General features: G+C 38.2%; 2 protein-coding genes across 7 annotated transcripts in view; both read left to right on the top strand.

The window, feature by feature from the left end:
* The first annotated feature begins 28462 nt into the window (after positions 1-28462).
* GLRB (glycine receptor beta) lies at positions 28463-90279 on the top strand. Of its 2 annotated transcripts, XM_054065901.1 has the most exons (10): positions 28463-28564; positions 29937-30090; positions 42425-42531; positions 45191-45258; positions 52545-52774; positions 55765-55847; positions 58306-58446; positions 61774-61926; positions 67507-67799; positions 78142-90279. In XM_054065901.1, the coding sequence occupies exons 2-10, from the start codon at positions 29969-29971 to the stop codon at positions 78436-78438; spliced, it is 1494 nt and encodes a 497-aa protein (XP_053921876.1). In that variant the 5' UTR covers positions 28463-28564; positions 29937-29968; the 3' UTR covers positions 78439-90279. The 2 variants fall into 2 exon arrangements, with proteins under 2 accessions (XP_053921876.1, XP_053921877.1); XM_054065902.1 differs by lacking the exon at positions 61774-61926.
* A 7402-nt stretch (positions 90280-97681) lies between these two features.
* Positions 97682-144179, top strand: part of GRIA2 (glutamate ionotropic receptor AMPA type subunit 2) — a 96310-nt gene continuing 49812 nt past the window's right edge. For all 5 annotated transcript variants that reach the window (XR_008449589.1, XM_009565712.2, XM_009565713.2 and 2 more), the window contains exons 1-4: positions 97682-98062; positions 98170-98310; positions 136895-137134; positions 141195-141391. Coding sequence is in view for 4 of the 5 variants with exons in the window: in XM_009565712.2 (XP_009564007.1) it covers positions 97975-98062; positions 98170-98310; positions 136895-137134; positions 141195-141391 (666 nt within the window). In the remaining variant the exon portion in view is untranslated. The remainder of the gene's footprint in view (positions 98063-98169; positions 98311-136894; positions 137135-141194; positions 141392-144179) is intronic.

The raw sequence follows: 144179 nt of genomic DNA, 5'->3' as shown, positions 1-144179 counted from the left end.
TAAACCAGATTATTATTATGTTAAAAAAAATAGCTACAAATACAGAAGAAGAAAACACTGTTGGTCCTAAAGTGCTCACAATTTAATAAAAAGCAAAACTGGATTAGATAGAAGTCTGGAAAAGCGGTGTCATAACAGCCACATGGTACAGTCATTCTCAGAAAACCAAGCCAATAATGAACTCATCTGCCTAAATATCAACTCACTACTTATGCTACTGAAAAGGTGTTTCAAGGAGGACTCAAAGAAGCTGAGAGAATGCTTCTGAGAGACCAATTTTTCTTTTATCCAGTGTTTTGAAGAGAAGTCTAAATATGATTTAGGCACTTAACTTTCATTTAAGATGAATTGGTATATTCTTACCTAAACTAAGAAATTTTCCTGACTGGATGAAACTATATTCAACTTACTGAACTTAAATCAAGTAGGTAGAGTTAATTGAGTTCCTACTGGGCCTGCCAGGCAGGCAGATTGGCAATAGCAATGTGTATCACGTTTTCACAGGGGGGTTGGATTCTGACGACCTAGAGATCTGAAGCAGATCTGGCCAGGCTGTGTTTAAGTACTGGAGAGCTGTGAAATCTGACCATAGCTACTAATACCTTAGCTTCGAAGGGGGAATTGGAAAGCTGTCTCACCAGAGCAGGCAGGTTACATTGCAAACTGCTGCCAGCCTGGGTTCGACTTCAGTTGTAATCTGCAGCAGGTCAGAAGTAGCTCTGCATTAAGGTTCAGCCTCTCTGCTTGTTGTGGAAATGAGTAGGTGGACACACGAGGAGAAAGAAACTGTCATCTCTGCCTACAACCATTCTGAAAGCCCAAACCCACAGGCAGACTCAGTCAGCAAACGAAAAATTGAGGGAATCCAACTGGCTTGCCATGCACAGTGTTCTTGAACACCACAAACACAGTTTCCAACAGGGAACTTTCCTGAAATTTCTGGTGCCAGGTCACTGGAATGAAATTCAAGTTACAAAATATTGGCATTTCCCAGTCTTGCTCACATAGTGAGTCAAAAGCACATCCCAAATGCAGTTAGAAAGAAACCTGTTTTGCAGTATTAGTTAGTAAAAGATGGCTTGCCTCCTCCTTCCACCCCCTTCCACCTCACTGAAAGTCAATAAATAAAAAAGCTACTCTGGCACCTGGAGGTGAATGATGAATGAGAGTTAGGGCCGCATGTTTGAATCTGCATGGTGTCTTTTGACAAAGCTCGGCCTGGAAATGGCATTGCCTCATGGCCAGATATTAGATTACAGGTAGATCACCTGCTTCTCAGTAGTCCTGTCTCTTCTACTCTGTGGTTCTATAGTCACATAACATTATTCCTGCTGTCATTTTCTCACAGTTTTGTTCTTCTTCAACACTTCCATTCAACAACACAAACCTTCAGATTCAATCATGCTTATATAAGATCATCTCCCCCCTTTCTTTCCTGGTCAACCCTGTCTTGGTGTTTTCAGTGTTTCTTATCTATCTAAACCAAAAATGGGGTTTTTTTTCCTTGCTGTTAGGATAACGTGAAAACCATCTCATAAAATGACAAAATATGTAATGTAATATTAATGTTTAGCAATAATATAAAAGTAAAATAAACTGGGTTGTTTAAGTATATTTTGAGGTAACCTGTTTGAGGATGTTACCGTGTTATGTATGTGCCAGCCTGAACACCATTCAAAACAGGGAGAATAGGTTAAATGGCCCTATGGCAGGATTCAGCACTGCACCTCTTCGGGCCATAGAATTGGACAACCCTTGGATACTTTTATAAAGGATTTTCTCTCTGCTTTGTTTTCCCCCAAATGGGCCAAAAAGATAGGTGAGATCTCAAGATCCTGTTTATTGTGTAATATGACTTTAAAATAAACCAAAATAATTTAAAAAATTATTTTTAACTTTTATGTTAAATGACTTTGCAAGCATTTTCTGGTATTTTCCTAATACCTTCTCAACCCTTTGAGAATCCTCAAGATTCAGAATTTTGAGATGATCTGCTTTGTGTAAGATGCATCCTACAATGGATCTCTTTAGTGAGGAAGGCTGGTTGTGGAAACACTGCCGCTAAGCATTGCTGTAAACAACCTTGTTATACCTACAGGTCACCAGAAGTCTTCTGACAGCAAAGCTTTTTCTTAAAAGTCAAAATTCTCAAAAATTGACGTGTTTTGTGCAATACTAACAATTGTCTGTTTCTGATAAAGTACAGGCTCCTTTGCCTGGTTAATGCTTGTCTATGATTATTACTCAAGCAGCCACATGAATGAGCTTAGATACACAAATGAGCTGAAGATGACACACTGAAATTGTCTTTATCGGTGTGACTGCTTTTATTTGTCTTTGCTTTTGTTTCACAAATTTGAAAGTCTCCTGTCCTAAGTCTATGTTTTCTGTAGACTGTTTTCTGAAACACCAGATTTTGCAGGAATCCATAAGCTGAAGACCTGGACATTTCCTCATGACCTCAGAGTCACGGGTACAGATCCTCTGCTGCAGCTCAACAGATCCGATAATTGAACTTGTATGCTTTCCTTCCCAAGAGAATGGCCTGACTTGCAGTGTCCCATGACAAAAATGCACATTCTCTTCTGAGATTTCATAGAATCATGGAATCATGGGATGGTTTGGGTTGGAAGGGACATTAATCATCATCTAGTTCCACACCCCTGCCATGGCCAGGAACACTTCCCAACAGACCAGGCTGCTCAAGGTCCCATCCAACCTGGCCTTGAACATTTCCAGGGAGGGGCCATCCACAACTGTCTTTCTTAGTCAGTATAGCACAGACAATGACAGCACTGAACAGTGGATCATGTGTGGCCAGCTAGTTACACACACAGGTAAATTGTATAATCACTGGAGGCGTGGATGTGGGTAGCTTGTATGAACTAATTTGCATACATGCATTCGATTCTTGCTGGAACTCCTCATGTCAAAATCTGAGTTCATATTATAGAATCTTAAACAATTTTCCCTGACACAGCATGTTTTATTAAAGCACCTTCAGATGTTTAACGAACATCAGTCAGAGAGGTCTGCTTATGTGGTGAATTTTCCTTCTTTTGCTCTGCCTACATTTTCTGTGCATAGTATATTTATTTGAATTTATTTGTCAAGTGAACTTTTCTCCAGGTTATGTATGAAAGGGCTCCTGAAAATACTCTGTGTTTAAAATGTGCCTATCTATCTTGAATGAAAAAATACCTAAATCTTAGGGGGTTTCCCTGTTGTGATTTGGAACTATCCTTCCATACGTATTTTTAAAAAATTCTTCTTGCCACATACCTTCACTCTCATTTTAGAAAGAAAAAAAGAAAAAGAGGTATACGTGTGCCCAAAACTAATTTTGTGAAGTAATGCTTCTCTCTCCTTATTCTTCACAGCTTTTTGTTTTGTTTTGTTTTTCTCTTGGTAACCATAAATATGTTTCCATTGGCCTCTTGGACTGAGATGCAGGTTGGTAATAGAGCTACAAACAGAATGTTGAAAACCTGTTGTTCCTCTGGAGTTTTAGCCAGAAAAACAAAAAAAATCAGTAATTGACTGAACAGTCAAAACATATAGTGCATTTGTGTCAGTAATCACATCACTTGAACTCTGTACTCTAAACAGTAAGGGTACAAGCATAAACTTTAAACATAAAACTTCTAAAATATGTTTTCTGGGCTTCTTTCATTGAGATCTTTCCAAAGTTCTTTAAAACATTTCAGGCAAGAGACAGTAATTGGATTTCCAGATCCGACTTTATTGCTTGAGCTAGAAAGAAACGTCCAGAATGAAATGGTCTAACTTCTTGCCAGAACGGATTTCTAACTAATATGAACTGGCTCTGCTTTTTGTTCCCCTGGGGAAAAGGGCCCTCTCACATTTATGTATTTAAAAGGTGTCTGAAGGAGTCTAATACTCAGTCTTTAGAGATGTAACAAGAAAAGTATTAGCATTAATTACATGTGGATCTTCAACAATTATCTACATGCCTATTCAGAATTAATTAAAAAAAATGCTAGAAATGTCCTTCCCAAAGGCATACTCAGTCTGACTTTCTGGTACTTTATATTTAGCAAACCGGCTACTGTCTCAGAGTAGCAGAAATCTGTCTCCTTCTTCCATCAGATGTTCCCTAAGAATTTCCTAAGAACTAGGAATTAATTTTTAACTGAAAAGTTGCTATCAGCCCTATTTAAGAAAAAAAAAATAAAAGCTTGGTTTAGCTGCTCTATCTTTCATGTTTTGAAGCTGAAAACACTAAAAACACTTCAAAAAATTGAAATGTATGCATAAACATTCTTTTATATGTACACAAAATAAATTGCTTCCCTTTTATCCTGTAGACGTTACTGATACACACAGGATATATGAGTGGATCTGTATAATGCACTGTTGAATGTCTGTGAGTTCCTTCATGTACTAAGAACAAAGCATTGTTTCAGGCTGAACTCACATTTCTAGCTCAGAAATTTTCTAGCATGTCCACTACAGGGCAATACCCTGAGGGGGAATGGCTCTGATATTTGGGGGACTCTGTAGAAATGGACATGTGAATGGACATGTGAATATATCCCAAAATACCAGTAAACTGATATGTCAGTGGCTTCATATTCAAATACTTTGCTATTAAGGGAATTTCCCCATTCAACCTCTCACTAAATCCCACAAGGACTGAAGTCAAATGGTATTTTTGGCTCAGACATCATCATTGGAGCAAGAAACAGAAATATTTAAAGCTTAAAGTGTTAGTAAGTGTAATTATACTGTTAAACTGTCTCTGTGGATGGAATAGATGTCAGAGGAAAGTCTAATTTACTCTGTCAGATTGATCTGTTATACTAACCAGAATAAGATGCAGATAGAAAAGTATATGCGTGTTTTAATTCCAATTACTCATGGGGATACATCTTTATATTAGATGATACTGATTTTATATGACTGTAAATACCCCTTGAGATTATAGATGGGCATAACTTGGATTTCAAATCTATTCTTTTAACATATTCTTTGTACCTTGTTTCATTTCCTTAGATTAAGAGTATAATTTCTTATCCTGAAAAAAACTAAGAAAGGCACACTCAAATTATAGCAGAAAAATATGCCATAAATCTGGAGAGATAATGAAATGGTGTTCCCAGAGTTTTCTATCCCACATTAATTTGTACAACCTTCGACTAATTCAACTCAACTTCACATAAGCCCACTTCTTCAAATTAGATGTAAATTTTGAACCTCCTTAGAACTGCTTAGAAAAAAAATACCCTGGAAGCTAATACTACACGATCCTCTATTTGAAGGTATTAATTGCACTGATCAGTATCCATGGAAAAGACTTTTAATCTGCTCTGCTCCAAGTCAAACACAACTACAAAGAGAGTATTACACTCACAACTTCAATTTAGCCTGATATGTTAAAAATATCTTCAGACTTCCTTCCTTTCCACCCACAGTTATGGATCTGATTATTGTGTCCTTAAATCCTGTCTGAATTTCTGCTAATTTTACCAGAAGAACTGATTATGAAGCAATATTGAGTCACGCTCTACATCTAGGAAAGCTGTAAAATATAATTGCAATTATATGCTGACCCCTTGGTGAAATCATGAGGCCATATATAACATGTAAATGATATGCAAATTTAACACACTAGCAGAAACAGATGGCAGTCGGATTTTTTTTTCCCTCTTGGATCAAGACATTCAGATTACTAGAAAATGCTCCTCTTTGGAACATGCCTGAATTATGTCTGAAAACCAGTTGTACAGGGAAAGAGAAACTTTCCCTGTGAAAATATTCAGATAGTTTACCTACTTGGAGCATAAATTTATAAGCAAGCTCCCTGATTGTTTCCACAATGTTTTGATCTGGTTGAATTTGTAATCTATTTCTGATCTTCTAATTCGTCTAGTAAAAAGTCACTTTGCATGACAGGTTAATTTCCTATCTGCAGTATCCATTTTCATTTGTATACTCCTCATTCCAGTGAGGAACAATGTCAAGAGTCTGAAGCAGTTTGTTCAGCAATGGTTTTGTCCCAGGCCTCTCCCCAGTTTGGTTCCCAAATGAATACTTCTGGGGACAGTTGCAGCCAGGTGCCGGATATGGAGACAAACTGCCTGCTGACTTTAAGTTGTTTGGGATCAGGTCTGGGCCCCTGTTTCTAGCTGCCCAAAAGGAGATTCCATTTCAAAAGGCAAGTAAAGGAAAAACAAAGATGCTTCTGACTCGGCAGATAATATGTTATGTTGTAGGAATTCCTGGCTGAGGAAACTGAACCCATTTTTCTTTCCAAGATATTTTTCGATTGTTATGATGCCCTTGAACTGGAAGAAAGAGAACTGCATATATCACTTTGAAGTATTGCTTTTCTAATATCAGACCTATGAGCTGAAATTCTCTTAGCAGTAGCAGGTTTGTTTTATGTATTAAGGAAAGGACTATGACTCCTCAGCTTCCACTGAAGGAAGACCTAATCTCTCTGTACAACTGACTGAAAGGAGGTTGCAATGAGGTGAGTGTCGATCTTTTCACTCAAGTAGCAAGGGATAGGACAGTCGACTCAGGTTTATTGTTGGACTTGATGATCTTAAAGGTCTTTACCAACAAAACCAATTATGTGTCAAGAACAAATGGCTTCAAATTGCACCAAGGGAAGTTTAGATTGACTATTAGGAAAAATAGCATTGGAACAGCCTGCCCAGGGAAGTGGTTAAGTCACTATCACTTCAGGTATTTAAAAGATGTATAGATGTGGTGCTTAGAGACATGGTTTAGTGGTGAACTTGGCAGTGTTAGGTTTATGGTTGAACCTGATCATCTTAAATGTCTTTTCCAACGTAAACAATTCTGTGATTCTATAGCAGCATTTGCTCTTACATATAATTGTAGGATCATAGAATAGTTTGGAATGGAAAGGGTCTTAAAGATCATCCAGTTCCAACCCCCCTGCCACGGGCAGGGACATCCCACCAGATCAGGCTGCCCAAGGCCTCATCCAACCTGGCCTTGAACACCTCCAGAGATGGGGCAGCCACAACTTCCCTGGGCAACAGGTTCCAGTGTCTCACCACTCTCATTGTGAAGAAATTCTTCCTTATGTTTAGTCTAAATCTGCCCCTCTCCAGTTTATACCCATTGCCCCTAGTCTTGTCACTACAGGCCTTTGTGAACGGTCCCTCCCAACTTTCTTGTAGGTCTTCTTCAGGTACTGGCAGGTTGCTATAAGATTTCCTCAGAGCCTTCTCTTCTCCAGGCTGAACAACCCCAACTTTTTCAGCCTGTCCTTGTATGGGAGGTCCTCCAGCCCCCTGATCATCTTTGTAGCCCTCCTCTGGATCTGTTCCAACAGCTCCATATTCTTATTATTTTGAGGATTCCAGAAATGGACACAGTATTCCAGATGAGGTCTCACAAGAGAGAAATAGAAGGGCAGAATCACCTCCCTTGACCTGCTGGCCACACACAGTTGGCCTTCTGGGCTGCAAGTGCATATTATCATGTCATGTTGAGCTTCTCATCAATAAGCACCCCCAAGTCCTTCTCTGCAGGGCTGCTCTCAATTGTGTTGTCCCCCAATATGTATTGAAACTGCCAATTGCCCTGAGCCAGGTGTAGGACTTGGACTTGTTGAACGTCATGATGTTCACATAGGCCCACTTCTCCAGCCTGTCCAGGTCCCTCTGGATGACATCCCATCCTTTCAGTGTGGCAACTGCACCATTCGGCTTGGTGTCATCTGCAAACTTGCTGAGGGTGCACTCAATCTCACTGTCTATATGATAAATGAAAATATTAAACAGCACTGGTCCCAGTATGGGTCCCTGAGCAACAGCACTTGTCACAGATCTCCACCTGGACTTCGAGCCATTGACCACTACACTGAATAGAATCATCCAACCAGTTTCTTTTCCACCCATCAAATCCATATCTCTCCAATTTAGAGAGAAGGATGTTGTAGGGGACTGTGTCAAAGGCTTTACAGAAGTCCAGATAGATCACATCTGTTGGTTTACCCATGTGCATCCCCTTAGGTGGGGATCTCTATTAGCTGGATTAAGAAATTCTCTTCAATGCACGCGAGTCTCCTGGACTGCCTACAGCCTGCTGTGCTACTTTTCCAGCATATGTCAGGATGGCTGAAGTCCCCAAATAGGATGAGATCTTGTGAGTGTGAAGCCTTGTGTAGCTGTAGGAAGAAGGCTTCATCGGTTGTCTCTCCTTGATCAGGTGGTCTGTAGTATACACCAACCACAAGGTTCCCATTGGTTCCTCAATCTCTTATTCTGACCCACACACTTTCAACCAGTTCATGGCTACTCTTCAATGACAGCTCTTCACATTCTACCCTTTCCTGACACAGAAGGCAACAACTCCACCCCTCCTTCCCGGTCTGTCCATACTGAACAGCCTGTAGCCAATGATAGCCACACTCCAGTCATGGGATTCGTCCCACCAGGTTTCCATGATTGAAAATAGATCATAGTTTTCTAGTAGTGTGGTAGCTTCCAGCTTCTCCTGGTTGTTACCCAAGCTTCATGTGTTTGTATAGAAGCACTTCAGCTGGGCTGCTGGTCTCATCGCCTTCGTAGTGGTCCCTTTATTACCTATAAGGTGTTTTGGAAAAGTTTCCTCCCTGACACCCACTACCTCACGAGGCAGCCACCCGTCTCTACAGGACTTCAGCTGTGTCACATCCCCAGCATGCGCCTGGACAGCAGGTGGAGGGCCAGACCAGCACCCCATCCCTCTAACCACTGTCTGTCCTCCCACTGCTTGTCATAGGAAGCCCAATATCACCCTCCCCCCTCCAAATACATCTAGTTTGCTTGGGATCTGCTCAATATATTGGACCTTCTGGCCCCATCAGTAGAGAGTCTCCTACAACTATGACTCTCCTTTCCATGCTTGTGGCAGTTGTGCTAATACGGTGTGTGCACTATTGCAGTCTCAGCTCTTGCTGTGATATAGGTGCATCAGCACCCACTTTTTCCTCCAGTCCATCCTCCACATCAAGAGCCTCAAATCTGTTGTGGAGAGACACCAGAGAGGTGTGAGCAAGGAGCATATTTGAAGATATTTTGTTAAAGTCGTGGTGTTTTATTGTATCCTGCCAGTTTTTGTAATTCAAATTCTCAAAGGGTTTTGAGTCCATAACGGAGAATTGTAAGACTACAGAATATTAATTTCCTGGCTAATTAAGACTTTTGCAAGGAATGTTGTATTGAATTATAGAACAAGGCTTGTCATCCAATCTATCACTGTTAAATTAAAGTCTTGGTACCCCCCCCCCTTTTGAATTGCTCAAAACAAGACTGTACTTTTTTAATCGAATGAACTCTATTGTCCTCTTCTGCTACTTGCATATTCAGAAATTATCCGTGAGTGAATCTCTCTGAGGAAGATGCCTGTGTGATAGCAACCTGAAACTTAATCCAGGAATGAAATGACATATAAAATTAAATCACATATTTGTTTATAGAAAGGTTGACTGATTAAATGCCTTAGGACTGCCAAGATTCCTCTGTGTTGCTAAAATGATAGAAAAACTGTGGTTGTACAGCATCTGTTTGCTCCTATTTATTCTTGTCCAGTCTGGTCTGCCAGGAAAGCCCTCCCCAACCTCCTGCAGCCGATGCTGTCCATCTGACTTCTTATGTTCCTCTATTTACCGAGGAGCCCCCTGTTGCAAATAAAAGTGCAATGCGGCTAGTGTGGTGTAGGAAGAAGTGTGACCTCTGGTGATAGATGGGGCACCAGAGGAATCTGTGTTGTTCTTGGCTATAGCCACTTCCAAGCAGGAAAACATTAGCTTGTTTTCTTCCTTCATCTCATGACCCACGGCTTTCAGGGCAGGAATTTCATTATATTTTGGATGGGTGGAAAAGCAATAATAAAATTACTGTGGCAGGTAGACAGGAAGTTTGCAGCAGGCTATCAAAGCAGATGCAACAAGAAAAAGACCTTAAGGTTTAAGAAAAACAAAACTTTTTCAAACTGTGTTTGAAGGAGCAGCACCTATTATAGCTCAATCAGCACTCTTGGGGTTGATGACTTTGCAGACATCCCTACTGTCAGGAGAAGAATGATGGATCAGAAAAAAAGATTAGCTACATCCGTCATGTGGAATACCAGGAAGAAACTGCTTTGTGTTCTTAAAATCACAATGTCAAATATTTGTTGAATTGAAAATCTTGGAAAAAGTGAGAACAGGACTTGAATTTCTTAAATCATATACCTTAAAGTCTTCTAAGCGTACTTAAGATTGCATTTGTGCAACCCAGCATGAGTCAGAATAAGACATGCACCTTTATTGTAAATGTACAAATTTAACTTTAGTTCTATCTGAAAATTGCTGGTAGGGTCTTGCCTTATATTTATTTTAATTACTATTTTCCTTCCTTAGGAACATCCTAACTTTTTTTCTCAAGCAAATTCATAGACTCATAGATTAGTTTGAGGTGGAAGGAACCCTTAAAGGCCACCTTGTCTGATTCTCCTGCAGTGAGCATGGACATCTTCGACTAGATCTGGTTGCTCAGAGTAGTAAGCTCCAGAGCTAAAATGAAAAAAGGAAAGAAAAAAAAAAGTAGTAATTGGGAACACTTAGTTGAAAGTGAATGTTTCTGCATGTTCTTGTATCTGACTCTGAGCAGGGAGCCAAGACCTGGCTTGATGCTGCTTTACATCAGCATCCACAGAGATAACCCTCTGGAGTTGAAGGACGTTTTCTTGGCTCTTCATGAAGCCCACTAGAGTGTTATTGCCTCTTTTGTAATCCCTATAAAAAACTACTAAAATAGGAAAAGACTGAAAAAGAAGCATAGTCTTCGTTAGACTTTAAGTACCCTAGGATGACACATTTTATATCATCTACCTGTGCAGCGTGGTGGAGACCTCTTCCACAACTGAAGATCTATAAACTCTGCTGAAAGAAAATAATGCTCTCATAGAGACTATGGGTTACAACCATTTGTAGTGGCAAATTTTATGTGATAAACTTTTTTTTTAATATTAAACTTTGGTTGTTTGAATTTACAGTTTTGAAACCTGGAAAGAAGAATCTCTGAGTGATTTAAACCTGAGCTGCCAGTTTTCATTAAAGAAAAAGAAAACTTCTAAAAGTATCTTAAATATTTTAAATAGACAGTAGGTAAGTCCTGTGTCTTGTTGCATATCGATTTATTCATCGTAATCTCATAAGACCAATCTCGTAAAGCCTTGGTCTGAAATTACAGGTATGACTTGTATTCTGTACCTTTAAGCTCTAATATAGATTGCAGCCAGGGCAGCTGTCCAAGTTTCTAGGTAAACAAAAACATAACACCGTTTTTACTTAGACAAGAGTCCAACTTTCTCATCTGAACCCTATCAGTCCTCTGGATACCTATTTTTTAGGTTTTGTCTTTTCTTGAAATACTAATTACTAACTATAAGCAGAAGTGAGATAGGGCTCTGTTTGTTACGGACACATAGTCCACTAACACTAATATTTACATTTGCCTCTAAGCTTGTTGATGTCAGCAATCTCACAAGGTGCTCATTGAGGTCAGGAATATGATGAGAAATAGCAGCAAATGCAGAGCCAATGTAGTCTCACAAAATATCTTCCTTGTTTGATTTGATTATACTTTAAAAAAAAATGCACTTAATGCTTTCACATTGAGAATCACTTTTACAAGTTTGAATATTCACAATTGTAAAAATAGTATTCAAATAGAAAAGGAATAATCATGACCCAAACTTTCATGAAGAATTAACTCTCTCGGCGTGAAATCTTTCATCTACTTTATACCGCCGAGTGGCTCTGAAATCTCTACTTAAAAATAAAAAAAAAAAAAAAAGAAAAAGCTTCGCAGTACGTTTTCTTCCAATACAGAAAAACACATTTTCAGTAGATAGGTGACTCTTCCATCAACTTGATAGTCTAAAGAGGCTGTTTCCAACAAGCTTTCCTGTCTGCTTTTTTGCCTGTCTTGCTCAACAGGGATAATCTAGTTTACTTTTAGTTACTTTTACAATTGCTTAGGCTGAGTTTTTGTGAAGTGATTCAGTTGAAGGAAACTCATTAATCCAGTGCTCTCCAATTTTTTTTGGTTGGTTGGTTAGTTGGTTGGTTTTTTTCCCCTACAAAGCTTCTGAAAAGTCCCGTTGATGAGGAAGGTCCTGAAGGGTTGGGTAGGGTTATGAAATCAATAGCCTAAAGAGGAAACTGCTGATGGCAGTTCTGAGTATATTGAGCAATTGCTTTTTTCAGTAATCCTTGTTTATTTTTATCTTTTATAGTAAGCTTTCATGAGGTTTCATGTGGATGGTGTGCAGGGGAAAAACCCGAGTGAAAGATTTCATTTTGTTTTTAAAATTCTTTCTTCTTTTGAGTCAGTAAACTAAATAATAATCACTTTTGTAAGCACATTGATTCAGGAGTTCAATACTAAAAGTAAGGAGGTACAGAGTACTCATGTCCATGAATATCAGGAATATATGCTATTCTAGTCAGTAGTGATGGGAATTTGGAAAATATTTTTCTTTTTTTTTTCACATCCTTCTCCTTTCATGATGTTTCCCTGGGACTTCTTTGTAAAAAACTCCAAGCAAAATTTCCCTGAAGTCCCTCAGAACATTTCAGTTTGGATTAAAGATTATGCTTGGCACCAAATCCAAGACCAATAATGAATACTAGGATGGACTGCTCAGTACACGTTGCTATTTCTCAAGGTTACAAAGTCAGACAGCTTCCAATATAAGAGAAATCTGAGATTATACTTTTACCTACTAGATTAAAAAAAACCCCAAACTCAAAGATTTATGCAAATTAGTCTCTCTTAAATGCATGCATGATAGAAGTGACTTTGCTTTCTCTTTAAAAAGAACTAATTGTAATAGAATTTAAACAATGAACAATTACTTTATTATTTATGGATGTGATCTTGACTAAAGATAATCAGGAAGAAGAGACAAAACGATCCTTTAAATTCCCATACTGGTAGAAGCTGTTCTTCTGAACTTGCAAGCTTTCGAATACAGAAAACTAAGTCATCTTAAATTAAAAATTAGACTTCTTAAGGAATATGTCCATCATTATGATGTTTCATAAACTCTTTTATCTTAAAATTATGGAAATTTTGGGGTTAAATTCTCTGTGTGTCTTTGAAAATGTTACCTTACAGCTTAAACAGCACTGAAATGAGATAGGATTTCCATATGGAAAAGTTCTGTCACTGGTGGGGCCTTGCATCATTCATCACTTTCTTTTTTCCTGTGGAATGTTGATTGGTCTGAATAGGAAGAAGAATAAGTGTAATACCCCAAATAAGAAAGCGGTGGGACATATATCAATCTAATATATGCTGTCCATTTCTTATGTATTGTCTATTAAATATGTGCACCCCAAGCTCAGTCATAGTAGCAAGCAAAATGTGGGGTTTTTTTAAGCAAAAGAAGTAGATTAGAAATCAAGGAGAAACAGTTAGTGACTCAGAAAAAAATATAACACCACTAAAAAATGAATTGCCACTGGAAGAATTAAAATAACTGATGAAACGCAACACTTGCAAGTGAGAAAATCCATTAGCCAGAGTGACAGCCAAAACAATACTTTTTGCCTGAGTAGGACTTCTCTAATTGGGATCTAGTTTCTCTTGAATTCCATTCAATACAGAAGTCAGAAAATTTGGTAACCTGAGACGGTTAACTCCCATTTTGTAAGTCAATGACATATCACCATCAAGACAACTGCCTGAAAATATATTTCTCAACCTGCCATCCTGTAAGTCTATATTCTGAAAAGTATTTCTAAACTGTGCTTCTGTCAAAACTTTTTTTCATCCTCTTCCTGGGAAAGGTACATACTCTTTATCCCTTTGGGTTTCTCCAACCAGTGATTTAATACCTAGGGAAAAAAGTGCAAATCAACAATTGATATTACATACTGATGTTTCTGTCACTTATTTAATTAGTACAGTCCTTTAAAACGCAACTAAACGGAAGCCATCCAGAGTACAGAGCTGTGTACCAGCTATAGGCAGTGCCAGGCGTTGTCGGTGGAGTTAGCTGAATTGTGTTAGGAGCAGGTATGGCTTTCTTTAACAAAACCCATTCTTGTTTTCCACATAGAAGTACTGGTGAGACTGCGAAACGTGGTGAAGAAAAGGTCATATCCTCTGCGTATACTCTTTCTGATTGTTCTGCCAATCCTTACGACTCCCACAGAAACCAACAGGAGTTTCCTGTTAGCTTGGAAGCAGTGAGGGAAGAGTTAGGGGTTTATGTTTATCTTATTTCATTTATCCCTGTTTGAAAACAGGCCCTTATCACATTGTGGTTTGAGAACACTTTAACAGATAAATGCAGAACAATTCAGGGAGAATCTGTCCGTGGAGACACGCTCTTAGGAATGGCAGAAAGTATTTGCTTGCGCCTCTTTGCCAAGCTAACGAGGACTAATCAGTATCTGCCTGCCTTGGAAGCCTGCTTTTTTCTGTCTGTTCATCTCCCACACTACTTTCCATTTTCTTGTGATTTCTGCCCTATCCACTTTCCTGAAAGTGCTCGTTTCTTTAAAATCTTTACCATTCTTTATTGCATATGCTGCTATGTGAGATACAGTCAAAACATATATTGGAGACATTTAATAATACAGAGTATCTAAGTGCCAATATTTTCCTGTGTGACTTCAATTTTTTTATAACATTCATCATTTTTTGAAGAGGAACTCCAAGAATGAAAAAGAGGGAATGAAACTGCAGTGTATTAGTCTGCTGCTAATGATTTACCCTCATAAATTTATGAAGTGGGGAAGATTTTCATCAAGCTTTCTAGATGTAAAACAGAAGAACCAAACATTTGTTAAAGATGAGAAGCATTTTTGGCAGTCTGCTGTGTAAACCATTATCATAATCCACCTGTATGACAAATTCAGGGATCGCATTATAATACCTTTAGATATATGCAGATGCCAGAGACTGTGCAGAAATCTCTTTACTTTGCCAAAGCAAATAAATGAAGGAAAATCCCGGAGGGTAAGGGGTGAATGAAGCAGATGTGGTAGCTTTACTTCACATTTGCTCTGCCTCATACAAAGATGCCATGTAAGAGGTATAGTTTGAGTGTTGTTATACTTAGTCAATAGCAATAGAAAAGTCTTTTTTAGTATGGGGGCAGCTGAATTTAAGGCACATCAACCCCAAGGCTGCTGCAAATTATTCAAAATGCTGGACTCAGGATAATTGATAATACTCCTTTTGAGCTGAGGCATATAGATCAAGTGTAATTTCACTTGAAAAGAGAATTGCAGTTTCAACCTTATAACATTGCGCTTCCACCCTTTCTACCCTAATAAATTGGGTTGTGGTTTTTTTCTGCTGCAAAACACAAAAGAGGAAGAAAGAAAAACAAGTTGCCAACTGGCTGACTTCCAGTTTACATGGCTATAAATGAATACAGAATCAGCCCAGTATTTGGCTTTATTAAGAAACACAGATGCTTGTCCAGATTCCATTAAGACTGATGAAAAATGCACTTCATTGATTTCACTGACAGTGGATTGAGCTCATTAAAAAAAAAAAAAAATTAGTTTGGTGTCAGCGTATTGACAGTTCTGTGTAAACTGGAAAGGATGTAATAATTTGTAGGCCAAAAGAACATATTTTCAGACCTTTAATACGAATTCCAAACAAACAAATTTCTTGACAATTAATTCAAAGTTAGGCTAGTGCTAGTCATGTTTCTTTTATTTAGCAATATTGCTGAAAGTGTGTAACATGCCTCTTGGTTGTCCATCAACAGAAAAAAAGAAGTATTTGCAAAGACTGGGGTTATATTCCCATCCCATCACTGTGGCGGCACTAACTTTAAAAATAAAACCATTAGCTGTGGTAGGCTTCTAATAGATCACTCTTACACCACAGTCTAGGGAGAAACATACAAAGAACTGTTATTTTCTTTTACTGACATTGAGCAGCTAATGTGAAGTTAGCTCAAAATGATTGTTTTGCTCTGGGGGAAGAATGGCTGTACATTTGTGATATAGTGTATCAGAGGTATTGAATTTGCCCTGTGCTTACAGCTGGAGTCTTGAAGATTGTACTAGGGTGTGTCACTGCTGTGCTGGGAAATGGTTTCCCTCCTGGTGGAACCAAGGTTGAGGTCACTGGCTGGAGTGCTCCTGACTCATCCCACTTGCAACGTTACCTCTTAGGGATGTGCAGTGCATGCCTACAATCAGATATTTGTACAAGCATATTTTTTAATAATACCATGTGCATATCCAGTTCTAGGATTATACAGAACTACAACGCATCAACCCTTGTTCCTTCCGTTCTGCTCTGCACCACTCAGTAACGTCAATTCTACTGTAGTGCCCCTTAAAAAAGGATTTGTCTCTTCAGCCACCAGAGAGGAACGACATGTCTAAATAGTGTCTCTAATTTGCATCAGCCCAGCAGTGAAGCCCAAATCTCAGTCTAGTCCACACCCATGAATGGAGATCTATGCCTGGCCAGATTTAAGGAAATATCTCAGTTCCCTAAACAGAGAAAGACTCAATAGGCAGATACATCACAGGAATAGTAAGATTTCAGCTTTTTTTCTCCAGCAACAAAATGTTCCCATGGCGCACTGAGTTTGATAGCTTTTGAAGAACTTATGCTTGCTGAGGCAGTACAAACAAGGTGAGTCTCATGGAAGTGCTGGGAAGATTTTAGCAGAGACAATGCTAATAGTACATTCACTACTAGGTCATTTCAGAAAAAAAATCCATAAATAGGCTTGACAGGGACCTAAACCTCTCTCCTCATTGGCATGGATAGCCACAGCTGTTAAATCAAGGGGAAAAAAGTCAAATATAGGGGTTCCATGTATATCCCAGGATCCTTTCTGGGAATAATGTTTTTTCTATTAGTTTCTAGATTTTTACCCCTTTCTTTTCCTTTTTCTTTTTTTTTTTTTTTTTTTTTTTAATTTTAATAGGTTTTATTCATCCCTGGAATTACTTTTTAGTTGCCCCCCTCCTCCTTTTTTTTACTATCTAAATTAGATTCCAGACAGAGTTCAAGTTCATTCAGGAGATGACAAAACCTGACCTCACTTCTGAGCTGACTTCACAGCTGGGATATATGAGTGTTGCAACTGTTCCAAGGCAAAGTCAAACAGCCTAGCTTTGTTTGGCTTTCCCCTGGAACAGAGGAAAGAAGTAGTGTTTTCAGAGGTAGGAACCATCTCTTGCTAAAAATCAGTGATCAGCAGCGCTGTCTACCAGCAGATTTGAAAGGGAGATGCCTGGGTGGAAAAACAGAGGTGCTTTGAATGGGTGGATCTCCTTCCACGTGATTGCCACGTGGAGCAGGCCAAGGTGTGGGCCAGATCGAGGTGTTTTATTCATCAAAGTTCAAATGCAGCTCGTATTTGTAGTGAACCTTCAGTAAACAACAGTGGCTAATTTTACGGAAAAATAAATTTGTAAAATAAAGATCTTTTACGTGGCCTATTTTCTGGTTAATCTAATAAAAGGTTTTGGCTACACTTCGTTACACTTCTACATTTTCTACCTCTGCTCTGAACTTGTGTTGCAAATACCTGTTTGGCAACGAAGTTGTTTTGAAAATCAAGAAAAAAAAATAAAATCAAGTAAAAAAACCCTTTAGTCTACACCGGCCATGATATTCCAGAAACAGAGCTCAAAATCCTGGTTCACATGAACTAAAAGGGAGTCTTTTCATTAACTATGTCTAAGCAAGGACTGTCCGTGCTTTTGAGCTAGTCAATAGGTCTCTTTTTTTGTTTGGTTTGTTAGGGAAATTCACTTGACCATTTCAGGGATAATTGTGACAGGTTGCATATAGAAATATCAGTTATGTTTGGCTTTTTCATTCTTTGTATCATGGATTTCTATGATTTGCTGTGATCTGTATCTATGTGAATCTCCAAGCCAAGGTACTTATTAAAATGAGATGTCTCTAATAAAATTAACAGCAGAGTTAACCACTGTTACAGTGCCCTTAAACCCATTTTATGCAAAAGGCCCGGTACCTGAAGGAGATCTAAGAAGTTCATAAAAAAGGAAGTCACTCCACTGTTTGTGCAACCAGTCTAGCTACTGATCTGAAAATTCAGAGAATCCCCTGATTACTGGTATTTGTGGAAGTTAGACACAAATTCAGAGACAGGAATGGAGGCCTAAATACAATACTGGGACTGTGAACCTGATGCTGGTTCAATTTTATTAAACTATCATGAAAAGAGAGGAAAGGAGGAATGTGAAATTCTAGAAAGGGAAAGGGCATAACATTTATTTCATCAAGTTGTATACACCTAAAAGATGAGGTGCTAAGAAGCATACAATATGGGCTTGTCAAAACACACTAAGTCAACCTTTCTTTTGGGGAGCAGCTAGCCTACCCTGTAAGTGGATAAAGTGGATGTGAAATAATTTTACTTTAGTAAGGTTGGATTTTGTTACCTACCTCAGCATAAGGAAACAAGGAAATGTGGTCTAGTGTGAATGGTATTCATGCTAATTTAATCTCCTTATCATCAGCCCTTAGCACAACATAACACCACAATTTGTTCCCTCTCCCTCAGGCAGCATTCCTGATGCTCAGTGCACTTCAGTCACCATTCAGCTGGGAAGGTCTCTAGTTTGTGACTGCTAGCCTAAACATCTGACCTAAGTGGTGTTACTCATCTCCTTTATGCCAGTTGTCTAAAACTGTTATTATCTAGAGGTCCTTAATCCCAGCCAAGGCTCCACTGATGAGCCCACCCAGGTAGTTTGGAATGGAGTCCTCTGCACTGACAATGCACGAGAGACCCCTGATCTGTCCCACATGCTCTATGTTAGTATCTAGGCCCTTGTGCAGTAAGTGGGAAGTGGGATTGGATTGGCTGACACTAGTCATTAAGATTAGATTTGAGTGGGTGCCGAGACGCTGGACTGGGAAACTCCGTAACAGCAACTGAGTGAGCAGCATAGTGAGATCACAGTGACTAAAGCAGAGACTGAAGTAGGGATAGTTTGTGTCGCAGACACAGTTCAGCTTGTCTTCAGACAGATCTTCACTGGAAGCCTATATGTTTGGACCCAGACACCGGCATGCGAACTTAAGACCTTTCTTCTCAAAATTGGGTAGACCTGGGGTGAAGTGGTGAAGGATTTGGATAAAGATAGAAAAATCACTTACACTTGTAAGCCTGGGTGATTTTGCAGCTTATGAAACAGGGATAATGGGGAAAACCAGGAAAAAACTTGTTCCTGTGCACAGTGCAGCAAATATCTGTTCATGTGTACCTATGCACATGTACCATTGGCCAAAGAAAAACAATGACATTAAGGGCCTGAGGCTTCTGGCTTTTATTCAGCCAGCTCTCCTGCCCTACAGCAGAAAGAATTTGGTTCTTGGGGCTGAGCTGTCATGCTAGACTTGACAGCTGTGACAGCCAGTCTCAGACTGTATCTCTGCAGTCTGACAGTTCCTCTGTGCACTCAGGTGGCTCCCTATTATTTTCTACTCTTGGGGAGGCAGGGCAGCGGAGCCCATGATATGTGCCTTGTTCTAATATACTGAGGTCTATGTATTCTCACAACAGCATTAAGAACGCCCCTGAGTTGAAAATGGCTTGAGTTTGGAAAGGTATTTGGGTAAGGTATAACATCTGCTGGTTCTGTTCATCCTCTTTCCTAGACATCTGCCGGGGGCCACTGTTGCAAACAGAATATTGTGCTATGGGGGCTGGTGGTCTGAAGCAGTATGGCTGGTTTTATGCAGTCATTTTACAGACATCATCAAACATTTAATGACTGCGTGGTATTAATATGAACAGTACTGCAATTATATTGCATAAAGATTAAGAGAATGGTACTTCAACGCAATACATCTGTCTTGTCAAGAAAACCCCAGTCATAGTCCTTTAGGCATTAAAAATTGAATATTTCTGTTGGGTTCTGCATTCAGAGTGTATGCAGAATCTATGATTTTATCTACTATGTTCAAGATAAGCATTAAGATAAAATACAGATACCTAACCAAACAAAGCATTTCAAATCATACTTAAGAAAATGAATAGTTGTACTGCTGACTGACTCGAGTTGATATCATAGTGAACCTACATAAAGGCAAAAACATAACAATAATCAGATATAACCTGAAAAGGAGAATGTATTTTTTCAATAACCAGGTTGTTTTCAGCATAAAAATAGTTCTCTCTGCTAGGAGTGGTGTCCAATCCATTAGCATGTATGAGCTTCTCCTAGTTTAAGACAGGAAGGGTAGTGTCTTAGAGGAGAGAAACTATGCTAAGAATGCAGTAAAAGGCCAGTATGTTCTTTAACACTGAATTACCACAAATGTTAAAATCTCTGGCATCTCTCTTTACAGCTAGATGTTAAAAAAAAAATAAATAAAAATTGAAGCACAAGAGCTTTGACCACAGCTTCGTAAACTTTCAGTATTGTATTTATTTTATAATGTTGACGTAAGGCAGGTAATTTTCACTGTACATTTCGGGCATAATGTGTTTTCATAATAACTTGTCACTTAGGATGAATGGGATTTCTACAGGAATTTCTCTGTAACATATTTTTGGAATTTTCCATTTTGGAAATTACTAATTGCTATAACAATTTCTGAGAAACCATGTAGTGTAATAACTAGGCACCAAGTATATGAGTATAATTATGACTACTCTGAAGCGTGTTTTTCAAACTAAGAGGACATGACCTTTCCTGCGTGCTTAGTTGTATTAATACCTCTCAGAAGTATGTTCAGTCTAGAGGGTTCATCCATCGGTGATTGCTCCAACCTCTAATTTTCTCCCCTATTTTTCTTTGAAAAATATCTCCTTAAATAATGTGCCACATACCTGCATTTGTGCCTCAGGTACCTGTTCTTCTTGCTGAGTGCTTTCATTCTCCAGCATTTCCACTGCTGTGTAGATAATGGTTCTCCTACATTTTACAGTTTTCATTTCATTCCTTACTCAAAAAATCAGCAGTAACTTATTACCAGTTCTTTGGGTTTCCTGAAAGAAAAGTAGCAGAACTTTAATTTCAGGGTAAATATAATAGTGTCTCTTGGGATCTTCTAAGGCAGATCCTTTAAGTGGTGTTAAGTGTGAAAACCCAGTCATTCTTCCAGAAACCGCATTTATTATCATGGCATCCCTTTTCTGAATCGCTAAACTTGAATGAAGAAACAGGTCCTAAAGTTGATGACTTATAGCACAAATGTAGAGATCGTCATTTTTTTATACTAAGAACCAAATTAAGCCCTTATATATTTATATATGATCCTGCTGAAACAGCTGTCTGAAAGGCAAAAAGGATCTGTTTTCTTTAGGTAGGAGGCACATGATGAATTCTGGGGCTCATGTCCAGTTTGGAGTTGGAGTCTGGGATAGCCACAATCCTTCATAACACCATGACAATGTGCTAGAAGTGTTCCAAAGACTGCAACTGAGCATCTTTTGGGTTCTAAGAAATTTTTCCTGTGGGCCTTTGGCACCATATGTCTAGCAGGTAGCTGACAGCTGTTCAAACTGAGCGCAAATCAAGAAGAATTTAAGTAAAGAGCAGGTACTACAGTAACGTACATCAGCAGTGTGATTTAGGCAGAATGCATTATGGTTGGCAAAAATTAAATTTTAATGCAACATTGTAGATTGTCCTCTCTTCTGTTCTCAGGAACATCTAGGTATCTTTCCAATGCAGCCAGCCATGAGAAACCCGAATCATGCTTAAAACACTTATTAGCTGGAATTGACTTGCACAACATGACATCTGTCTCTTCTTTTTATTATGTAAGTAGAGGAAATAAAGATAGGTACTTAATCCTGTATAGCACTTTGCATGCAATAAGTACCTTTACAAATTTTTTATATTGCAGAAATTATAGAACATGTTTAATGACATTTCAATAACAACTGTCTTCCAGATTCTTTTCAATGTACAGCTATATTCTTTTAGGATTTGTACAGATATAGCCGCAGTACAGTTAGTTATTCATAAGGCGGCGTGCCTTGGTTGGACTCGATGATCCAGTGGGTCCTTTCCAACCTGGTGATTCTATGATTCTATGCCTGTAGCATGTTGATAACAATTACTAATCATAGATCTACTGTGCACAAGTCATTTACATCTACCATGTATGCAAGAAAAAACAATGCCTCTAAGACCTTTGCAGCTGACAGGTTAATCTTTTTCATGACTGACTTTTATCTCAACTCTTAAATGAAAGTATAATCCATGAAAGAAATTACACTGGCACTAAATGTGTTCAGCTAATTAGTTACACAGTCATACAGTTTTACTAAAACATGCAGGTTAAATGTGAGCATACAAGTTAAATGTGGATGCATACAAATAGACAAAACTTTTTTTTAAGGTACTATGCTGACTGTGGGTGTTATAAGACACAACAAGAGTTTAAAGTCATGATACTTCAATATCACCAGTCAAAAACTCCAACAAAAGGAGTTTTTTCAGATGGGAGAACACATTTTTGACACTTAATAAATTTCTCGGGCTGATTAAGCTGTCTTTTAGGAACAAACAAAACTTCACATACCAACATTATTAATACTAGGTCCTAAGCGTATTTGCATAACAATGAGAACTGTTAATTTAATCAATTTTGAGACTATTTTTAAGGTTGAAAGCTCTATAAGAATTTTTCCACCCACTGATAACAGCAATGCAAATTTTACTGGCTCCAGTGACCTGGGATTAAATTTTAATCTCTTTGGCACTGACATTAGAGAACAGTAGAATATTATCCACATACACAGCCCTCTTTGCTCTTTCCATACAACATATAGATATCTGCATTTTAATACAGATAACTCTGCTTTCCATATTGATAAATCCTTCAGGGATTGCAGGACATGTACCCTGTTCTGTTGGATTCTTTTGTCAGCCTTAGGATCATTGCTCCAGAACTTTCATTTTAGCAGTAAGAGAGAGGGGTGTGGGTGAAATCCTGAAGTCATACACACAGCTTGACAGTGCTTTGCATGTGGAGATTTGCTGTCAGCAAAGGCATGACTACATAGGAAATGCAAGTAATAAAATGCATAAGGCTGCAAGGAACATATGTTTTGAGCATTTTGTAAGATCCCAATTTTCTGTATATCCATGACAGCATTAAGACATATGGCTGCTTCGCATGAAGCACGGGCATTATTAATATGATTATATCTGTTATGATCAATATATGCCATTGCTGTTTTGACAAGCTATTTATCTATCAAACATATAAAGCCTAATATAGTCTAGGCTTATTATGCGTACCAGCAATACCATGTTTGAAGGTGCACACATTTCTAATCACTTTTTCATTTGATTTTAAAAAATGAGACACTTCATTGTGCATGTACCTCTCATAAGTCTTCACATTAGAGCCTCCACCAAAGCATAATAGTCTGAATTTTCCAGCATCCAGATCGACCCTGTAAGGATCATCTGTCATACTAAGTATTTCCAAAGGAGAGAGAGATAAAGGAACTGGAACACTGAGGAGGATAGACTATAATTTTCTTCATCTGACGGTTCATTTCTTTGTTATTTTGTGTGCTGCTGGGTTTGCTATTTTAAGTTGCGGTATTTAAAAATGGAACGAAAATCATGAATCTTCACAGAAGGAAGGAAATTGGGCACCTTCAACATTTCTGGTCATTGGTACCAGAGCGGAGAAACCTTTTATATTAAACCCCTGTTTTGACTCTGTTTCCTACCTGATAAAACAGCCTGAGAATATATACCTCTTTAAAACAGCAGAAAAGGAAAGACAAACAGAGTTTTCAGCATTCTTTAGAAACCATTCCTTCTTAGGAGTCCTATAAACTTCTAAACCTTTGGGATGATTACCAAAACTATCAGGATGTGACAGGTGATTGAAATAAATATATATTATAAATTATAGCGACCTTCAAGTACCTGAAGGGGGCCTACAGGAAAGCCGGAGAGGTGCTATTCGTAGAGGCTTGTGGGGATAGGACCAGGGGGGAATGGGTATAAACTGGAGAGGGGAAGACTTATACTAGACATTAGGAAGAATTTCTTCACCATGAAAGCAGTGAGACAATGGCACAGGTTGCCCAGGGAAGCTGTGGATGCCCCATCCCTGGAGGTGTTCAAGGCCAGGTTGGATGGGGCCTTGGGCAGCCTGATCCAGTGGGAGGTGTCCCTGCCCATGGCAGGGGAGTTGGAACTGGATGATCTTTAAGGTCCCTTCCAAACCAAACTATACTATGACACTATGAGAAAAAATATCTGTAATCACAAAAGTTGCAGAATATGAAGTCCTTTTTAAAATTACGTTTCCTAATTATGTGAAATAATTCAATCCAATTTACAGAAAAACTAGTTTGGTGAGCATTGAGAATAATGAAATTTCCTGCTTTCTTTCTCACCTTTTTTACCTTCTGCAGGAACATTAGCTCAATCTGTCTTCCCAGCCAGCTGTCTTTACAAAATCTGCAGGAGTTAATATCTCTGAGTTCTCTGCTTTTTGCAGTAAAATCAAAGATATTCTATTTTATATAGATATGAAGTGTTTATTGTGTAATTGAACAGTGGAGCAAGACTGCTGGATCTTCAGATCTCCATGTTCCACTACTGCAAATTAAACAAAGAACTAAAGTCCCTGGCCTGATCATTAGGAAAAGTCTTGTTGTATTATGTCTATGGCTTACACAATTTTTTTCTACTAATCACGATAATGTCTAAGACCAAGAATTCCTAGTAATTATTCCTGAAACAGAGAAATGAACGGGGTTAGATATTCCCAACAGTGGACATCACAGCAGCTGTAAGCACCAGGTAGATAGCAAAGTGCACTCTGGCACTCTGAAATACAATGGATGATGAGACAAATGCAGGTCTGCCCTTATACATTCATTTAGTAGTAAGAAGATATCTGAAATACAAAGCATCAACAAAAACAGTCAGCTGAACCTGGCCCATCACTCATGACCAACTGACTTGCTGGTACAAGGTTTTTATAGGCTTTTTTCCACAGCCCTTCCTATTTGGGCTTTGCTAGGTGGGCCAGCACTGCAGTAGGACTTCTGGACAGCATGACGGCTGTCTTTCAAAGTCCAGCATGTGTGACAGCTCTGACTTCTTCTGGCAAGTTCCAAGCAAGGGGATGGCATGAGCAGTGTGATTATTCTGTCCCTGCTGGCCTGCCAAGAAGATAGTGCCAGGTAAAAGAGCAGATGTCTGTGAGCTTGGCCGGCTTTTATATGGTGAGAAGAGGGAGAAGACTCCTCCTTCACTGCTGGCAATTGCTCGAGAGCTGAAACGCATTCCATTCAAACACATTCCATTTAAACACATATTAAAAAATGAAGGGTTATTGAAACATTTCTTGTCATATTTGACATTATTTGTGAGGTTTAAGATACCTAAATACACTACATACATGTCTCACCAAAGCAGCTCCCTTTTCTTGTCATTGTCACATATATGTCATTTTCATTACCTATAGAAAGATATTAGCTCTATGGTCTTACATAATGTGAATCTGAGAGGTAGATGATGTTCTTTTCTATTTTATGCATTGGTCCTGTTGAGATACCACAAATATTCTTCTACCCTTGGGTGTTTACAACTGTAGCTGCATTGGGAAGCATTTGCAAATACCAGTGGATCTGCCAACAGCCCAAAGGAGGAAATTAGGTGCTTTGCAAGAGGAGGTAATGAGGAACCAAACTTGGTGACTGCAGGAAGCAGCATACAGAAAGCAGAGGCTGCTGTGGCTGCAGTAGCTCAGGCTGCTACTGCTGACAGTTCATTTTTTCCTCTGCTGCCACTACTACAGCGTGTTGTAGATGATTGTTCTGCACTACTGTGTTAAGGCTTTCTTAACACAAACAGGGGACATGTCTTTCCTCATGCCATATTGCCACCTTATTTTTCATGCTTCAGTCCCCATTCCCAACAACAATAAAAATGCAGAAAAATGGAAATGACAGTCAGTGGTTACCTCGTCTAAGATGCATTTATGCTAACCCTCCCAGAACAACTACAGGATCTTGGTCTCTATTCCTCAGACAAAGTTCAGAAGGGTTTTAAAAAAATTAGCTTATTTTTTTTCCTGCACATAGACTGTTTTGGGAAGTCTCTGTTCTTTGCTTTGTTTCATGAAACAATTTCACTCTGTTGAATTTTGTAAGTTTCTGTGTTTGAGCTGGAAAACTGTGTCTTGAGAAACTTGTGGCCTTAAACTGATCCACAGCAGCAGATTCTAAAATCTACATGAATGTATGTGCACTCACCTACGTGTGTATACATTTATGTGGAAGTGTAAGTACACCATATGGCAGCAAATTCCAAAGGTCATGGAACTATTTCCAGAATATGTCTATAATTCAGTTAGGAAAGGAACATTGCTCAGGAGGTGGAGCTGTGGGTACCCAGTATTTGGGTATTACAGAATCTACACACTGCTTGTGGCCTGCTATGGAACACTCACCAGGTCATGTGCCCACTTCCTTCTCATTTGCCAAACAGGTGACTTTCTTCACTTTTTATCTGTCACTATGTTATAGTCCAAACCCCAACATGGCTTTACGAAGAGGCATGATGGGGATTGCAGGACGTTGCAGAAAGTGTCCATTTATGTATCATTGGATCCATTCTGAAAAATATAAAGCATCCCTCAGGTGCTGCTGCTCTTTTATCATACTACAGATTGAAGCTCTGTCAGTGTATACTAGGAGTGATAAGAGAGATAATTCTGAGAGATAAAGAAGACCTCTGAACAGTCATTATTTTCAGTGACTTGGCCACTAAAAAGAACATGAGACAAATGGGAGATGAGGCCTTTGAACTATAATGGGAGGGTGAGAATTTACTAACCTAAGACCACACAGCTGTGTAATGATGTCTGTGCATTTCCAAAATTTAGGCCAAATAACTGATGTAAGCAAGAAATTCAGCATGATCCTGTATTTCTGTAAGTGTGATGTACAAGAGGCTGCACAAAGAACTTAATGTATGAAATTTGCATTCCATTAGGTCTCTACTTATGTTGGAAACCAAACATCCTTTGTAACAAGGATAAGCATCTGTCCCCAAAGTGAACCTTCTCGCTTTTTCACAGGGAAACTCCACCATTTTAAATGAATAGGATAGGATAGGATAGGATAGGATACAATACAATACAATACAATACAATACAATACAATACAATACAATAATTTAGGTTGGAGAAGACCTTTAGGATCATTGAGTCTAACCATAAACCTAACGCTGGCAAATCCACCACTAAACCATGTCCCTAAGCATCACGTCTATGGTATGGTGAGTCAGCCACTTTCCTGAGCAGCCTGTTCGAATGCTTGCCATTCCTTGGGTGAAATAATTTCTCCTGTTATCTAGTCTAAGCCCTTCCTGGTGCAACTTGAGACTGTCTCCTCTTGTCCTATCACTTTTTACTTGGGAGAAGAGACTGACATTTGCTTCACTACAACCTTCTTTCAAGTAAAGAGCGATAAGGTCTCCCCTCAGCCTCTTTTTCTCCAGACTAAATAACCGCAGTTCCCCCCGCCACGCTTAATAAGATTTGTGCCCTAGACCCTTCACCAGCTTCATCGCCCTTCTTTGCGCACTCCAGCACCTCAATGTCTTCTTTGTAGTAAGGGGCCCCAAACTGAACACAGTATTTAAGGTGTGGTCTTACCAGTACTGACTATAGGGAGTCAAGCCCTTCCCTACTCCTGCTCCTGGTGGCCACACTATTTCTGATACCAGACAGGATGCTATTGACCTTCTTGGCCACCTAGACACACTGCTGGCTCATATTCGGCTGGCTATTGAATGATGAAATAACTATTGACTAAATACACACACACACACACACACACACACATATATATATATATATATATATATATAAAATCTATGCAGCATTGAACCTTGCATTCCTCCCACTCTCCTTAGCCCCTCTCCACTAATGTTCTCCTGCCAGAGACCAGAGGATGCTTCCCCTGTATCAGCTGCTCTGCCGCACCTCCTGCCTAGAGAAAAGGAGACTGAGGGGAGACCTTATCACCATCTACAACTACATGAAAGGAGGTTATAGAGACGTGGGTGTTGGTCTCTCCTCTCAAGTCATAGGTGATAGGACTAGAGGAAACGGCCTCAAGTTGCACCGGGGAGGTTCAGATTGGACATTAGGAAAAATTTCTTCTCAGAAAAGGTTATCGGGCACCGGCACAGGCTACCCAGGGAAGTGGTTTAGTCACCATCCCCAGAGGTGTTTAAAAGGCAGGTAGATGAAGTGCTTAGGGATATGATTTAATAGTGTACAGGTCCAGTTGGTATGATGATCTCAAAGGTCTTTTCTAGCCTGGTGATTCTACGATTCAATGACCCATAGATTCAATGATTCTATGACCCATCAGCGCTCCGTCTTCCGCGGCAGGAGGGCCGGGGGACGAGGCACCAGCCCTGGCGACCCCCCTGGCTCATCCCCGTCCCCCCCGCTCTCCCAGTGCCCATGTGCGGGCGGGCGGCCACGCTCCCTGGGAGGCGCCGCGGCGCGGTACCGCACATGCTCACTGGCCGCGGAGGGCACCGTCGGAGGTAGGGGCTTTTTCCGCCGCCGGAGGAGCAGCGGTTTCGCTCCGACACGGCCTCAATACGGCCCGACACCGGAGCTCATCGCGGAGCGGGGGTGGTGCGGGGCCGCGGTGGAGCGATGAGCGCCGGGGAGCGCCGGGAAGGGGCGCGGCAGCCCCGCATCCCGCGGGCTGCAGCCTCCGCGGCCGCGTCAGGACCACGGCCAGCGCCAGCGGGGCCGGGGCTCGGGGGCGCCGCGGCGGGTCGGGGTCAGAGGGGACCCCGCTCGCCGCCTCCTCCCGCTCTGCCCCCGGTGAGCGCCGAGGTCGCTCTCTCCCCGGAGCCGGGACCGGGGCCGCGGGAGGCCGCGGAGGCCGGTGGAGGGGGGAGAGGACTGTTACCGGCAGCGGGGAGGGGCTGCTGCGGCTCCCGGGGTGGGGGGTAGCTAAAGCATCCCGGTGCCTCCCGGCGGTGGGGTTGGGTGAGGGAGCGGGGGAGACAGAAGCGGGGGGTGATCCGTAAAGAGATTTCTAAATAAATAAATAAATAAATAAAATAAAAGTGGGAAATGCGGCCAGTGCTGAAGCATCCACGAGGTTTCTTCTGGACCAAGGAAATGCCTGGGAAGTATCTGCGGGATGGGAAACAAATGGAAATTGCCATGGTGTGGTGCGGCTGTAACCAGGGGCAGGTGGGGCTGTCCCTGGCCGAACACAAACCCAGCTCTGGGGCTTTGGGTAGGTCCCTTTGCCCCTGAGAAGTTAAAATACTAAACTGAACACCGTGTAAAATAGCTCTGTATTGCAGATTCTGTTTAGTCATCTTTGCCAGGCCAAGTTAGTGCTGGCTCCGCAGCAAGAATGCTTCATGCAGTATAGTAATTTATGTTTAAATTCGGTAGATAAATTTAAATTTACAACCCCTTCTCTTCACTGGCATTGAAATTATTGCTATTTTATCTGTGCAAGGTCATAGAGGGCTTACAGTTCTCGGCCTTGCTACGTTTGTCATTTAACCATATTCCAATGCAGTCGATACAAGACACATTTGGTGAGGAATTCCGTTTCCGAGTTTCTGATCATTTTGGCTTAGGCAGCCCTTGAAGGACACCATGTTTATTTCTTAGGCACACCAGAGCAAACTTGCACTTAAATCTGTTCTTTGCTGTCATTCTCTTAACTTTGGGAAGCTGCTTGACTCTCAGAAAATTGCTTAAGTTGGTTCTATACCAGAACTACACCTCAACAGACTCTCTCTCCCGAGGCAACTAAGATCAAACTTTTTTAAAAAAACAAAATGAAAAATGAAAACATTTGTTTACTTTTTGTAGGTATGTGTTCACTTTTGCCATATCTAGTCCTATCAACATAAAATTCTTTCTTTTCCTTTGCCATAGACTGAAGTTTTCTCTGAAGCTTAACCTTCAAGATGAAGTTCTTACTAGCGATTTTCTTTTTTGTCTCATTCTCCTTATGGGTTGAAGAAGTCTATTCCAAAGAGAAGTCTTCAAAGAAAGGAAAAGGAAAAAAGAAGCAATACCTGTGTCCATCGTATGTTACTTTTTTCTTTTATTCTGTTTTATGATGGTGACCCTCTTAGTGGAATATATGTGACAATTGAAGTAGAAGATGATGCTTTCTGCTGAAAGAATGGCATTTGGGTGGGAATAGAAGGAAGAGGGTTTGACCAGCACCATAGCTAAGTTCTGAAAATGAGTGTGCTTCTTCTGCAGCAGGTCCTCTGTTTTAATGAAAGGAAAAAATCTAAGCCTTAGTAAATAATTTATTTCTTTGTGGGGAATTCCAACCCAGTGTCTTGCTATTTATGGGGTGACAGTAATATGCTCCCATAGTGCTGTGCTGTCTAGCATCATGTTGCAGGTATAGTGAGAAAAGCAAAGAGGATGCAAAGCTGTCATAGGGAAATTCAGTTTCCGGTTAGCTTAGTTCTATAAGAGAAGACTTGTTCTATACGTATTCTTACTGTGTGATGACTAAGGCTAAGGTCTTCAGCATTCTCAATCAGTGATTTACAGTACTATAGTAAGTAACTATATATACATGAAAGTACTATAACTTTCATGGAGGTGGATTAATTGTTGCTATAAAGTATGCCCTTATGGTATAATTTCTCTATAAAAACATAGAAATTCAAATCTGTGACTACCTAGCTGAATAGGTAGTGTATTCTGGACACCTCTGTTTACCTGATGTTAAAAATACTCCCTGTTTCCAGTGTTTGCCACACTTTAGGTTGTGATGCATAGTTTCATTTGTGAATGCCTTTTTTTTTGTCGTTTTCTTGGCCAGCCTTGCTCATTTTTTTAGTGTTATGGTGTAAATATCTGAGAAGATCAGTGTAATATAATAAGTTGCAAATAAGCATAGAAAAGCACTTTGACTGAAATGATAAATTTTTTTTACACAAATTTAAAAAACATTTCTTCTTTGACCATAAAAGAAGGCAACTGAAAAATGAGACTGGCTATTTAGGATTAATAGATTTTTTCCACAGAAAAGAAAAAAATAAGTAGAATAACCAGATGGAAGCAACATTTGAGTAATACTTTCTAAAGTTCTCACTCTTTTTAAATATTGACAGTGGTGTTTACTGCTAACCCCAAATTCTTGGAAAGTTTCTATATATGGTCAGTGGTTTTGTTCCGTTTTTATGTCAAACATAAAAAATTAGAGGTATCTTTTGATCCGAATACATTAATATAGAAATCTCAAATGTGATCATGACTCAACTGAAGTGACCCCTACCATTCTATCCCCTTTGAAAAGCTGAGCTCCGTATGGAACTTCTGGTCTGAGCTATTGTGAGGATTTGTAGCAAGGAGACAATGTCATAGATCCTAGGACAGATATAAGCACTGAAGTCCTCAGAAAGTGAGTTGCACAGCTGGGACCTGAATTCAGATCTTCTGCGGTCTCATTGAAGCAGCCAGCATTTCCCTCCTGTTCTTGACTTGGCTATATTTCAAAACACTGATTTCATTTTATCTTCATAAATTGGTGGATTTTTTTTGTTGCTGTTTTTCTCTTAAGCACACTATTTGTTGGTACTCTGTTCTTTTTGTTACCAGTTAACATTAAGTATGATGTCATTTGTCACTGATATACTTGAAAAGCACTGAATGAGCGCTATAGTTTTCAAAATGATACTTTTACATTCCAGCCAGTTGAAGCTTTCTGCAAAAATACTAGCGGAATCTGTTATTTGTCTCAAGTATCCTGCATGCAGTGTTGCTAGCTAGAATTAATTGCTGTAGCATTAAGCCCTGTTGGATTTTCTCAATAAGGAACAAATTGTCTTTCTTGGCTGAAGTTCACAGCTTGAGGGACAACCACTTATAGTAGCAGGATTGCAGGATGGCTGTTTGTGTGGCTGGCACCTAGAAGACCTCTCATGTGAATGAGCAATGAAAGTCAGTTCTGCAAAAAAAGTACCCAATGCTCTCGTAACTTAGACTTTCACAAAACTTATTTACTTGGTGGCACTCTGCATTATAAAAGAGGTTGCCTACTCTTAGAAAATATTTTCCTGTGGGAAAAAAAGTAAGGAATCTTCCCTCAGAGACAAGCCAAAACACAATGAAGTGGAGTGGGAATTAAGTGACACCGTAAGGATTGGTGAAAAATAGTCTCAAAGGAAGTAAACTGATGAAAAATTTACTAGTAAAGCACAAAAGAAATCATTTAGAAGAATGGAGCATATAGTTTTTAAAGAAACTGACAGGATTTTACATAATTTATAAAATTGAAGAGTACAAATTCCTAATAAAAATAAAAATTTACTACAAAATCTTACTCTAATTTTCATTTGCATTGGCTACTAGTGCAATAAAATTCCAAGCTTAATTGTAATGAAATACTGCATTTTGTTTCCTTACAACATGTGAAATGCTAAACTTTACCTCCTCAAGAGAACAGAAAAACACAGTAGTCTCTAGAAGGAACAGTCTTGTTTTTTACAAACTTTTTAATGAAATTCAGATATATGCAAATCATCTTCCAGGAAAGATTTATGCTGAACCTCATGTTACTACTTGAATTCCTTAGTTTGATGTTAAGAGATGAATGCTTGTAAGACTGACTTGGGACATTATCATGGATTTGTTTGTGTGAAAACTGCGCATAGTTGAACTTTTCCTCTTCTGGCTTTCCAGAATACAAGCCCTTCCCCCAAAGCGTCCCTCTGTCATGAAATTAATTACTATTAGAATAAGTTGAAAGCAAGCTGATTGGAAAGCCTGTAAGTTCATTATTTTCTCATAAAAAGATATTTACTTCCTTCTATTAGGAGAATTCTACTTTGCATCTTAGAGAAAAAAATCCTACTTTTGATTATTCATAACACCGTTATTTCTCAGTGCATTGTGTGATAGTGGCTGAACTGGCTATCTTATTATTCATTTATTTCTGAAACTGTTTTTCCCAGCTTTTTTTATCGAGGAATTTCTAGAAGCTTAATCACTTCGTTCTTATTTTGATTTAATTCTTGCTCAGAACAGATGTAAGATTTCACATCTTATATTTAGCTCATTTTCTTTCTTACCTCAGGCTTTGCAACTGAGACATAAAGTAATTATACTTATGTCTGATTCTGAATGTTCATTGGTTAACAAAGAAATTGATATATTAAGCCTAAAATCTTATATTAGAGAGTATTGCAGCGTGAATCCGAGAAGCTGACTTTCACAGGTGCATAATGCAATAACATATTAACACTTTAGTGTAACAAAACTCTTGCCTTTTTTCTCCATTGAAAATATTAAAAAAACCCAACAGGTCTGCATCTTCAAGAAAAAAATTAAGAATGTTGTGGATTGGACTCTTCTGGTTACAAAACTTACTTATTACTCACTATACTGAATACAGATTACTTCTATACAGCTACTGATGGATTTAGTTACTAAAACTCTTGATTGTAGACTACCAATCAGCTGCAATCTCTCTGTTACTTCTTATTAACTTCTTCATAATTCTTCATAATACCTGTTTCTGGTAAATGTTGGATACTGAGCTGTTACTTTTTCTAAGAGCAGTACTGAAAAATTATTTTCCTTTTGCTAGGCAAATAAATACTTCAGTTATTTTATGATGTTCAAGCTTCTGCTGTTATCACCACAGTTCTTAATAGCCTAGAAGGTTTCTCCTCAAACGAGGCGTTCGCTAGAAAAATTAAATCTAAGGAAAAGGAAAATAGGTTATGATGGTGTTCTAGAAGGCGTAGAGATGTAAGAGTGTCAAATAGCAACTAACAAAACCAATTATGACTGTGCTTATAACCACAACCATCCCTATTAATTATAGTTTTACTATGACTCAGCTGTTCACTTTCACAGTGTTCACTTCTGAAGATCCCACAGCATCTCTAGTGCTGCATCAACGCCAAGAGCATAACCTTAATCACTAGATCTCATTCTTTTGTCTGGATATCAAGACTGTGCTTCTAAAATAGTGTCACTCCTCACCTTTATGTGTTTTTTCGCATGGAGATTTGTATCCATGTAGATGATTAACTAAATACCGTACAATATCTATAGAGACTTTTCTACCCACAAAACAGAATTATAAATCATATTTTGGCTTGTATTCAATAAAGCATATCAGCTACTTCAGAAACTGTGAAATGGCCCTCTAAGCCTTCCAGAAAACATGGCTTGTGCCATCTGCCGGGGCAGAAGCTTAGAAAGGTCACAGATGCCAAGGTTCAATCAACAGCTTCTTTCAAAAAATAACAACAGAAGACAGTGGAACTAGGGAATAAAGCCTTTGAAGTGTTTAAAACATAGTTGTATGAAAGCCTGCCCTAAAATTTCTCTTGGTTTACTGTCAGCTTCTGACACGCTGTTTTCATGAAGACTAAATTGGACATTCAAAGTATGTCTTGAATCCTGAATCCTTTCCACCTTCCCATAGACAAGGACTTTTTTTAATTATATCAAACATTTGGATATTTTCTATATGTAATACATAATCATCCCCAAAATGTAAATGATGGAAAAGTAGAATCATGTCTGTCTTCATTTCCATCTCATAGAAGATATAAGATTATAGTTGTAAACATTTGCATTTGTAGGTATTATGAGAGAATTGATACAGTTTGTGGGAGAAGATTAAATGAAGTTGAAAGAAAAGCCTGAATTTCATTGTGGAGGCAGTTACATCTAAAACTCAGTCTGAAGATAAGTACATTGCAAAGCCCAGGTCTGGTTCCTATAAAAATTCTTCTGCCCCATAGTAACAGCAGTTGGTCAATGGTTTAATTGTTCTGTAGCATGTAACTCTGATGGAAAGCTGAGATCCCACACAGATAGATCCACATTCCAGGAGGTTCAGGAATTTGTTTTCAGAGTGGATAAACGTGCTGGGGCATAAAAGATAAAGCTATATAAGCAAAACCTAAGTTATCTTGTAAAACAGTATTTAAGCATGGTAGGCTGGTTCTTGTTCAGTAATTCTCCCTCTCAGTGAGCACCGTGTTCTCCATTCAGAACACCGTACTGATGAGACACTACAATTGTGTGTAAAGTTACAGATTTTGTATTCCGTATTCAGCCTCCAGACTGAGAAAATACTTGGATCTGCAGGTTAAATTGCACCCTCTAAACCTATGCAAGGTTTAGATTTTTCCTATATGCAAGGAAAACCATAGGACTAAATTTTGTTCTCAGTTCCACCAAGTGGATCTTTGAAAGACAAATCGCATAGAATGCATGTCCGCTTCTATCACCATACAAGGTAGTTAGATTTTACTAAGATCTGTGAATTATTTTACTACTTACTTCATTTAGAAAAAAGACTGGGACATGGAACTGATGGACATAAATTATCTTTAAAGTCTGTAGTTCTGCGTAAACATCTGGATGCTGATTGTGTTTCATATCTGCATGCGATATTGGGACACAACAGGATGCCAGTTATGCCGAAAGGTCTCTTAGGTGGTGACTTTGGTAGGATGAAGAGTTGCCTAAGCTGGGAGAAACAAGCTAACTTTAGGAATGGAAGAACAATTAGTTTGCTGTAAGCAGTACTAGTCAAGCTGGTTGAAGTACCATACTAACCTGCTTGTACTGCTTTAGGTGCTGTCACCTCTGTGGTGGGCAGAGGAATCAGTTTGCTTTCTTCAAACTTAGAGAATGATAAGAAGGTCCTTTAGATTACCATATAAACACTGCTTAAGGTGTCCAACTACAGCAAAGTTGAATGTGATCCCCAAAGCTGGACTGAGAGCTTTCTGATTGTAGTAGTTCAACCCTAGCCAGCAACCAAAAACCCCACAGATCCTTACTCTCCCTCTCTCTACCTTAGAGTGGGATGGGGGAAAAAATAAAACTCATGGGTTGGGATAAAGACAGTTTGATCAGATGGCAAAGGAAAATAAAATAATAGTAGTAGTAGTAGTAACAGAATACACAAAATGAGTGCTACAGAGTGCAATTGCTTGCCTCCTGTTGACCAGTGCCCAGTCTGTCCCCTGAGCAGCAATCACAGTGCATTGGCCAACAACCACCAGTTCCTATACTAAGCATGCCATCACATTGTATGAGATATTCCTTTGGCCAGCTGGGTCAGCTGTCCTGGCTATACTCTCTCCCAGCTTCTTGTGCACCTCCTTACTGGCAAATCATGAGAAATTGAAGTCTTTGACTTAGTGCAAGAACTACTTAGCAACAAATAAAACATCAGTGTGTTATTGACATTATTCTTACAACAAATCCAAAACACAGCAGTATACAAGATGTGTGAGTACCTCCCATATGAGGACAGGTTGAGAGAGTTGGGGTTTTTTGGCCTGGAGAAGGCTCCAAGGAGACCTTATAGCGACCTTACAGTACATGAAGGGGGTTACAAGAAAGCTGAGAGGTACTGTTTACAAAGGTGTGAAGGGACAGGACTAGAGGGAATGGCTATATATTGGAGAGGGGAAGATTTAGACTAGACATAAGGAGGAAATTCATCTCAATGAGGGTGATGAGGCACTGGAATGGGTTGCCGAGGGAAGCTGTGAATGCCCCATCCCTGGAAGTGTTCACGGCTCGGTTGGATGGGGCTTTGGGCAGCCTGATCTAGTGGGAGGTGTCCCTCCCCATGGCAATGGAGTTGGAATTAGATGGTCTTTAAGGTCCCTTGCAACTCAAACTGTTCTATGATTCTATGATACTAGGAAGAAAATTAATTCTATCTCAACCAAACCCAGAGACAGACATGGACAAAAGTGGTGACACTAACTGAGCTATTCACACCACCCAGTTTCAGGAGGGTTGCTTACACACCCACGCTATGTTCTTTTGTCTATCTACCGTAGGAGCTGAAAGATGAGTTGTTTCAGCCCCACAACTCAGGGTGCCCAATGGTTTCTGTTTCAAATTCCATTGTGAAGAACCTTTCTCTTTGTTCACCACACTACATTACCCCCAAATTTAGTCATTGAAGTTACATTTCTAATTTTAGGTGTTTAGCTGTCAACTGCATTTGTAAGGGTATATAAACAGTTCTTCAGAGTTCCATAGTTTTAATGCAATTTGAGTGATGTCACTTTGCATTGGAGGCATCATAATTATTCTTACTAATAACAGAAATGTCACTCGATTTAGTTTGAATATGTAGCTATTAAGCATACTAGAGAGCACTCAGAAGAATTATACAGTATCTTGTTGATTGGTATTAACCTGGGTTTATACTTTGATGTACTGCGTACAGAGAATGAAATGCCTGCAAATCAGAACACTGATAGTTTATATCAGGGAAATGATACTAACAATATATTGTGAGATGATAGATATTGTGTATCCCAAAACTTCTTTTTATCTTTCTGTGATATACACTGCTGTTTTATATGACTAAAATGTCACTTTCCATAACATATATTAGGTAAACCATACTAAAATCTGTTGTTTCAGCATTGTGTAGGATATCTTGTCAGAGATAACTGAACTGTATGAGTTGGTACATATATTTTTATCCATCAGGCAGTAATCTAGAACTATTCAAAGGCAAAGCTTAATGCTAGTTTATCCAAGCTATGCACTCTGAACAAACAGCAACAATATAATAAGTATGCTCCCTGACTGCCTGAACTGCAATGTATTTATAAGATGGCATGTAAATATATGCCTTTGATATGTATCTTTATTTTCCTGATTGTCATGCCCTAAGTAAAAAGTATATTCATGTTCTCATCTAAAATTAGAGATTCTTCAGCATAATGAGATCTCAAGACTAGGCATCAGGGCAATAGTTTAATTAATATAATAGCAAAGGTTCTTATTCCCACTTGTGTACAATATAGCTTAAATTCTTTTCTCCAATTATCCTCCTATAGTGCTGCATGTGATAAGGTCTCCTTGTGACTTCAGTGCGCTCTGAGATACTAAATGTCATGATAACCTATAGAGATATAATCTCCTCTGACACATTTGCCTAGCACAAATGTAAGGAAGCGATATGCATTTCAAATCAAGTATAATATGTTTTTCCTTTTGTCATGCATATCTACTTATCTGAACTTCTGGATTTTGATTAGTGAATTATGAAAATAGTTTTCCTTTGTTATCAAATGAAAATGTTAATCACATTCTTCAAAGGCAGTGATAAAATGTGTAGAGCTGCAGTGGAGGAGGACATGGGCACCTTACTAGATAACCTGTGAAATACAGTATTTAAAGTCATACCTTTAGTCATCAATAATAGCAAAAGTAACCTCCCAAAGACTGGAGAGAAGCCAGCCATATCGCACAGAGATGTTATACCAAAAGACTACTTATACTTTGTTTTCTTTCTGGCTTTTGAGGACACTGTTTGTAGAAGTGAGAACATTTTTGGGAAAACTGTTTGTTTTTCCCCTTTTTTTCAGAAATAGAGAAAATACACATTTTTTTCCCCCAAAAAATTACTTATGCAACATTTTTCATAAGGCAATTTCTAGCTTTACTATTACTTGCTTTTAAAATCCCTTTATAGCAACTGTGAGGCTTATGTTGCCTTACGCTTTGTTTGGTATTCACTGTGTCTCGATTAGAACTGAACAGTTACTGTGAAGAATGCTGCTGCTTTTGCATTTCCTAATTCTTTCCAGTAGCTCTGTATGCATTCAATACAAGTTGAAATAAAGGTATTAAAATCACAACACATGCCACAGCCGATAGAATTCTAAAGGAAATCTTAGGCTCGTTATCAGCATTTCACAAATGTGAAAATTGTAGGTTGAATAAGAACGTTCTCAATTCATGTGACTGTCGTTATTTGAGAGTCAGATGGCCTTTAGCAAGTTGGAGTGCTGCTGCTTCTAGGAAGAGAAATCTCAGCTCAAGTTCTTTTTCTCTTACATAGTTATTTACCTGTCATTAATACCATTAAGTAGGGGTGGTGTTGACTTTAGGTCAATATTGCTGTGGCATGAATTGTCCCAGCCTGTTTCTCCAAGCTCCTAACCCATTCCATTCACTGTTCTGTTAAGTCATTGTGCTCGTCTGTCACTCTGAAAGTGATGTAATCTCTTAATTCACCAAGAGCTACACATATAATTTATTGATTTGCTGGTGAAATTTAGGCATTTTGATTAGTAAGGCTCTCTAAGGGAAATGCCATCCTTGTGACACTGTTTAGTCACTTCAGTGTGGTTTGGTAATGGTAGATCCATGACAGCATGCTGTAAAAGATCAGAGTGAAAATACACCTGCTACTCAGCAAAGCTTTTTTTCCAGCATCTATTTCAACCACTTCATTCAAAGTCACCTCTAAAAGACAGCAATTTCTGACACTATGTGCTTCTACTCCCAACTCAAACCAGCCAATGTTGTTGTGTTTCATTAGATTCTTATATAAACGAGGATAAACATGTGTGCATTACACTTGTGTAAGTTCAAAAATACTACCCAACAACCTATGGAAGATGTGTTCATGATGCTCTTTATCAGAAAGCAGTGTGGCCACCCATTCTTCATCTCATCACTGTCTTCCCAGTGTAGTGAATTTCCTTTGCCTAATTCATGGTTGACCTTCTAACAAACAGCCTGAACAGATATTTGTAATAACCTTAATCTGCAGTGCAACTCAGATCTCACAGAACTACTGCTTTATTCCTCTTCCTTGAATAGCCAAATAAACCTGTCAGCTATACTTTGCTTTCATTTGCTGTTTGATGCTCACTCATTTAATTTCTCAGGCTTTTTTCCTATTTTCCTCATTGAGTTTTACGAGCATCTGTATTTAATTTATGTGTCCATGTTATGCTGTGTAGTTCAGATTACCATCACCACTATTTAATGAACTTCTTTGTATATCCATAGCAGAAATTTAGAGAAAATAAGATTTAGGTTTGTTCATCGGCTTTTGTTTGGTTTTGTTTTGATATTTCATTAATACTGGGCATACGTGATGTAGAAAGAAATTGTATTGCTTGTATTAAAGAGACTCTCCTTCTATAAATATAATTTCTATAGGCATCTGATGTAGATGTTTTAGATCTCAAGATGTGCAACTTGCAAGGAAGCAACATCATATCTTTTCGTATCAGACAGAATACAGTGTACAGTGTTTGCCTGCCTTTTAGATAGTTAAATGAACATTCTTTTCTGTCTTGTTGCTGCTACAAAGTGGAAAATAATAATCTAAACACTTAATGATTTCCTATGTCAAGTTAGTGGTAACTGCATAAAAAGCATACAAGCTGGTTTATGATATTTCTGTAACAACTTATTCATTGGTAAAGGTCATCACTGAAAACTGAACACAAGTATAAAAATGACAGGAATAAATTAGTTCTTTTGCATAGTGACCAGAATACAAATCAAATATAAAAAGCCATATACATAACGCTGGGAGAGTTGTTTGAAAGTGAATTTATCAACTTTTCAAAGGGGTTAGAACATCTATTGCAATTTAATAGCTCTGTTATTAAAATAGCAGAAGTTTGTTTTACACAGAGTAAGGGCCTACTAGTGGAAATTAACATTCGCTACTAAAAGTAAAAAATTCCTTGTTTCATTAGTGGTCCATTTATCTCTGGATAGAACAAGTCGTTCACCTTTGCAGTTGTTAAATCTGCCAACAGTTTTAGTGTGTTTGCAGTAGATGGGTGGGGAGTTAAATACTGCAGCCACTTAAAGCTGCTCCATGCTTTTTTCTTGTCTTGTATGTTATAAAGTGTACTCATGTACACACACTTTTTGGTAGCTCCATCTTGGGTATCCTTCAGAAATCATATTAATCCTGCTAGGAACTTGTAAGGTGTCTGAAATTTCAAGGAGAACTGGATGGCTATTTGCTGTCTTAGCTGAGTTGGTGGACTTTTCTCCCTTGTGTATAACAGCAAACAAATACAAGCAAATAGTTGAACAGATGTTGTTAATTTGCTCCTGTTGTTTCCCTTATGGTTTCAAACAGTTGATTTTAAAGACGAGGTCATCCATAAAGGCTCTGAAAGGGCTAGTATCTGGTCCCATCTCCAGTTTTCAATCAAATACTGATCTCATGCACTGATGGTAGCTATTTATGAATTAATTAATTAATTTTCCAGTAGTCATTAAGGAAGAAGCTGAACAGGTGCTACTATAATCAGGTATCTTAAAAATGAAGAGATCTGATATACAACTTTTTTTTTTTTTTTTACAAAGAAAAAACAAACCAAAAAAACTGTCCGAAAGTATTTTGGAAAGTTCATATTTTATTCAATAAATGATAAATGTTTGAATAATGTAGCAGTCCCAGGGGATGTGAAGGAGACTGAAGGATGAAAGGAAAACTAGCAGTGAACCAAGGTGTTATAAAGAATAACCCATAGGTCTATCAAGCTGACACTGATACGGGAAAGAATGCTGAAAACCAGAAATTACACAGGGTAGAGGAGGCAACAGCAGCTGATAGTGATTACAGAAAGCATATAGGCAATAAACAGAATAATTTTTTAAATTACGTTCATACATTTGTTTGCTGGAGGTAACTGTTGATATCTATGACTTATGCCTCTGTAGGGTATTTGTCTTATTTTTACATGGCATCTTGCTTACTAAATTATAATAACAAAAAGTCAGCAGAGTAGTCTTCGTAAAATGGATGGAAAAGTGATTACAAGACAGGATTCAAAATTGGAAAACATCACCGAATGGGTTCTACAAACCATGTAGAAATTCATTTACATGACATTATCAGCCTACTAGGTGCATAAAGTACATGGGATGGGGACTCTCATGGCTTTTTGCTGCACTCAGTATAATGTTTCACTTGTAGCTACATTTGCCTGTCACAGAATCTTTTTATTTTTAGCACTGGTTTTAGTTTAACACCCAACACAATAACAACAAGGCAAATGAGGAAATTTGACTTCCCCCTACAAAAGCAAAGGAGAATCCAAGGCCATGTTTCCCATAACAAAGCTTTTATTAGCACTTGACAAGAAGAATATGCAGTGGCTCCAGCTCTGGGTGGAATAGCTGGCACTGGCATGGAAGAGCAGAGGACTGCCAAAAGCCACTGCATGGTTTGGCACTTACGAAGTGGCTGTCAGTTTACTTACATTCCTAATCTGACAATCACTAAAAATAGTTCAGGTGGCTGCTTTCTACTAGTGAAGAAATCATGTCCCTCTGGGTATTTATATTGGAGGGAAGGGGACAGTTAGTAAAATGCAGTTTGTTTACTTCCAAGTTTACAGTTAAGAGTATACAGGAGAGCTTTCATATTTGTTATAGTTTCTTGAAAAACACCGAAGCATCACAATGAAAAAAAGACTACATACGGTGGAACTTGAAAATAGTGAACATATTTCGCTCATGGCACGGCATTTATGGCATGACTTTAAAATTACTTAAGTTTCAGAGCTTAACACAATAATTGTTTCTGTCTTAATAGCAACTAATGCACTTTTTTTTTACAGCCAGCAATCAGCTGAAGACCTTGCAAGAGTACCTGTCAATTCCACCAGCAATATCTTGAATAGGCTATTGCTCAGTTATGATCCGAGGATAAGGCCTAATTTCAAAGGTTTGTCAGATATTTCAACTTCTTTTTAATTGTTGGAATTTAGCTTTTGCTCTTTTCACAAACAGAAAATTTGTATTGAGATAATGTTCACAACCGAAATACTGTTGGGTTTTTTTTTTAAATGGAAATTTCACTAGTGTGAAACTGCAGATAATATTCACCCTTTCAAGCTGAAAGATAATATGATAGGATTTAATTATCATAATGTGATGCATTACTATAGCTATTGCTATTGCTATTGCTATTGCTATTGCTATTACTATTACTATTACTATTACTATTACTATTACTATTTAATATTTAATATTAAAGATTTTTTAAAATATAATTTCATTTCATAGAAAAAGTTTTAAAAATGTCTTTGTATCCCTAGATTTTAGTTAGTCTTTAGTAATACCACTGCTTTACAGCATTTTACAAGATCAAAATTCTCTACAGTCATCTTTCAAGATGACTTTGCTAAAATTGGTATCAGTATCACTATTTGGAAACCATACAGTTATTAGATACTTTAAAGAAATGTTAGTAATACATCTATGCACTCTGGGTTTTCAGATGGTTAATGAATTTAAACACATTCTCTGACTTTAAATCATCTCCCCAGTAGTCAAATGTTGTAGGAATCTTTCATGTAGGCAAATGTAATTTCCTTATATATGCAGAAAAGGTTGAAATATGTATTCTCTGCAAAACCTCTAATAATTCATAGAGCTATAGGTTACACTTTCCAGGAATCAGAATATTTCCTTTCTGGAAAAAGACAAACAATTTTATTACACTACAGACACTGTAGTTTACGTCGATCAGTTCTTTCATTTTAGAATTTACATTTAATTAGATGCACATTACGAGATATTTTAACATGCATGTCAATAGTATGAGAAATTTGGAAATCTATAATTTTTATTGAGCTTTTGAAAAAAAAAGTTTTATGAACGTGTTAAACTTGGTTTGAAAGAAGTGTCCTAGTTCCTTCTTATTCTCTGTAGTATTATATTTATGTTTTCAGTACTGAGCCTTGTCACAAAGAATAACCGTCCGGCCTCTGCTCTACCTGTTCTTCAGCATGATCAGCTTGTAATCACAAAGCATGTTGCAGATTTCTTTGTATTTTTGATAAGCCTGCTGGCAGTCTGGCAAGAATCAAGGCGGACAGAAAAAGGAGGATATGTAATGCTAACTCACAGGGAGGTGGAAGAAAAAAGAACATTTTCTGACAAGTGGTTTGCCCATGTTAAAACATTCCTCACGCATGAGTGATTTTCTTGGATGGCACTTCCTATTCAAATCTGGGAGAGATAGTACACTCTTGGTTACTAGTGATGAGGTGGATGCTCTGTCACACGTATCAGGCACTAAATAAAGTGTGCTTGTTGCATAACCAAACCCATCACACTTAACTGGTCTCATTTAAAAAAAAAAAAGACCAAAAAATCAAAAGCAAACCACAAACTGGTTTAACTGAAAAAAATGAAATCTTAGTGTCTTATCTTAGTGACTTTCTAGTGAACCAAGAGAATGAGTTTGAATTTATGTATTAAATGTACACCAAAATATTTTATGCAGGCAAGCAAGCTGTTAGATGAGGCATATATTACTTCACATTGTATTCACTCTGTCAAAATAGTCTTCACATATTCTTATGTCTCTCTTTTTCTGAAAATAGAAAGAAACTCACTGAATTTAATATTTGTAATGGTGTAAATGAGATCAGATACATGCATCTACTGTACTTACTGACACTCTCAACATATAGGTGCTAAATGAAACTAACGGACCATAATTAGTTCGCACAACCATCAGGCCACTTCTCCATGCTTCATGATAACTCTGTTAACACCAGATTAATGACTGCCAATCAATTCCCACAGGGTGACAGAGGGCAGATGTAGCAGCTGTCACACTAGCCCTCTTCAACTACAGGAATCCTGGCTGTGGAAAAAGAGGACAAAAAACCAGGCCATCTTAATATCTTTATAGCTACTGGCTTCTAGAATTCCTTCTTGTCAAATTGGTGACCATTGCAAAATGGAGCAGCTTTCCAGCTCTCTTGCACCAAGGCTAAACAGCTGTGAAAGCTGCATTCAACAATTTTTATCTACCTGTATTCATATTTTGCAGTTATATACTTGACTTGCACAAAGAAGTATCCTCTTACAATGTAAGTAAATGTCTCATCATAAATCATGAACAGGTAATTTGGATTGATAGATCATCATTATGGCCTTGACGGTTAAAAGTGCCCACTGCTAGAAATGTGAATTACCTCTATCCATTACACTGTGTGGAAAAGTAACACTAAGTTGAGCATTCCGTGATAACAGAAAATCATGGAATCTGAAAATTATTCACACTTATGGGCTGTGAAATGCTTTAAACTTAGCGCTCTGGACTAGGGATTTCTTTTTCTGTTTTCTTATGACTAGACTGAAAAGATTTTTTGTAACGTCTGTTGGCTTTCAATGGAAATAGATTAGGTAACAGATTTTGAAAACTGTGTGTAAAATAATTTGACAAGATAAAGTGTATGACCTTATAAAAAAACCAGCCAAAACCAATTCACATTGAGCTACCAGTATAAAGGATCTTTAAATGCTGGATAACTTTACTGTATTGTACAGTTCATAAGAAATGTTTTTTTCTTCTTCTTTTTTTTTAGGAATTCCAGTTGATGTTGCAGTCAACATCTTCATTAACAGCTTTGGGTCAATTCAAGAGACAACTATGGTAAGACTGAAATGAAATTATTTTGGCACACATGGAGATTTTCTTATTAAATAGAATTTCAAACTGATGATTATGATCTATAAAGTAGAAATGCTTGTTATATGGACAATGAGAACTGAGTTAATGGAGTTAGTGATAGGCTGACTGTGCTTTATGCCATAAACCTGTTAATCTATAGTTGTCCATAGATTGTTATAACTTTTAGAATCTGATGTATGTGTATCTAAGATGCAGGCAATATACTTACTTCCATACGTTTGGAAGAAGAACGCATTCGGTAGTATGACTTAAGTAATCTTCCTGAGAGTTAGTGTATAGGTTGTTTGGTGTATTGCTGAAGAAAATACTAGAAAAGACCACACATGCATAAAGCTGAAGAATACACATTCTCTGTTTCATGTAGTTTTGAGTTTAGGAGTAAATTGTGGAGGTACAGAAGGAAGAAGAGTAAAGGAGTACATGTTCAATGGTCATTCTCTTACTCTTGTTTATTTACAGTGTGAGACACAGACTGAGGAGTGAAGTGTCTGAAAATGTGTTTCCAGTTCTGTCAGAAAAGGTCACTGTCAATAACAGCACCAAATAATCCTCCTTACAATTTTGACTTTTTATTTCTTTAGGAAATAAAATCTGTTTCAAAATAAGAAGTCATTTCAACAAAGCCCTTTCCAATACTTAAGTACTTGAAGATCTTTTTTGCAATGGTATTTCCAGTAAATACTGTCAAAAATATTGCCAAAAAAATTACATTTAATGGTTGAAGATGTTCTAACCTGATCAGCATTTTACTTTTGTGTAAAGAAGAGGGAAGTACACGGTGTCTTGTCAGTGCATTGGAAGCCACAGTTGGGGCATGCACTCAGCATGGGAGTTCTGAGATGCTCCTTGAGCATCCTATTTGTAAATAACTTTGGTGATCTGCTGCATCTAAAGTGTTGAGTCCATTCCCAAAGTCAGGCTGCTTTTTTCAATGCTGTGACTAAGGCAGCATTCTTACTCTTAATGGCACAAAAGCAGTAAAACATAATATGGCTAATACATAATAAAAGACCTCTTGTTGTCAATAGAAGTAAATACTCATCTTACAATGCAGAACCAGCTTACACAATACCCTAATAACATTTTAGTGACACTGCAGAGCCACTCAAAGTTAAACATATGTGATGGCTGAAACAGCTTTTGAACAGCTTGGCCAGAAATTTCTGTTTCTTTCACTAGAAGAGAATAAAGATTTAGATATAATTGCAAATGATAGTAAGTCAACTAATGGCATTAGTGGGAAATGATATTAAAACAAAGAATGCAAGTATGTTGAAGATACCTTGAGATTTATTTCTGAAAACAAAAAGGGAACTGAAGTTTAAAAAGAGGCAGGGAGGAAGAGCAGGAAAGTAGGAGTGAGATAAGTGTCTAAGATGGCAGGTATATTAGGCCAGATGGCCCTTTCAAGTTTCTGAAATTTATTGCATGCTTTAAAAAGCGACTTTAACAGAGCCTTTTTTACAATTTACCCAGATCCAAACAGTAACAAAATGTTAATGTAAGGGGAATGCTTCCCTGCCAAAAATTAAGTACGGTCTCTACATCAATGCATATATGCATGTCTGTGAATTCCTGATATGGTCACTCACATATTTACTAGGATGTTCTATAATACAATTCATGTTGTGCTCCAAATTTCAGAACTTCAGACACTGTTCTTACTTTAATTTATGTTTTTATTTAGATTTCTATGTCCAAACGATCACCATGATAGCTAAGCATGTTTCTGTGAATTGTGGTTTTCTTCTTGGTTGCCTTAATATATCACGGGAAACACTGACAAAAGAAATGGTCAATTTATTCTTCCATATATCACTTGTGAAACTCTTCCTGCTGCAGTAAGCACTGGGTCCTGTGGACATTCAGGAACCACTGTTCTCTTGGGGATAGCCTGGTACTTGCCTTCAGGTGGTCTGGAAACGCACTGTACAGTGCACCTTGGACTAGGAAAAATCTTACATCTCCAGGATCACAGGTAAAGTGTTTCCTGGAGCTAAAGCACCAATTCTGTGAAGGACCAAAGAGGTCCCTTGCAGACATTTGCAGGCAGTAACAGAACTGCTGAAAAATCTTCCTCAGTGTTGGAGAAGAGGGTGGCTACCTGCATCCGTACTGTCTCAGGCGTTGGTGTGAATTGTGTGGACTATTTATTTCTTGACTGTCTCTAAAGTTATCAGAAGCTACTAAACTGATCAGCGTGATACCATTACTGATATCAAAAGCTGTGAAATAATGTATTTCTAAGTATTTCCCTCGATGAAGTATTACGATGATTCTTGGCTTTGTAGCCGTCTCTGGCTGTAATAGATGAATTCATAATTTTCACAAAATCAGTGTGGGAGTTAAGCATCCTATTTCAGCCATGTTAAGGAGATGATTCCTTCTTTTAGGGGATGGAAGGGTGGGGAAAAATAACCATTGGTGCCAGGTGATTGGAAGTGAGGTGATGGTTAAAGGCTCAACAAACACAAGTGTAGAGTGCTAGTGAGAAAAGGTCTCTTGGCATACTGATCTCCTTTCTTTTAGAAGGATGTCTAAAGAGATGCAGAAGGAAATATCTTCAACAAGATGTCCTGTATTCTACTCCTAGACCCTCCTCTGAAAGAGCCAACTCTCCTCTCAATGTCTGGAACTTCTAACTAGTCAGCAGGCTCCCACAGTTTCATGGTGCCTGGTTCTGATGGTTCCTCACATATTTCAGGAATCCCACAAAATTATTGTCAATTATTTTTTGATTGCTGTCCTTCGAGTCCCATGATGATTGCATTCTTAGCTATGGAGTTGGCTCATCCTCAACAAAAACTGTAGAGATTACCTTCCACTGAAGTAGAGTCTACCTAGCTTTAAGAGAGAAAGGAGTTTATTTATAGAAAAACATTGACAGGTCTGAAATAATATCAGTTTGAAGCAAGATAGGATGCATAGTGCAGATGCTGTACACGGAAGCCTCTGTGAATAAACTGAAGGGCAAATGTTTGCTCTGTGTCAAGAAAAAGCAGTGTTCCTGTTGTGTTGTTGAATCATACAATCAGAATAGTTAGCGTTGGAAGGGACCTTAAAGATCACCCAGTTCCAGCTCCCCTGCCATGGTCAGGGACGCCTCCCACTGGATCAGGCTGCCCAAGGCCCCATCCAACCTGGCCTTGAACACCTCTAGGGATGAGGCGTCCACAACCTCCCTGGGCAACCTGTGCCAGTGCCTCACCACTCTCATGGTGAAGAAATTCTTCCTAATACCTAGTCTACATCTGCCCCTCTCCAGTTTGCACCCATTGCCCCTCATCCTACCTGCACAAGCCTTTATGAATAGCCCCTCTCCAGCTTTTCTGTAGGCCCCCTTCAGGTACTGGAAGGTTGCTATAAGATCTCCTCGGAGCCTTCTTCAGGGTGAACAAGCCCAACTCTCTCAACCTGTCATTGTATGGAAGGTGCTCCAGCCCTCTGATCACCCTTGTATCCCTCCTCTGGACCCTAGAATACCGTACAGATTTGCAACGTTTTCACATATGTATTAAGCAAGTTACTTGGAAAAAATGAACAAAAAAATTATTTAACTACAAAGCGATTAAGAATTTGTAAAGCTAAGATAGAGAAGAACTGTGTAGTGTTTTAGCTGTGCTTATGATCTGACTCTCTGCTTTCAGTGTAACCTTTGTTTACTGACTCAAATGGTAAGACACCAATTCCTCCTTCTTCTTTACTTTAAAACCTTCCAGAAAGGTCTTTTTAATATTTGTGTGTATAAAGGAAAATTCAGCTTCCTTATTTTAATCTCAAAAATGCCGTTTTATGTCTTACTAACAGACAGCGCTATTGTGCTTCCTTTCTTTGTGTGAGTGCAGTTCATGTAGAAAAAAAGCCTTTCATGAACTATGTGCTCCAGTTTGCAGAAAGAGATGTATCGGCTATGTCTGGTTTCTGGTCTGAGGAGTTTTTCTGGCAACATGCCCACTGTTTAGTAGGCTGCATTTGAAATATTTCCTAGAATGCCTCCCCTTTCAACCTCCCTTAAGACAACTTGCCTTCTATTGGAGTTTCATGGGGAAAGCAAGGCTCTGTAGAATACTTTTGTGATTCTTTTTACCTGCCAGATCCTCCTAGGTCTGATGAATATCTCTTCCACCCCCCACGTTGTTTCAGGCTTTTAAATTGCTATTTAACTCTCCTTTATTACAAAATGACCATCGTTCTGCAATATTCAAGGAATGTTTGTCAAATGTATAGGAGGAAGACCATTTGCTTCATGCAGACCACTTTTTCAACCCCTATTGAACCTAATTGTAGTGCACATACTGAATCTTAAAATTCATGCCCAAATTTGAGAGAACTGGTTTCAGGCTTATTTCAAAATAGATTATACCAGAACAAAGTGTATACTGCTGCCAGGTGCTGCAATAGTTCATAGTCTTCTAAAAATAAGTCCTTTTGCACATCATTGTCTGACTAAGCAAAATTTTGTATCCTCACATCTCTCTGCTTCCTTCTACATTTTCTATGTTGCCTCAAGTACATTGGTGGCCTTCCTCTCTAGCCACACCCATGGCTAGACATGTTTCTAGTCGTTTAGGTAGCTTTGAACTTAGCTTTTTTAGGTTTATGGGATTTTTCTTCCATTGACTTGAATTGGAATCAAGTTCTTAGAACATCACAACATCCCATTGTTTGGTATATTTAAGTTCATTCGTAGCAGAGAAAGGGAGGAAATAGAATCATAGAATCACTAGGTTGGAAGGGACCCACTGGGTCATCGAGTCCAACCATTCCCAACATTCCCTAAACCCTGCCCCTCAGCACCTCATCCACCTGTCCCTTAAACATCTCCAGGGAAGGTGACTCAACCACCTCGCTGAGCAGCCTGTTCCAGTGCCCAATGACCCTTTCCATGAAAAATTTTTTCCTGAGGTCAAGCCTGAACCTCCCCTGGCGGAGCTTGAGGCCATTCCCCCTTGTTCTGTCCCCTGTCACTTTGGAGAAGAGGCCAGCTCCCTCCTCTCCACAACCTCCTTTCAGGCAGTTGTAGAACAATAAGGTCTCCCCTCAATAATATAATAAAATAGCACCCACCTGATCTTACTTCCAATTCTTATTTTGTCAGTGTATTCTGCTTTTCAGTGATGTAAACATCATCATCTTCTGAATGGGTAAGGTGAAGGCAAGCATTGGACGCTTCTTATCATTTGCCTATGACTTTGAGAAGGCATTTTATTTTGTTAAGAATAGAGTAATGCACTTGTTCATGGGGAAATTAAGTTTAGTGTAACGAATAGTGTAATGCTTGTGAGCATGAATGGTATGCAGTATTTATTTCATATAGTTTAGTCATTTTCACTGAGACGAGAAGTGCCCATGGAATGGGAACTTCAGCAAGAAGCAAGTAAAGTAAATTTCCAATTATGTACATATAATTGAAAAGATGCTTTGTGAGATAATGACCTGAAATCCCTTCTGTTCTGAAGCTTCTCTATGAGACCTTTCCAGTACAAAGTCACTTCACATCAACTATTTTTTTATACTTCTTCTTTACTTTGACAATATAGGTCTTTATATAAATGTCGGCCACATATTTTTTTTTCAAAAATGAACTGCCAACAAGTAAAATATCTCTCAGAACTACGCTTATTAATTAATATTACCTAAGTTGTCTCTTTTTAGTTTTGATGCTTTGCTTTTCTCTGCAATGCAGTGAGGAAAAATATTACACAGTATAGTGTAATAAAGAAATATCTGGTCTGATCAGACTAGTGGACAGGGGAAAACTGGGCACTGTATTCCAATGAACAGGGTAAATCAACAGGGTAAATAATTCTGCATGAGGTCTTAGCTAAATGAACTTCTTCCTGTTGGAGTTGGCATGACTGTCCCAACACGCGCGTGCTTTGGACTGTGGATGTATGCATTATAGCAAGTACCACAGAAGGGAACTCATACTGTATTAACAGAAAAAACATGTTAGAGGGCATTAATGTGTAAAATAACTTTTATAAAATTAGATTGTTATGCGGAATACATTGACAAATAAAAAATATGTTGAGAACCTTCACTCCCAGGTTTCCAACAATTTGCTATAATTGTAAAGAAGTAGCAATGTTTTCAGTGCTCTAAAAGGCATAGCCCTTATCTCAGGATACTTTATACCCAATAGACAATTATGAAAAAAAAAAAGCATGCCATAGAAGACAACCATGAAGACTGCACTTAGAAACTGTCTTATATGTAGAATGTTGGTTTATTTTGTTGGGTTTTTTTCACTTTATTTCAACAATACTATTATTATTTTTCTGTCTGTTATCTGCCTAGTTTACATATATGTACAAAGAAGAGGCCCTGGCTTAAATGTAATTCTAAAAGGCAAAAATGCTTAGAAGTAAGACTGAAAAGTCATAACTGGCATACTGGGTCAGATTTTTCTTTGGATGCACACAGCTTTCACTGAGGACAGAATGTGTGCGGATATCGTTTTGCCCTGAGACACATGCTACTTAAATTACCAAAGGCAAAATTAGGTTCTCATTGAGCATGGCTCTGCTACTGTCCGTCCTTGAGCAAGAGTCCTGCTGAATTCAGAAGAAGTTTTTTCTGTATAAAGCCTTGATTTTGTCTCTTTGAGACCTATTCCGTGTCTCCTTTCATACATGTGATCTCAGTACTTGTGTTGCAAGCTGGCATCTGTTTTCCTCAGTTGCCAAAATAGCTCTAAAGCACTGTTACAAGGTCTGAGATTGTGTTCTGGGCGTGTGATATAAAATTTATCTACCCGGTCTGCTTTATTCTTTTATAGTGTGATGTTTTGCCCTCTATGTGCCACCTAAACAAATGAAGAATAAGCTGGACTTTACACTCACAGGATGTCTTAATAGAACTAACATTGTGCCTGCTGCCTGTAGCAATTTAGTACAGTCAAGCTATGGCCTCCTCCTGCCTTGCTGCATGCTTTTCTCTGTGCCTGGGTAACCGGGTGATACTATCAAGGGGATGCAAAAATTATTCTGAGTGACCGATTTAGTCCTTTTTTTAAAGAAAATTACTATATTCAAAAACATGAGTGAGACATTATCTATCTACTTGTAGTAAAGTCTATTAAACTTAATATTCTTAAAGTCATTTGAATAGTGATTGCTATCTTTGTGACAGAAAAATCAGGGCATAAATTGCTTTTCTCTTCAGAGCCTGATGGTGGTTATCTTTCTCCGTGGATTTTTGACTAGACTTTTCCGAGTCTAATATTTATGTATCCTTCCCATCAGGATTATAGAGTCAACATCTTTTTAAGACAGAAGTGGAATGACCCCAGACTCAAACTACCCAATGACTGGAGAGGTTCAGACACGCTGACAGTGGACCCAACAATGTTTAAATGTCTTTGGAAGCCAGACTTATTCTTTGCAAATGAAAAAAATGCTAACTTCCATGATGTCACACAAGAAAATATCCTTCTTTTTATATTTCGAGATGGAGATGTCCTAGTCAGCATGAGGTATTTTATTGATATATTTCTGCTCTTTTTTTTTAAAAAATTGCTTGATATGAGATACATATGCTGTGTTAGACTTAGTAACGTAATATGTTTTATGAGTATTTAAATATTTTATATTTAAATATATATTTAAATATTTAAATTATATTTAAATATTTTTAAATTTAAATTTATGTGATAGTTTGCAAACAATAATAGAATAAATTAGATGTGTGTAAAGAAATCTGATGAAAATGTCAGTAGATAGCACAACAAGTACTAGAAGCTTGAAATGTATATCATGTTAAGCTAACTCATTAAGTGAACTAGTGTTATTGGAAACAATAATTGCATGAATTCTTGGATGTGTAACGAAATGGATAAAATATATGAAGTAAAACTTTCAGTGAAACAATATAATTTGCACACCACTTGAACTTCTACCTGAACTGAAGAAAACATTGATTACTTACTAATAAAATATGGAAAGGCAGAAATTACAAAATTTGTGAATATAAATGTTTTGTTATAGCACTACACATAATCCTGATGAAGATCTATGCCTCATCGGGTATAGATTTTTTCAGAAGACCCAAAATTGTGGTTTAACTTTATTGTAATTACTGTGCACTTTTTTTTTGTGGTTTGACTTGGTTTATCAAAGGTATACACTGTGCCATAAAAGTAGTCATTCACTGAAAATAGCAAATTGGTTGATTGAAAAGGATGTCATGTTGAATCACAGATGCTGGAGAGAGTATAGACACAATAATTTGGAGAGATTAGGCTCAATTTCCTAGCAGTGAGTGAATTTTCTGCTGGTGTGAACTGGAACATATTTCCCTGAAAAAAAAAAAAAAAAAAAAAAAAATGATTCCCCAAATATATTCCATCTTTTCCAGTAAAGAGGGACTTAAAGAACCACTTCTGAAATAATGGTCATGTGAGCTATTTGCTCCTAGAGCAGTAGTGGCTGGAAAAAAAGAAAGAAAATTGGAGACTCTGGGTTCTTTTTTACCCATTCCAAATCTGAATGAGAAAATGCAATCTCGAGGCTTTTGCCAACAGTCATCAGAAAAGAAAATATACTGGGCAATCAAAGCATTTCATTTGGCTTACACTCAAGGTCCTGGTTCTGATTCCTGTTGTTTATTTAACAGGTTTTGAAGTCTGTAGAAATTAAAATTTCAAAATATAAAATCACTTTCAGCTATGAAGCCAACTTCCCATTTGAAATAGTAGGTGTTAAGTGAAACTGAATTTTTTTTCAAATATTTTTGCAGACTGCAGCTATTCATCAATGAGCTTATTTTAGTGGATACGTTACGTTAGTGACTAGTCAATATTAAGTGAATACTAAGTGAAGCATTTCTGATAGAAAAAATCGTCTCTGAAAACTTCTAAATAAAAAACCTAAATTCAATATATTTTGAAATTGATGTAATCCTCTAAAAATATTCTGATGATTTTTAATAATACAATATGCTTATAAATTATATGTCTGCAGGTAAGATTAATTTTTTGAGGCACTGTGGTTTGGTGGCATGCTACTAAGGTTTTTGCTTTTTAAAACATATGGTTGCTACGCCTTGTATTTTTAGTTTATGCAGGTATTGTCACGTACGAATGGAAGAATCTCCACTTATCAAAACATATGAAAGACAAAACACATGTGAGAGAAAGCTCTTGCCTTCATAAATAGTTTAGGATTAGGAAATGTAGTGTGGGAATAAGCAGCCAGTGTTCACACATAATGGGAAGTAAACAGGAAAGCTCCACTGAAAAGTCTTTTTTGGGTCCCATGCTGCTCAAAATAAATCATCTGGATAAAGCGTTGAACTGTGAATTGGCAAGTGTTTTTGATGATGCCAAAGTATTTAGGATAGTAAAGATAAGAGACAACAGTGAGAATTACAAATAGATCTAATGACTAGGCAGCAAAGTATGAGATTAAATTCAATGTAAATAACTGAAAATTATGCACGTGGGAAAAATATTTTAACTTTACATATATTATGCAAATAGCCGATGCTTATTACCAATTAAGAAAATGAACTTTGAGTAATAATGACTAGTTATCTGAAAATGTCAGCTAATGTCTCAGTACTGGTTGAGAAACTGAATTGAATTCTAGGAAGTACTGGGGATTAAAGAGAACATCATGGCACTGTATGAATTCATGCTACATTTGCATCTTGAATACAAGGTGCAGTTCTGATCTTCCCACTGCAAGAAAGGTGGCAAGCTTGTACAAAAGTACAGAACAGCATCCTTTATAAAGAAGAGCTGAGAAAGACAGAACTTTTCACAGTGGAAAAAACAAGATAATTGAGCTGGTGGTGTAGAGGTCTTTAAATCATGAATGGCACAGAGACAATAAATGGACATTGATTTTTTCACCTTCTTTTCTATTAGAAGAACTACAAGGCAGGCTTGAGATAGATAAAAGGAGATGATTGAGTGTGCAGCTTAGCTACCATATTCTATGCTTCATGACCAAAGCTTGCATGGATTCCAGTAAGCACCTGGAAGCAAAGCAGCTTCTTGGAGAAAAGAATCTTTCCAGATTCTTTAAATACTGAAGCATGACTTCTGGTTTAGGAGTCCTAGAGGTGCAAGGGAGGCTGCTGAATATCTGGTGAAGTTTTATTTCCTGCTTGCTATAGTCTCATATTCTTCCTCGGGAGTCTGCCATCGGCCTCTGCCGGAGACAGGACTCTGTTCTGTACGGATGTTTTAGTTTGGTTATTCTTATGTGCTACATATATTTTGTCATGTATTAGTAAGTCTCTAAGTGGTGATCTACTATATGTTTAAAACTCTCTATAAAATTTTATTCTCAGACCACTAGAGATAGCTCAATTTCAAACTGCTGCTTATTATAACTTTAATTATTTTTTCTGCTATTTTAGAAGCTGAAAATGAAATACCTGTGATTTTTTTCTTATTGCAGTCTACTGCTTACATGGCAGCTTACACTTTTTTTTTAAATTCCATTTCTGTATTTTCAGATTGTCTATTACTCTGTCATGCCCTTTGGACTTGACCTTGTTTCCTATGGATACACAGCGCTGCAAGATGCAATTGGAAAGTTGTATGTAGATCAGTCTGCGCATAAACACAGTTACCTTCTAGACATGCCTGAGAATCAAACAAAAATTGATCAATTCTGTATTGTTTATGCCAACATTTGTAATGAATCTTGAAATTAGTATTCACTGATTCTTCCTATAATACATCCTATAAAAATGTTTCTTGTGGTTACGGCACCATGCACTCCATTTTTAGCTTTTGCTATCAAATGCTATGACAACTGATTTGTTTTATGTAAAAATTCACAGTAAACTTAGTAAAATACAAACATATATAATTTGTATAATTTGGAAAAAAAAGAATCCATGGTTTTCCCAATTCGTTTTAACTTCCACAACCCGCTGCTTTGTAGGTTGTTGAGGTTTGATTTATCACCTTACATTGATGAAGCACAATATTGTTTGGATGTCTTTTGACATCTTCTTTCTGTCTCCCCAAGAACAAGGGTGCTTACTCCAATACAGCTTTTTCAGTACTTCAATACTTCAATCCCTGGTGATCCTGCTTTCATTGCAGTTTGTTTTGCTGAGTAAGGACTAATTTTAAGCAGAGAGAAGGAAACTGGCTTGCTCCAGCCCGTTCCTAATACAATACAAAAACTTTGTTCGTCTGTTATTCCACCTGATCAGATGAGAAATGTGAGGTTCGGAAAGGGAAGACAAAGGCAAATAAAGAGCAAGGTTAATCAAAGCCGAGCAGAGCATCCCAGTGTGGGCAAGAGTAATAATAATAATAATTTATAGTTTAGTTTGCCAACATTTACCTTTAGAATTGTAACATGTCCATAGGAGTTCTGCCCATCACTAATATGTATATATATTAGCAGAAGTAAACTCTTATGGTAACCTCAAATCGGTTTGGGGTTAAACTGTAATTGAACAGTAGTATTAATGGAATTTTGCACAAGCTTTCTCAGTCTGAGTTGCAGCACAGGTATTGCAAGGTATAATTATTCAAGGAAGAATTACTCATAAAAAAGTTCTCAAAAAATTTATTTAAACAACTATGTTGTCTCTCTCCTTGCTAAATTGATATATTCAAATTCAGGGGGAATCTTCTCCTTTGGAAAACAAAGTGTGCACTAAAATTTCTTCTACCTTTTATTCAGCTGTGACATCCAGTCTGTCTCTCTAGTCCCAACAGTGGGCTTGCTTTCCCTGCAAGCCATTGGCAGTTGTATTCTACTTAAATTATTTTCAAATCAATACTTTTTTTTTTTTTCTAGTTGCTACATTTCCAAAACAAAAGAGGCCATTATTTTTTACTGAGATGTTCTCGTGTTTGCAGCTACAATTACCAGTTCTACATATTCCCTTTAGTCAGAACCTGCACTGTCCAGTAGCTGTTAACATAAAAGATCTTGGCAGTTTTGTGATTTGCTGTATGTTGTAAGGGGGTGAGACTGATGATTTTATGAACGAAGAATTAAAACAACTAGTTTTTTATGTTATCTTCCATCACAGAGCTTTGAGACATTCCAATTTTATTAAGTTGTTTCAAATCTTAGAGAATTTAGCTTATCGACAGTTTACCTTTTTTAATCACAATTGCTTTTCAAAGTTTAAAAAAATGTGTCTAATGCCTCCAGAAAAATGACTCTTTGAACTCTTTCAGAGGCTCTGAATTGCAAAACACTGCATTCCAACTCCATCTTTTTTGTTTCCCCATCTCTACTCCCATTTAACCTACATTATCTCCGTTTGAATTAAGTTAATCCTGAACAAACAGAAAGTAGCAGAAAAACAGCATGTAAAATTGTGATTATGATTGTGCATATTTAATCAATACTACTTTATGCTTGACTACTGTGAGCCTAACTTTCACTGCCTCTCACTTGATGGTGTTGTATATACCATGATTTAGAAACTCAGATATATGCTGAAGTCTGTCCATACTCAGGAGATCATGAAGGATCTGAATTGATTTAAGTAGGGCTACACATCTACCTAGACACCTGGTCAAGTAGTTCCTGAATGGCAATGCCTTCCCAAGTCAGGGACTGTAATTTGTAAAACTAAAAAGGCAGAAAGATTGTTTTACACAACAGCCATGATTCTTCACAGCAATTGAGTTGGTCTTTTGAAGTTACTAGGGCTTGTAAGTGATATTAAAATTCAGTATATTTTGCATCATTTGCTGATCTAGAGTATGAATGAATCCGGAGGCTTCAAAGCTGTGAAGAGAATAGAGATTTGCTTTCTTCTTTATAGTGAGCACTGTAACAGACACTTCTCAATCAGTGTAATATTGTTGATAATGTAATGTTCCACCCACCAAGTCCTAATTTAGGCCTACCTAAAAGTTCATTGTGGATTATTTCGCTTTTGTATTTAATTCTTTGAGCAGAAAACAGAAAGAATAACAGTTAAAGAAACAATATACATATACGCTAGATTTTCTTGTAGTTCATTCTGACTGAGATGGTTCTTTAAAAGATTATTATTATTTTGTTCTTGTAGTTGGTTACACAACTGATGACTTACGGTTTATCTGGCAGTCTGGAGATCCTGTACAGCTAGAAAAAATTGCTCTGCCTCAGTTTGATATTAAAAAAGAAGATATTGAATATGGTAACTGTACCAAGTATTATAAAGGCACAGGTAAGTAATATACCTGATTTTCTTGGTATAAAGCTTTAAGCTTCCTTCAATTATTGTTTAAGGTTAATGATTAGTACTCCAGTTTGTGTCTTGCATTCTATGGGAGAAAATAGATTACTTTTACCAAATTAGTAGTTCATATAATAGCAACTATTATACATAATTACTGCAAACTATTTCAAATATAGAAACACCTAGACTGAAGATGAGATTAAATGTTTTTGTTGGTTTTGTTTACATGTTTTCTGTTGTTACTATCACTGTTTTGTTTCTATACTCCTAATACTATTTTATGCTGGTAAATGCCTAAATTTTCTGATATGATGGTCACATAGTATTATGCCAGTTGCAGCAAAGTAGGGTAATTTTGGTTTTCTGGTTCAATTTTTAATTTAATCCTGATGTGGATAGTATTAGAGTGTAACTTCAAATGCTTTGCCCTGAAGGTTCTTCCTTTCTCTAAGTGTTTTGGAAAGTCTGTCATTACAGAAAGCTGCTTACAATCCTCAGCCCCGTGTTTATTCAACCCTATTATTATTTTCTGAGCATGGACACAAATTTACCAAATGATTTCTGTACTTTGGCTTCTAGTGTTTTATCTTTTCTACCTTGATTGATTCCTGCCTTAATTATATCCAAACTACTCATATACTGTGGCAACTGCAAGACTTTCTACAACAACAGGAATCATCAGGGTATATTTTAGTCAGAACTCTTCCATCAAATGAATAAATCTCCCACTAAAATTCAACTAGGATGACTGTGGTGCTGCAGCTTCTGAGGATCCTTTGCAAATTTCTCACTGACTATTCAGTGGAGATTGAATGTCTGTTATTTGCATCCTGAGCTAGTTCCCAAGTCTGAAGAGATCTCAAGTAACTTTAGTAGATCTCACAGTTAAGGAATTTAACTTGAAAAAGGTCATGAAAATTGAAATGAGGTTTGTTTTTTAACAGCAAAAAATGAATGAACTCTTAACCTAACTATGTAATTCAATATCTCAGATCATTTACCATTAGTAAATAATACGAAATCAGCTCTCTTCAGGAAAATTCTGCATTTGTGAAAGCGCAGCAAACAACTGGAATTGATTGCATTCAAATGGTAGAAGTTTACTCAGCAGTGAGAAAAATATTTTATTCTTAATTGGATAATGAATTTACTCAAAAAATAGACTATAAAGTAGGGAAAAATTAAAGGGATGGATCTTGCAATTCCCAGATAGAATACATACAAATGGGAAAATAGATTTACATTCTGTTTGAGGGAAACAGGAAATAATCAAGATTGCTATCTTGTTATTAAAGTTATCATGATCATTTTGTGTTTTGCCCTAAAACAAAATTAAACACATAAATCTTTAGATATTTTAGATATTTTAAGAACGTTAAAGAAAAAATTTAAGAATTGTACACTTGACCATTAAACAGGAAAAAAAGTTTGTAGTGTTCTCTCAAGTTTCAGCACCTTGTGACCACAAGTTGAAATGACACTGTGCAAAGTGCAAAGTAAAAGGATCACACTTCGTGTGTATGCATGTAACTTGAACATTAAAAAAAAGGACATTAGAGGACCATCAGAGTGGATGGAGTGACAACAGGATATAATTTTTTTTTAAAGTTTTTGTAATGCAAATCCTTTTTCATTTAAAAATTAAGAACGTCAATGTTAATCTCATCATCAAGACTGGAATACGTCATTAATCTGAATGGGATATTTTAGTACTCTGAATTATGTTTAAAGAGTGTTTTCAGTAATCTGTAGTTGGTTGATTTACTTTAAATTCTTATATTGAAGGTATGTTAAAGAGCACATTTTGCACACATAATTAAAGATTTTGTCAGGTAATCAGGATGCAGTGTTACATGTATGAGCAAATTTTCAAAATTGTGGCTTATGTAGCAGATTCTTGCCAGTTGCAAAGAATTTGATCTTTACTGCCCATTTACATCAACTGATGTTTTATCATACCTGCCTAAGTAGGAGGAGAGTCAACAAATTTGAGGTGACTCTCTGTGACAATAAATTTAATATTTAAATTTGCAATTTGCCTACTCTTTTTTAATCAAAATGTATGACAGATCCAAAAAGGTCTTCCAGAGCTGAATGGTGAGGGCAATAGATACCATTCTCCACCTGATGAAAAGTGATGCACAGGAATACAGAATGCATTTCTGGCATAAAGCAAATAAATAAGTGTTTTGAAGGTCATCCGTCACTTGAAAATAAATCTAAAGTTTCTGGAAACTATTCAGAAAATGTAGATAGGAAATCTGTAAAACAATGTATCATTCATGAGGACAGAATGAACTATAAAATACCAAATAGTGTCTTCTGCCCAAGGAAATGTTTCCTTAATGTTTCATTGTTCTGTTGTTCTGATTATTGTATGCCAAAACAGAACTTTTAAGATGACTTATTCTATGGCATTTAATTGCTAAAACATAAAAGAAAAATAGATATATTTTTGACAGATTCTGTCTTCTGAATCAGCATTGTACCAAATTTATTAATAGAGACTTCTATGACTTTTGAAATTGTTGTAGTATAAAATAGGAGTACCTTTTCCATGTCATGGAACAGTTTATGAAGTTGTTCTTACCATGTTATTGTGTTAATATTAACATAGAAATGCCTGTTCTTCTAATCGACAGAAAATATGAACAGAATTTGTTTTTGGTTATCAGACTTCCTGATCTATCTGTTACTTACAGCAAAACCTCTAGTATATGGAACTCCATTTTTTATTGAATTCATCTTAACTGATATCTTCTGAAATGTTTGAGTGCTTTAGATTGTTATTTCAAAAAGTTAGAGGCATTATTCATTGTTCTCAAAATTTAAAAATTCTGTGCCAATTTTTGAAGTCACCTGTACCAGCTTTCAGTACTAGGGAATATCTGTTTAGAGTCATATCTCTAAGCTTCCTACACTTATGTCTCTTAATTTTATTTTTTGTTCAAATTAATGCTATGTAAGATTTTCAGATGAGCTTAAGCTATTATGACTGGTAGACTCCATTTATTTGGTTTAGACTGCATCTTGAAGCCAGCATCAAGATGAGAGTGACTTTAACTGCCTGTTACTGATGTGCTGTGAAAAGATGGAAGGTGAAATTTGGAGCACAGAGTATCACATGATGGTCACATGTGGCAAATCCATGTTTTGAACATTTTTTTTTTCAAATGGAATTCTTTCCCTTTATACAGAAAATCAATTTATAGAACTTTTCCTCTTAACTTAAATAGAAGAAGGCCTAGAAGATATGGATCAGAAGAGATTGACCTGCAAAGCACAGAAAAAATTAATGCATTTATTTCTTTAAAGGTTATTACACTTGTGTAGAAGTAATCTTCACTTTAAGAAGACAAGTTGGATTTTACATGATGGGTGTTTATGCTCCTACACTGCTAATTGTTGTTCTATCCTGGCTGTCATTTTGGATCAATCCTGATGCAAGTGCGGCAAGAGTCCCACTGGGTAACCTGTGTTTACACATACCATCACAATCCGCTTTAATGTCATTGAGCCATTCACGGTTGCTTTGACAACATGATATTAGACACTGAAAGCAACTTCATTTCCATTATACGCTCATCATTTTCACTGAAGCCTTCTCATTCCTTGTCCTGTAAAATCCACCTCCACAATGAGTCTGCTTGAAAATGTTTCCAGCACTTATGTGATAAGCATGCGGTCCTTGCTCCTCTCAACCTGCTCAAATGTGATCTTATCCATGTATGGGTGATGCTGCAGACACTGTGGCAATACGCATTTTAAAGAAATTTGAAGATTTGAATAATCAATAAGAAATTAGGATGATGAGGAAGGCTCTAAATGCTACCTCTTGGAACGGTTTTTTGGAAGATTAATAGAAACAGAATGATTTCCGGAAGAGAATTTGCATCCTTGTTATTTGAATTACTTTATTTCATTAGAGACTCAGTTCATGAGAGTACTTAAGGCTCATGCTTCCATGCTGCTCAGCACAACACAGTAGGCGGGCTTTTCATTTATTTTGAGATAGTAGGACACAGAGTTAATCAAAACAATATTTTCTTGATTAATTATATTGTACATAGTACTCCAGCTCTGGGGTGGCCAAATCTGCTGACCTGAAAGCTTAATGAAATCCAGAGCCAGGCTCTTGCATCCCAACGTTTCTTCTATTTGGATTCCTGTCTCCATGACCTCTTCTTCCCCTTGTTCTGGCCTCCCTATCCTCCCCATTTCCCTCACACTCCTCCACAAGTCCAAATCTTTTCCATGTCCCAGGAGATCAGTGCACCTGTTTTCAGTGCACCTCAGGAGTACAGTTGCAGAATCCCTCCAGCCCCCTGCTTTTCTCAGAAGGCTCTTACCCTCACTTGAACCTCCACATCCCCACAGGACATGAGTCCTGTGCAGCCTAATGTGTGTCAATAAGCAATGGAGACTCTCGGAGTCAGGATCTGCCACATGACCTTACCAGTCTGTCTCTGTGATCAGTACAGTCTTGCAGTAGAGGGTAACTGAAATCCTCGGGTTAAGAGCCCACTGGAGCGGAAAGGGTGCCTGCTGAGTTTTATTAGCTGGAAAAATGTTCACGTATCTCCTGGCTTGAGCCCCACTTCTCCCCTCTCAAGTCATCTACTATGACTTTTCCTCCTCCAGTGATATGACAGGAAAAATAAACTAAGAGTTGTAAAAATTTTGGAGAACCAGAACTGTCTTCTGAGTTACTGTTGTCTACCTCGCTCTAATTAAATGTAACAAAACAACTATTTAGTTATATTTATTGTATCTTTTTATTTTCTTGTTTCAGAATACAAATCAGCTTTATTTTTCTTGTCTCTTAAAAATAGGAATAGTTACTTGGGACGGAGTCACAATCTATATCAGTTTGATAGCAAGTACCAAATTTAATCTCTTACCTTGAAAAGTAGCAAGATTGCATTCCATAATGCAAAACATAAGACATTTTAAGAAAAAAAAAAGCATGGTGAAAATGTAGCATGTGTTAAATTCAACAGACAGAAACAAGAAATGGAAATACTTTTCTTGTAGCAAGCTTCAATATGATCAAACCCCCAAGCCGTATTTCTACTTTTATAATCCTGCATTTCAAATAGCTGACCAGACAGGCTTATTAATCATGTATTAGATGTATAAGAGGCATAGAGCTGATTTATGTAACATGGATGGTTTTGTGACTAAATATGCATGTGTATTTATTGTGGTTTTTTTTTTTTCATTTAGTGTGTTTATTGGTTCCTTTTATGTATTAGCATTTCTGAAATAATGCGTTTTCAAAGATACTGACCATTGGCCTGGTTGTGTGACTTTTCCTGACTCCATAGAGAAGTAAGATTCATGAAATCTGACCATCTTTTTAGCACGAGACAGTAGTTAGTAACGCAAGTTGGTAGCACTGTCACTGGGTAAGCTTTATATTTCTCCAGTTTGTAAGGGGGCAACGAACTAACTCTTCTAGTTACATTCTTGAAGGCATTTGACCTTGGCATCTGAAAGGTTAACATTTTTATGTCAAGTGGATGATATCTAATCCCCAAAAAAGCGTTACCAATGGCCACTACACTCTCAGTGGCTAGACACAGATCTCATCAGATGTGAAGCTACTTCAGATTGATTTATGCACATCTTAATACAGTCGTCCTTAGAATTAAGTATAGTGGGCTACTGCTCTCCATGGCTAGGCACCTCAGGAGTTTCCAGGTGATTTAGGGATACAAGATACTTTGTAAACCAATAAGCAGAATATGTTTTTGTAGACTGATTATTGTGCTGGGAGAATGATGTGTGTATGAAGAAAAAGGCTTTATCTGTGCAGAAAATAAATAAGTTGCAAGCCCTATAATATCCCACCCAGATAGATCACTTGGTGGTGAGGAAATCCACAAAGGAGTGGTACCTGAGCAGCTATGGATAAGTGACGTAAAGTCTAAAATCACTGAATGCTTTTTTTCTAATTAAATTCTGGTGTTTCACCTTTCAGTGAGCCTGACAGAGTTTCTCCAGTTCTTTACAGGTGGACAGTGTGCCATCATCTATTCAAAAAATTCTTTTCTTTCCTTCTCTGCTGTGTGATCTCTAAAGGGACTATGATCTTCCCTGTAGCTGTAGGAATCCGATGGATGTCAGACTTCTGTCTGTGCACAGCAGCTTGGCAGCATGGAGCAGTAGTCCAGAGTGCAAGTGGGAGCACAACAGAGTAACTGAAGGCTGGGAGTAGTGATGCTGTATTCCACACATGCAATGGACAGATAGATCTGAGGTCAGACATGCTTCATCACTTCTGCCCTCAGATCTGTCTTAGTTCTAGTCATTTCATTTAATAGAATTGTAAGAAATGTAGAGTCTCAGAGGAAGACCTAAAGATATATATCAGAACTGTAGTATGAAGAAGGATTGGCAAGAGCATGTCTTTCAGTGTATGAATTTCAATGAGAGAAGAGAATGTTTTAGAAATATCAAACTACAAGGAAAGGAAGAAAGAATATCACCTTTTTTAATAACACTAGTGAGATGAAGCCAGACTTTTTAAAGCAGTAGTGTAAACCAGAAAATATTGTGTTATACAGAATATGAATAACCTGTGGAATTCAGTGCTAGGAGATGGTGCTGAGGCCAATAAGCCTGATGGATGAAAGAAAGGGAGATTTATTTACCTGGCAGCACATTCTGAAATGTTTTGCCAGATTGGCACTTTCTGATATTATCCACATGAACAGTATTTTTAAAATAGTAGCTCTGTACAATCATACTTCAGGCTGATATCTAACTAGTGTTACTGATAAGCTAAACTCTGCTGTTGAGAGGGATGCCACAGTAGGGGCAAAAATGCAGAGGCATTTCCTAGAAAGACTAACTTTCCCTTTAGTTTGCAAGTGTAGAGGAAGGAGCTCTGTCCCATCTTTTTAGTGCTCCCTCAGAAGAAAAAAGAGGAATTGATGTGTTTCTATTATTTTTTTTTTTTAATAATTAGTCTTGCAGAGTATTCATTGTCCTCACTTCATATAATCTCTGGGCTTTGGACTGTGTTAGGTAGGCACCTAGTGCAGCTGCTGCCAACGGTGCAGCTTAAAACTCTGGTCTGCAAGGCCATGCCAACTGTGATCTGGCAGCAAATGATTGCTTAATAGAATATTTCTATGCTTCTGTCTCATTTGCTATTGCCTTGAAAACCTAGAAGTTTCTTGGACTCTGAGAATGTACTTTTCATCCTAGGAATCCAGGCAAATGGAAATTAGTGGCAGGTCACCATGAACTCAATTGCCCTACTGAGCAAATTGATGAGAGGTTCTTTAAAATCTTTTCAGCTAGTAGAATTTATAAGTTAGTTTTGTAGAATTAAACCCAAGATTGTAAGATCGAGTATTCTAAGCTCTACAAAGGGGTTGTACAAATGTTTTCAGCACCAGGCATGACAATAATACTCATATATTAAGATAGTAAACACTTTTAAAGTAAGTAGGAAAAAAATTACAATATCCAAGACATTGAGCCGATCCATATCATTGGCTAATTTGGTTAATTCATGGTTAGGGTAGAAGTTGCCTTTCAGGAATCTAGCATAAACATTCATGGTACAGGACACAATACACTGTTAAAGAATGAACAGAAAGCTAGGCATAGACAGAAGTGTCCTTTTTATGTTAACAAGCAATACAGCCTTATTTGTACTTGTTATTGCACTTCAATATGATCCATAATTAATGTTCAGCCCAAGACTGCTGATATTGGCCAGTGAGAATAAATTAGGAAAAAAGGAGACTATTTGATGCTCAATATCTATCCTTATGGACTTATTTCTGTGATTCTATTTGTACTTGAATACTTCAGATACAGTAGCCAGAAAATAAGTCAGAGTGGACACAGAGGTTTGTTTGTTCACTATATGCCACGTTTTTCTAATCTGATATCATGCATCTAGCTATTCTGTATTATCACAGTGCATAAACAAATTCACCTTTGCAATCATAAGTTGATATTATAGATTTCTAAATAAAATAACATAAGATTCTATATTTTCAAATCATGTGACCGTAATAGCCTCTTTATTCTCTGCAGTGCTTTAGCAGCTAGTAGGTTGCATGTTTGAGTTTAATGCCAAATGAAGTATCATATCAATCTTATTAATATCCAAATAGCAACAGCAGCAACATAATATGCTATTTATGATCAACCAGAGTTGAATACTTTCATACACCTATACAGATACTTTCAGTTTTATTAAGATTTTCACATTCTCAGTTACTTAAAAAAGATCTGAAGAAAATTATTTCATGCTTTGAAGAGCACATGGGTAACATAAGAAGCACGGTTAGGGCTAACTGAGCATCTATCTCCTTTTGGCCAGCAATTTTCTATAGACATTGATTACATTTCATGAAGCTGCCCTCTTCTAACTATAGAAGATTTCTTTTTAGCGTTCCCAAAACTGAAATGGGACATTCTGAACTGTGAGGTTGGAATAAGTTTTCCCTACATGACAACCATTTCCAAAGTTAGCTTTTAGCTTTTTCCAAATGTAGATGTTTATGCCACTATTTCCTTTTCATTGGAGCCTCTTTGAGATCAGACTTGCATTTTGTTTCTTGGGATGTGAGACCTGTGTTGATGGTGATATTTGAAAGCTTTGTAAGGAGGAATGTTTGCTGAAACCTAGTTTGAAGGGGAGTGTAACCTTTCAACAGCCTTTGCGGATGTGGGTTTTTTTCACAATAAGGGCTTCCTGAAAAACCCTTTATCTAGAAAGCTTCTTCTAGATTCTGTAAGCTTGAACAGCATCGTTTTTTTCTTTCTCTGTTCACAAAATGAAGGCATGCATTATTAATAATTCATCACTAACTGCACTATCCTATCTATTTGATTTAACTTGTTCACTAACTGAGGGCATGTGCACTTTGTCTACCTGATGCAAAATACACTGACCACATTGTGTAACCCCATCCACTGTTACAAAACATCATTCAATGTTGTCTGTTTCAGAGGAAGAACACATCCAGTGTCCATAAGGGTAAGTTTTCTTAAGTCAACATATTGTTTTTCTTTCCATAGGTATTTTCTCAGTGCTCAGCTTGGCATCTGAATGTACCACTCTCGCTGCTGAACTTCCCAAAGTGTCTTATGTGAAGGCCTTAGATGTCTGGCTGATTGTTTGCCTTCTCTTTGGGTTTGCATCCCTGGTGGAGTATGCAGTGGTCCAGGTAATGCTAAACAATCCAAAGAGAATTGAAGCCGAAAAAGCAAAGATTGCCAAGGCAGAACAAGCGGAAGGGAAGGGTGGAAATGCTGCCAAGAAGAACACTGTGAATGGCACAGGGACTCCTGTCCATATCAGCACTTTACAGGTAAGAGCTGCTAAGCTGTGTACACAAAATCAGCATTATTCTCTGTTAATGCAGTTCCAGGAATATGGTGCTGTAATAGTTTTGCATAGTGCTTAATCTTAGAAGTGGCTAAGACATTTAAAACATGCTGATAATTAATGGCTAGCAGTCTGACCAATTGGTCCCTGGTGGTTTGGGGTCAGATATACTAAATGAAAAATGAGTCTTTTAATATCCTAATGCCGTGGTTGCTGCTGAGCTTCAGGTAAGTAAAGTAGCAAGCAGCTTTACAGTTGCATTTTTTCACATAATAAGAAGCAGCTTTCAAGCTGTAACTATTCAGAGGACAGGACTCTCAGTCAATTATTTGCTGAGAGCATACTCAAATATCACTTGTCTCTTTGCTTTTCCTGGGATGGCCACAGCTGCACCGCATTTCATGTCAAAAATCTCTAACGCCAGGGATCCAGAAGTCTTGGCATCTGTAAACAAAAGACAAGTCTGTTAGTCTGTCAAACAGTTTCTGCATTTGTTGTGTTGCCAGACAGAGTTTATAGGCAATTTGGTCAGATCTCATTGGTTAAAGATGAGATGTACATCTTAGCTCAGGCCAAAGTTTTCCATCATGATGATGGCTTCCCGGTGTTGTGTAACTGCCCCTTTGTGCTCCAAGTGTTATCAGACATCCCAGGCCAAGTTCCTCCAGTCCTGAGTGATATTTAAATGTCATTTATTCTACAGAAAAAAATACATTGTGCTACAACATATGAAATATGAATTTGGCCTATAGTTTTCAATGACTTAGCAATTTAGATGTGTAAAATAAACTGTTAGGCTAGATCCAAGTGATAATGTCAGTGGCATAAAATACGCCTGAAAAGCTTCTTTGAGGAGGGAGTAGTTTATGCCAGAGTGGCAAAAACTCTGTCCTACTATAAGACTGGCATTGCCCCATAACTAATTACCCCCAGCCCAGAAGAGCAGTAGATATTGCAAAGCAGTGCACCTGACTATCATAATTCTCATCTGGTAGAAGATTCGCCTGGAAACTGTTTTAGCAGGCAACCAGGCTCAGCTTAGAACAACACCATGTCTGCTTTGACTTCTGTCAAAACGCAGGCAGTAGGGGAAATGAGTAGAAGGAAAGATGGCTCTGCTACAGTTTTACTTCCTCTAAACTGAGTGTAATATTTTTGTGTTCAGCAGTTTGCAGGTCCCAAATTCAGCTGTTTCTTATGACAAAATATTTGCAACAGTCCAGCAGAGCAGCATAAAATCTGTTTATTCCTATTTCACTGCTTAACAAATGTAAGTGTACACCTTGATCACTGACAATATTAACAAGAAACTACAGTTTTTCAGTAGTGTGAAGAAATACAAACTGATAAGTTACTGACTATTCTTGGTGTGTACGCTCTTTAAGGTGTTTACCGTTGTTATTGCCATAAGGAGAATAAAATGGTGAATTTTCTCACCTATACCATCCTTTCACCTTTTAATAACTTTTTTCAAGAACTCAGGTTTGGGTGTACAGTGTATTTTAAGACTTAGAGAAAGGGGAGTCATTGTCCGCAAAAATTAAGCAACATTCCTTATGAATGGCGTCTAGCAGTAGGCTGAACATTTTTAGGATTCAGACCTCAGTCTGCCCTTCAAGATCTTGCAGTGTTGCCCCTCCATGATCTTGCAATGTCCAGCACCTCAAGTTTGGCCTGCACTTTTCAGGGGCTTCCCAATTTGCTATCAGAGACCTTTACCATTCAAAAAGAAATAATCTGTGTTGGATTTAAATGGAGTCCTGGGCATACGTAGCTACAGATAATCTTTATACAGAGAATTACAAAACATTTGTTTACCAAGACATATTGGAAATACAGATTCATTGCTGTAAAAGCTGGTCATGTGGCTGACTGGTCTCCTTCCCTCATGGCTAGTGATCCAGCTCGTATCCAGCCACCTGCTTTGAAATATAACCTACCTGAGGAAGGGTGTGCTGAGCTGATAATTTCTGGGGACATCACCAGGCTGATATAGAAAAAAGTCCCAGACCAATCATAGAATGATAGAATCATAGAATCACTAGGTTGGAAAGGACCCACTGGATCATCGAGTCCAATCATTCCTAACACTCCCTTAAACCATGTCCCTAAGCACTTCATCCACCTGTTCCTTAAACACCTCCAGGGAAGGCGACTCAACCACCTCCCTGGGCAGCCTGTTCCAGTACCCGACGACTCTTTCCATGAAGAATTTTTTTTCTGATATCCAGCCTGAACCTCCCAATGAGTCCTTTGACGTCAGGATGTGGTACAACTGTGATTCTAGATTCTGTATATTTGCGTGCTATAAATCTACCTAGCTGAAAACTCCCTCTGTGAACCAGTTACCGTGTAGGAGTGCTTTGAAAGTTCTCAGTCCTGGAAAAGCCTCTACTAAAGTTCTAAATCAGAAGAGATCTAAATCTTTCAGTGGCTCTGGCTCCTAATAGAAAACTAGGCCTGCCCCACAAAATTTGGATTGTTCTCATAGAGACCTTGTAATGATCGAGAATGCATTTGTCATATTGCAAATATGTGAGGGAGGAAAACATTAAAGAAACAGGTAATGGAAAAAAGCTGTATGTTGAAAGGCAGAACGAATATGAAAGGAAAAAAAAAAAAATAGGCCAGACTAAAGTCCCAGAGCTTCGGGAGCTGTTTCTCATCAGGGTTGTGTAGGATTGTGTGTGAGGAAAGAGAAAATACTGTGCTAAATGTCTGGAAAGACTTAGGCAAACCAATATACAGATTTAGAAGAAAACGACAACTTGGAACTGTGTTCCTGTCATGAGTGAACATCCTATAGAAATGTTTGAGGATGTTCTTTTTCCATGCAGGAGGTGATACTAAGGCAAATGCGACTGAGGATATAGCTAGAAATCTCACCATAGCTGGATTTGAAGCAGTGGACAGATAGATGGGGCTCAAAGGTAAAGCCATCAGGAAAGACCTGGAAGAAGAAGACTCAAAGTGGGGATGAACATAGAGCAAGAATAATTGCATTTATAAATGTTTCTCCATCTTAAATGAAGCATTTATTTATTGTAAGGCATTAACTGAATGGTGTTCATACATATCTGTTAGTTATTAGAGGGGAATAAAGTTTAAAAAAACATATTGCTGGTACAGGTTGCCCAAAAAGGTGGTAGATGCCCATCCATGGAAACATTCAAGGTCAGGCTGGATGGGGTTCTGGGAAATCTGATCTAGTTGAAGATGTCCATGCTTATTGCATGGGGGCTGGACTAGATGACCTTCATGTTCCCTTCCAATACAAACCATTCTATGATTCTATGAAAATGCCTCTGATCCCAAGGCCAGACCAGTTTGCCGTCAAGTTGTGCTCTTGCTGCCTCTCACGGCCATGCAGCATTGCAGCAGTGATCTCTGCAGAACGTCTGGGGAAGGGGCCAGTACATAAGACACAGCAGAGTTGTTGAGGTGGGAAGGTCCCAGGGATGTGGAGGATCAGAGGGAGTGCAGGGAATCAAGCGAGGTGGTCAGCCCTCCCTGGTTTCAGCCCTCATAGAACATCCTGCTTTCATGTGCTTGCTCCGTTTGTGAAAGGTTAAAATGGCATCTGGTCTGAAGACTTAGCATGTTTGATATTTGCAAAAAACAAGCCATAGTTAAAAACACAAGCATGTATTGTTCCTTTTTTATGACAAGAAATTGGGTAAAGGGACAAACTTTTCAGTATAACCTAATTATTAAGCTTAATTAAGCAATTAACCTAATTAAAAGCTTGATGCTATTTGTAATTGAAAGTGAGGAGGAGACATCCCCTGTAGGAGAACCTGTAAGGGTCTGCGTAGAGCTGGAAAAGCACTACTGTATCAGTAAAGTCAGTGATCATGACCAATAGTCACCAACAGTAAGAGTGAAGATGGCAGGATGAAAACAATGCTCACAATGTGAGAATCAGCCAAAGATGGAGAAAGCCTTCTGTGGATGCATAACTGCTTCTCCTCTCCACCAAATCCCGAGTACTGAGTGACGTAAAAGCTGTATGTTGCCAGCATACACCAAACCCCCGAGTCCACATTTTATGACTCATACACCCTCCAACAAAAACCTTTGAAATGTCAGTTCCATTTTAAGCCCACAGGTTTATCAATGTGACTGATTAAAGTCAAGTGGTCCATCTGGCAAGATCAACCTGAATCTGTATAAAAAAAAGAGAAAAATAAACATAAGCACTTCTGCTGTGTTTGCTAGAAGCTGCAGTGGCTATGCATTTACAGGCAAGAAGCCATCAGAAAGAACAGTTTGTCTCCCTTAGCTCAGCGGCTGCAAGTAGATGCTGCTCTAAGCAGAGGAGAAAATTATGCAACCTGGTGGTAACTGCTGGCACTGGGTTTTTATTGGGAATCCTCAGTAGGAGTCTGCATGTGTTTCCTAGCAATGTAACTTCATACAGTGAGAAAAACAAGCAACAAGGGAAATGTTTCGAAGATGAATCAGTTTCTTTTTGCTTTCACTGATGTCGTGATTACAAGGAGAGATTGCATTGTTAACGATAACAACACCCCTCAATTTGAAAAGTCGCATTTTCATCAAGCCCATTTATAGAAGCTGTCCCCCCACAGATAATGTGCTGATGAGTGTAGAGAACATTTGCTAAAAAAAAGGCGCTGGTGGATGAAAAATAATGCTATGCAAGTGACGGTAATATCTCTAAACCCAGTTATTTTTAAAGAGAAGTAGTGCTGTTGATTTGCTTCTTGCGTCAGAGCTGCATCTTGGCTCTGAAACCATCTGCGCTGACTTATAATATACGTGACCATTGGCAATGACCAATAGTTATGTGATCTTCCCACATCATCTTTTCCCCTCAAGTGGCAGTCCAGACTAAGTTTTTTCTTGCAGAAACACCAGAAGCCCAGTTTAACTTTATCTTGTGCACAAAACCAAAGGCTGCAATCTATTTTAATAGTTACGGACAGCATTTCAGGTACAGGGTAGGTACTTTCAGCTCTAGTGACTCTTGTATCCATCCTCGGAGGTAATTCAGAACATGACTGTAAAAAGGCTGTAGGCAATCTGCTTTGAGGAGGAGGTTGGACTAGATGATCTCCAGAGGTACCTGCCAACTTCAGCAGTGCCGTGATTCTGTGACATTGTACGTATAAATATTTTTTGTGCTGTACTTTGCAGTTAGTGGGGTAGCGAGAATTTGCAATGAGTATAATATTTGGAATGTGATAGTAAATTCCTGATGGGCTTCACCAGAAAACGTACTCAATCTGAATACACACTAATGCTAAACAGTCATTACTTTATTGATAATCTACATCTATCATTATGGCAAGAGTAAGAAAAGAGAACAAAACAAGGCAAAGACAGAGGAATGATAGAGTTTGTTAGAACTACTCCTTCATCTTGAATGGAAGATTTACACAACTGGTAGCACTAGTGACAGATCCACCTGCCAAAAGAGGTTAAGTGAAGAAGAAATGATTTTATGGCAGAGAAGAGATGCTGTGTAGGGCAGAGAATGCTGCGTTACAGCAGGGAGGCACTTCAGCCTGAGGGATGTATATTGAGCTTGAGAGGCTGCCAGTGCTGTAGCATGCTTGAAGTTTTGCTAGAAATTATGGACAATACATTTCTGTTCTGAAAAATTCTTGAATCCAAAATGATGGCATTTTATATTACTCATCATCCTGACACACAAAGAGGACTTGATCCAGGATGAACAATCAATTGAAAAGGATCTTTATTCTATATTCTCAAAACGAATTTATTTGAGTGCTGGTACTTTTGATGCTGTGAAAGGACAGATTTCACAAATGTAAAAACTATTTTTTCTTATGTGGATGGAATAATTAGGAAAAAAAAAAAAAAAGAGAGAATGTTGATGGTGAGCTATATCACAGCGTTCAAAACAGCTGCAGACCAGAAGGTAAACTATACTATTTAAAAAACCAAACAAACCACCAAACAACCAACCCAGCAGAATTGAAATAAAACATCCCAAAAGATTGAAAACCAAAAAATATGCATACATAATAAGTGTAGATAACAAAAGAGATTTATGATTAGCATAACTGATGGCAACAGGAAATTACTTTGCATGTAAAGCAAGAATACAAAATAGCCAATAATAAGAGTATTGGTCCAATCCTAGATAGAGATGCTGTAAGAATCAAGGATTGGCAGAAAAGGCAAAAGTGTTGAATGAATGTTCTGCTCTGTGTTTGGGGAAAAGGCAAATAAATCCAATCAGATGATGAAAAAGCATTCATTGACAGAAGCTAATGAGGATGTTACACAGTAGCTATTAAAGCTAGACATTTTACAACTAAGATTTTATCTTAAGCTGCATCTAGGATTTTTTCAAAGAGCTGGTCCATGAGTGCTGTGGAACGCTAATGTTGATTTTTTAATAAATTGTTTGAAACTGGGAAGATTCCAAAAAACAGCAAGAAGCTAACATCATGCCAGTTCTTTTAAAGGCTAAGTGGCATAGCATGAATAATTACAAACCTGACATCAATCAGTGGAAAATATTGCATCACTAACAGAGAGCTGACTAGTAATTATTATTCGTAAGTATTAATTATCAATAATTTTATTCATAATTCAGCCCCATCTTAGCTAATAATTTTAAGTAGGTCAGTGAAATTAAAGTTGATCTCTGTGTTTATTGATTTAATCAAACAATATAATTTCTTAAAATATTATCACTTAGGTTGACAGAGGTAATGCTGTGGAGGTAGGAGACTGAAGAACATTTGACTTGGCTTCATATGTCAGCCTGGTTACGTCATCTGAATTGTGCAAAATCAAGGTTAGATTTGTGACCATCTGTAAGTACCAGCAGTTAATCAGACTAACTATAGTCATGCCTTGTGCCTGAAAATTCAAGCCAAATAAATTCAGGTTAGAAATAAGGTACATATGTTTGTGAGGAACAAGGTCATGGAAAAAAATCTTCCTGCATGCAGAGCAGCAGTAGGTGCTGAGCTTGGCAGTTGGCACCCATCAGCCTGAATTTTGTACAAGATGAGAAAGGATCATCTCAAGGGGCTTTCTGGCTTCTAGGATTCTTTTTTTTTTTTTTGGTGTTTTGGAGGTGTTCATCAAGTGCAAGTGTCCTGTCCAACATACCAAACCTAGACGAGGTGGCCCAAACCTGGGAAAAATGGGAATTAGGTCTGTGTTTTGGGCCAAACCCACAAAGCCATGTCACCTTCCCATACCCTCCTCAGCTCCCATGCTGGAGGGGTGAGGCACAGCTGCCAGCTCCACTGGAAACACGGGGAGGCCTAGCACTATTCCAGAAACCTTCTCCTCCCCAACAGCTGCTCCCCATCCCCTGCAGAGGCAAAGCCATAGATCTGGTGGAAGCATCCTGTGGGCTGGGCCTGGCCCATGGGTCACAATGCTGAGCAGGATAAAGCAAATAATATCAAATATCTTGCAGGGCCAAGTTCTGTGTCAGGATGAAGTCAATGGGGTAGAACATTTAGCAATGTTTTACTTTCTGTACACGACTTCAGTGAGGTACTTTGCAATCAAATCCTGTGGTATCATTTTCCGCATAAATGGTTCCTGTAGCCTTTGGTAAGTGTCAGGAATTTCGTTGCACTTCTAGCACAAATCAAGACAGGATGAATAAAAAGCAGATAAACTACTGTTAATGTATATTATATCATATCTCACTTTGTTTAGGGAAAGCTGTAGGTCAACTGAAGCAAACGTAGATTAAACCAACAGAAATATTGGAAGAGTTGAAGAGATGTATGAGAAGAAATTTAAAAATATGTCTAGGCAGTGACAGAATATGGAAAGTAGAAACAAGTTAGATTTATAAACCCAGGGAACTGAAAGAAACTATTTATAAGAGTAACATGTACTTTCTAAAGAAATATTTGGGACAGGTTGCTCTTACAAGGGAAATTGTGTCACCCTGATAAATCAGTACTCCAGTTGACACTAAAATAAGCAGAACTGTGTGTGAAATACTGTGAACAGTCCTCTGCTTATAGGGCACAAGTGTCCTAGAAGCTATTCCCTCAGTTCATCAGTCCCCAAGGAAATGAGAACCAACCTATAACAGCCTTTAGGGGAGCACTTTGCAGATACTTCAGTTGGAACAGGAATATTCTGTATTGCAAATGAGAGCACTTGGGCTACAATTAATGTCATTGAGTTATACGATATGTCACTGGTATTATGAGGAGTGGGCTACAAGTTTTCAAATCCAAAAAGGAGGCTTAGATTTTCATACATGATTCTGTTTCTTGTAATTGCTTTACTAAATCTTACTAGTTTTGACGGTGGAAAAAATGTAATATTTCTACAACACTTCGATTAACATGCACTCCAGTCCTGCCAGTACACTTTCATTGCACATGCTTTCTATCTTTTATACCCATATCAGTGGATATGACCTGATTGGAAGCAACCTGTCATATCACCAGCGATCTGAGACCCGGTGCCACAAAGGGTGATGTAATTGTGTTTATATGTGTCTCAATAATCACCTTACTAGACAGCTTGCCCGTGCTACTCCAGATGGAACACTGTCCCAGACTGTCAGCTCTTTGATGACAGTTGCAGGACATTTATATCTAGAGTTTTGCATTGCAGTCATGGAACATCCATCTTGTTTTTCTTTCTTATAAACTGTAATCTTGGTTTTGTGATGTAACCTGCACCTTGGTTTTAGTGTATTGATTTCAAAATTTACTGTTTTCCTAAGAAATATGGGTTTGGCTGGGAGAATAGTGCCGTGCTTTTCTTCCACCTTGCACCAGAATCAGCCTTGTCAATAATGGGAGTAAAAACCCTAGTCAAAGTTTAGCCCTCTTCCTGATTGCCAGAGTTCTTCTTATCCAGGATACCTTCTCAGTTGCCATAGAGAAGCTAATGATATTCTCCAGAATGTTTTTCATTCATCCATACGTCTGGTACTGTATTCCACTATTATTATTTTAATTACAAAATATGATGATGCAAATATCCTGAACCATTAGCCTAAGACTGCAGAAACCTCAGAGGTGAAAAGAGCTGAGAGTAAAACGCCTGAAGGCCTTGTGGAGGAGACACAGGCTACTGGGAAGGAGGGAAAGGCAGCTTTTGGAAGAACCAAGTTTTAGTGTATCTATGGCTCCAGGAAGCCCTAGTGAAACCCATGTTCCTGTCAGTTACCCGTGTGTGTAACCTGATTTGCGAAGAAGCATTTTTTCCAAATAACTCTCAGGTTATATATGTGGACAAATGGCATTATTAATAATGCAGTTAAATTTCATTACCTCTATTCTTTTTTTTTTTTTTTCTTTTTTTTTTTCTTTACCCTACTTTGCTGCATAATCCAATTGAAATGAAACTCTGGGAGAGGTATACCCAAGTCGCATAGCACAGTACCTTGCAAGTAGTCTCCTCAAGGTTCCTGAACAGTTTGGGGTAGTCCTCAGTCCTAGAGATTTGTTGCACCTGAAATATAAACTTTACAAAATTCAAAGAAGCAAATGTAGGACTGTTTTTGTTTTGTTTTCTCCACAAAACACTTGAGTTTGAAGAGCATCAAATATTTTTTTTCTTTTAGATGTTCATTGCATACACCAGTACAATTATTGTCTGGTCTGTAAAAAAGAAACATTGACCTGGGGTTATCCCATTAGCACAGTAGTACTTGATCCCCAGGAGCACTGATGGAGCTGTAGGAAAGAAAGGTATTCAACTGCTGCATTTAGATTTCTCAGTTATGCAGTTGTCCAGTGTACTGATGGGAAGCACTGAGAACCATGTCACATTTTTGCTACCTGTCTTTAGAGAGGCACTAAGGACTGTAGGTACAAACAAAGTGCCTTCTAGTCGTGCAAGGTATTCAAATTAGGATGAGATATAGGATCTTGAGATATCTACTATGTAGAATCAGAATAGACTTTAATTGTCTCATCAAATACTGAATTTTAGGGTTAATTCTGACTGTAGCTTCCAGGCCCCAGAAAAATATAAGTATTGAATAGTATCTGTCCTGCAGGTTCACCAGCACAGAACCCATTTCCAAAATACTCTCTACAGAAATACTCTCCCCTTCTATCATCTTAAAATGACGGAGTCTAACTGCAGCATGAGGCACTTTGTGCATGAAAAATTACACAATTATGAATGTTTGGATTAGTTTGTATGATTGACTGCTCATCCTTAAGTACTTTATAATGCAACCATTCAGCAAATTAGGCTGACGTAATGTATCCCTGTCAACAAGTAATTTCCTATATGTTTGTTTGCAGTGTTCACTAGCAGCTGCATTAAGTTTGTTAAATGAAATATGGTGAGTAGATCATGATTCCCCTCACTTTATTTCATAGGTTGGTGAGACCAGATGCAAAAAAGTTTGCACTTCGAAATCTGATCTGAGATCCAATGATTTCAGCATCGTTGGAAGCTTGCCAAGGGATTTTGAATTATCGAATTATGACTGTTACGGGAAGCCCATTGAAGTCAACAATGGGCTCGGGAAATCTCAAGCCAAGAACAACAAGAAGCCTCCTCCTCCCAAGCCTGTCATTCCATCAGCTGCAAAGAGAATTGATCTTTATGCAAGAGCACTGTTCCCTTTTTGCTTCTTGTTCTTCAACGTCATATACTGGTCCATATATTTATGATAAATCTTTTTTTTTCCTATATATGTAAAATATAGCCCATTTCATTGCCCCTTCCCAGTCATGAAGGCCACTGTGTGAATTATTTGCATTTGCAAAGCAATATGATGCATTTTGATGCCATGCGATTGTACTGAACATATGGCATCTGAAATCTGAATGAAGCATGACACTGCAATGTCTGTGCTCCAGCCAACTTTGTATATAAATGTACAGCATACATCCTGCTTTAGGAATATATATGAAGGACAGTGCTTACCACATTATAAAGCTGAATAACACTCTTCAGTTATTAGTAACATGCAGAGATTCAAAGTGTTTCTGACAATGAAACTGATGTGCACGTTGAGTATTATTAAAATCAGTATTCTAGTATATGTAGTATTTAACAGCTTTTGTGCTGACTTCCAGAGGGGGAAAAAAAAAATCTTGTTCTTGTATAATTTTAGATGGCACTGTGGAAGAAAAAAATAAACTGTAGTTCATATTATTCAGACTTTGTAAGTGAAGGCAGCATTGAATAAGCTGATCTTGTCATTGTGGAAAAATAAAGATCAGAGAATTACTAACTTTGTAAAATCAGCTCATTTAGGAAAAAAACCCCAACAATTCTATCCATCAAGCAGGCACACTTACATGTGTGAGAGTATGCTGACAAGAAAATATTCGGTCAAATTTTGACTGCTGTTTCCTCAGCCACAAGGTAGATACAGTATGTCAAAAAAAACCAAGACACTTTCTAAACTAAAGGCATCAGGAGTTTCGGAGAAATATCACAAGATGCAGTATCGGGTTATTTTGTGCTTTTTTTTCTATTACTTTGTCCTCAGGCTCATCTTCTGTAGTATGTAGCAAGCCTGCAATATATGTCACATTTTTTTTGTTGTTGCATCGGATACATCTTACTCAATTTGCTTTGTTTATCCCCTTGAAAGCTTTCAGTTTAAACAAACCAGTTGTCAAGAATAAATTGCATTTTTACTAGTAGTTATTTTGTTTGCCTATTGTAGAAGTGAGGAAGTGTCTAAAGGTTTAAAGGGTTGAGATTTTAAAATATATAATGAGCCCTTGTGCCTATGTTTTAATTAATGGATGCCCTTACCAACGCATTGATTTGGCAGCTACATTTTTGGAAACAGAGTATTATGCTTGAATCTACTGTGACAAAAGATTGCTCTCCATTTCCCAGAGGAAACCCCATGACACGGAGACTACAGAAATATAATCTCTCCCCACAGTGTGTAGGGCAGGACCTGCGGTCTCCCTTGGGTGCCAGGGGAAAGCTCTTCATAAGGGCAAGTCATGAAGTGAAATGCAGCCGAATGGAATCTCCTTGTACATACGGCATCTGAATAGCATGTATTCCCTGGGAATGCACAGAGACTATGCCTCGGCCCCTGTGAGTGTGCCGTAAAGAAGCGCGTCTTCACTTGTAAAGCTGGGGCACCACAGTTAGTTAAACTATGAAAATAAGATAGTTCTTACTAAGCTGGCAATTCATGAAAGGAGGTATGGATTATAGGTAAGGAAGGGACTGAACTAAAGGCCTGAAAGCTTTCATAGAAACAGACACAATCCCCCTTTTTGTGGTGCATTTCTAGCTCAGGATGTCTTGAGCCAATGCAGGCTACAAGTGGACTGTCGAATCACTTGGGTATTTCCCACCATGTGAATGTTGTCCACATATGGCCAGCCTGGACAACCATAAGGTCAAAAGTGGGAATATAAAAAAAAGTAAAGTACATCCCACCAGCTTCACTGGGCATCTGGCTGATCTGCACACACACAAGTTTTTTTTCTAACTGCTGCCATTTTATGATCAACGTCCTGATTGTTAAAATTCATGTTTGGGTTCAAGAGATCTGCTCTTCAGAACATGGTCATGTGCTTTCTACCAGCTTCCTGGCCACTTTCTAGTGGAGATTTCAGAGAGCCTCTTTACTACAGTTTGTCCTTTGCATTTCTTTCTTGTCAGACGAAACAGAAAGGAAACCCCAAATGTTACTGATCCGTGTAGGTGGAATCTTTAAGGTCTTTAATATTACTGTCTGTTGAAGGTGTGTACAGGATTGTCAGAGACTGAGAAGCAATAAGGATAGTCAAAGAAAGGAAGAAAGGGAGGGGTAATTTTTATACACAAAATCAGAGTGCTATATTTATGGACATTATTTATTCTCATACTTGTATTTTTTCTTACCGTACTGGAAGGCAAGAAAATAATTACGCTGTGTTTGAAATTATATGACTTTTGGAAGATAATTTTCTTGTTAGAACTCTTATTAAATGATTTCTATGTAATTAATGTCCACATTCTATCTGTATAATCTCAATTATAGATTTTATTGTTAAATTAATCTTTGTTCCTTCTTGCTTTCCTGCTTACTTGATGGGTTTTGTGTTTTATCATAAAGCATTTAATCAATAACACAATGTAATTGCTTTCCAACTCACACAAAAAGAAGCAAAAGGAATCTGTATTTTTAAGATAAAGGCTTTCATTCATTACAGCACAAAAACTAAGGACAGAAGCAAAGTTTAACAGCAATATTGAAACAAAATCCGAAATAAAACAGTATCAGCTATAAAATATTAATTTTCTTTTTACTTATACTAGATAATATTGCAGTATTTGTATTACCTCTGAATATAGTAGCTTGTCCTACTGAGCAGTAATAACTGATTTATTTTCTTTTTCTTCTTTCCATTAAAGGTCATTGAGTTTTGCATGCCATATCACATTGTGGTCCTCCAGCACCCTCTAGTTGTAAAATTCTGCCTGTTGACTTATTTCTAGAACAAGGAGCAAATATGAAACTGTATAGGCTATATAGGATGTTATTTGATAGGACAACGTGAGGGGGAAAAAATTAATAAAGTAAAAGTAAATTTAAGTAAAATTAATGGACCACTATAAAAACTTGCCATGCAGTACGAATATAAAACTGTAGAAAGTGAGACATTCAAATAGTAGCAAAAGTGAGGCTCATGAAGTACACCTTAGTTACTAGATTAACTAGTCATGCTGTCTGAACAAACTGCATGAATGCAAAATCTCTTTGTGAGGGAGAGACCATCTGTGTTTCAGTTGACATTTACTTTAAGTTCTCTTGTTTACTGACAGGAGAGTCACAATTTTTTGTACTATCCTTTACATAAGCCCCAGTATATTCTTGGCTCTTAAGCATCGAGGGGTAATATCCAAGTAGTTAATTCCTTTCATACTTAGTGTTATGGCTGCTTAGATATCTTTCTATTTCAGGATTTTCGAACACAATCAAACACTGCATCAAGAATTTCCCTGGAGATGAATTAATTAATTTCTACCTGCATCCACAAATTTGACCTATATGATAAAAGAGGATGTGACTTGAAAAGTACATCAGCTGCTATGCATTAATTCCCTGTTTGGATGTATGAAATGTACGTGGAGTAACCCATACCTCAATTTTTTGTACTGATTTGACTCATGTTTGACATCTAGTTTTAGGAGCAGCTCTGTAATGTTTCTTGGCACCTTCTCTTCTTTTCAGTCTCGCATCAATTCTAGCTGAGATATGGTGTATGTGAACAGTCTGTATTTTGAATGAGGAAGGGAGTTTATTTCTGTAAGTGCGGCATACAGAAGACTGACCTTTCACTTGGAAACATTGCCAAGCAGCTTTCATTCGTGAAAGTCTTCAAATAAATTTGGACTTGGTAACAGGAAATGGGTGGTTAAAGGGAGAGTATCCTCAGTGCCCTACACTTCTCCTACAGAGAAAGGAGTAACACTGGCTTCGATGAGCAGAGAATGACCCAGAGAGGCTGATCTGGCTGTACAATCATTTTGTATGAAATACACTTAGAAATAACCTTTATTTGAAAATATTTCACTTTGAAGAGTGACAGTAATTTACTTAGCAGGTTTGTCATAGCTGTTAAGGCAATCTATTAAGAGACATTCTTACACAGCTGAACCTGTTGGTCTCTTCTTCAATTAAAGCAGCTTTCTGTTATGGTTATTGGATGACTTGTGCTGAGGATATTTATAGAATAGGTAACAATAAATTATTTATTTCCAAGGCAGTGCAACCTGAATATATGCAATGTCAAGTGATTTTTCAGGCTATAGAGATAGCTTAATGCTGAAATGAGTACAAAAGCGATGTGTAACAGATAAGGGAATTATAGGACACTGTTACTTGGTGCTTTAGTATACTAATTCTGGGATTAAGGAAGATAATGTGAGAAGAAAAAAAATTCAGATGCATAAAGATGGAATAATAGTTCTATTTATGTCTACAATTCAATTGAATTGTGTCTAACGATTTATATAATAAATTTAATAATTTAATTAAAACATATGCTATAAAATTTACCTTATTTTTATATAAAGAATTGCTAAAAAAGAGAGAAAACTTAAGGTCATCTGTGGTGCCAGAAAGCTAACAGAAACTAGCTCTTTTCATAGGGAGCTCCACACTTGAATAACCAATGTAACATACAAAGAACAAAGTGCAGTTTCAAAGATACAAAATTCTCATTGTAGTGGTTTTGTCTATTGTATCAAATAAACTACAAACCACCTGGGTTGCTTGCAGCATTCACTGGCATTTTGAGTTAATTAGGGAAGTCGTCCGCCCATCTACCTCACAGCACCTGTCCTCATTCCATCAGTGGAAACAGTGTCAGCAGACATCTTTTAAGAACTATTTTGAAATCTTTCTGAAAGCCCTCACTGCTATGAGTAGGTACACACTGCAGTCACTAAAATGTCTGCAGCTAATGCAGGTTTATCCAAATTAGCTTTGAACTAGCTGACTTGGGGATGGCTGGCAATGTAGCCATGGCAACAGTGAGCTCCGGCTGGGAAGCCTACCTGCTGGCGTAGGGAATGAAAGAATATACTTTGGTGTTAACCCCCACAAAGCTTTATACTGCCTTGGCTATTGCGCTCGAACAGTTTAAAGTTAGCTCATGTGGGTGTTATCGGCCTGTGTCTGTGAAATGTAGATGTATGCTGTATGACACACTGTGTGCTAGAACTGGATTATTTTTTCCTACTGGTGATGTGAAAGATTCACTGTAAAATATTTTCTCTATTGCTTACAGAAAATAAGAATTTTTGCCACGTTTAATTCCCTGTATTGAAAAAGTGTCCACTGGTGGTGTCAAAAATGAAACTCATTTTCCTGAACCAATGCATGTATAAAAGAACGAGCTGGATTCACCCACCTGAGCGTGAATGAGATTGCCTACTGAGTCTAAGTCATAAGACAATCTCTTTTAAGCATTAAAAGAGCCATTGTGTTTGAAAACCCTAACTCTAATAGTCAATATCGGTTTGTAAATTTTTAAAAGAATAATGAGAGTAAAGAGGCAGTGAGACTAATGAGACTAAGACGATACAAGTGTCTTTTTGGCCTCTAGATATCCCGTGGAGGTCAACTCTGCGTTTGGGGGGCACTGATTGATTTTCTCAATCAGCATGGTGTTTCTCAAAAAGCCAACGCCTATCAGGATGCTGGAGAACAGCATCAACTCTCTCTGGATGGAAAATATTTAAAGGACCTTGAAGCTTGTTATTCAAATCACCTTTGGAGTATCGAGGTAAATCTGAAGTCTGCCTGGCTCCATTAATTAACATGCAGAGACAGCAGGATATAAAACACAGGTCTTTTAGTACAAGAAAATAAACGATCTTTCCCCTTACTGCTTGAAATCACAGTTCACAGTGATCTAAAGCAACCAGTAAGACAATGTGGGTTACTGAGAGCTTCTCTGTCAAAACACAATTGCCTAAGCCCCATGGTGTGTTTTGAAAGGAAGAAGTATAGGGACTGTGGGGTAGAAAGGATAAAGTTTTGGATAACTGTTCTCCATCTGATGAGTTCTTCAGGCTGTGGCAGTGGATAGTGTGGGTTTTTTCAGATATCTGTTTAAGTCTGTTTCTTTCCATGAGCATCCACAATCTGAAGAATTTTTCACTTGAGGAAGTAGACTCAAGAGGTTTTTTGGGCCCTCCTGAGTATAACAGGTGAAGTTGCTGTGCCACTGCCCCTGCAAAACCCTTTCAACTCAGAGGAATCCTTCTCTAGTGCCATAAATTGCAAGAAAAATCCCTGTTGAAACCGTAGCTGCTGCTGAGAACAAAAGCTGTGTGTAGGCAGCCCTTGCATTTCCGCCTTCTTTCACTGTAGCATACATCGTGATAATCAATAGTGCTGTTTAGCTTTTCTGTTCTGCAAGGCACTTCTTTTATCAAGACTGAGTTATATTCTCAGCAATACACTTCAGCTATCCTACCTTTCATCTCTGTAGAGTCAGAGCAAAGATCGTGCATGTGACTGATGGAGTTCATGAAGACAAACTAGTGCTGATGTTCAAGAACAGATTATGGTAATAAATGAAAAGACCTGGACCCTCTTGTTTCTCAAATGTTAACATCATCCGTACTATCTGATTTCAGTTATGCCCCTATAATTCAAAATATCGTGTTATTTGGATAGCACCTCACTACGTGGATCATATTTTTGAGTTAAGCTTATTGAATCATGAATTTCTTGTCAAAAACAGAATACAAAAAAAATAGTTAATGTGACTTTTTAAAAAAATGTTAATTTTCTCTTTTAATCTTAAAACTTGAATTTGACCCCGGGGCTAGAGAAACATATTTCTTAGTGTTTAATAAGCCTTACATTGTCATAACAGATTTATCAGTGTCTCAGGCGGGCTCAGTCTTTCAGATTAATTTGTTTGTTTCTTTGACTCTCAAAATCCAGCTCATTGGAAAACGTTCATTTGAACGCTAGTTATTTCAAAGCCATAATGCTGACAGGAATTAACTGTAAAGACTAATAGTTTTGACCAACCCAACCCAATCCAGCACCAGTTTCTGCTTTTGACAAAGCCTATCTTGATACCTGCTCCCTCTTCTGACAAATCTTGTTTAGCCTCAGCCTCCTGAAGAGTGTAAAAACTTCGCAGGCTTTTTAAGATATCTGTCTGATTGTGTTGGCTTCCAAGGCAGCTCTGCTTCCATTTCTCTCTTGGATGTGCTTCGGGATCAGAAACATTCTTTTTTTCAAGCAAATAAAATGATGTGCAGCATCCACCGTGAGCTATAATCTATCTGTGGAACTAAACTTTAGTCTTTATCTATTAATTCTACATATTTTCTAGTTGATTGTTTCCACGAGGCAAAAAGTTCCGAAGTAAATAAATTTCTTAACTGAAGAAACAAATATTCATAGCAGCATGAGAGGATCACTTGGCCCTGTTTGTTTTCCCTGGACTTAGAGCTCTTCCTTTGCTGTGGTCTTAAGCCAAGAAGGCTTTGGAGGATCTACTGCTGCTTAAGTCATTATGACTGCCTGACAGAAGCATGGACAAAGACAAGACGCCCTGTGTAGGACCTGCCCCACACAGTTGTGTTCAATGCGAACCAGACAAAGGAAAACACAGCAAGGTTCCCTGAACTCTGTGCCTTTGCAATAACATATTCATCACATTCTCCACTTGATGAATTTTCTTGCAACGGCGCCATAGTAAAATTTGCAGACACTGTGGTTTCATGGGAGGACTTTACACCACTACTGTAGAATACAGAATATTATGAATTTCACCATGGGAGACTTTAAAGAGAAAATGTGTATCCAAGTTGACAGGATTTAATATTATCTGTTACGCATAAGCATGACTTTATTACTTTATTTATCATATGCTTCCATATTGTTCCCATTTCAGGAACAGCATCTTAAAATGGGAATTTTTCTAAGTATATGAATTATTAAAACATACCATGTTTTATCCTATTTTTTTCCCCAGGGATGTAAGAAAGAGATAATGTCTTCTACATTACAGTGCTGTTGCAGCAAGTTTACCAGTTTCTCTGAAGAAAGTCTTGATGAAATTAAATAGGTGGAAAAAAATTTCATGGAGTGTGCAAATGAAACAGCCAGGAATAAATCCATTTATGCAAGACTCATGCTGAGAGTCTGATGAGCTTTGACAATTGGAATAAATTATTTTGGCTGAAAGGAGATTCCAGCCTTGAAAGACAAGACAACATTGAATCTTTCAACAGTTTGCATTTCTGAGCTGAAAAGAAAAATACAGCTTTATAGAATAAGACCAGATAACATTGTCCATACTGACCTCATAGCTGCCCCTGACCAGCATGCTCTCCTGTAATACAGTCTTTCTACCAGTTCATGCTGCAAGAATTCAATCGATGAAATTATTTCTTCTCTGACCAAGCAGAAAAACGACTGCTATTAGCTGACTGGCACACGGTGCATGGCTGAAGGCATGGTTCCATATACAGTGTAGGTTTTAGCCTCATACATAAGTGACAGTCTGTAGCTGAGCACAATATCCAATAGCTAAAGAGAGACAGGTGTCCCTTCTCCAGATCTCCAGTGCAAGTTTAGGAGACCGTTCCCACTGCATTGAAAGACAGATGATAACAAGGCTGCTTTCCATTGTGCTAATGGCATGTTGTTTAGATTGGATATAGTTGGGATGAAAAATAATCTGTTGCTATATGTTGTACAGTGCTTCAAGGCATTACTGTAATGTGCACAAATAATAACAAAAATTATTTCAGTCATTGTTCATAATAGATTCAGTGCTACACAGTATTGATATCTGTATTGGCCTTCCCCTGTTCTTAACATTTCTGGAAATAATCTGGCTCTGATATCAAGTGCTTGATAGTCCCTACAGTTACATTGGCTTTACACTGTAGCTCTTTCTGATTTAGTCTCAGAGGAGGATCAAACCCACAGCACGTACACATTCTTCCCATTAATATAATATCACTCTTTTTTGATCTCTAAAAATGATCTTTAAAATAACCTCACAATTCCTCCCTCAGTTATAATATCACTCTTTTCTGATCTCTAAAAATGATCTTTAAAATAACCTCATAATTCCTCCCTCAGTTATAGATTCTGCAGAAGAATCTGAGAAATAACAAAGGAAAAAGTTGTACCTTTTGAAGCGGCACGTTTATTTTTATTTATAATTTAATGTACATATGCATAAATATCCATATTTAATGTAATGGCATTATTAGAAATAAGCATTTATGAAAAAAACAGCTTGTCAGGACTTAACAACTTGACAGTATTTTCCCCTTCCATTAGTATTATTTTGTTTTGCAAGTATATTCAAAGTACATCAATATCACAACATGTATTTTTTCAGTTCCTTGTAAATTAAATCATCCCCTGCAATGGTGCTGAGAGAGCTATGTGGGCCACAGGATATTAAATTCCACACTGCAGTAGCTCCTTCAATCGCGAGCTTAGAACAAGTTTTATCACATACAGTGTGATCAATAAGTACTATTTTTCAAAGAAAAATGATGATTAACTGGTAACTCATTTTTTCTAGCTTGTTAATATTAGTAATGCTACATAGTAAATATTCAGTATATTAAGTTAATTACTAGTAAACAAGCTAATAAAAGGGGTATTAAAAAGCATGGATAAGTTTCCTGGCGGTTTTTAACTAAATCTTTAAGGTTTAAATCTTTAAGGCTAAATCTTTAAAAAAAGGCTAAATCTTTAAGCTCGCATTACGTGACACAGCCTGTCATTTACAGGACAATAATCCAACAGCAATATAGATATAATCACCTAGGGACTGCTCTCTATACAGAAAGATAGAAGCGAATGCCACATATCTGTCTGACTCATGAGTTGCTTACTGCCTTCTCTGGGGTAAAGTGGAAGCCCAGCACTGCTCTTGTCAGAAAACAGGGGTTTATTTCATGCTTAAAATTCAAAAGCAAAAGATTGTGGGAGTCCATGAAGGGTGGCATTTTCAATCCATTTAATTTCACTGTTGTTTCATGGGATGTTACTGTAATTGATTATCCATATGTATCACAGAGTCATTCCTCACTAATACCAAATTGTTGTCTTAATGAGGCACTGTATTGAGATGAGTTTTAATTAATAAAATTAAAATAATCAGACAATGAATGGAGAAAATTCCACTCCAGCGCACAACATTTATATTACATACTTTTTTTATGGGCAGTGCTGCAATAGCTGCTAAGAAATGATATTGTATTCTGTTATCCTGTTCAGCAGTAGCACTTAGAGTCCTTGCAAGATTTGTGATTTTCCTTAGCTTCCTCAAATAATCCACAAATAACTGAACTCTTCTTGCTGTGAAGAAAATCTCAACTACTGCAACTATTCCTATATGAAAACATCAGAAAGAACTGGATGATTCTGGATACATGTTTGAGGCTAGAAGTTTCTAATCTCTTTATATTTCCCTTGTTTTTTCTAAAGATTTCGTGTGTTTGGGGTAAGCTCATTTCATTGCCTTTGACATTTATTTGCTAGAGCTAAACAACCTCTAAAATTAAGGTCCTGTTTTGCTAGTACTACTAAAACCACAGGGAGCCCAGCAGAATACAGGCAAATATCAGCGAGCGTTCTTCAGAAAATGCCTTTCAGTACTAACATTTCCTTTAGATATCAACAGCGAATACATTTTATAGTTTTAGTTATAGAAACTGAGATCATTAGATCACATCAGCAGATCTGTTTGACTTAACAGAAAGGTATAAACGCTATATTCACATTAGCTACAGCTGGTACTGACAGGCTGGAGACAACTGGAATTTGGAAGAGAGGATGATGGATCTGTTTATGAGTGTGCCTGTTATTGGTCCACATATTCATAGTTGGGGCATAATTTTTTCCCTGTTTGTAGGTTGTTTTTCTTTGTGGCTGGTTTAGACTCAGGACAGTGATGTTTCTAAATGCAAAGTTACGTTCTCGTTGTGTAGTCATAACAACCAACGTTGAGCTGCCCTTGAAACCTTCTCACCATGCCCCTTTATTTTTAAGCCCTTGATGCACTGCACTGTGTATGCTGACCTGCAATGAAAGGAAAGCAAAAATTTAAAATTCTTCTGAACTCAGGTACCCATGCAGATCATCTCTGTGTGTACATCTTATTAGGGCAATGCAAAAATAAGGTAAGTCTTAAAATAGCAACTACAGAGACTCTAATAACAGCTAGCAGTTAATCTGTATAAGACGACTTTCCATTGTAACACCAACAAAGTTTCAGTAAAGACAAGCAGCATCATTTAGGTTGTGTTACATGCCACAAAGATTATAAGCAGAATTTTTTTCTACTATAATCCCTGCAATTAAAGCCTATATTTAAAGCAATTACAAAAGCATTTTTTTTGCACATTTACTATGATGTGGATATATTCCTAGACCAAAGTATGGAATTACACACCTCATAAGAATATTTTCTTTTCCTTATATTTCTGGTTTGTTGGGTTTACTTCTATAAAAGCTTACCATTAACATCCCACTTTATCACAGTTAATCTCTGAGAAGCTATGCCTATGCAGAGGTGAAAGTAAAAATATCTCTTATCTGTGCTGTGAACTAGTTCTGGGCCTGAAACACTGAAGTGGTTTTTTAGAACTAAAAATAAACTTCTGTCGAGCACAACTCTGTACATTTCCATGATATCTTGAGTGAGCTGTTTCTTGACAAGGTGATATTCTCAAAATAAAAGTATTGATGCCCAACAAGTAAACAGTGAATCCAAAAAGTCATTTCTGTTGCTGAAAGATCATAATGATAAGTATAAGAGAGCTGATGTTTCAGATCACAACAGTCCTTTTAATCTTATATCGTATTTTATCGGATTTTTCAAAGAACGATGCAAAATAACTGTAGTAGGTAATTGAACAAAATAAAACAAAAAAAAAAGTCTTTTGAGTATTTCCTGAATAAATGAACTATTATCTTGTCTATCAGTTCTATCTATTCTCTTAATTTATTTTTAATGTTGCTAGGTGCCTGAGTCCCATTGTATAATTCCTGCAATAGCATAATTTGTCTCTTAATTATTTGTGTCATAAATACATTGATTTAACATTTTCTCAAGTGTTTTTGTATGATTGATGCAAATTTTCTACTATTTTTTTATGAAAAATGTAACAGGGAAGGTGTGACTGATCTGTGTTTAATCACTTACTCACTCTAGCTTAAATTTCGCTTTGTTGTCCTAGTGACAGAAGCCCTGACAAGACTATAAAATGTTAACAGTGATCTCAATAAAATGCACTTTAATAACATTGCCATTGTTTAAACTAAATCCATAACATACACATCTTGCTTTTTAAAACGTGTTTTTTTACTTTTTAAAATTCACACAAAAAAATCCCAGCTTAACACAATTTACTTTTAAATGAGTCTATGACCTAATTCTCAGCTTCATGCAGTCACATAAAGCCATATTACATTGCCAGTTCAGTGTAAACTGGTTATGGCTGTGACCAATGGTGACAGTATAAATCAAAACGGATGCCTGTCTACCTTCTGATACTTCTGTAAGATTCAAAAGTGAAACACCTCGACAGAAGAAGGAAAATGGAGGTTTCATTTACTCCCTTGATGACTGCAGTGAATTTTGTTTCACTTCGGTGTGGAGGGAGCAGAAAAGCAGTCTGCTTTGGCCGTATATATCTCACTGCATTGACAGCTAGCCAAATTGCCTGTGCTCTACAGAGCAGCCTGGAACTGGGCAACCCACCCCCAAAGGACAGAGGTGACACGTAGTCTTTTCCCCCTCCCCTGGGTTGGCTCCTGACCAATTTGGCCTCCAAGCCAATACCAGTTAATGCTGGTATTTTCATTGCAGCTCTCCTGCTTGTTCAAAGAACTCTTGGCCTTGAAGCATTGTGCAAAGGATGTAAATGAGATCACACAGACGTTGTTTCAGACGAGAAGCTAAGTAGGAGAGATCTACTCCTGCACTGCAATATATTAAGAAGCTGTCTTACTTGGATTAAGGACTTTAGCGTTAAAAGTTAGGGATTCATTAGTTCAGTTGTGGTTGAAAGCATCTCTGCAAAGCTTATTTGAATGCTATCTTGAATGCCGTGTGAGGTAATAAAACAAATTAGAGTATTGACTGGCAGTGCAATACTGTCATCAGAACTTCTGTTCTCTGTATAAGAGTTCAGTGTTCATGAACTAATTTTACCTTGTTGGGATACAAATAAACAGTCAATTTTCTGACATTCTTTGATCTTCTCAAGATACCAGATTTGCAACAGGTTCAAATTTGGAAAGATCAGTTGATATCTCCAGATTTCTAAGGTAGGTGGAGTAGGCATATATTTTATGGGTAGTTTTTATGAATGAAACATCAAACGAAGAACGTGCCTTCTCCATCTCAAGAATGATCATCACACAGTCCATTTCCTATAGGCTGGTATTTGTCCAGTATCCTTGATCAAAATACTGCCTCTGCACACTCACTACAATGACAAAAAACAACTTCCTACAATATTCATAATGTTAAGTGCAGTCAGAAGGAGCGTTTGGGCAAAGCACTTACAAGGGTGTTATTGTCAATGTCACATATTATCCTTGTTTCTAAATCTGTCTGCAATCTGTAGATCTGGAGCTGCTCCCTGCTACCACCACTTGGGATACTGAAGATGTGAGATCACCACACAGTGCTGCGATTGCTCAGGGAGAAAACACCCAGTTTTCAACAAATCACTTCCATTGTACAGAAAAAAAGGACCAAGCTAAAAGCAAGTAGAAATCATAGAACTTGTCTTCTGGATTTAGAATCATAGAATCGGGTAGGGTGGAAGAGTCCTTCAAGATCACAGAGTCCAACCTTAAACCTAGACCAGAGAACGAGTAACAAAAGTGTGCTGCAGATGTGTCGATAGAGGGCAAAGTATAGCATTCTTGTCAGCTTGTATTTGCCTTTTAACATTTTAGTGTGTTGTTTACGAGTGTAGGGAACTGAGGTGCAGAGGCAATTTGACAAGTACCATACCTTAGCAGATTACAGTTCACCAGTATATGAAATCTCAAGTCTTCATAATCTCCAAAGCACTTTTTGACATGAAAAATGAGTAACACATTTCTCACAGGTGACAGAAAAGATGCCAGGCTAAAGAGGAATTTCAGTGATTAAGGACTGACCTGAAAAGTGTGTAGAGTTCATGTTTCAAAACAGGAATGGAATAAGAACATGGTGAGTATAAAAAACAGCACTGAAGTTGCTCACGGAATGTCTGGTATTACTCATGGAACAGATGGGACAGGTGGTAGATGAAAAGAGAGAGGACCAAGGCTGGCTGTTACAGTCTAAAGCAAAAAAACACTTGAATTAGCTGTGCTCCACAGAGTGAACGGGGACGGTAAAATCGAAATAACGGGAGAAAAAAAAGGCTCTGATGTCGATGCTCTGGAAAACCAGACGAAAATCAGGCAAGGAAGGAGATAACAAGGAAGAAGAAAGGTAGTAAGTAGGCAGGAAAAAATGGAACAGCAATAAGAGATGCATTCTTTGTGACTGAGACAAAGCAATGGAAGTCTTTTGTACTGTTGGAAGAAAAGGGAAAATACTGCCAGACAAGAGTCATGGATTTAGTATCCACAGTCTAATCTGAAAGCATTCCTCTTACCTTTTTTCTGGAACCTTAATAATATAATTTGCTATAATGTCAGCAGAAAAAATGGAAGTGATCTATAGCAGATTTTCCACACGTGCAGGTAGTTCAGCACATACCTAAGTGATTTTGCCAGCAAAATAAATACAATGTTTCTTGCAAATAGCAAGAATAGAAGTAGCTCTGATAAATATAGTAAATCACAATTCACTATAAATTTCTCACAATGGTTAGCTAAGCTAGTAACAAACCACACTCTCATAGCTATTATACAGCAAAGGGAACTTAAGCTGCATGATTATCACTTCCTTTTTTTTTTTACATTACAGTTACATTGTACCACAGGGTAGTGATGTTGCTTTTTTCACCATCAGAATCACATAATAGAATGATAAGCTATTCCTTAGTGTGTGTCATCCCCTGGTACATGTACTGTTAGTGGGGACAGTACGTGTTTGCTAATCAGAAGAGGAAGCCAAATGATCACAGGAGATCAGGATGTACTTTTTAGTTTTAAAAAGATTCTTGAAACCCAGAATGAACATATGGGAACAAACAATTTAAGAAAGATGTGGAACTTGAAACTTTAATTTCTATTTCCTCTTTATATACATTTACTGGTATTTGCAAGAGTTCTGCAGATTTCAGAAATCCAAAGACAACAGTCTTTTTTGAAGGGAAGAATTTTCTTGACCGGCCATAGAATCAAAGGACCCATGCATTGGCACAGCATTTTTTGAATCCTACACAATCTACATATTTTAGGAGTTTTTTCTAGTGAACAAAGATAGTGCAAATAATTCTGAATACAAACCCCTAGTATTGATGGCATACAAGGCCAGAAGGGACCACTATAGCCATTTAGCCTGAGCTATTTCCAAGGGCTTCCTCAGAATTTAACTTTCTCAGTAAGGGTTTTTGGAAAAGTATCTGATTTTAGCTGAGTGTTTACCAGGGCTGAGAAATTGACTACAATGCTCAGCATGTGATTGCCATGGTCAATGAAACATCACTAAAACAGCAAAACAATAGATAAACTTTATTTCTAGCCTGAATATGATTAATGTCAGCATTCAAATACTGGTGCATTTTTTAATTGCATCCACGTCATCAAATGTTTTATATTATCAAATTTCTTTCCTGAAGTATGTACTCTGTGTCAACACGTCATTCCTGAACTATCTTTCTGATAAGTATATGGAGTGAACGCTAGATGTTTCTGAATGTAAGACAAAAATTTCTAGTTCTTCAGTCACTTCCAAGTTTCTTTCCATGTCTCCTGTACGCCCGCTGAAACATATGAATGTTCAGTTGAAATGCAGCCACTGTCTAAACAAGAATTGTGCCAGGATGAACTGCTGTGGAATGTATTCCTGATAAACTCATGTTTATTTCTGATTAGAACATATATTATCCCTTTTTAGCTTCCCCACCAACTCCTACCTTATGGTCAGAAACCCATTGAAATCTATTAAATCAAATGTAGCCATGATCAAATCCTGCATTCTTTGCAATAAATAGCAGGTCTCTCTTGGACTTCTATGGAATCAAGATTAAGCACTTAGCCTTTTGGGAAGGTGACATTTTACTATTTGATATCTGGCCTTGTGACATCTGTCATTGTTTTCATTATTATTGCCCTGCTATGTTCCTTTCAACAAGTGATTGATGCTTATTATTAACAGTCCCCCTGCAGATGCTTTCTTCAGATTCTGAACTAATGCATTTTTATATGACCTTTTATGACGGATTTAGGAGAATGCACGTAAGAATATAATCTTCTGGTTTTAAGATTACAATCCTTATTTACCTCTTGCTAGATTCTTTTCCTGTGCAAAAAGTATTGAATGTGATTCCCAGTAATGCAGACTCATTTTTTTATGCAGTGTTAATGAGTATGTCTATTCTTAGTACACAGTCATAAATTACTATCACCTATAAATTTCTTTTCTCTCCTTTGCCTGTTTGATTTTTTTCAATTAGCATAGGACTGTTATAAGAAATAGAGAGTTGAAGAAGGCCTTATTTTATTATCAGCATTTTTTTTCCAGCTATTAAAGTCTAATTAAATGGTTTTCTTGCTGATTCACTAGCCCACGCCATCCTTTTGTACTTACTTATCTCAGTCGAAATCTTTTATTTGCCTCTGGCACACTAGCAGTAGAATACAGCCACATAATTTGACATTATTTCTGCATGTTCTGTTATGATGACACAAATCTGGAGTATTACATGCATACACACACACACACACACACACACACACACACACTGTCTGTGATGTATATGTACACATTCTTACAATTCTGTAATGGAAAAATATGCATTAGAAAATTGACAGTCCGGGCAGTAGCAGTTGTGATTGCCACAGTAGTTGTTAATAACTCACCACAAATAGTCTGCACAAAACCCCCAGTTGTAATTGGTAATTAACTTCTTACTTGGGTCACTTTTATATCACCTACTCGCTGTGATGTGTTCTGTAGGTCTTTAACTTGAAAAGTGCAGCAAGGACACTGTGATGACAGAAAGTGAGTCCAGGACATTCATCTGTGACAGGTAAGGTTACTTGTTTAATGCCCACTATGGTGGGATCCAAACTTAGTTTTACTTTCATCTGTGGTTTAGTATAAACAAAAACATAGCAACTTACTATCTAAACAGATAAAACATGCATCGTCATTAATTATTTTTACTGTATCTGATAAAGGTCTTGACGTGCATGTGGAATAGCACTGTTCTCTGTGACACACACAAAAAACCCAAACTCAAAACAACCAACCAACCAACCAAAACATCTTAGAGATTTAAATCCTTTCCATAACCATTAGTTCAAAAAGTGGGATTCTTCTAGATTCATGATCATATTTTGCATCATCTTAATTATTTTTATATTTTATGCAGCTTTTATGTATATTGGTAAATGGGATTTTTTATTGTTAAATATTAAAATGTAACCTTCAACCTGAGATCTTTGTTGCGTTTTAACCTTATTTGATATACATGAGAGTATTCTTCAGGCCTAAGTGGAAAAAGTGTATGTTGATGATGTAGCTGCGCTCCTGTGAAAGACTGGCAATATTACACTAAAGCATTTATTAAAAGTAAACTCCTGTACATCTCATCATCCAGGGTGCAGTGAGGACTACCTGAAGGCAACTTTTCCTCTGGTATCTTAATCTATGGATTGTTACAGTGATGATGTTTGCTCGTTTCACAGAATTCAGTGGTGGGTTTTACCGCGGAGTACAAAATCTGACAACTGGGACCGACCAGGCTGGGGGAGAAAGCAAGGAAGGACTGCAGCAACTCTGCTATCCTACCCAAGTAATATGATAGGGTCTATAAGCTCATGATGCTAAAGCTCACTGTGTTTTTCAGGCTCATCTCATTTTGTGGTGAAAAAGAGAGATGGTGACACGAGTACAGACAGAAGCAAGTACAGAATTTCATGATGAAATGACTCAAATGAAACCAAACTCATCATGCATTAGTGATGGGTAAAGGGCCTCAAGCAGCCTACTTCTTATGTGTTCACCACATGTACTTATATCGACATCTGAATATCTGATGCTTCGATATCTTTGTCTCTGGAAAGGAGATTTAAGAGAATTTAATAAGAAGAAGAAAAAAGGAAATGCAATGCAAGATTAGTATCCTTTCCTACATGGATATTCCTCATCTTTATTGACAGCAACAAAGATATGTAACAAAAATATATACCAGCAAATGATAATTTAATAGCAAATTCATGATTGCAGTCACAGTATTACTACACTGCTTCTTGTGTGTGTCTGTGTGTGTGTGTGCGCGCGCACGCGCGTGTGTGGTACATAGCAACAGACTTTGTGCCAAACTGAAAAATGTTAAATTTAGCTTGCAGTATATAATATAGCTGAAACCCATCTTGGAAAAAACCTAACCTACATGAAAGCTAAATATCTGGATAGGTTTAAACCTTCCTACACACAAACTCTCCTGGCTTGGGTACACAGTTAAAAATATGCTTTTCAGATATGTGTGGAAGGCGGCTATATCCAAATGCCATCCTCGTGAAAACTAGTGAAACTGAAAAATAAATAAATAAACAGAAAAATAGATAAATAAGACTCCCCCAAAATAGGTGGGGTTTCTTTCCTTCCTCCTTCCTATTTCTGCTTTCCTTCCAAGCTAACATCTTGGCATCTCCGGCTGTCACAGAAGGAAATCGGTGTGAGATTGATCCGTGCCTTTTATACAGAATCATAGAGCAGTTTGTGTTGGAAGGGACCTTAAAGATCCCCTAGTTCCGAGCGGCTCTGCAGGCAGGCGGCGGCGGGCGCATCCCAGCGCCTTCTCCCGAGGGAAGGCGTTGGGGCTGACTCCGGGCTCGCTCCTTCGGGGTGTGGAATGAAACACCTGGAGGTGTTGATGCTGCGTGGAGGCAGCGGGGCCGGGACGGGGACAGCGGATCGCGCCCTGGGGAGCCGCCGCGGCAGCCGGCCCGCCGCCCTCTCCGCGGCGCTGTCCGCGGTGCTGAAGGCTGGCGGTGTCCCCGACCGCGGCCGCGCGCGCGAAGGGGCGGGGCGGTGAATCGGGGAAGGGGGGGGGGGGGTGCGCGCGCGGGAGAGGGGCGCTCCCGCCGGCCCGGCTGCTCGCGCAGTGCGCGGTCCCGGCGCGCTTGGTGCGAGAGAGCGAGCGCGTGCGAAGGGCAGGGCCAGGCGGCGGGCGCGCTCCGGCAGCAGCAGCGGCGGCGCCGCCAGCGGCACGCGGGCATCCTCCTTCCTTCTCCCACCTCCCCCCCCCCCACCCCGCCTCCATCCCACCCCGACTCCTTATTCCAGGAGCTGGAACGAGGACCGGAGCGGCGCATCTCTCTCTCCCTCCCTCCCTTTCTCTCTCTCCATCCCTCTCTCAGCGGCAGCGCGGGCTACGGCTTCTCCGGCCCCTGCCGCCCGCCGAGGGCTAATCTTCGCGTCTTCCCCGGTGCGCTTGGATCGCGGAGGATCTAACTGGGCGACGAGCGCTCTTCGCCGAGGAGGAGAAGGAGGAGGAAGAAGAAAGGGGGCTGTTTTCGCGGATTTGTGGATGCTCTACTTTTCCTGGAAATGCAAAAGATTATGCATATTTCTGTCTTCCTGGCTCCCGCGTTGTGGGCGCTGATCTGGGGGGTCCGTTCGAACAGCATCCAGATCGGTAGGTGCCCGCACGCCGCCGTCGCGCCCATCCCCGTCCCCCGCCGCCCTCCCACGCGGCCGGGGTCGTTCCCCTCCGCCCTGACTCGCGCGTGTGTTTCCCTGCAGGGGGGCTGTTCCCGAGGGGCGCCGATCAGGAGTACAGCGCCTTTCGGGTAGGGATGGTTCAGTTTTCCACCTCGGAGTTCAGGCTGACTCCCCACATCGACAACCTGGAGGTAGCCAACAGCTTCGCCGTCACCAACGCCTGTGAGTACGGGCTGGGAACGGGGCGGGGGGGTGTGGAACGGGATGAACGGGATGACCAGGAGCGACCGTGCGGCCGCCGCCCGCGGGCATCGAGGCGCGGGTCTCCGCGCCCCCCTCCCCCCCCGCCTCGCGGAGGTTTAAAATGGCCCCGCACGGCGCTTCCCCCGCGTGTTACATAAGGCGGTGGGCTCTGCCTTCGCGTGAAGCGGCGCGGGCAGGGCCGGGACCACCCACCCCGACACAGCGCGGAGGAAGGGGGGGGGGGGGGGGAGGCGGAGGCGATCAGCCATTTTACGCCGCGCGGACGCTGCGGCTTCGGCTATGCCGCCCCCCCACCTTCGCGTGGAGCCGGCGCCCCCTCGGCTCTGCTCTGGCTCCGCCCTCCGGAGGGGCGGGGCCCGCCCGCCCGCGCGCGTGCGGCGGCGCGCGGAGCACGTGGGCGCCCCGGGGAGGCGATGGGCGGTGCGGCGCCATCGACTCAGCGCGAAGACGGTTTTCCGCTGCGGTGGTTCTTCGCGCACACCGCTCCATAGCGGCTCCCCGGCTGCTGCCCGGTGCGGGAAGGCCAGGCGGGCCTTAAGGGATAGCGAGCACAGCCGATGTGGGCGGTGAGAGCTGTGAGAGCAGGGCAGTTGTGCCCAAGGCAGTGACGGGTGCCCGCCTTTCCAATAAACCTGTTCCCACTGAAACTGGAGGCCCCACAGTAGCATGGCCAGCAAGGAGCAGAGCCTTCTCCTGTGCCGCACTGAGCCACAGCTCAGCGACCACCCAGCCCCGTGTTCCCTGGGAGCGTTTCACTGTCCCTGCTGCGGATAAGCCGTAAGGGACACTGAGTGTGGAGGTCAGCTGTCAGGGAGAGCAATTTGCCTCCATTGATGACTTCTGGGTTTGTTTTTTCTTGTTCCCTGTTTTAGCCACGTTGTGGTCAGTGAAGTGGTGCTGTGGCGGGGCAGCCTGGCACAGGTGCTGGGATAGATGGTCCAAGAACTCAGTCCCAAGAGCTGTCAGTGACATGTGCGAGGGCAGGAGGTTCTGGCACACACAGCTGAAGTCAGAGATCAAAGCACATAATCAGGAAGGCTATTTTGCTAATCTTTGCAAACTGTTTAGGGAGTTCTTGTTTTTTTGGGTAATGAGCAATGGTTTGCAGTAACCAGGACTGCCTGTGATTAGTATTTGCAGTATGTGTTAGTGGGACTGTCGGTGAAGTCCAGTTGTGTAGCGGAATGTAGATAACATTCTGCAAAAATATGACTGGTGTTTCTGTGTTTCTCAGTTCTCTGAAGGCAAAAAAATGCTGAAAAGAACTTGTATAAAATACTTGATTTTTTTTTTTCCTATTAATACTAGAGACAAGTATAGCCACCTGGTCTTTGTGGAAGTAAAGGATTCATATTTTGTTCCTGTCCTATCAAGATTTTTGTCCATGTCTGTGTGCATGCATAAGCATTGTATTCTTGATCTTACCTGTCTTCCTTGGAGACCTCTTAAAATACTCAGATGGCATGTAGTCTGTAAATTGCAGTGATGGACTTTGAGACTTCCAGCAGAAGGCAGATTTTACGTACTCTTTGGGTTCCCCTATCTCTGAACCTTGTCCAAGGCTTCCATTTTGAAGCAGTTGGAAGAAGCACCAAATTAAGACCTGAACATGTACTTGCTTTTCGTCACCTCTGTCATCACTGATAGTTTAGTTCCGTTATGTTGTCAATTAGATTTAACTGACTAGTAAAGCCTATGCTAAAAATATCTATAGTATTTTCTTGATTACCTTTCAAGAAAGGTTTGATTGAAGAACAAGGAGTTCTCCAATATATATGGCAATATATATCTCCAATATATATATTTGCCTTATAAGAAGCAGAATTTAGTAGTTGATTGCTGAGCATTGCATGCACAAATGGTTAAGGAGGATCCATCTTTTTTTGTCCCCTTTATGCTTGGTCTCATTTGAAATACTGAAAATTCTGCAGGTTGGGGGTTTGATGTTTTTTCAGAACAGAGTGCAAAGAACGTGTGTCGGAAACCAGCACTGTCAGCAGTTAAACCACACAAGCGTATAAGAAGGTTACAGAAATATAGGATAGTAAGAAACTGTAGTTGCTTCAGTAGTTACCCGGGTATTCCACTTCGGCATGGTGATTTTTTTCTTCACGGAAATATAGTGGCAGGTTTATGCTGTAATAGTAGTAATGACCTTTTCTGCCCTAAGAGTAATAGATAATTTTTCTGAAATTGACAGCTGAAATATTTCAGCTTTTGATTGAGAAACCTCAAGTCAGGTTTGTCTCAGGCTGCAGAAGGTCAGGACGATGGTGTGGGAGATGCAGTGTGTAGCCCTGCAACCCAGGGGGTTGGCAGCTCGCAGCCCCACTGACATGGATTGCCTGCCGCCCTCCTGCCCCTCAGGAATCAGAGGGACACTAGGGGGTGCCATTCCATCCACGTTAAAAACAAACAGCCCACTGTAAAACTATTTAAAGAATCTTCACTCTTACTGTCAGTACTTGCTCACACTTCTTTGATGGAGCAAACAGTTTTTAGATTAATTAATTGTACTGCTGATACTACTTTTAAATAAGGTTCCTAAGCTTCCAGAAAAAGAGGAGACAGTGGTCATGTACTGCTGAGGGATGAAGAGTGTAAAACTCCTCAGTCATTTAAAGGTGACCAGAAGACAGGTGTAGCTGAGGAGGAATGGAGATTCAGTGAGTATATAGCCTTAACTCAGCGTAATTTGTCTGTAACAAATAGTCACTTTAAATTGCTGGACTGTGCAAGTCTTCTGCGAAGATGTGTAGACAGGTCGTCAGGAGTAGCTGTTGGAATCTAATTGCAGTTTTGACACCTCAAAGTTGATGTCACTAGGAGGCTCACTGTTTTTTATTGAGAGATGGTGCAGCTTTGCTTCAGACTGATGGCACAATTAAGAGAAGTGTTTACTGCCATGACTGCTATTAATTCCTTTGGGAGAAATGGGCTAGACTTGGCCCTATTTGAGCCTTCTTGTCGATTTAGAGGATTACATTCTACATGGTAAAGGCAGACGTTAACAAAGATGTTCACTCTTAAGAGAACCTCTGGCTTTTAAGACCTGTGGCAGAGGTGCAGCACCACAGGTAACTCATAGTGTGGAATTGGAAGGTATCCGAACCACTGGACTTTATTGTCCTGCAGCACAGTGTAATGGAGTCCAGTCTAATTAGAGAAGTGCTGACTGTCAGCGACATCAGATTTCTTCTTCAAAACAAAAGGAAACTGGTGAAGATTAAATCCTTTTCTCTTAAATCCAGCAATCCAAACAGGGATAGTTGTATTATGTACTCATGTATTTTTGCACTGAGAGGATATTGGAGTCACCTAAAAAGACATTTCCAATGGAGTCCTATAAAACCTTCATAATTGAAACCAGTTTTTCATATAGTAGTTTCGGCACAGAGGTAATATATGCATGATCTTGGATGTTTAATCCTGCTGGCTCAAGAGCCAGTGTTGAGCTTTTCTGTTTTAAATCAAGTCTTACAGCTCTGCAGGGATCACTGCACCATGACATTATGACAAGGGGATGCTGATTCATGCGTAAACCTTAGATCCTTTCATTATATCTTCAACCAGCAGTTTTGAAAACCTGTGAATATCTAGAATGTTGCAACTTGGGAGTCATGGCAAAGGTTTTCCCAGCCATTTTGGAATATAATGCTATGAACTGAATTCTTAAAGAAATAACATTCGTCATACTGCTGGCAAAATGATTAAAGAATACTAAAAAAAAAAAAATCTTTTAGTGGTAAAGATGGGAGAAATTCAGATGTGTTTATTTGAATTAAAATTACTGTAGACCAAGCCTAAATATATTTCACAATAAATTATTAGAAGTGGTTTTAAAGGAAAAGAGGAATTTATTAAACTTGTTATGTTTCAGTTTGTTGATATTCCTAGTCCTTCTCATTTCTTTTTCACTATAAAATATTTCCCAGACTCAGTGAGCAGATGTGAAATATAAAATGGAGATGATCAGGTGGGTTTCTGTAGTAAAATGATAAAATGAAACCAGGATGTAGCCTACAAAAGGAATTCCGGTGCTTTTGCTGCTCTCAGAACATTTCTCACCTCAAAATCGAGCTCAGTAGTAAACTTCAAATATTCTTCTGCTCTTGAGAGTTATTCCTAAAGAAACCTGGGGTATTTATTGTGTGACAGTGCTGTCCCTGCTGTGCATCTTTGCTCCTGGCTCACAGAGCATTTTCGCACAGCTGTGATCCAGAATGTGGACAGAGACAAATACGACAGTTTTCACTTGGCTACTTCACCTTTCAGATTTTTATTATAAGATTATTGCATTAATTTTGTCCATATATATGAAATAAAAAATTACTATGCAGTTTTGAATACAGAATGAGTATATATTTTACTCTTATAAACCTTAAAGTGACTTATATTTAATAGCAGTTTGTGAGTAGCTTTGCAATCAAGCCTTAAATATACCAATCAAGCTCTTAAATCAACCAATATTATGTCAATCACTTCAATATATTCATATGTTTATATATGTTTTTATTTTTATTTAATATATGAAAGCAAAATAACTTTTTTTTTTCTATTTAATGTAATGAAAGCTTTAATTTACACTGACTTTGACTGCACAAAGCTGGGGATGTACTTAACTCCTTACATACATTAGACTTACTGTACCATCCAGTATGTGTTACAGACCTTAAACCAAGGACTGCTACATTAAGTGATACTGTTATTGCCAATTTCTTTAGTTCTTTTGTCAATCTTCTCATGATTAAAATACTTTTGAGATTTAAGGCATGTTTAACAGATAAATAATTCCTTTTGAATAGTTGGTAATTACTAGTGAAGTATTTAATAACTGGGAACATGTTATTAGTTTGAAACATGTAAAGACTATTCTATTAGCATTATGTAAAACATTAAGATAATAAGCATAATTAATTTAGAAGACGTCTTCTTTGACAATGTGATTAAATTGTAAAAATTGGTCAAGAAAACTAGAATTTTAAATTAATATTTCCGTAATATGTGCTGATAGGACTAATTTTTAAGAAACTAAAAAGAGGAAATAACCCACAGTAAACATGAGTGTATGTATATATGTATGTGTGTATACACACGAATATGTAAATGTACATATACATATGTACTTATATAGTGAACTGTAGTTTATTTTGAATGTCACATAAATAAAAAGCAGGACAGTGGTTAAACACTATGATTAGTTTTGTCAAGAGTATTGTCTCAGAGCTCTTACAACTAAGATAATTTATCACTTTAGGTCAATATTCTCACCCCTGTCAATAGAGTGCATGGATTACTAATTTTGTTATATTGAAGGTTCTTGCCCACATTCTGGAACCAACGTCACTGCAACTCAGGTGAAGGAATGTCAGGTCAGACTGAAGATAGCACTGAAAAGTTACCTGAATAGCTAATAAAATCAATTGTATATATCAAATTCTCTATATATGTATATGTGAATGGGCTTCTCATATGACAATTAACTGGAACTTCAATTTCTGAAATGAACAAGATTTTTCCATTATTATCTAACTGATTATTGCATTTATCAGAACATGAATACCTTGTTACCTACTTTTAGAAGACTGTGGAGAAAGGTTTAATTTGTTTTGCGATCTAGATTTTTGAAAAGATAGGGCAAAAGCCTGAATGTTCTTATACAAAATATATAGGTTTGTGAAACATCGTTATTAATTTGTCTTGAAACCTTTTTTAGTTTTCTTTAGTAAGTTCATAAAAAAAATTTCCATTGGCCACATATTTAACCTTGTTAAAACTACAAAAGAGCTTTAATTTAAATGAAAGGGTCCTTGCAATGATGATTTTTTTATGGATAAGCAATAAGGAGTGAATAAAAGCATCAGGCAAATGTAGTGAATGCATATCGTAAGCCAGATGAACAGTAAGGAGTAAAAGCAGGTTTTAAATAACCACATGTTGATCAAATGCATATTGCACCTTCTGAAGTGAATAACTGTGCTTAAAATACTGCTGTTGCTTTTGTATGTATTTGCATGCAGTTATGATTTGGTATAGATGTCTTTTGAAATACTATTTACTTTCTTTATCTATCTGTATCTATACCCACTGTAGAACATTTTTGATTTTCTAATGCTACACTGCTGTGCTCCCTTGTTTAATAATTATTCCATAACCGAGCTTTGATTATTTTTTTTCCGTTTTCACTGTTTTAAGAAAAAAGTTCTCAAATCAGGCAGTTTATGGGGAGATTAGCTTCCCTCCCTGAAGTTCCCGTTTTGAAAATGAACATAGAGAGTTCACATTTCTGTCTTGAATCTTATTTAATGTACAGATACTTAATGCATTTACCTATGGCTAGTCACTTTATGAGAATGTAAAAAAAAGTCGGAGAAAAAGATAGTCATGATCCTGCAAGGAGGTATGGTTCAGCTCCAGCTGCTGCCATCTCCTGCCACCTGCTCCCAAACCTAACTCAGAGAAATTAATAGGATTTTTTTTGAAGGTTAAAATGTTACATGCGGTTCAACTAAAGGTGATGGAATCAAGCACAAGAGATGTCTTATTTCAACTCTAATGTGCTATTTTATTTCATACTAGAGGAAGATTATTCAGATTTGTATTCATTAACTTAAATCAGTGTGTGATTGCTTTGTGTGCTTGGTGTACTGGGTCTGTAACTGAATTACCAATCACTTCAGTTAGTCCATGAATGACTTAACTGGGTTTTATTGCACGTGAAAATAGTATATCTTCATTTCTTAGCTACAGGAGGTAAACGTGCTTCCACTTTGCTGCTGAAAGGAAAGAGTAGTCTGGGATTTATGTGTTAGAATGGACATGTTTTTTCCAAATGATTCTCCCAATGAGGAAGAGTAGGACAAAATTGTGTAAAATGTTCCTATTTGCCCAAACTGATAAATGCATACTCACACAACCGGTAGCAGTTTCAAAGCTCAATGAGGGACAGTGGCTAATTATATGAAATGTTAAAATAGCAAGCATTTGTTCATATATCTGTCTCACCTATTCAGTTTAATTTCAATTTCAAGTAGTTAATATTGCATTGTTTTGATACTGCAATTTTTTAGACTGCTGTGATTAAGACTGTCATAACACTGTAATTTATTCTCACAGTAAATCTGTTTGAAAGTTTAAAAACATTACTTGGGGTGGAAAAGATGCCTCTGTGTTTTGCAAATGATGTGAACTGACTTTTCCACAGACTTTAGAAGTTACAAATAAATTCTTCCTAAGCACTTAGTATGAGAGAGAATGTAAACAGCAATCTGTTAGATAATGTGGAGATTTTCTCATCATCTGTGCAGAGAAAACTCAGAGCTCGCGTCAGCAACAGGGCTGGAAACCTCAATAGTTCAGTTTTGCAGCTGCATTGCAGCCTGGAAAGGGTTTGTTTTATTTTCTTTGGTTTTCTGCATTTTATGGATGTATTTGGTAGTTGTATGACTCGTCAATAGCGACAGAGTGAGAAGGCTAATGTGGTTTACTATCCCATGTAATGTGGATCTGAAGTACTTGAGTGCGTTGAATTTCATTGTATGTCTGTAAACATACAAGGATGTGTGTAAACTGTCTCAGAATTTCTGAAAATGTATGCTAATGAAATTGACCTGCTTAGAGCTGTACAGTCTGAGTCATTTGTTGAATAATATTGTAAATCTTTGAATTGGAAGATGTTAAGGGTTAGCTTGCTCAAAATGTTTCTCCCTGATACTAGTTATGAGTTGTTTTTGACAAAACGTCTTCCAAACCAAAATGCTAGGATTTTTTTCTTAGCTTTGTTATCCCCTATATCAACGTAGCAAATTCTATGATGCTTTGATAGTAGAGACTTAGAAGGGATTCTTGGTGCAAATGTGAGATCCTGCAAGCAGCAAAACTTTGCTCTGTGATTATGTCTTGTGCATATATACTGCTGTCGGGGAGTTTATTCCAGGTGTAGTATTTGAAAAGCAGGGTAGATAATTTGCAAGGGTGATGCATACCAAGCTCATACCTACATAAGCTACAGCAATGTTACTTAGAGCAGAAACAGGACTGATCCACACCCGTGTTACAGTGAATGGTTCAGAGAATCATCCAGGGTGTAACCCTGTTGTTTCGTATCTTGTCCATGTCTGGCAGAAGACCTGAATTTAACCCTCTGTCTTTCACTTTTCAGTTGAATGCTCTTAGTGCTGGGCCATTTTTGCTTTGATATCAGTCTCCCTTTCTGTCTCTCACTCTTCTTCATTCTTCCTCCCTAGATGGATTCTTGATGAAAAAAATCACGGTAATCCTACTTTCATCCTGGTACTGGAAGAGGGGAAAGTAATTCTCAGGGTTTTGGGAGCAGGAAGGCAATTTCTTGCCCTTTGTTATTATCATAAAACATAGGAGGGGGAATCACAAGTTCAGAAAATTCTGCACAATCAGCAATAATTGGCCAGATTTATACACAGCTTTAGACTTTTGAAGCCATTTTAAATGGACACCTGGAAACATTATGATACTATTATATTTAAAGACTAGATGTATTTGAGGCATCAGGAAATAGATGAAAATATGAGAGACTATACTTTATAAATTGCACGGTAAATGTGGTTTTAATTTCACTCACAGCTTTACTTCTGTCCCATTCTAAGATGCTTTCGTTTGATGAGAGTGGATCATGCTGAAATTCTGAAAAGTTATGACTGAAAAGTCGTTCATGCCTTTTACTGACTAATCAGATTAGTTCATGTATTCGGCAACCTGATCCTGTAGTCTGGAACTCCAGAGTAATAAGGCCAAACTATTTTTGGTCAGTCAAATAAATGGTCAAGCTTCTGCTGATGGTGGTAGGAACAAAAACAGGTCCAGAATTCTTATTTCTTTTTCTCTGTGAGTGTCAAAAACTGATTTAATTTTGGAAAGAGGCAGGGATTAAACAATTCCCAAAAGTCCTGAAATGATTAAGCGTCTGTTGGAGCTAAAGAATATTGTTTCCAAATTTTGCAATATGTGTTCCTATATGACACTATATATTTTTTTAAATATCGCACATGTTTCTTAAATGCTTTTTTCAGGAGTCAGTATGGAAACGTTAGAAAAATTATGACACCATTTCAATTTAGTATAAGTATGTAAATAGAACTCTTAGCTTAGCTAAGAAAGCAAAGGTTTAGTCTGCTCTTGTATAGGTGAAGAGGAAAAATATAATGCTTGTTCCTTTCCTGTGTTTGTATTTTATCATGGATGTTACTCTTTGGTAAAATTTTTGTATAAATTTGAAATTTTAATTTTTTCTTAACAACTTTCTCACTTGTCGGAAAATGTGTTTTGGCTTGGCTTTATAGAACTCAATAGTGAACTTGCACTATAGAAATAAGCAAGCATCTGTGAGCTGCAAATACTGAATTTTTAGCAAGTGAAACATGCAATGTTTCTTTGATTGTATTATGTCTTTACTTCTGTTTTTGATAAAAAGAGAATATATTCTTCAATGTCTCAATATTTAGAGGCAGTTTAAATTCACCTGTGATTAATAGACCTGAAGACCTAGTTTGTGATACTTACGCTATTCTGTGTGACCTCAAGGTGCAGCTCCAGAAAATGTGAGTGAGTGTCCTGCAAGTCCTGTAGCACATCTGGCAGCCTATGGGGGTGCTTTAGATACAAAAGTATCTAAAATAGTGCTTAATACATCTACTTGGTAACTTGAATAATTTCTGGAGTTTCATGAGAAAAGAGCATATCTGTAAACACCAAACAACTCTTAGAAACGCTAACATCTTTTGGCTAAGTACTGTTGCAATTAGTTGGTGTTTGTAGTGGAAACCATGGGCCCTATTAAGTCATGAATTAGTCACTTCAAATAAATACATACTTCCAAGAGTGCTCTATGCCTATTCCAACATGTTGAAGAGCCTGCAGTGTTACTAGGCATGTACTTTTCCTGTTAACTTAGTCCTTCTGGACATGCAAAAAAATGGTTCACTTCACTTTAGGATTTTCGTTTTCCTTTCTGTATGGAACTAATTCTGGCTTTGTTTTGGACCAGTGGTTCAGTATTGCAACTGACAGCATTTTTCTGGTATGCAGAACTGCAGTTTCCTGGGCCTGTGTTTCTGGCTTTATCCTGCAGCCCGGGAACTTGCAGTGGTCAGTTATTGCAGTATTTCATTGTTGCATGACTGTGTATATGTTGCAGCGTGTAGAAGCCATTTTCCAACTAAATACCAACTCCCTTAAAAAACAGGTGTATTAGGAAAAAAGTTCATGTGGTGTATTTCCTTGCTTCATACACATGATACATTTCAACAATGTAGATCTGATTCTGAATTTTCTTTTGGTGTTTTCCTCTGTTCCCATAGTGCTTAAACAACAAACAAGTGTTGCTACTACTGGGCTCTTAAAAAGACTGTGAAAACAATTGTGCTGATTATTTAATTGTGACACATCCCTGATTCTGTAGCAAGAAACCTGTGTCTTTAAAATTGTCTTATCTACCAAATGTCATTTGAAACTCGTCGGGGAAGCTGTACAAGTTTACAGGACGATGGTTAACCTAGTCATATCACTACAGATTGCTAACCAACTATGAGCCTAGTTTAGTGCACTGCAATTTAACAATCTTGGCTTTTGGTCTGATTTTTTTTTTTTTTTTTATTTTTCATTAAGAAAAATTCTGGTTTTCTGCCTTAGGTTTCCTTTTCCTCCTTTCACCTCTGCCAACCAGCTAAGTATACCAGAAGTATCTCTTCCAGGAACCCTAGTCCATGTCATTAGAATTGTCTTCTGCTTCCCAGGCTCAAGTTTAAGAACATCTTACTCAGTGACTCATTATTGGTTTTTTTTTTATGATACATGTCCGTTGGGTGATAGTGACATTAATGGTGGATGTGAAGTGGGTTTTTTGTTTGCTTGTTTGTTTGGTTTTCTGAATTCTTTCTGGTTCAGAACTCAAGAGAACTCATCTCATTCCAAAACAGCTTCCTAAATGCATCTGACAGTCCATAGGAGAGACTGCATGACTTGACAAGCCAGGAAGAGGTATACCTCACTGTGACTATGGTGTAGAAGAGTTTTGAGGGGGAAAAAAGGTCTCATGGAGTTCAGATCTGTCCTATGCATCCTTGCAGACTTTTAAGCCAGAGGTCAGGTGTGTTCATTGCAGGTGGTGTTCCTTCTGATATTTCTGGGAATTCCTCATTCTGTAATCCTTGGTGGCTTTATCTACTTGCTGTGAGTCCTTCGTAGCTGTGGTGACATCTCCAGTTCTCTTCCATAAAGTAGGCCATCACAGGCCAGTCCCCCAAGTGGAGCAACTACATCAGTGAACAAGGGAAGAGCTATGGATGTCATCTGTCAGGACTTCTGTGAGGCCTTTGACAAGGTCTGCAACATCATACATCTCTCTAAATTGGAGAGAGATGGATTTGATGGGTGGCCTGTTCAGGATGAGGAATTTGTTGGATGGTCACATCCAAAGTGTAGTGGTCAGCAGCTCGGTGTCCACATAGAGCTTGGTGACAGGGAGTAGCCTTCAGGGGTCTGTATTGAGACCAGTACTGTTTAATATCCTCATCAGTGACACAGACAGCAGAATCAAGTGCACCCTCACCAAGTTTGCAGATGACACAAAGCTGCACAGTACAGTTTGCATGCCTGAAGGACAGGATGCTATGCGTAGGGACCTGGACACACCTCAAGAAGCGGGCCTCATGAGGTTCAACAAGGCCAAGTGCAAGGTTCTGCATCTGGGTCTGCCCAACCCCTGATATCAGTAAAGGCTGGGAATGAAAGCATTAAGAGCAGCGCTGTGAAGAAGAACTTGGGGCTGGACAAGCTGGACATGAGCTGGCATATACATACCAACCATACACATACAGTGGGACCAGCAGGTCATTGGAGGTGATTGTGCCCTTCTGCTCTGCTATGGTGAGACCTTACTGGGAGCACTGTGTCCAGCTCTGGAGTCCTCAGCACAGGAAAGATGTGGACCTTTTGGAGTGGATCTACAGGAGTGCCACAAAAATTATCAGAGGAATAGCACACCTTTCCTATAAAGAAAGGCTGAGAGAGTTGGGCTTGCTCAGCCTAGAGAAGAGAAAGCTCCAGGGAGATCTTATAACAGCCTTCCAGTACTTAAAAGGGGCCTACAAGAAAGCTGAGGAGCGGCTCTTATCAGGTACTGTAGTGATAGGACAAGGGGTAATAGTTTTAATCTGAAAGAGGGGAGATTTAGACTAGGTATAATGAAGATTTTTTTTACAGCGAGGATGTTGAAACACTGAATGAAACAAGTTGCCCAGAGAGGCAGTAGATGCCCTTATCCCTAGAATCATTCAAGGTTAGGTTGAATGGGGCTCTGAGAAACCTGATCTAGTTGAAGATCTCTCTGCTTCCTGCAGGAGGGTTGGACTAGAAGACCTTTAAAGGTCCGTTCTGACCTAAGCTATTCTATGATTTGGAAACTATGCTACATAACACTGACATGTACAAACTGGGAACTTAAAGGAGTCCAGGAACGGAACAAGGCTGGAGGCATCTATGTTAACCCAAACTGAGTGGTGAGAATTGTCTAACAGTGAAATTTTGCAAGAGTTAACACCTAACAGAAAAGACAGCTCAAATAACAAAAAGCTGCTATTTAGAAGCTCCTAACTGAGACTGTCAAACTAAAATTGTTCCTCTCCCTTCTTGCGTGACTGACCATAGCTCTGAGGCAAAGGAAGTGTGATAATGACTAGAAGCTGCTTTCTTAACTATAATGGGTTTAAGCGCTCTGGTTTTGTGATGGTCTGGATGCTGTGCAGATCTTTCACCTTTTAGTTGGAGTAGCCCAGTGGTATAGGAAGTGAGAGAGTCTGAGCTCCAAGAGGAGCTGACTTTTTGCCTTATCTTTGTGGAATGCAGTTAGGGCCAGGCCGAGAAGGATTTTATATATATATATATATATATATGTGTGTGTGTATATATATATATATAAAGAGAAGCACTTATATGATCAGGTCTCCTTTTTTCCTGACTGTACTAACCTCAAGGTTTCATATTAGATTGAAGTTCTTCATCTTATCTTGTACTAGATGACCGGCCATTTTTTAAGCTTATATTGTAACAGAAAGTCTGTCTTTTGACCTCCCTTAGGAGGGATTGCAGTGTGTTTTTTGAACGAGTGAGTTATTATCCTGGAGTTACAGTTTGTATTCTATACCGTATATTTTAGGTGCTAAAATTTAATGCTGTTTGTGTTTTAAGCTGCATTGGCCATGGCCGACATGGTATTTGCTCTTCTCATGGGTCTAGTCACTTAATGTTTTTCTAGATTAAGTTCAGGATAGGGAGTTTCAACTATAGAGTTCTCTGTATGTTTAGTGATGAGGTGCTGAGGGGCATGGCTTAGGGATTGTTAGGAATGGTTGGACTCGATGATCCAGTGGGTCCTTTCCAACCTGGTGTTTCTATGATTCTGTGATTTCTCCTTGTTTAGCTGATATGGCAGCTATGTTCACGGATACAAGTTAAAAGGCTCTACATTTAAAGATTAGGATACTGCTGTTAGGATTTTTTCTATGAAGGATGCTCAACCTTCAATGTGCTTTGCATGATCTGCCAGGCAATCTGTTTTGTCCAAAGTATTTGCTGAAGGACCTGTTTGGAAAATGATAAAAGGAATTATTTTTGGGAATGATATTTTCCTTTTGGGAATGATATTTTCCTTTTGGTCATCAGATAAAATAAAATTATCTTGTTTATTTATGTATAATTTTCATATAGTGAATATTTAATTCATATCATGCTCCATTTCTATGAAGGGGAAAGTGGGAGATTGCAATAAAGCACTCAGGGTTTTTTTTCCACTTTTCTGTGAATTGCTGAGAAGTTCCATTTAGGCTAAAGTGTGTAGCGAATAAAGGCAAGGACTCTGTTTTGGGGGTGACAAATGAAATTGCTTTAATGTGAAAAGGCAAAGGCTTATATAGTCCCCCTGTCCGCAGCTAACATCTACCCAGTGAATTTCCACCGCACAATGACTAATGCTGCACCTGTGGTCCTTATCTTCATGTTTTGGTTTTCTACTTGGAGTTGCGCATTTTTTAATGATTCCAAGGTCTTCTAGCAAGCTTCAGGGCCTTGGCCGCTGGGTCTGGGTTTGCTGACAATACCCCAGGTATGCTAAGGCATTGGCCACTTGCGTTAGCATACGCGCAGTAGTGGCATCTTTTATGCCCACATCAATGCGTAGGAACATTTTCCTTATCACGCTTTACAGGTACATATGATTTTTCATTTCCTGTGTAGAAACAGGAAGCAAAATTTCAAGGAAAAGCAAACTTAGAAACAAATAGAACATCTTGTTAAGATCTAGATTATTCATACATAGCATAAAAAGTGAACAATTTAAACCTGAAAGTCAGAATAACAGCATGAATAGCTGTAGTGAAATGCAGTTGAGTAGCAAAAGAGTGCATCGAGTGAACAGAGCAGCCTTGTTATGGTGTGCCTGTACCTTTATACAGGCAATGAAAAACAGTGATCACAAAATCATATGCAGCCCTCAGGGACAGGCTTACTAGATTTTCCTTCAAATTCTCTATTCAGTTGATATAACTCACTTTGATTCAGGACTGAATCCTGAAAGGTCCAGGATACTTAGCATGCCAGCAACACTTATCTGGAATTGCAAAAGCTCAGGAGGACTGTGATTCACAGGATTTGTGCCAGTTTTCCCCATGCATTTGACTACAGTTCATCCCGTTTACCTCATAATAATGAAAAACAAAATACACAGAAAATGTTTGGAGTTTTAAGTTAAGAATAAATGTTACAGAGAGTTAACACACGACTGAATTAAATGGTGAGTTTTCTATTGCTAAATTATTACAACTGATGGCAAGGTAGAGACCATAGTTGTAATCCTGTCGTGATACTGACTGGTTACTGGTGCACAGTACCATTCTTGCTTTTTTGTTTGTCTGGATTTCCTTGCCACACAGAATGATGTTTCTGAAGGGACAGTCAGTGTTGTGTCACAAACACACCCCCAAATGTCAGCAAGAACTCTCATCCAGACTGTAGGTGCACCATAGGGCTACTGGGTCTTCTGTTCACAGGTTGTCACAGTTGAGCGGAACACAAGGTCTTTTCTAAAATCAAATCACTTGCTTAAGTAGCAATACTTCAAGCTCTTAATGATTTATTTGGAATATACTACCTGACTGGACGAAATAAACTGTAGTCAGTAAAAAAAAAAAACTAGGAGTGCTGGCAATTTTCAGGATGGAAGTTCCTTTGAACTATTGCTTATTCTTCAGCACAAGTACTCTTCTGGAGATTATTTCAAAACATGTCTTAATCAAGAGAAATACTGTTGAACAGAACAGGCTAGAATGAATGTCTGCATATGCACCTGAGTCTTTAAAATTATTCCATCTTAGATTCAATATCTTTGGGTCTTGAACTATGCATCTCTCACAGTGACTGTCATGGGATTTTTCTTTTTTCAGAAATGGTTACTTTTAATTCCATCCATTTGTAATTCACTGTAAGCAGTAGTCAAATTTTTAAAAGGATTCATTTCCATTGAATCATCAGCATAGTGGTCAACTTTTCTAATGAAATGGCAGACACCAGTTACCGATTCCTCTAAAAATGTAGCACCTTGATTGTGTTTATTAAAATATTTAAAATTCTTTTCACAAGCTGTTTGACAACAAGTGTGCCAGTTAGCTGCAGCCAATGTCCATGTGTGGTTTAGGGAGAGTGCAGGCCAGGACCTCTGTGCAGTACGCAATCTGGAGTTGGCCATATTATTTTTAAGAGAAGAATGATTAGCTGTTTGGATGCAAGTTGCCCAGCCAGGAGCAGTGGGGATTGAGAATGTGTACGGGCTCATCTTGTTTGCTATTGTCGCTATTGTATTCACTATTTTGGGACACTGGGGATTTGCGTAGGATATCGTAGGTGACTTCAAATTCTCCTTCCTGCTTTATCTCCTGCTCCTGCATACCTCCTTCAAAAGCGGGTGATAAGTCAGAGGTATGTTATGGGCAGCAGTGAATGGGGGTGCGCGTCTGGAGTGCGTCACTTCTTTGCATAGCAAAATGAGAGGGGATAGCCTCGTCAGCATGACACAATTAAGGACAGACTTGAGTTCACACCAGCGTTCCAGATTTCCTGTCATCCACTAAAGGAATTATGAGTATGGAGAGCTGTCGAAAGTGTCTCTTTTACTTTCTCCTTGTATGACTTGGCCTTTGCTCTGGAATATTTGATAATAGGAAGCGATATGCTCGTACATGTGTGTTTTTAGTAATGAAGAAGATGAATCTTTTTGTGCAAAAGAAGATACTTTCAAAACAGAGAAAAATAAATTGTTTATTTTTACATTCAGCTTAATAGAAAGAAATGTTCAGAGAAAGGTTTACCATTACTTTCTTAGTAACATACTAAAGTCTTTTTTCTGGTTGCATATCTTGTGGTTTCGTGTTGTGTTAGTTCTCAGTTTTAATAATTTCTAAGTAAGTCCACTAACATGAAGAGGAAAAAGAAAGAAGTTGCTATGCTATCGACAAAAGACCATACACTTTTCTGTTGAAAGATTCTGAATGTACTGTGATATATCCTTCAGGAAAACAGGGTGCATTTTTTCCTGTGCTTCTCTGTAATTCTTATTAACTTCTGCCAATGCATTATGGTGGCATTACAAATCTCAGAGTGTGTTTAAGATGCTCATGCTGCTAAGTTCAATGCATGTATAAGTTATAGACATGATACTATTTCTGGGAGAATAATACACTGCTATTTTAAGAGCACTCCTCTGTGTTTGCTCTGCTGTGTTTGACTTATGTAGCATTAACAGAAGTGAAATGTTTGATAAAAGAAATTGATAATTTTACTGGATGTATTTTTGTCCTGAATGTGAAGATCAGTGTAATTCTAGTCTGGGATTTGATGTTGCCCCTCAAGAAGAAACGTAAATTGGACTGAAGAGTGTCTTTTTTGATATCAAGTTAAGGGCTTTCTAGTATCAGCCAGTCCTTCATTTATAATAACGTTTGGTAGGTTTCAAGGCCTTGCAATTCTCTGAACACCAGCACTTTTTTTCAAACTGTAGGCTAGTTTCCCACTAGGCTTTAAAAATGAACTGATTTTGAAGTGGACTTGTCTTCAGGCCTCAGCAATTCAGCAATTATAGGGGACGTTGTTGGTTTTGTTGGGTTTTTTGGTTTTTTTTGTTTGTTTGTTTGTTTTTTGTTTTGTATGTGTGGTTTTTTGAGGTTTTTTTGAGGATATTTTTTGTTCAAAATTATTTAGTGAAAGACTTGATTCACCTTACGCTCAAGTTGAACAGAGCATATATGCTGTTGAATAAAAAGGAAGGTCTAAATAGTAATACTTAGGGAAGAGCAATAAAAGGGGAATCACTTCTGCCAGTCAGTTCACAGCATAGCATGAAACAGTTGATTACAAAGATGAAGATCCCGATTTTGAATGCACGTCATTATCAATCATATGTATATTATGTATATAATCATCTCATAAGTCACGTCATTACAACTCGCACCATTATAAGTCAGTTGCAGTCTGATTGTGAATCAGTGCTTTTTCTGAAGTCTGGGTATTCATTTCAGTATTTAAATTTCCTCAAGGGTATTGTACAGTAGTGACAAGGGAGTGCTGAAGATGATGAGGGGCAGTTAGGAGCACTTCAGCTATTGTATTTGGACTAGTCTGCGTCTGTCAGTAGTTTTGAGAGATTTGAACTACATAGCCTTTTTATCAATTAGGTTTTTGCATCAGTCTGCTATACTATATGGCTTTGCTAATTTGAGACAACTTGTTTTAATGTTCCAAAATCCTGTAAGTACTTGTGTATTTATAAGCAGGTATTAAGAGTGATTGCTGTACGTTTAGTAACTGTGCGAACTGTTTCATGGTAGTATCCTTCAGCAACTGTAAATAAGAAGTCGTTTGTACTGCAGAGCATCATCTGCATTTATTTGCATTACATTCGTGTCTGGAAGTCCCTGGAGGTAATGCAGATTTATTATATTAGACATTGTACAGCTGTATAAGTGCCAATCCTTGGCCCAAAAAGCTCAGAACTGAAGTATCCAAGGGAGACAAAAGAACTTTTATTCCTTCTTTTCACTGCACTGCAAAAGACGTGTGGAAAGAAATTAAATTATTTCCTCAAGGTCATGATGAATGTCTACAGCAGAGCTGGAAATGAGTGTAGATTTCCTAAGAGCTGGTGAGAATGCAAGAATTCTGTTTGACATAAAAATTTGTTGGTTTGACATTAGTTTCCTTTCTAATAAGTAAAGGAAAACAATCCATCAGAAGTTCCTTCTGGGTAAGGAAAAAAGAGGAAATTGAAGAGGGGAAGAAAGACATAGGAAGAGAAAATAAGTAGGCAGGACCGTGGAAGAGAGGTGGAAGGGAGAGAAAGAAGTATGTCAGAGCATTTTTATGAAAGGGGGGAAATCAAGGTCACCTTTTGCCTCTGCATGATACAGGTACTTGAAATGATGAATTGTTTTAAATAAGTGCCAATTGCAGAACACTTGCACTTTCCCTTGTCCCCTTTCTTTATGTTTGTGACTCAAAACTCTATTTTGAACCTTAGGAATTCTGGAATCAGAGGGAAGAAGGAAATGGGGAAAAAGATTGATTTTAACGAAAAAGTTACAGTTGATAGAAAATGAACGTGTTACCAAAATGTTTTTGACTGTCATTTTTTAATCCCCTGGTTTTTGGAGAAGAGTCACACTAAGATGCACAAAAACTTGGAGAACCTATTTTTCCTGGCATGTATGTCTTGGAGTAGGCAAGAATGTAATTTTTTTTTTAAAAAAGTAGTACTTCTAAATTCCATTTAATAGTAAGTTTCCAGGTGGTGACATAAAAAGGGCTTTGCGTTGATAACTTGTAACCACCACGATCTCATAGTAGTAATTCAGACAAAAGTAAAATTAAGACCATTGCAGACGTAAATCTTAAATATAGACCTATCCTGGCCATGGAATACAGATCTTCCAAGGCATGAGTTACAGGTAAGATCTATGATGATGTATGATGATCTGTGGCGTGCTTATCCCTTACTTGGTAGCTGAGATGTAAAACTTTGTTTTGCAGTCATAAAATTTCAGATGGATTTTGTAGGAGTTATTCCAATATTGTCAGCAGGTGTCTCTAGCAGGAAAGAACAGGTGAATTAAATATGTTTTCTATCATTAAAAAAATCTTACTCATAAGGGTTTGCGCAGAATCTTGTTTTGTACCAGGCAAAGCCTCTTCTCTTTCACAAATGACCTTCTTTTGGTGTTTGTGCATTGTGGGAGGAATTTTTGTTGAAGTCTTCCTGCCAGGTTTTGCATTACCAAAATATCCGGTATCCTTATGACTGCTCCTTATTCTGACTAGAAATACAGAATTGAGACTTCAGTTTCATGCAATATTTTATGGAAAACAATATTGAATGAGAAAGGCAGGTATGAAATGCTGCTCATCTCTGGTCTGAAGGTATTATTTCTGTTCTTTATACCAGCTGTAAATATAAAATACTTTGTACAGAGAGGGTAGGTGATCTCCATCAGAGTGGTAAAATACCTTCTAACAAACAGTAAATATCTGAATGTGGAGATAACTGTCTGGAAAAAACGATCATAATTTAATAATCTAACATCCTTCTAAATCTCAAAATGATAAGACCTGTTGGTTTGCATAAAAGTGAATCATAGAATGATTTGGGTTGAAAGGGACCTTCAAAGATAATCTAACCCAGCCCCCATGAATGAAGTGAAAGAAGACCTTCTAGTTTTAAGAGCTCAAAACTGTTCTCTTCTGCTAACCAATATTGCTTTTGTTTTGACTGAGTTCTCTTTCAATCACATGCCGCTTATATGTAATGGGATTGTGAGTCATTTTAATAGTGACTCACATTTTAATGATAGAGTTACTGCCTCTTTTGTGATGAATGGGAATTGTACTTCATCATCCTCTTCTTCTTGACATCAGTAACTTTAATAATTTCGTGGTTGTACTGGTGGCTGTACATCAGTTACGAATATGAGGGAATCTGTCTTGGTGGGGATGTTGCAAGTAGCAAGATTGGTAATCTGGTTCCATTTCTCATTGTCTGTGAAGAACTCAGATTATTTGTGGTATTTTCACAGAGTTCTCCCATAGACTTCTGATTAGGTTAGCAATAATCTTTGACTGACCCAGGAGAAAGCTAGACAATGTAAATTTTATCTAATAACCCTGATTAATGAGTGCAAAGCAGAAAGTTATGCAGCTTAGATGGTTCCTGTGTCAGCATCTCCTCAGTAGTAGAGGATAACATTCTCATTTGTTACTTCAGTTACTAGGTTATGCTTGCTCTCAAAGAAGGCAAGATTACTGCACTAAATGGCACACTGAGTATTCTTGCTGTTTGTTGCTATTTTGTATTACTGGTGTTTGTAACAAAGTTTGATTAAATTGTGCCCTAGGGGAACCAGAATATTCTTTGGTCAGTAGCATATAGGCTTTTAACTGAGATGACCAAGAACTTAAAAATACAGTAACTGTTAGATAGTAAGCAGAAGCAAATGCATCTTAATGAGGAACTGGTATGAATCCAGTGTTATGCAATGATGTGCATATTGAAAACAGTATTACAGAACCAAGCTTTCTACCCAAGGAGATTTGCCTCTCTTTTTCATTGTGATTTGTGGACGGGTGCTACTATTCCCTTTTGTCCTTGACTGATTGACCAAGCTATTACTTCCTTCTTCTTTCCATGTCTCCGAAGGTCAGAAATCAGCTAACTTATCTGAGATGTCTGGCAGAAGAAATTATGTAGTAAGTCAGCGATTCCAATGTTTACTTAATGAAAAATAAAAGTAAACCTAAAAATAAAAATCATTAAATAATATATTAGTAGAACTGAATTTATGACATTGAATTTCAAATATTTTTATACCTTAAATTTATTTGTAAATGGAGATCATTGATTAAACAAGGTAAATGATTAGACTAAATTTATTCATATGTGGTAGTGATGCTGAGAATAGTAGGTTCCTGTGCATGGAGAGACAGAGGAAAAGAAATACTTAACAATCTATAGAGAAATGCTAGGCTAAGATGGGAGAATACAAATTCAAGCTGTCTTTCCTTGCTAATTCAGATTCCATTTTTAGACTTGACAAACCCAATGTTACACCTCCACTGATAATAATACTGTCCTTGGGAAATTAATTTTTACTTTCTCCTCTCTAAAAAGAAGCTAATTTAAAAGTTTCATGGACAGATCAGGGTGTAAAACAGAAAAGAGATATGAAAAAAAGCAATCCTATCCTCTTACTATTACTATTTGTAATTGAGCTTGAATTAAATGTGTCAAATCTATGTTCTTGGATATCACAAGAGTAATAGGTGCTTTAATTGCTAAACTTCTCTCCTAAAGCTAAGAATGTATTCTAAATAATCTTGACGCAATGGCCAGAATTCACCCTGTGATTGTGACATGTGAAAGAGGACCAGAAGGTGCAACTGTTGAATTACTTTAATGAGCTATCTAAATCAATGGTCATTGATTTCTTCTAGGTTTAAACAAATCAGTTGCCCATGTCTTCCAGAATATTTGCACAGATTTTCCTTGAAATTCTCTTAATCTTTTCCCCATTAGTTGGGCCTCTGCTCTCAGTCCTTGTCTTACAATTTGAAGTAAGTCTTGTTCACCTCAAGTCTCCTTCGTTCTGTTTTTCGCCTAGTTTGCTTTCAGATGCAAGCAGGTATTTTGTAATAGTAGGTACACATCTCCGTAGCTTTCTTCTGTTTTTATTTGGTCTGTCTAGCAAATGGAGTGACTGAACATCTCAGACAGGAATTTCTCTTCAGAATGTATTTCACTTTGAGGTCATACATTTGTATCTTTTAAGATCGCATACTGAAGTCTTGGCGCTGAAGATGCTAATGGTTTGCCAAGAGATGATCAGTAGAAGTGTTGCAGTGCTGCCACGTGCATACTAATGGAATGTCAGACAATGAAGCAAAGGATGTTTCTATTTTTGGTCTAAGTATAATGTTGCTGCATTGATGCCGTTTTTTTTAGTGTATGCATCACTGGAGTTTATAAGTATGCTGCTACAGGACCTTCTTGTGAGGCAATTTGATAATATTTCCTTACTGTCATTGTAATATTTTACTTTGGCTTAAAGGATGATGCAGTTTTTGCATTTTGGAAAACCTTGTTGGGAACACTATTCAAGATTAGTCAAATCTTCCCTTCTCCTTTTCCTTAGTTTGTACTTTCCATAGGCTCATTGCAAATTTCTGCTAATGTGAATAAAACTTTTGAGAGGGAGCGTAGCATTTCTTATGCTACTTCACAGGGTTGATGCTTTTAGCTGCTTTCCTCTTTCACACAGTTTGTATCTGACCTAATGGCCTCTTTTTGTCAGTAGCCTCCTCCAAAGTGATCTACATTTTACTGTGATTTGGTAAAAGCTGGCATACATTAAAGGGCTTCAAGTTCCTTTTCAATACTACTGTGCACTAGACTGTCATTAACAATGGCTTCGTCTTCTGTAGCTCCTTTAAGTTTTTTGGTGGTTTTTATGAGTGTAGGCATTATACCGGATAGCACTGAATTTGCTGCAAGCCCTGTCTTCCCAAAGGACCGTTAAAAAAGATTGCTTTTCTCCTCTGATGGACTTGCCAATATTTGGATTAAGCATTTAGTAACTTCTGTTTGCTTATTACAAGGGATCTGATCACATCTTGATGGGCTTTCCTCAAATACTCTTTTGGTTATAATTCTATTCTGAGTACACGTATGATTTATTTTGTTTTTTAACTGAAACCACTCAGCTAAACCACTTAACAGTCCCTCCATTTTTATTAAAATGAGACTGAAATGTGCCATACTTAAAAGATAGTTCTCTGCTAAAGATTATATGGTTAATTTTAGTAATGGTGATTCACTACTGTCATTACGTTTGTAAATAGAATTGATTTTCCAATTATAAATTTTGCAGGTCTTGAAACATAAGGGAAGTCTTTCCTTAAGATCTTCTGTTACAAAAGTCACCCCTAGTAGGACTTCTGTTAATTTTAATGATTTCTAAGGCCTTAGTCCCACTGCTTGTTTTATCGTTGCTTACAAATCTAGAAAAGCATTCTGCTTTTCTTGTACTCTTGTTGCCATATCCTCTGATGGGAGTGCCCTACTTAACCTGCTAGTGTGGCTCATTTAGGTGATGCTGGCATCATGCTGCAGACTAGTCTTTTCCTGTATTGTAAAGCAAAGACTCTCCTTGTGTTTGGTATCATTATCAAATACTGCAAATTCTACGCAGTTTCAGATTATTGCAAAGGCTAGTTGCCAAGTACCTTAACCATTCAAGGGGCAAAAAGTTGTAGGGCTATGCAACTTTTGGTGCTGAAGCTGAAAGTGGATGAGGTCATGTCATATTAAAGGGAGACAGAAAAGCAGTGTATGTAGGACTTCAGTTGAAGAAGACCTCTGAGAACAGCAGCTTGTCAACAATGATGCAGCATTATTTCTAGCTATAGTATAGAAAGAGAAAAGGGACACCTTCAATAGCTAAGCTCTTTGGCATGAGAAAAAAGCAAGGAATGTGCAATGAAGTCCTCTGACTGCATGAATTACAGTTTTCCAGTGATGATTTTGCAGTTGTTCTTTCTTAGCTTTGCCTTTACCTTTCACAGAAATTATTTTTTTTCTCCTGCTTGCTTCATCTGCCTCCCTTTTTGCATTTCACAGAATCACAGAATCACAGAATCACAGAATCACAAGGTTGGAAAGGACCCATTGGATCATCGAGTCCAACCGCTCCCAACACTCCCTAAACCATGTCCCTAAGTACTTCATCCACCCGTTCCTTAAACACCTCTAGGGAAGGCGACTCGACCACCTCCCTGGGCAGCCTGTTCCAGTACCCAATGACTCTTACTGTGAAGAATTTTTTTCTGATATCCAACCTGAACCTCCCCTGACGGAGCTTCAGGCCATTCCCTCTAGTCCTGTCCCCTGTCACTTGGGAGAAGAGGCCAGCTCCCTCCTCTCCACAACCTCCTTTCAGGTAGTTGTAGAGAGTAATAAGGTCTCCCCTCAGCCTCCTCTTCTCAAGGCTAAACAACCCCAGCTCTCTCAGCCGCTCCTCATAAGACTTGTTCTCCAGCCCCCTCACCAGCTTTGTTGCTCTTCTCTGGACACGCTCCAGAGCCTCAACATCCTTCTTGTGGTGAGGGGAAGTTAAATTTGCAGTTAAAGAGTTTGCCTTTCTTTTCTGACTTCTCCATTACTTACAGCAAGTTCTATTACCTCATTTACTGTTACCACAAACATCCTCATACTGTGGAATGAGAAAAGTATATCTAATGGTACTGAAAAAAAAATAAATAGAGAGGTCCATACAGTCTGCTGTGAGAACACTAGGGCACAAGTCTTCTTTGATTTTGAAAGCAAGTCTAATCTTTCACCTAAAATATCTTTGCTTGTAGTGAAGTATTCATTCTTTTTTCCAGAATAAGAGTGTCTACAGGAGAGTTATACTGTCATAATCAAAAGGGTGTCATTAATTCTGGTACAGTTTGTGCTGGTAATAACTCTCTAAATACAAGCTCTTAGATTTTTTTTTTTTTTTCCTTTTAAAGGTAGCCATTATTTTAAAGTACTGGAAAGGTGATTTTTATTTTATTTTTTTTCAAATCCCTCTCTGTGAAATGTTATTGAGGGCTTAAACATAAAATCCCTGTAAAAGATGTTGCTGATACTGTGCAGTAGCTGCAGATGCACAGCCTAGCATCTATTAATGATAACGTGTGGGTTAAAAACTTTTCTTTTTCAATGTTTGAAACTCTGATATTGTCTATGCAGACACACTCAACAGGGTGGCTTAGCTAAAGTCATGAAGTTAATGCACATTTTAAAACCTCCCAAGAAGGGCATGTTCTGGTGAACTAAACCCCTTCTATTTCTGTATGTTATTAACTAAATAAAATGTTACTGTACTTTGTGCTATTCAGTGTTACTGCTTTCATGCTTAGCTCCTGTACTGAACGTGAGACATGTTCATGATTGGTGTTAAGTATTTAGTAGGAGATGCTAGTGAGTCAAAGGCCTGGTCCTGCTCTGGAAGTACAGTGACTTAAATGAGATTTTTGCAGTCATCTCTATTGCCTATGATTTTGTATAAAATTAGTAGGAATTTTTTTGAATCCAATCAAAATGTTGGCCATATGGACAGCTTAGAACTCAACACTTACTGCAGTGCTACCACGGTAATAATAGAAAGGACTGGAAAATTAGAAAGGGCAAACAAAGAAGCTGAAAGTGAAAGAATTAACCATTGCAGTGTTCTTTGCATAAATAGGATCTGAGAGGGAGTAAGCTTTTTAATGGAGTATATGTGATAAAACACAGGCAAGCTGTATTTTTCTTCCTTTTTTTCCTCCCCGTGTTCTTCAAGACACTATATGATTTATGTTTACATTTACAATCAGTTTACTTAACTATATTTTTTCTCTGTAATTCTTGTAATCTTTTAAAGATACATGTAAATATGCATCTTTTTATGATTTGCCAGCTACATATAAAACCTGCAGGCTGCTATAAAAAATACTTCCATTTGATTTGCATTTTTATCGCCATTGAAGTTAAGAGGGAACTGTTATTCTGGATTCAGTTCAACAATATGGGCTAACAGTTGATGCAAAAAAAGTTCTGCTGAGGGAAGAGATCTGCATATAAATTGATCAAGACATATGGTTAAAGTGTCTTAGAAAGGTTCAAAATTTCTCTACCGTTTTGGCAGTCTGTCTTCATAGTAAGGGTTGATGGGGTATTTGACTAGCATTTATTTCACAGAAGATAGCAACATGTACATTATCTCCTCTGTTATTTATCATTATCTAAACAAATTTATTCTTCCAGTTATGTAAAATATCTTAGTGAATGTAAAGGCTATAAAATCCCTACTTTGCTGTGGAATCGTTAAAAACAAATATATCTGTGCACGGAATTGCTCTGCCTTATGCTTTATACTCAGAACTGTATAGACTCATTGGTTTTCAGTGAGGTTTACTTGGGTGTGTGTAAGATGGTGAGTTATGCTGGGGTTCGAGCCCTGATTGCTGAGTGTGTGTTGGGCACAGAGCCCCATCCGGTAGCTCTTTGACCAGCACCGGCACGCTGGAGCATTGTAGCTTGTTCCCAGGATTTCTGAGGTAGAAAAGTATTATCTCTGAAGACTGAGGCTTCGCTTTTTCCTGCACGGAGGTATTCTGTATCTTACAATGGTACCTTGAATTAATCAAGAGCTATTTGCTCAACAGTGAGTGAGCTTGGATTATTAAGCTCCTTGTGTTTGATCTGCTTCCTGTTTCAGTAAATAGCAAAACTTCCAATGAGAATAAGATTAAGCTGTTACTGTATTTCATATGCTTGCATAATAAAATGGTGGTTCTTGCAAATATTTCCAATGATAATTTCAAGTACTGAAACACCAGCTCTGCTCAGGACTAGATTTCTACTGAAATCGGCTTTATTTGTTTTCTGTGTTTCATAGAGGATGAACTGAGCCACTTCTAATTTTCAGGGCAAGGTATTTCACAGTATCTCCAGAAAAGGATTCTTAATGAAAAAGTGAAAGAGCTGGGGGATGTGGCAGGGGTGGGGTGGGGGGAATCTCAGGCTGATTTAGGTAATATATTCAGCTAAATGATCTACAACATTCCTTAGTGTGCCTTATTATAGAGAGCATCAAAAAAAGTCTGTATGTATGAGCCTTTTCTGATTTATTAAGCATTAGAGCCTACCTGTGATACTGTAACAAATTGGAATTGTTTGTCTGAAATATAGAAACGTTTTGGTGGATTTGTAGTAAGCACAGAGGACTTCTTAAAACAGATTGCCACAGCCAGGTGGAAAGCAGTGGAGAACGATTGTGTTTATAGTGAGGATCTAGTTCACAGGCAGAGCAGTTCTGGAATAAAAGCTTTGGAAAAGCCAGGACTGGGGAAAATATGTCAGCTGAACTTTTCAGGTTTGCCTTACTGACAAGTGAGGCCAAATAAATGAGATTTTGATTCCATAATGATGACTTTGTTTCAGAGCAAGTTGTAGAACCCATTTCCTATTGGTCAGATGCTGTGAATTTGTCCTTTTAAATGCATCATCCTTGCTCTGAGTTTTATATCATTATCAATGAGGTTTAGATCCAGCCTTGCTCTCCAAAGGGAAATATTTTTAAACAGTGCTCAACGTATTTAAGTATTTTGTCATACACAGGTATTATGCAGAATTTCTGTTTATTTCTTGTAAACCTAAGTATATTTATACAACAAAACTGACATAGAATATGTGATTAAAAGAGCTGATTTTAGCTTTGTCACGTGGGTCATGAATTCAAGTGAAAGAATACACACCGGTGCTATAGTGGTGTCTTGCCACCTAGGATGAGCCAGATGGTTAAAAAAGTGTTAGGAAACAAACTAAGTGGTATGCCACAGCTGAGATCTAGGCATGCCCTTCACTTCAGTGCTTTGCATGCCATATGCTACAAAATGCTGTATTTTGTTGCATTACTTGCTGATCAGGTGTATTTGTGGAAGATATTTTAAAAGCCTGATGCTGAACCTGTTAGAATGCTGTATGTGCAAAACCTGATTACTCTGGAAAAACAACGTGGGATTCTAGATTACCCTTAACAAAGTTATCATAATGTATGTAGCATTTCAGTTAAATATAGTAATTGTGGCTTATAGAGATGAATATTTGTAATAATCATCATTTGGAGTAATCTACATGCCGTTTCCTGATCTAACTATGGAAAAGTACTGAAACGAGCAAGCATACACCACCACCCCCCATATTAGACAATATTTTAAATAGCTACTGAATTTCAAGTAGGGAAAACACTAAAAGCCATATTTTCTGCTTCAGTATTAAGATAGAGCAAAAAGTCTTAGCTGTTTAGCTTGAACTTCAGCAGCTGATCAAGCTGTTGTTTCTTAGCTATGAGATTTGTGGTCGTCAGCAATGAGAGAATAATGCCTGTGTCATTCAAAACTTTATCATTGTCATATTTCTATAAGGAGGCAAGAAATACTTTTAAGTCTACAAATAAGACCACTTTGATTTGCCAAAAGTAAAACAGGGTTTTAGTAGAGCTGAGGCACAGTAATTTTTTTAAACTGTAGGAGCTTGATTGTTTTTTATAGCACTGAAGTCTAATTATTCAAGACTGGACTCAGCTGTCTGCAGCTTACAGCAACCACTCCATCTGGCTTGCGCTAGAAATTTTAAATAGCCCCTGTAAGATTAACAAATCAGTCTACCAGGTCTGTGGCATGATTGAGTATATTTTGCCAGCACTTGGTGTTCACTTCATGAAATAGACACCCAAATCATGACATTGCTTGAGAGTTACGAGTTCCTGAAATGAACAGGAGAGAAGAGAGGTAATATTTCTTTGGGAAGTGATGCATGTAGGGTTATTTCAGTCAATTAGGACTTCAAACAAAGCACGAAACCAGATACTAATGGTAGGACTGTGTAAGATGTCAACATGGATAAACAGAATATCTTTTAGTTTGGGTTTTGTTTTGGGGACTTTTTTTTTTTTTGGTGGGAGCTGGTATAACATGTTCACATATCTTGTGGAAAATTAAGTACCTGCTAAGAACAGAAAGACTTGAAGCTTAATACTCCTGTTCTGGGGGTAAATTCCTTTTTAGAATGTTGTCAGTGAAAGAACCAGAATACTCAATTGACACTAAACTTAAGCAGCCCAACATAACCAGTTCTAGTGGTAGGATATCATATCAAATTTTAGTTCTATCCAAATGGAAATATGTTTTTAATACCTGCTGAAAATAAATGAGTGCTTCTGCCTGAGTGGGTGAGTTTGGATTATGAATGTTTTATTTGAAGAAAACTTCCTAATCAACCCTGATTCTGCTTCTTGGTTCTCATTATGGAGTGGTTTCAGAACACATTCTTTTTGAATTAAACTCGATACCGATGCACTCAGTCTGCCAATGGGCATTTAGTCCATGAGGCTGACCAAAAGTTAGGCCTAAGTAAAACTCTCAAACACCATATTTTCAATCTTCGATACCAACTTTCTAGTCTACAGATGTGCTCCTGGGGCAGTGTACTGCTTGCTAGCATACACACAGTTAGAGGCATGGTATGAATGAACAGAGCACAGTGTATTCTATATACTGTGTTTCCAAGTGGCTGGGGCATTCAGACCAGATCTTTAGTCTTGCCTTTTGATGGGCAGTGCAGGTGGTAATTTCTTTTTTTTTTCCCTAATGGCAGTCATCTATTTCTAGGGTTTTATCATCTGCTGCTTTAGATGCATCTCAGGGAAACTGCAGTTTTCTGTAAGGACACTATAATACTTTTCTCTGATGCTTGATACAAAGTAGAAGTGGATTTTCATTTTGGTGATGTAAATGTGCCTGGAAAAGACCATTGTTTTGTCTAAATCTGTACCTACATGCTCTTAATGGCATCAATTTCAGGTGACTGTTAGCAAGGGATATAGCAAAGCTTTATTTGCTTTGCTAAGGCAAATTTACTAAGTAGTATTTACTAAATAGTGTAGGTAAATATTTTAATGGTTGTTTATCTCAATTATATTATGATAAAATATTAAAGCATTAAACCAAATCATTATCGTAAAAAAGCTAATTTTCCAAAAATGAGTTACTGATATTACATGCACAGCAGACAGTTTCCTGACAATGAGATCTACTTTTTTCAGCTAAGGGCAGAGGTTTGAAACTAAAAGACAATACAGCATTGGTGGTTTTGCAGGTTTTCTTGTGATGACTTGGGCTCACGACAGAAACAGCAGTTCAGATGGTTGAATGGCAGTCCAACCTAGTAATCCTATAAGCCTCTGCAAAACTTTTATAGTGAGAGATCATAATATAACCGGAGGTATGCCATAGAGCATACCTCTTAAAGGCCCAGAAACTGTTACACTCAGACACTGTGACAATGCTGAGTGGGAACATGTTTTCACACTGGTTTACATGTTGGGAGATTTAGTCTATAAATTCTTTTATTTTTAGTGTGATGCAATGTATGTGCATGTCTATACGTAGCATGCAGTATAATGTTGGTGTTCTAATTAGCTCCAATAATATAGGCAAAACTTAGAAGGTAAACAGTGTAAAACTTCACCTCAGCTAATTATCCCCACTCCTGTGATATCTGAACACAGGAGGAAAAAATCTGGAGCTGTAATTTCAGTCACAGTGGAGCATATATTGTAATGTTTTTCACTTTGAAAGATGAGTTATTGCTTTCTTAAAGTAACTGGTAATGATGTGCTTCATCATTTCTTTGTTAAGTTTTGGTTGACAAGAATTTATTCCACCAGTACTAATCTGAATTTTCCCAAATAGGAGCAAAAAAGTTGGAAGCTTCTACTGCATATTGTATTGCATTAAGTTGTTAAAGATTACAGGAGCTAAGGAAGGAGGGGGAAGGAGTATCAATTTGCTTCCTGTGCTTTCAGTGAGAGCTCATTTTACTTTATTATTTTAAAGCTCTCCGCGATGTTTTATTTTTTAATATCTTTTTCTTATGGTTAAAAAATATCATAGAATCAGGACAATAAGCTGTTCACTAGGGTGTCCTAAGTAAGAAGTTTTTACCATTTTTCTGATTTGTATTATTAATACTGTTTATTGAGTGGTATTTGAATATTTCACAAATAAATAATGTTTTAGTTATTTCTGTATTCATTGAAAAAATAGTGCATGTGGCTAGGACAGCATGCGATGTGAGTATTAGACTATTTGTAAATAAAAATAAAGCCCAGCGATTAGTTTTACAGCTGACTTTCCCAATGGATGTAATAAATCTCTAAGATGTTACAGGAAATTACAGTATGTCTGGAAGTACAGCCTAAAAACCCTTTGCTGTGGCTCGATGATTTAGGTTGGAACAGTGCAGGAAGGTGGAAGAAGACCATCTTTTTTTCTGTGATGGGTAGAAGCTGTTAGACCCAAGACTTCATTAGTTTGTATGAGATATAAACATGCCTCTGCAGAGAAGAATGCCTGCATGTTTAGTTAGGTGATTTATTCTAAAATCAAGTTCAGCCATCTGGAAGAACTGAGATCTTAGGACACGTATAACGTGTTGGTGCAGTACGGCTGTGTGTTACAGTGCTAGCTGCACTGAAATGGAAGTTGTAGGCTGGACTGTATTGGGTGAATAAAGCAGACTCCCAGTTGCGTCATTTCAGAGAGAGATATGTAAGCGATAAATGTCTAAGACTAAACATCTGACTTTCTCTGAATAATGTGTATGGCAGGTCACAAATGACCAGTTGGAAAATAACAGTTTATTCCTTTAAAAATATAATATGAAGTCTTGTGAGAGTACCATATCACTTACATATTTTCTGCTATACCTTCTCTGCCTTAGGAAATCCTCTTTATTCCCTACAGCAGTTTCCTTAAGATTTATTCCATTATTTTTCTTTTGTGTTTTCATGGGTCAGCCTCGGAGTCTTTTCTCATAGCTATTTCTAGACTTCTAACAGAGAAACTCAATGCTGAAACCATTTCCTTTTAGATGTTGTAAGGTGTTCTCAGGCAATGTTAGACAATCTGTTCTGGAGTGATTGTTGGCCCTTTTAGCTCAAGGAGAGAAAAACAAGTTTCATAAATTGAATCCTAATCTGCCAACACATTAACAAAAAGTAGTTGTACCTACCCAGTTAATTTTATCTTGTTCCAAATCATTTTACAAATTTTCAAATACACAGCTTTACAGAATGACGTTTTTTGGGGAATTGGATGATGATTGGTTTAATGAAATATAGAAAAAGGATGCTCCCACCAATGCTGATTGAGGGGAAGAGGTGATGAGTGTTCTGTTGTATGTAACATTTCTGTTTTCAAAAGTTTGTGAAAATAGTCAAGCTAAAAATGGAGAACCACACTTTTAATTGGGATAAGTTGTATTTGCTCTGATAAATTCAGTGTGCTGGTTGCACAAGCTAAGAGCCTTGCCCTGAAATAGCTGACTTCTCCATCACTTGCAGCATGGCTCTGAAAAGCTATCAGTCTCTTAGATTTGATTACCTGCTTCTACATCTAAGACATAATACTTTGTTGGACATACAATTTTGTGTTGCTGCAAAGCTGTAGTTGTTGGGCCAGCCTGGCAGATTTGTGAGGTGAGGTCTTAGATTTGAAGGAAATGGGTGAGTTTTTTGTTTGGGATGGTGGGAGGAGAAAAAAAAAGAAGGGAGGCAGGGGAGAAAAGCTTCCTGAAGAATGCTCTGATTTTGGAGACAGCTTTTTTTTGAGACAAGATAAAATTATATTTCTGCTGTTTAACAGAGTTACTAGGTCACCACACTCATGGTTCAGTAAGCATTCTATCTCCTTTTGCAGTCAGTAAAGGTGATTTTAGATAAATAGATAATCATCTTAACAGTTCTGGGAAGAGCTGTGTAAGAATTGCGTAGAATATGGGTGTGTTTTTTTCATGAGACAACTTGCACTGCATTTTAATTTTGTTACAGAAATCTTGTTTTCTTCTTAAAACCATAATTGTTTTAAAATGGTTATTTCAGCACTGTTTACAGTCATTTCTTTTGTATCATAATAATTGTCTAGCTACAAAAAAGATTTTCAAATGCTTACAGTACACAGCCAAACAATATGTAATTGAATGCAGCTCTCATTGAAACAGTTTTTCTGACCTGTTGTTTCAATCTGAATATGATGTTTATTTACCACCTTCATTATTGCAGCATTAGCATATAGAGAAGCTGTGCCATATCATCATGTACTTTCCTAACAGATGGCCACTAACTTCTTGAAGGCTTTTTTGTACTTGCTTAAAATACCCCATACTGGCACACAGTTTCTTTCCTCAGTGTGATGTGTGATTGACTGGTTGAAATAGATTAATCTGCCTCTCCTCTGGTCTTTGAGCTTGTTTCGTACTGCAGCAACCTGGGTTTTGACTCTTAATTTTGCAAAATGATCAAAGCCACTTTGCTTATAACATGGTGTGGAAAGTTCTGTTCAGTTGTATAATCTCTGAACATACGGTTCAGGTCATAGCAATAACTGAAGACCACATTTCTGCCAGAAGATGTGGAAAAATATCCTTTGTTCCTGCTCCATCATAATTGTCCTCTACAGACATTCCAGCTTTAGGATCTTAAGTTTCCCTTTCTTCTCCTCTGAGGCTGTGAGAATTTCTCTAGTTGTCTCTGTGCAAAACTGGGGCTGCCTTTCTGTTACGGAATGTTTATTTGCTAGCTGTCTGGCTGTTGCTCTAAGTTGTATTTTGTGCTTTAATATGCTGAATGTGCAGGTGAGGAACTCATCAATGTTAAGTGTCATAATAACATTTTTTGGAAACTTACCTATGTCCAGGTACCATTAGATATTTGTTCCAGTAAGTTAATACAGTGTCTTGCTAATTTTCTTTGTCTGATTTAATTATCCCTGAATGTAAACAATGATTAGGTTCATTACTCTCTGTTTGGAAAGGAAATCTTGGCTTGGGAAGACTTGATTAGGAGTGGTCTCTAAGCATATATATTCAAATGCAACTGTTTCTAAGTGATTTTATGCCTTTAAAGACTCGGTTCTTCAGTCATGAAAATGAACTATTGCTCCCAAACTGACATCACTTCATTGTATAAAACTAAGCATATTTTTAATATTTTTATAATATCGTTTGAATTTTCAAATGTACTCTTAAGTGCCTCTTCTTGAGTCTTAAGTAAAAGTTCATTTATATCACAGAAACATGTTCTGTGTGATGAGTGGCAAAGAATTTATGTTGCTGTATCTATTTGTTTCTGGAGAACAAGTTATGGCCACAAGACTAAAAATCAGGTTATCCTGCCTATTAGTTTCATTTACGAAACAGGATAGTGAAACAAAGAAAGTGTGAAAGAGAGAAAGGTATGAGTGCATCACGGTAAAAAGGAAGTCTGAGAAGCAACAGATGTAGTTAACAGTGGAAGAGTTAGTAGTTGAGCAAGAAATAGTTTTGGCCCTTCTTTGACAAGACACTTATTTCTTATGGCAGGCTTAAGCTTAATTTTGTGGTTGAACAAATCTGGGCCTGAGCTTTTGGAAGAAAAGACTAGAACACATTTTCAGTGTTCTGGAAAACAAGGGAAAACTAGCGTTTTTCCTGGCTGTGTTGGTAGAAGAACAAGGAGAAGTCAGATATGAAATACATAATTCTTAACTTTACAAAACCTCCTGGGAATTGTTGTTTCTTAGGTACCTTCAATTATTTACAGCATTTCTGGGAATTACCCTTTACCTGCCTTTCTAGGTGAGTCTGTCTATAAAAGTGATCATCAAATGAACTTAGTATATTCTTGCCCTCATGTTGCTTAGTAGGCCATTGACTATTTCTAGAAAGGACATCATAAATCCAAAGAAAAACAATTAATATAGAAAAGCTTGAAAGAAGTCTTGGCAGTTGCTGCTACCGTCTGTAGTAAAACAGGTCTTTCATGTTTCAAGGGCTTATGAGTCCTAATCATCATGATTTTTTTTAATCTAATAACTGAACAGCTTGTGATTCGCCATTAGAAAACTAATGTCTCCCAGCAATAACAACATGACTGTAGACTTAGTTGGAGGTGGGAATCCTGCCAATAACCAATTACACTTACATCCTCCCTTTGCAGCCAAGCACCCACACAGCAAATGAAGAGCAAAAGTGAGAAGACTTGTGGGTCAAGATAAAGACAGTTTAATAAATGAAGGAAATCGGGGAGAAAAAAAACCACCCAACTGATTCAAAGGCAATCGCTCACCCCCTCCTACAAGCAGATTAATGCCCATCCCAGTCTCCAAGCAACAGCCACCTTGGAAGTCAAAGCCTCCCTCCCTCTTCTTCCTTTACCCCAGTCTAATGGTTGAGCATGACATTACCTGGAGTGGATTATCCCTTTGATCACTTTGGGTCAACTGGCCTGGCTCTGCTCCGCACCGAACTTCTTGCCCACCCCCAGCCTACTCACTGGGATGGGCAGAGGGAAAAAATGAAAGCCTGGACAGCAAGCACTGCTTAGCACTAGCACTGTGTGGGCTGTTGTGTGGAAAGTGAACATCGTCCCAGCCAGACCAACTACATGCCCATAGTTCACTTTTGAATCCTAACATAAGTAATCTGGGCTCTTTTTATTTGTCTTTACAAATAATTGTGATGATTTTTGTTGTTGTTGTTTTCTTTTTCCAAGAGTAGCAGTATTTTTGGAAGTTCAGATCTGTTTAATTACATGAGTTCAGGAGCTAGGACAGACCCTTAACTGAAACGTCCCAACAGCATGGGCAGATTAAACTTCATTACCTTGAAAGTGTTAAGCCAAGGCCTGACAGGTCCAGATCTCTCCAGTGTTAGGAAAGAGAGGAAAGGACGGGGGATGAACTAAGACATAGATGGGAATACAGCTTTCTGAAGACCCAGGCTTTTCCCTGTTAGGCGTGGCAGTGGTGCTTCTGGGAATGTTCTGCTTATAGAATCATAGAATCATAGAATAACCAGGTTGGAAACGACCCACTGGATCATCCAGTCCAACCATTCCTAACACTCCCTTAAACCATGTCCCTAAGCACTTCATCAACCTGTTCCTTAAACACCTCCAGGGAAGGTGACTCAACCCCCTCCCTGGGCAGCCTGTTCCAGTGCCCGATGACTCTTTACTTGAAGAATTTTTTCTGATATCCAGCCTGAACCTCCCCTGGCAGAGCTTCAGGCCATTCCCCCTTGTCCTGTCCTCAGTCATTTGGGAGAAGAGGCCAGCTCCCTCCTCTCCACAACCTCCTTTCAGGTAGTTGTAGAGAGCAATAAGGTCTCCCCTCAGCCTCCTCTTCTCCAGGCTAAACAACCCCAGCTCTCTCAGCCGCTCCTCATAAGACTTGTTCTCCAGCCCCCTCAGCAGCTTCGTTGCTCTTCTCTGGACACGCTCCAGAGCCTCAACATCCTTCTTGTGGTGAGGGGCCCAGAACTGAACGCAGTGCTCAAGGTGCGGTCTCACCAGTGCCGAGTACAGAGGGAGAATCACCTCCCTGGACCTGCTGGTGACCCCATTTCTGATACAAGCCAAGATGCCATTGGCCTTCTTGGCCACCTGGGCACACTGCTGGCTCACGTCCATTTGGCTGTCAACCATTACCCCCAGGTCCTTCTCCTCTGTGCAGCAATCCAGCCACTCTTCCCCCAGTCTGTAGCACTGCATAGGGTTGTTGTGCCCCAAACCATTATGGTTTTCAAGTTCTCTTGTGCAGGCAGTTGGCCCTGGTCATTGGCTGTTGTAGTCAGCTTTATTTCATATATGCCTAAAATAATTGACAGGTGATTGAAGTAAGGCAGTGTGACAGGAGGTGTGATAGCATCCTAGGAGTCAGCAATACTAGCATAAAACATTTTTTTTAGTGAGCCTGGTATCACACTGCTGTTGTCTCTGTCACCTTATATGCAGCGTTATATTTTTTAATAAAGATCATGGTAGTGTGCTAGTAACAGTCGTCTGAAGAATTCTTGCCTAGGGATCCAAATGTAAAATGGTGTTTTATTTTAATGTGCATTTTTGAAAGTGGATTATGAGACACTAACATTATTATAGCAAGTTCAGAAAGTATTTAGTTTTTGCAGCAGATGCAAGACAATTGTTCATGAGTGTTTAGGGAGGTGGTGAGTTGGTTTTGTCTCAGCGAGAGCATACTGATTTGGAACAGAACAAGGAGTTCCACTAACTTAAAGAGAAAAGCTATTCAGAAAATTCACAGCCTTTTTTAAAAACCTTTGCTTAAAATAAGCAGTGTTATACCTTTAATATACTTAAGATAAGTATTGGAAGTTTACGTAACAATTTGCAGTTGGAACTGAAGATGTCTGACCATCTTATACCCTAGCCCTGGCAAACCAGCAGCATCCTTTTGTAATGGGATATTACTGATCAAGTTTTTAATCACTTGTATTTTCTTACCTGAGGTGAAATTCTGACCTAATTAAAGCTAATAGGTGATATCTGTTGAAACTTTTGCATTCAGAATTTCACCCCTACTGTTTAGGTGCTTTTAATTGAGGTATATAAATAATTACTGTATGAGAGAGGACTGTGATAGCAAGGAAAGGTAGCCAAAGCCGTGAAAAGAGAAGAGCAATGAAGAACAGGCATAAAGGGATGATATTTTTTAAAAAAATATAAAGATACAATGACTTTATAAGATAAAATACTTTATTATCAAATGTAAGAATTTTTTAAAATAAAGTCAACTTATTTTTGCCCTTATCTGAATTCTGTTCAAGGATTAGTGCATTAAGTAGCCGGGCAAGATTAGCATCAATTACACTGTGATTTTTATCTATAAGCAGGTTGTGTGTGTCAGGGATTACAATGAGGCTGACTAGATGTTAAAGGTGACTATGTGCAGACCAAAGAATGCATAGATGATAAATGAGAACTAATCAGAAATGAATATTGCCTTACTTTAGCCCAGTTCTAAAACTCGGGCACTACTGTAGCCTGCAGTGTTAAAGAAGAGAAAAGCCCAGGAGAACTAGCTCTTTTACACAGGCTGCGGTGGTCAGTAGCATTCATCAGTAGGCTTGAATGGTCTCCAGTGCTAAAAAGGGAATAATCAGCATGTTATTTAAACCCCTGAGGTTATTCTTTCCGCAGCATGACCACAAGTGATACCCAGGAGGACTAGCTTTTGCTGAGTCCTACAAAGCAATAATTAAAATAATGCCTTGAAACAGAAGGGTTTTAAGGCAAATAAACTGCTTCTTTTTCTGTTGTTAATAGATTTGCTTCTAGTTTTGTCTTTATATTTCCCCAAATGGAAAATTATATTACGGTATTTTGCAAAAAAGCTCAGGGAATCTTGATCACAGAGCCTGTTTATTTTTAACATGACAAAAAATTATCTGTGCCCGTAATATTATGTGTGTTCTTGACTGATTTTATAAATTACAGCTGCCATTTTGTTTGATGCCACATGTTTGCATAACTATTCTTAAAATTGAATTTAAGAATAATTTGGTGAGTTTTATTTCTAAGTTAATTGTCTAGGAATGTCATAGAATCATAGAATGCTTTGGGTTGAAGGGATGTTAAAGATTGTCTAGTTCCAACCCCCCTGCCATGGGCAGGGACACCTTCCACTAGATCGGGTTGCTCAAAGCCTCATCCAACCTAGCCTTGAATGCCTCCAGGAGATGGGGCATCTGCAGCGTTTCTGGAGAGCCTGTTCCAGTGCCTCACCACCCTCACTGTAAAAAATTTCTTCCAAATATAAATAATGTGAACCACATCTCTGATATTCTTTGTTCTTCTTTTTTTCTAGTGGAAGCTTTATATTACTGATCATTAATACTAACAAATAGCAATCTACATAACAGAGTATTGCTGTTTTCTCTTGATATTTGTTTGGTCAGAAATTTTCATTATTTCTTATATATATAAAAATTATAGAGTCTTCAATAAATTTTCTGAAAAAATTCTCCCACCTAATTGTTCTTCTTCCTCCCTCCTAGTCTGCTCCCAGTTTTCAAGAGGAGTCTTTGCTATTTTTGGATTCTATGACAAGAAGTCTGTAAATACAATTACATCCTTCTGTGGAACTCTTCATGTTTCCTTCATAACTCCCAGCTTCCCAACAGATGGAACGCATCCCTTTGTCATTCAGATGAGACCTGACCTCAAGGGAGCTCTTCTTAGCTTGATTGAATACTATCAGTGGACCAAGTTTGCTTATTTGTATGACAGCGACAGAGGTAAGATACAGTACTTCTCATCTGTGTGCTCTTGGCACTGAAATGCTGAATTGATATTAGAAAAGTAAAGAAGGAAAGGAATATTTACCTGAGCTTTTGAAACAGAAACAAAATTGTTTAAATGAGAGTGAAATTATTACACTATGTATTAATAGAATTGCAAGCACATGCTGATAAGCAACATGAGATTAATCAGATGTTGTAAAACAGTTCCTATGAAAAGCTTTTTCTTTTTTTTAAAGAATCATCTAAAGAAAAAAAAAACCCATTCATGTGAGAAGGGCAATCTGCTATCACAGATTCACTGCACATGTGCAAAATCGATAGTTGAGCACCGAGAAAGCAAGAATCTTGTATGCAGTCCCTGCTTCTATGGTGACTGCTTTTGATATTAGAGCTCCTCCTCTCTGTTGAACTTAAGATTTTATTTTTTTCGTGATTATCAATAAACCTATATCCACTGCTTTTGAGCCATTTACTCCTCAGTATGGCCTTCTCAAGGTTGATGCCCATTTATAGCTGTGGTAATAATAACGTAACAGTTTATTAACTGTGCGTTTGCAGCTTGTGGTATATCACTTAGTTTTCCGAGATGAAGCAGCATTATATGGAAGTGCAGGTTATTTGACTGCCCTTTCTGGAATTCCATTATTGCCATTCTGTTTTCAGGTTGTCTTCACCTAGTAGTCCTTGGCTAACTTTGTCTTATTCTTAGCTTTTCCTGTTCCATTTCAAAAGGCTCTTTTGTGGCTTACCTGAATGTTCCTTGGTCACAGTTGAATATTAAGTGCATAGTAAATGGTAAGTTGCCACTAGATTTAAAAGGTGGTTAGACCACACCATGGTTCATTGAGTATTAGCGTGACATTAGATTCTGTGCATTGCAGTGGCGTTTTATGCATTATGTCATTGAGAAGCTGAAGGAACCTCCTGAAGACAGTTCTTTATCACTGTTGTCAGCTTTAAAGTTAGAAAAACTAATACGGGTATGTAGCCTCTAGCAGTTACGTCATCTGCGATGATGAACTGTAAACCCATTTCCTTGGCAGATCCTTCTCAAATTCACATTAAAATCATGAACATTCACTACTTTTTTAGAAAAGACAGATGTAAAACCACTTGCTTTGCTAGTATTCCGTCAATCAGCTAGTGTGCAGTACATGATCTGCATGTGATTTATGTTTAGGAAATACTGAAAACTGCCTGGTTCTTCTTGTGATCTGCACTGGCGGGATCTGGCCAGGAGTAACAGCATGAAATTGTTATTTCTAGTCACCTTTTAGTTGTGCCTTTTTTTCTTATTTGTCAGTTTTAGTTGTGGCAAGGCACCCCAGTGATAACAAGCTCAAAGTCATGAGCTTCTTACCTTAATGTTGAGTAAATTGTTGCTCCTCAGCGCTCCCACTGACTGCACAAGGTTAACCTGCAGAGTCAAGCAGTACATAGTCAGCAACACTGACAAGAAGCCCTGAGTACTCTACAGTTCCTCTAAACAGTTTTGCATAAGTGTTAATATTGTGATAGTGGTGTTTATTTAAAGAATGATGTATTATTTGTTTCCATCTTCAGGAGTGGGCAACAAAACAACAAAGAGACTTACTCTTCACGGAAGCTGTGACAGCTAATAGGAATTGATTTGATGACTTATTCTAAAAGAAGCATTTATTGCTACTTTTACAGCTCCTCTGTGGTTAGGAGCTGACTGGTTGAACTGCAGGGCAATTTTGTATCTCATTCCGCTCTATAAGAAGCAAAGCCCTTAGTATATAAATGTCCAACCTGTTACTGGCTTAATACACAGTGGTTCTCATGTAATGTGAGTTAGTGTTCTTTACACTTCTTTCCTCCTCTGTGTTGCAAGTACTAAACAGTGGGTTTTGGAAAAAGTAGTGACGTTATTGGAGGATTCTATCTGTAGCAGAATTGCTGATTTACTCAGCTTCTCTTCTGTCCTCCTTTTCAGAGCTCAGTGAATTAAGAGTTTGTCTCATGATAACCAAAGAGGTTCAGGCACATAAGGTTCTCAAACAGAAGTGTACCTACAGTTCAAAAAAAAGCAAGTGAAGGTTTCGGAAGTTTACTTCTCTGCAGAATTTCACTTCTGTTACCATTCTCCAGATACTTTTCACATCCATGATTTTTTCTCTTTGTTTTTCATTCTTTTGCAATGGTTATTGTTATCAGAACAGACTAAACTGTATGGGGATGATGAATCTGCCATCTATAAAAAGCAAGAAATCCAGGCAGCCATTTGACATCTCTGCAGAGAACACTCCAAGAAAAGGGAGTCCCTAGGAAAAATGGAATATTAGAAGAGTAAAATTCAGAAACCACTTGTAAGGGATAGTATTAACATTAATAGCCACAATATCCTCTATTAATTTATGCCTAACTAGGATTCTTTTTAACTTGGAGGAAACATACAGACAGGGTGGAGAACCTGGAATCTGCTAAAGGAGATCTGAAGTAATGATTCAGATTATACATATTTCAGTTTGGGTGGGGTTTTTTGTGGTTTGTTTAGGGTTTTTATTATTATTATTATTTTAAATCACCATTTAGAACATTATTTTGAAGTATAGACTTCTTTTAGTGTTTTTTAATGCATTACAGTATTCTCTATGTCTTCTATTTTGCTTACAGTAATTATCTGTCCCTTTTAGCACGAATCCTCCACATCTATGTTTAAAATGTTATAATTTATATGTACCCCTTGACTGTGGTTATCTATTATTTTAAAATAAATATTAATTGCATGACATACAAAACTTCATATCAGTTTTCTTTGAAGAAGATGTAGAAAAACAGAACAATTTGCAATAATCATTGAATTTATGCTTTTGGAAGCCTGCCATTTTTTGCCCTTGATGACCACTCTTGTATAGTGCTATATGTCATTACCATTTTCACTGATAAAGCTTAATTGCTAAACGCTGACCAATCTCAATTTAATTATATATTTACAGACTATATGATAAATTAATTCTTAGTGCTTTCTTTCTACTTTTATGGGCATAACCACTGTTATGTCTTATGAGTTATACCTGAAGCTTCCTTTACATACCAAGTCAGAAATTTTTCTCATTGAAATGGCTTCTGATGTTCTGTGGTTTCAGGGGAGATGAATGTGCAAAACTGTCAATTGGCTTGCGAGGAAGCCTGTCTTTATATAATACTATCTACTGTCCTTAAAATTGCTCTCTAGAGTTATGTAGAATTCTCTGGAAGAAATTTAAGCATAACAATTCTAATTCCTGTACTGCTGGAAATGGTTACAATGGTATTTGTTGCGTAGCAGAAATTAATTTCCAGCAGTAATTTTTATGTTTCTATTCTCTGTTTAATCCTTAAAAAGGAAAACCAGTCAAGTAAAATCTTCACTGATTTTACAATGTATTGTAGGCAGTTGCAGCTGTACAGACATTATAGCTTTTTGGCAGGAATGTGCCAAAAGGATAAAATGAAAGCAGACTTGTGTAGACTGCTTGTAGGTGTTAGCATTGAGCCCACATGGAAAAATCTCAGCACATCTTCTGTTATAATCAGGGATATGACTGCAGGCAACAGAATTAATAACTCCATTAGCACCACTGCAGAACATGGGAATTTTGTCATAGACCTCAGTGTGGTCTGGGTTTAAATACAGCACTGCTCAGGCACTGAGAACAAAAGCAGTTCAATAACATTTTATAATAGGCAGCTGATCCTCTTGCTGTAATTGAATCCCTTTTCTCCTAGAAGACCTCTTTCCCAGCATGTGGAATCCCAGCAGTGGATCAGTGAAACTGTCAAATCCCTTTCTGAAGAAGACTGAAGCACAACCAAAAGGCTGTCCTTACAAGGCTCTACCCTGATCCCTTACGGTGATGTAAACAAAAACTTTCATGCAAAAAGAACTAATTAGGCCCACAACGTATCTTCATCAGTCCTAACAATGTGTGACAGGTCAGACAAGTTGCAGGGAAATCTTAGATAAGTAATCTCGTAAATCACATTCTGGAAGCTTGTTATTCATAAAGCTCTATAAATCATATCTGTTGTTTTTCCTGTGCTTCACTAGGCTTATCAACATTGCAAGCTGTGCTCGATTCTGCTGCTGAAAAGAAATGGCAAGTGACTGCTATCAATGTAGGAAATATTAACAATGACAGAAAAGATGAAACTTACCGTTCACTGTTTCAAGATCTAGAGGTAAAAAAGGAAAGGCGAGTGATTTTGGACTGTGAGCGCGATAAAGTCAACGACATTGTTGATCAGGTTTGCTATTCTCTATACCTCAGTGACAGCATATAGCTATATCCTATAAGTATATATAATGAGTTAATTTCTCTTGATCCTATTTTTGTGATTATTATGTGTCATTTGGAAGTGACAGGTTTGTATTGAGAACCACATATATATCACCCAGAAAGTGAACATACAAATCCTATAATCCGTCCCTTTGCTCAAAGGAAAGATAATTCTATCTGGATGATCCCATATGGTTTTATATCCTGATTATTTAAAGAAAAAAAACCTCTTTAAGGCTATTTCACAGTCTAAGTAGTATGCTGTATTCTGTGGAATTGATGCACTATTATGTATGGTGCTTTAAAAATAGTTATGTTATATTATATCTAGGAATTAGTTCTTCTTACACCTAGAAAATATTTTCTGCTTCTAATACTTTTTCAAAGAATGTTTTACATCTCGGGAAGACAGTATCAAAAGCTTCTCTCCTCCATTTAATTTCCTTTGTAGTTAAGTATCTAAGCTCTTTGTCATTTGTGCTGTCCTTGGATCTCTCTTCGTTTTGTCTCATTCTTAAAGCATGTTAACCAAAACCGGATGCTGTTTTCCATAGCTAAGTCCTCCTGAGCTTGAAATAGAACAGAAAATTATGTCTGCTTTCCACCCATGCATATATTATTTACTAAAATATTTTTTTAAATTTTCTTTTTCACAACAGAATCACAGTGCTCTGATTCAAATTATTGCATTACCTTCAAATCCACCCCTTCAATCCTCACTTCTAGGAAAGTCTTACCATCTTTGTATCTTTCCATGCATGCAAAGCACAATGGCAGATATAAGGATAGCTCCCTGCTGGCTCGAGCTTGACAATGTGAAACTGTGCAGCGTCTGAAGGGATGTATTGTGATGCATATGATCTGTGTAGATGTATTGGTTTAAAGATTTTTTTGAAGGACTTGTTGTTTTCATCTGTTACGAAGGCCATTACATTTTGCAGAGGCTCAGGCAACAAGCAGTCCCCTAAATGGAGCACATTGTATTTGTCTATTTTACTTGGAATTCATATCTGCAAACTGTGTCTCTTAATTTTCAAGATTAGTTTGAATTTGATCCTGTTATCAGAGCATTTGCAGCCCCCTATCATCTGCACTTTTTAAAAAATCATGTTTTCTGACTTGCTATCCATGTCAAGAAACATACTGAGTAGAGCAGTGCTTGAGAAAAGTAGAACTTATAGGCCCCTTTCAGCTGTTTCTGTGTGGGTTTTCAGGCAGTTGTTTGCTTAGCCTTATAGTGACAGTTTTGTATTGTCCATGTTCCCTTAAGAGCTTGTAATCATAGAATCACGGAATGGTTTGTGTTGGAAAGATCATCTAGTTGCACCTTCCTGCTGTAGTCAGGGGCACTTTTCACTAGGTCAGGTTGCTCAGAGCCACATCCAACCTGGCCTTGAATGCCTCCAGAGATGCGGCATCCAGCTTTTCTGGACAACCTGCTCCAGTGCCTCACCACTCTCACAGTGTAAAAGTTCTTCCTTTTATCTAGTCTAAATCTACCCTCTTTCACTTTAAAGCCGTTACTTCTTGTCCTATCAGTACACATCCTTGTGAAAAGATCCTCTCCAGATTTCTTGTAGGCCCCCTTTAGGTATTGGAAGACTGCTGTAAGGTATCCTCAGAACCTTCTGTTTTCCAGACTGAACAACCCCAGCTCTCCCAGCCTCTCTTCATAAGAGAGGTGCTCCAGCCCTCTAATTGCCTTTGTGGCCCACTGGGCCCACTGCGGCAGGTCCATATCTTTCCTATGCTGGGGGCTCTAGAGCTGGGTGCAGTACTTCAGCTGAGGTCTCACCAGAGTGGAGTGGCAGAATCACTTCCCTGGACCTGCTGGCTGTGCTTCTTTTGATGCAACCCAGGATACGGTTAGCCTTCTGGATTGCAAGCGCACATCGCTGAGGAGTTCAACATGACCCATCAACCAGCATCCCCAAGTCCTTCTCCTCAGGGCTGCTCTCAATCCATTCTCCACCCAGCCTGTAAGTGTGCTTAGAATTGCCCCGACCCATATGCTTGACGTTGCACTTGGCCTTGTTGAACTTCATAGTGTTTGCTTGGGCCCCCTTCTCAAGGTTGTGTAGTTCGCTCTTGATGGCATCACTGCCCTCCAGTGTATCAACTGCACCACTCAGCTTGGTGTTGTCAGCAAACTTGCTGGGGGTGCGCTTGATCACACTGACCATGTTGCTGACAAAGTTGTTAAACAGTTCCAATGCCAATACCAACCCCTGAGGAGTGCCACTTGTCACTGATTTCCACTTCAACATTGAACCGTTGGCTGCAGCTCATTGAGTGCGACCATCCAACCAAGTCCTTATCCACTGACTGGTTGTCATACAGGACAAAAGCCTTATTATATATAGATCTGTCATATCAATTTCCTTCTTTTCATGAGGATGCCTGATGTAAACCCTTTGTGTAAGTATCGCTTTTCTTTTTCTGTATATTTTTACTGAGAGACGTGCAACAGGCTTTGTGACCAAATTTTTCTTGAATACTGAAGTATTACTTGCCTTCTTGATGCAGCAACTCCTTTAATTTCTTCCTTGCTTTTGATTCTTGAACAAACCTTCTGTTGTAGTGTTTTGATTTATCTCAGTAACGTTTTAAGCTGTGGTGACAATCTCAAGTTCACCCAGTTATGCACGGTAGTCCTTGGATCTTTGTACAGATGGACGATGTGTTTGCGAAGTTGCTTCATCATTCTTCTTTTTTTGTCTTGTGTTGTAGATTCTCTTCCAGATTTCAGTAATTTA

Source organism: Cuculus canorus, chromosome 4, assembly GCF_017976375.1.
Source record: "Cuculus canorus isolate bCucCan1 chromosome 4, bCucCan1.pri, whole genome shotgun sequence".
NCBI classification, from domain to species: domain Eukaryota; kingdom Metazoa; phylum Chordata; class Aves; order Cuculiformes; family Cuculidae; genus Cuculus; species Cuculus canorus.
The sequence above is the reverse complement of the archived record's forward strand: the minus strand, read 5'-3'. Positions and strand labels throughout refer to the sequence as shown.

Bases quoted from the DNA above. Each gene is read 5' to 3' on its own strand.
- GLRB (XM_054065901.1), top strand. From the start codon at position 29,969: ATGAAGTTCTTACTAGCGATTTTCTTTTTTGTCTCATTCTCCTTATGG. The intron at 42,532-45,190 runs GTTTGTCAGATA...CTTTTTTTTTAG, and splicing joins GATAAGGCCTAATTTCAAAG to GAATTCCAGTTGATGTTGCA. The intron at 67,800-78,141 runs GTAAGAGCTGCT...TTTATTTCATAG, and splicing joins TCCATATCAGCACTTTACAG to GTTGGTGAGACCAGATGCAA.